This window comes from Numenius arquata, chromosome 5 (assembly GCF_964106895.1).
Source record: "Numenius arquata chromosome 5, bNumArq3.hap1.1, whole genome shotgun sequence".
NCBI classification, from domain to species: domain Eukaryota; kingdom Metazoa; phylum Chordata; class Aves; order Charadriiformes; family Scolopacidae; genus Numenius; species Numenius arquata.
Window position 1 is genome coordinate 9,197,292 of NC_133580.1, and position 144,179 is coordinate 9,341,470.

The following is a 144,179-nucleotide window of genomic DNA, read 5'->3' on the forward strand; positions in this document are numbered from 1 at the left end:
TGGGACAGATGCGATTGTACTAGAAACTGGAAGTTAAGAAACATTTGGAGAATCAGTAATGAATGGTGATGAGCCATCAACAGATGGCTGTATCAGAATAATGAAAACTAAGAGCTCGGTCTGTTATGTTGAGCCTGTTCCATCAGGGCGTGCAAGAAGCTCACTGAAGACAATATGGTTTTTCATATACCTACAACTAAGTCTGCTGAACTGTACCAGTGTTGACCTCTGGTGAATCAATATATAGTCTCAAATTCTCAGACACAATTAGCAGCCAAGTGTCTCAGTTCTTATGTACAACACACCTTAAGAAAAGCAGCAGTTAGCCTCTATAGCCATGCCAGTGAGGAATGGGATACGCTGAATACGAGGACATTATGACATTGTGCCTTTCATTTCTCCAACGTATATTAAATCTAATCTTTAACGTAAATGTGCTGTAGATTAAAAAAAAAAAAAAAATTAGCTATTGTGGAAGATCATAAAGCTTACTGTAAACTACAGCTGTTTGCCACAAAGTGTCTTCAGGACAAAAATGGAAAAGCCTTTCTACTACACTTCTCCATTATCCTTTAGGTGCTTTGTTAAATCAACCTAGAAGATAACAGGAAGCGATTAAATAATGCTAAAATAACCTTTGAGGTGATTACCCAGCAGACATCCTTTTGCCCTTTAATCAGCTCTATGCACTTTGAGGAGCAGTTTAAGAAACTGGTGAGCTATCAGTAGGAAGATCTACACTTTTATGTGGAACCTTGATTTATCGTGCAGGTTTTAGAATCTATAGAAGTCTTTTATATAGATTGCAGGTTTGCTCATGTTTCATTTACTTAAATACAGCTGTCTAAACATGGAACTGAACTTCTAAGCTGGCTTTTATGATGGTCTTTGGAGAAGCAATTTCACCCCAAAGCAATTTGGTACCATGAAACAAACTACTTTTAAATGTAAAACAAAGCTAAAATTAAAATGCTGTTTCATCTGAGCTCCAATAGCAATAGATAATACAAAGCTATTTACAGTTAGTTTGACATATTATGTAACTTCCATTGTGTGTGTAGCTGTATCTTACTGCCTAGCTCTACTATTTAGCAAATAATTGTAAAATTAAAGAAGATACTTTAGTTTTTCCTGTTGCAAACTCTCATTTCGCTCTGGTTCCACTGCCCTCATCCCACTGGGTATTTGTGTAAAGAGAAAGGCAGAAGCACAGCAATTCACTTGTGAAGCTCATTAGCACGCACAGCACAGCGCCAGCTGTTACCCTTACTGGCACTCTGTCTAGGCCGAACTCTCACATTTTCACCTCAGCATCTTTATCCACTGCATGGAAATATATTCATTTTGTCTCAAAAGGCAGATGTAGATGGATGTTTCCCTCAGGAAACTGTAACAGTAACAAAGCTTTCTATGATTTTTACAGTAGCTTATGCCAATATAACAGAATTTTACATGCACAATACTAGTTTTGATTTTCAGAGTATTTTTTATTGCTGTTTCAGTTGTACAATTTCAACATAAGGGAACAATACATAATGTACAGTACATATCTTGCGTTGTTTGCAGGTATTAAAGTCGTGTGTCAAGGTTCAGGCTGCAGAATAGAGTTCACCATTCCTAAAATGAAAGCAGGCACATACAATACTACCTTGCTGCAGTATTAGCACAATCTTGTTTGGCAAACATACATTAAGAGCACCACCTGCTATCAGGATACTGCATGTACCAAAGGATTACTGACATGGATCCTTAAAGTTATGCCCTTCTGCCCCTGTAGCATTTGTTCACATCAAAGTGAGGTCACTAGAAAAACACATTGTTAAGCACTTCACTTCTTGGTTTTAAAAGTTAGTGAAAAGGTACAGCTAGAGAAACACCTCACAAAGTGAAACTACAAATCTGATAATCTTTTTGCATAGTTAAATTTATGTCAAGCTAAACTTGAATCTCTGGCATTTTTTTTTCTTCCAGCCTTTGAACTTTTGCTTTGAGCAGAACAGTTACTCGGAACACACTCTCATTCAGTGTTCAGAACACCCGGTCACTCCAGATACCTTTCCATTTCTTTGGTTACTTTCTTTTCCTTAACATCTCAACTTCTTTTATTCCTTCTACAACAATCCACTCCCTCCCCTTTGGCTACTCCTCTTTATTTTCTTCAGCTTTTCCCTCCTCCTCAGTCACTTCCACTCCCTTCTGTTACTCTTCTCAACATCTTTGGGCTCTTTCTCATCTTCAACATTCTGATTTTCTCTTGATAAGGAGAAAATGCAACAGTCTTCTTGTTGCATCCAATTGCTATTGCTACTTGAAATATCAGTTCTAAATCCTTTAAAAGCATTCACCTCTAAAGGCCTCATTCTTTTCATAATTTACACATGGATGTAACCCCAATAATTCCAATGGTTTTACATGCAAAGTGACAGATGAAAATCCAACCCACTGCCTTGAATCATAACTGGAAAGGAAAGAGCTAATAGAAGGAAACAGAATGAAAAAGTAAAATCTCAGTGTAATAGCATACATTCCCCTCTTGAACTTGCACTTTTTCCCCTCTCTCTTGGCATGGACCTAAACATCTTTACAGTGTGTCAACTTCCTGTCACGCTTTTCCATTACAATAATATCAAACAAATTTGATCACATCTTCTTTAATCTGTTGATATGGGTTGCTCTAAATTCCCGCTGTTCTCTGCTAAATTCTTTTTAACTAGTGCCTAGCATCAGGAAAAATTTCCTCCTACCTGTTGACACCAAAATGGGAGAGGGAAAAAATTCACATGCATCTCATATACTGCAGAGGCTGCTGAGATAAGCACACTTTTAAAAATATTACAGAGCAGCCTAGATCAGTGATTGCTTATAGCACAAGCAGTTTTGCAAGCACGTTTTGCACACCTACTGGGTACAAAATGAAAGCTGTTCTTTCTTCACAGTCTCTTAGACTTTTTATTTTAAATCAAAAGCAAGAAAAGTTGTATTTCTGATTGTCTGCAAATTATTTTTTGCCTGTAATTGTAACTTTCATCTCTGTTTCTGTTACAGGTTTGGGTTTGTTTGGTTTTCGGAGTTTTTTGTTGTTGCAAGTTGAACGAAACAAGCCCAGTGTTCCGTAGCATGAGAGCCAAGCCATGTTTTGCTCATCTGCCCCAGTCCTAACCTTGGCAACAGGTAGGAACGTTACCACAAATAGACAGAGACCTCCTGTTTTTACACAGCTCTGCCCAAGCACAGTATACCATTCAGATTTTAAGTCTGCACACAAGCTGATTACTTGCATACATTAAGAACCACTTTGAGTATTTAACTGCACATATTTTTTTAGTATGGCCTTAGGCTTATTTTTCTGTAAGTTAAAACATTTAAAAGGAAAATACTTCATAAAAAACACTATACATTTTGAGATAAGCTAGTGCTTGTGAAAAGTGCTAAGTTAATAACTTCGGAAAGTGCAGTCCTCCACATAGCCAAAGAACAGAGACAGCAACAGTGTGGGCATCTCTGATCTGCCTGCGGCAGTGGAGATGCCAACACGGGGAAGGGGGATCCGCCCCTAATTTGATTCTCTGCTGACATATACAGGGATACCTGTTCTGGAGCTGATGGTTGCAATCTGAGCACCTGTCAGTCACAGCATGACTGCTAACACTAACTTAACCTGACATACTGTTCTGAACAGCTACCAGCTCTAACAACTTTATTCCTCCCCTTCTTAGTCAACTTTGAATCATCATCCTTGAGGTAGACGACCAGATATTCCAACACACTTTCCCTGCACCTTTCAGTATCACATATTTCAAGTAAAAAATACCTATTTTCAAACACTGTAGCTAGCAATTTCACTTTTATCTACAGCGTCGTCCATACTGCATCATGTCTGGAATGAGCTCTTTTGTATTACATTTTATGCTTTACATTTTCAAAGCACATCCAAAATGAGCTAAATGATGATTGCGTTAAACCCTACAATTTAATCATAGTATATGATTATATATAGGATATATATTATATCTGTATAGTTTTATGGCCAAGTTACAAGCCCCTGAGAACAGAGTTTATGCAGAAACACTGGCACCAATAACACTAGTGGATGCAGCTTTGTTTAGATGTAATTAGCATAGAAAGCACCTGAAATTATTTATATTTTCTATTTATAATAGATTAACTCTTTGGATATTTTCATAACTATATTAAGAATACATTTGTTAATCTTAACATCCATTGTGGAAAGATTATATTTACACACAAATACATGAAGACTTTATGCTGAAAGAGCAACAAGGGAAGAAATGAAGGTGCCTCATCCTGTGCCCTTATATACATGGTTAGTGCCTTTAAATCAACTCTCATGAGTGTGGGTCCTGTCTTTGAAATTACAGGTTCAGGTCCATAATGCTTTATGCATATATGATTTTGACAAACTACTATTTAAACTATTTTTACAAATACATTCTACAGTAACTGTGTCTATGGGCTCAGGCATCCAGCCCTGAGAGAAACATGAAGTCTGTCCCCTGCATTTTGTGAAATCTACCAGACGGGGCACATGTCTAGAAGTAACTGCTTTTACAGCTCTTCAGTGAAATGCACCTGTCCAACACAGGATATGAACCCCCAAGCATCCCAATCTGTGGAAGGCCCCATCATCAACAGTTGCTTTGTCACTAATTGTAAGACTTGGACAAGCGAGTCTTGGTGAAACAGTAACAGCTTGCTTAAAATGCAAAACAAGTCAAAATCCAATTCAAAGCGGCTTTGCCGCTCAACTTGTTTGTGTTTTTATATCTACTTACAGATATTGCTGTCCAAAAGAGAAAGACACTTCAGTTCAAGATAACAACATTACATCATCTGTGAAAATGAAACCGTACACCTTTCAGAGTACACGAGCTTCCTACATTGGCTACATTCTTCTTTAAAGTTGTTCTCTCCTAACACTGTGAGTACAATCTTGGTTTGCAACATATTTTAGAAGACAAACTAAACATGTTTGCAATACTTTGACAGGAAAATGGAATTCTTTCCAAACTGAAAGAATATGAATTTTGATAAGTTAATAACAAAAATTTTTTTGCAGGTAAAAAGTGCAAATTTGTATATATTACCTCTAAGCATTTTGCACTGCTACCTACAGGGAATTTCAAAGCATCCTTCATTTCGATGCAAATTACCAGTTGAATAGTACGTTTTGACCAAGAGTCATAAAGTATATTTGACTGCTGCCTCCTGACTGTACGGATGCAAAGAACACCTTGAAAGGGAGAAAGAAAAAAAAAAAAGATACGCTACTGTCAGTTTACATCTATGACAATATTTTTACTGATACAAGAAATCTGAGAGAATGCCACAGTCCCAAATACAAGGGTATGTATATCACAATTCCATTTTAATCCCATGAGAAACTTTTTAAAGTGAAACTGCTTGTGGTACAACTGGGATATATTTTTTGGTATATTTTTTTCCTGTTTAGAAAAATGAAAGAGATCATTTAAAAATAATTAATCTAAACAGTTTTGGGGCCCTAGTTTTCTAAATATGTCAGTGGGAGTAAGCAGGTTTCACACAACATTCATAAAGAACTCCTACATGCAAGAAGTCATACTTGGTTATCCGTACTCTAGTGTCTGCAATATCTCAAATATTAGAGCATTGGTTTTTTTTTTCCCATGGTGGCTGCTCTGAATCTCCTGTAATTGCAGTAGCCCAGGAGAGGCAGTCCTGTAGTTGGGCATTATCAGGGCTGACTCACTAGCCCTCCCCACTCCTCCTGTTATGCTGGAGTCTGGCCAGTTAGCAATGTCTGTATTTGTTAGCACCTCTGATATCAGTTAAGGCTGGGTGGAATAGGAGTTAGAATATAGAATATATAGAATATAGAAAAATTAAATGGTCTTGCTATTATAGTCAACTATTACTCATTTTTGCTTAATTGCCACACTGTAGTCATCTCTTTACCTTGTCATTTCTTTCACATAGAAATTTTAGCTTCTGTGCTTTCTTGTGCATAAATACTCCTTCCAGATTTCCTGTTTCCACAGAGCGTAGTTCAATTGCCTTCTCTCCCCAGCCCATGACCTGATTAGATTGAAGGTAAGCTAAAAGAAAAGAAAAAAGATTTTATCCTATTTAACAGCTGAAAGACTGATTCTTGCCTCATTTATATCAATATGGATGTGAAGCATTTCCCTTTGATAAGAATACATTCTGAATTATTTGTATTTTAAGTTTCTACAAAAAACCTTGGGAACAGTTACTAAATTTCAGTTTCTCCCCTCAAACTTATTTTGGACTCTAGACCTAAATCTTAAGTATGCTACTATTGTATATTTTAGAATCACAGAATGTCAGAGGAAACCTCTGAAGGTCATCTTGTTTAACCCCCGCCCCCAAAGCAGGGCCAAATTAGACAAGGTTACTTAGGAACTTGCCCAGACATGTTTTGCTGGATATTTCACAACCTCTCTGAGCCCCTGCTGCAACGCAAGGTTAGAAATTTCTTCCTAATAACTAATGGAATTTCTCTTGGCACAACTTGTGCATCTCATCCTTTCACCATACGTGGCCAAGAAAAGTTTTGACTGTCTTCTCTATACCCTCCCATTTCGAAGTTGAGTTTGTATTTACTATGGAGTTCAGCTTAGTCTGAAACATAAATACTTTTGAATCTGAGACTATTAATTTGGTGTCCTTTGCTATTGTCTTCCCATCACTAGTTATGTGCAGTATCTCCAAAAACAAAGATACTCATTCCAGCACTGTGGAAGCTTACTATGTTACTCCCTTTAAATCTGACAGATGAGAAGTCAGAACAGTGATGAAGGAGTTAACACCACAGATTTCAAATTAGTTTCAACGAAAGCTCTCCAATTAGTGCATGTAGAGGCTTCCAAGGTAAAAACACATTAGTTATGCTCCATTGATAGTCAATGCTCAGAAATTGTTCTTCTTGCTCAACTATGAACTATTATTTCATTAGTCTGAGAATTCTGGTGCTCTGAAATGATCTGGAGGGAATGTGTGCATTTGGTTTTTAGCTTTGGTGGACAGTGCTTGCCTGCCCTACATTACTAGTGCAAGCACTCTCTGTTCCTTAAAACTTTCCATGTTGCTTTAGATTTTTGACTAAAAATTAAGCTTTCAGTACACAGTGATATAGGAAGCAACAGTCTGCGATCCTAGTTTAGAAGGACAACAGAAAATAAAAGGAGGAGATACACTCATTCAGGCATATTGCCTTTATCAGCTGTTGATTTATTATTAAATTGGAATCCTTGCTTTATAATTCTTGTCAGAACAACTGTATGAAAATTATACGTCCTTGGAAACATGTTTAGCTTGGCTACAATGTTGTGATTTTAATTCCCTCAAATCTACAAATTTCCCCTAAATCTGATTAGTATACTTTTCTTTGTGCACACTGAAGGCTTCCCTGCCACTAGAGCTGAGAGCAAGAAAATTCTTTCCTAGTATCCCAGTCATGTGGAACAAGGAAAAAAACATCCTGTTTGAAACGCAAAACAGCAGTGAGCAACAGAGGGTGAGAGAAAAGAAGGTGGGGGGAAGTATTTTCTAAAAATCAAAGGCCTGAAATCAATACATTTTAAAACATTGTCTTTATGCATCAGTTCCTAGGCTGTACAACAGGGCAGTACTGCTGTAGGCTGTGAGGAAGACTGTCATTAACATTTCTGAAGCACTGCAGTAGTAGCATGATGAGCACAAGGGAAGCACCCATGCAATGTGCAGTTAGTATCTAAAAAAGTAGGCCCAGACCACATGTAAAGCGAAGAAGGTAGGAATCATACAATACTCACACATTTGCCATTTTTTTTCTAACAACTGACACCATATTAACCTTTTCAAACTTCACTTTTGAACATAACAGAGAGAGGAGCACACTATGGTTCTAGGGGGTGGGACACAGTGAGGCAGGTGCATATAGAGAAACAGCACAAAAGCATTCTATGGCTTTGCTGTTTAGGTCATATAGGTTCAGCAACAAAGATCTAATCCACTCATAAGTCTCCTTTTCAACTAAATGAAATCTGCACTCAAGTTGTCAATATGCTGTGCCTCTATCAGCTGTATCCACGCCTTTGGCAGATTTCAATTTGATAGCGTCCTTGCAGCTCTCAGTAACAGCTTAATTAGGATCTCTTGCAACCTTCAGGTCATCAGGGATAGAAAGCCCTGGATGACTGGACCAGTACTTCTATGTTCAGAAGAGACCTCATCTCCAAGCAATACTGCAGTAGGAACATAATAAAACAGACATGCTAAGTTCAGGCACTGATGCTGTGCTGGCCGGCCAATATACTGAGAACTTGTCAACTGACAACTGCAAATTTCAGTTGAAGTACAAGTAGCACAAAAACTCATTCTTGTAGCAGTATCAAAAGTTCTTTCTCAAATTGCATCTGTGGAATAACATGCCAACAAAAAGCCCCCAATATCCCATTTGTGGTGGTGTCCAGTTATAAGGATTTATCTACACATGGAAATTAATTTGGAAGAGAGCAGGTTGTGAATTCAAAGGTCAGTACTGAGTCTTGATAATCTTCCTGTGTGGGAGCACTTGCAAGTGTTTCATGTGAAATGAATTGAGAGCAGATTAGATACTCAGAATAAAGTTGTCTCATTCTGGAACAAAAGCTCCTATCCATGAGCAATTTAGGAATAGTTATTTTGAGTCCACTTTTCACCTCAGCAAGCTTTAGATAAAAATATCCTATGCTTCCAGCTGGCAACATCTAAGAAAGTTTACATTACACACAATGCAAGACTGTAGTAGTTTCTAGCAACCCTAGATTTAGACAGGCACTCTGGTCTTTTGGACAGCAGCTCAGCAGAAAAAGCCTACACTGACTCAGACTCATGTGCCAGTATTGCTTAACATACTGGAACAAAGTTATACAGAGCTACCTGAAGTTGCCCTGCTTCACCCAAATTACCACATATTTTAAAAGATCTACAGTTCTGCATAACCTGTGGTTCTTGTTACACCATTTACACCAGCATTACTCCCTGGACATCAAAGAATATATGCCATAAAGTTAGTATAGCAAAGTGAGCTCGAAATCTGTTTCTTAACATCATGAAAGCATTAGCAACGCTCTAAACTTGGGGCGAGACTTGGTATTTCCTGTTTACACTATGTATTAACATTAAGTTGAGTAGAGCCCCTGTTCAGGGAAGTGACTGCTTCAAGGGAAAACGGTTGAGGGCGGTGGAAAAGGTGAAAGAAATTACTGAGATATATTGGATCCATTAACTTCTATGAAGTGTCACTGACATGAGCTAATGATCTCAGTCTCACACCAGTAGCAGACTCACAGTCTGAACGAGATAATTGTGCTTGGTAACACAGAACCCAGGTTCTGCTACAGTCTCACTTCCCTTCTTAACCTTTTCTTTTCTTTTTAAAACTCTTTCCCTTCAAAAATCCCTTTTCTGATCTGGTGTACTGCATTGGGCTCAATGCCAAATTATTCCAAATTGACCTCTGCATGACATCAGAATCAGGACACCTTTTAGCAAAATACCATGATTTTTTCTGATTAGTAGTACAGAAATGGGACAGGAAAGGACCTTAATGCACCTTCTCTTCCATCCGTATTTCTGTGCCACATCAGTACCACTTCTGACAGTTGTTTACCTAACCTGACTTTAAAGACCTCCAGTATTGAAGACTCCAAAAATTCCCCAGGCAACTGATTCCAGTTAAACCAAGAAGTTTGCAATGAACCAACTGAACATGAATTTTAAAAGAGTCTGACCTACTTCAAGTCACAATATCAAACTCCATTTTGGAGGTTAAAACAGAGTGTATGCTGCTTTACTGAATTCCTTTTTTTGAGATAGTATGTGCATAGGTGAAATTCAATGCAAAAAAGCTACTGAATTTTACTTTTGTATACACGTTTGAGAAAATTGCTTCAGGCAAGTATGCAGCTGGGCATGAACGTTAAGAGGAGAATATCCAGTGATGAATTTGCTGACAGAAAAAGATACCAGCTATGAGAGGCCTGCTCTGGTTTGAGGTAAAACAGAACCCATTTTCTGTTTAGTAGTTTTACTCAACTAAAAAGCTAAGCTCTTCAAACCGAGTACACTTCTACAGAACACTTCTTTGGCCCTTCAGTCAATCCCAGTACACTCTATGAAATCACGAGTTTTATTGGTTCCCCACTCTTTGGGGAAAGCATGGTTATAGATTATTTTTAGCCAAATGGAAGGGAGACATACATGCTGAGGATTGGGAACGGAAATAACACACAGAGTGTCCTGTGATGTAGCAAAGCTTGTTCCCTCTCAAACCCAACCTTGAGCTCCCCAGTGATGCTGCTGATCACTGACTAGGGACCGATTAGCTACTTGCACGGCTGTTGCCCATGCTTTAAAACTTACTGCCCCTAAAGTTAAGCAATTTTTGGTAGAAAAACTGAGAAAAGATCCAGCAACTTCTCTTGTGCAATTCTGTTAAATAGTTTTACTGCCATTATCTATGTTACCTGGATAGAAGTGGGTATTTCTCTTCCTCCAGTCACAGCTGTGGAGAACTTCTACTAAATGAGAGAGGCTAGACAGTCCAAATGAAGGAGGGAGAAAACTAAGGCTGAATAAAGTCACAAATGGACAAATTAAGAAATTTGCCAAGAAAGGCAAGTGTTTTACTGCTGTATGTTTTGGTCAGATTGCACTGGACAAAGAGCTAAGACATACAGTTCCCTAACCACCCCAAGCAAGCCAGGAATAAATTTATGACTAAATCTTTTTTTTTTTTTTCTAAACATGTATGTTTCTATGCATCTCTGTTCCAGAGCTTCTCTGCTCCCAGTTGTTGTCACTCCTTTGTAATTATTCCAGTAGAAAACTGATAACCCAACCCAGAAATGTATCTGAGGTGACAGTTTGCTTGTTTGAACGCTTTTTGCTGTTTTCCTGGGGGCAGAAGTGCGCAGATCTATCCAACAGGAGTCATTCAGATACGAGCAGGCATTTTTTGTGCATGAGCTGGACAGCAGCTGCTTCAAGAACTGGTGAGTATGTCGATAGAGCACTGAGGCTGTAATCCAACCACCTTTTGGTAATGCAGTTTCTCTACAATAGCATCTGTTTTGCTTCTAATATGTGCACGGCAAAGAAAATAAGGACTTTTTATTGGTTCCCCAACTCTGGGAATATCCAGTTTTGTGCCAACCCTCTGAGACTACATACTGTAAATAATTCATTACTCACACAAAAGGGCAAAAGTGCTCCCAAACCTTATTAACTTGATGTTTCTTAAGACCTTTTTTAATCCTGTTTTATAGAAAGAAAACATTACGGCTATATTTGTATTTAGCCCTACATATATGAAATATCTTTCAGATTAAACATAGATAGACTACTTCTACAATTTTAATTTCCCATGGGGTTTGAGTTTCCTCTCTCCAATTTCTTATTAACAGGTCAGTCACAGAGGTCCCAACTTAAAGACTACAAGAGTAAGCTATATTTAGATTCCCTGCCCTAAATCCATCAATTACAATAAAACTATTTTTTCCTTTTTGTAGTCAAGATACTCTCAACAACCACAAAAGTTTTCTTTCAAAATAATCGTTTAAAGAAATCAAGAAATAAGCAAAGGATTACTAGAAAGGACCCTGAGGTTAACACAAGACCCTTCCATCTCTGAAACGTAGAATGAAAATTTTGAGATAGGCTAATACAGACTTTAGGAGGTCTGAAACGGGTCTCGAAATTCCAGGAAAACAGGATCTCTTATGAAGCTTTCAAGTTTCCCCTAAGTTTGGCCAAGCAAATAACAGAGTTATTCACACTCATAGTAGTTAATGTTTTTGTCTGTAGTCAAGAATTTCAAAGGATCAGGAAAATTAATAGGAGCTAGTGGGAAAGAATTGTAAAAATAATAGTTAACAGAGCTCTTTGTTTAAAATTTGAGTTGTGTGGGAAGTTACAGGTTGGGTTAATTTGTTTTTAGTGGAAATCTGATTACAATCATAAGTCAAATTAATTTTGTACCACATCACAAAGACTGACAATTTCTGTTCCAAAGAAATCAATTTCTGAGATACCAAAAGTGCTGCAGTAGCAGCAGAAACACAAGGGTTCTCAAGCCAACATATTGGAAAGTTTTCAAATGACAACTGAGAAGGGGCTGCTTGGAGACTGCCTCCCTTCAGTTGTGGAATCTGCAGAAGTACAAACAACAAAAGAGACTGATGGAGACAGACAGCTTTCCTTTGAGAAAAAACCTAGTTTTGCTTTCTGAGCACCGGGAGTTCTACAAAGAGCTAGCTGTTTACTCAGCTCTCCTAACCTTACCATCCAAAATATTTCATCTAACTAACCCTCTGCTTTCTCGGCAGGATATTTCATTATACCCCTCCTGGCTACCTGTCCCTGGATGGGCACCACCTTCCAATCTGGTGGTGCACATTTCTCTAGACTGACTACTCAGAAAATCTATTCACATAGACAAGACGCCTATATAGTAAAATTCACCAGACAGGATGCCACCCTCAGAAGCACCTTCTCCATCCTCTTCCTATTTAACTGCCCTAAAATACTGTAACAGAAGTGCTTAGGCAATTTTGTACTGATTGTCCTTAAGGACTTAAGCTTTCTCTGCTCCACTTCTGAGGCATTCCTGCAAACTTGATCTAGATTAAGTGAAAATGCTTTAAGAGCAATCAGTGCTCAGTAAGACAAATTGCAAATTTCCAAGTAGGAGTCGTAGATCTATGCAACCTTTCTTGCAATAACCCCCTTCCTAAAAAGCAGGGTGTAAGAAAGCCCTTTGTTCTTATATGCCATCTGTCTTTGAAACACACTAATTATCAAGTAACAGTGACTTTTTAGGCCATAGCATATAGTAATAATAATACAACTAGAAACACCTGTAATAGTTACAAATAACATCCTGGTTTAAAAAGTATTAAACATGAGATTAGGGTTAATTTCTGGCAGGACACTTCGATAAATGTGGCTGATTTTAAAATTGTTTCTTCCCAAGGCAGGAGAAAAGAGTTCTAACCCATGAAGTAAGTGTGGAAAAACAAAGGAGAGCTTAAATATTTATGGAAATCACATATCATATATGTACTCCATAGGGTGGATAAGACATTACAGTTTGAAGAAAACGTTCATGTTAAGTAAGCTAACTGCTTTTAGTAAGGCCTAAGGAAGCCCCTCCCATAACAACACGCTTCTTGAAAGCTTCTGTCTCCTTCAGATAGAATTTGTCAGTGCAGCTTCCAATTACGTTCAGTATTTCTCATTAGAACTCTTCTTACCCTAGCTGAGTAATTGCTTTTTGATTATTGATTATTTCTTATGGCATTTCTAACATTAATTCAAAGGGGACGTAGAACTTCAGCATATCAAGGACCATTAGACATTCCTATGAAAAAATGGAGAATTGACTTGGTACATTTTCATTACACCCTGTAGCTCTGAATATGTGCTGAAAATTGGACATAGGAACTATTCAGTGAAGGGAGGAAAACACTATGTAGCTAGTTTATAACCGTATGCCTGTTTTTTGAAACTGAAGCAGTTTTGTTGCCGCATTTTATTGAAATAGTGCAAAGAATAAGTTGTATTCCAGTGATTTGTGTTCCAGAGGTGGGCTTCTTGCCCTCACTACTGTTGAAAACCCTCTACAAATGTCAAACCTAGCATTTTTGCAAGGGTCTCTTCCAACCTAGACGATTCTATGATTCTATTCTATGATTTACTCAAGGGTGTTATTCTACTAAATTTAATGGACTTCTGCTAAAACTACCCAGTAGAAGAAGAAAGGTGAACATCCTCAATTTTTCACAGTTTCTGCCAAGCTAGTAATATGTTTTTGTACAATCTAAGTGTCCTGGGATTTGTTTGTTGGTATGTTTGTTTTAAGGTGCAGAAGAACAGGAGTGAGCCAGAAAAGAAATTAAAAGCAACAAATAATAAAAACAAAAATCTGCCCGTGTTGTTCTTGATTTTCCCCATGCTGTTAACTTGAAGCCCTCTGGGGAAGGTGAAACAAACAGCTGTCCTGGCTGCAATACAGTTAGAATCTCTTCCTACAAAGCCAACTTCAAGCATGGAGAGGTTGAGAATCTATTAGAAATACCTGGGGCTGGCAGCACTGTGAATTCAAAGTGATAAAATTAAGGGGCCATTTGACAGCAGTTACAGACCTCTTCAGTAACGACCTCTATAGTTGTGGATTTTTACATAAAATGCTGGGGGCTGTGAACAAAATAGGAAACGAGCACTTTTTTTCCCCATTTGTAATTCATGTAATTCTGTCTGTGAAAACTGGTGGTAAGCTGCGTCCCCAGTGAAGTCTGGCTCTATAGTCAAGGTATGATGCCATAAACAGTGTGACAAGAATACAGACTCTGATCCAAATTAAAGACCCTATTGCAATCATTGGCTGTTTTAACACAAACATACATTAATCTGTTTACTCTTTACACATCTGGTTTGTTCAGGAGTTGCTTTATGTGCCATACAACCACTTTCAGATGGATACAAACCTCATAAAGAAGTCAGGCTTCATGCGGCAGAATCTTACATGTAATAAAGTGCTATTTTTCATACGTACCTACAGATGCTGGCATTTCTCCCCACTGTAAAACAGTTTCCTTTGTGAAATGCCCATATATATCAATGTAGATGCCTTCATCTTCATAGGTGAGTAAAAGCTCCATTCCGCTGGTATTCGGGAGGATGATAATGGCATGTGGGCGAATAGTCCCCTGGATCTAGAATCATATTTTATTAAGATTTGTATCAGACAATGGACGACGATTTTAGTGACTATATCAATCTAACTAGCTTGGCAGAGCAATAAAAAGAACCAGCTCGTGGCTCATGGAAAGTGAAAGAAATGCCTGTTTTCAGAAGGCTGTACGTGTGCTAGCCAGCCTCTGAGACAGGCTTTCTCCCCTCCTCCCCGCTTCGAATATGACAGCAGGTTTGCAAACAAATCAACATTCAGTATTTCACTTTATATTTCCCAGTATTAAATGGTTTCAAGAAGCCATGGAGCCACTGAGACACAATAATATTTACTTACTCACACACAAAACACTTGCTTTATATAAATAGAAGAAAGGTGAAATAAATTTGAATTCACTATTATTTCAGAAGATGGAGGAAGGACAACAGCTTCCATATTCCAGGAAATCAGTGCTTTCACTTTCCATGATATTTCCCTATCCCCACTCACCAGCTAAAACCTGTAAATTTAACTGCAGCAAGTTGAAAAGTTACCTGGACCTTTCAAATACAAACCTCACTCTGTCCTTCCCTTCCCACATCCTTCCCTAAAAATAGTTCCCCATTTAAACGCTGTTCAGCACACACTTTCTGCATGCCCCAGGAACACTGCATTTCACTCACACAAATTATTTTAACAGCTGGTCAATGCTCTAGAATCTCTCCCAGAGAGCCAACATGTCCCAAGTAAAAAAAAAAAAAAAAAAAAAAAAAGTCTTAAGTATACAACCATGAAGGTGGGGTTTTATGAAAGTGGTTTTGCAAGTAAAAGAGGACAGCCTTAACAAACAATAACAAAACGTTTCCTTGTTTAAAGCGCTACTCAAAACAGGATGTTAAATAGTAAATTAAACCACTACAATTAATATTTTTACAGGTAGCGTATGATGGGAGTTTCTACATCATTTTCACAAGCCAGCAACACACAGATCTTTTTTTTTTTTCCTTCAAGCACATACATTTATATGCACACCGTCAGGGCACAACGAACAGTAAAAGAAGCACTGAAGCTGTACTTGCCAAACCGAATACACCCAGGCCAACCACTTGACTCCGTGCCTCCGCAACAACTATCCGTAACACTAGAACGGGTATCCAGAGCCGCAGAGCAATTTTAATGCGTTGCCTTGGTACTCGCATGAGCGATCGGAGCAGGTAAGAGATGAAGAAAGAGGTGGGGAACCAGGAAAAGAGGCTACCAGAAAGCAAGAGTATCTGAAGTCAGCCTGTTAAAGTCTGGTCTGTTGCCACCACAAAGCTCCTCGAGAGAATTACCCAATTCTAGCAGATGCTCTTTAAAATAATAAAATACCCAAAAAGATAGAGCCACAGATAGAGCAGTCGATTTATTTCAGGTCTAAGACTCTAAAGGGAAAATATATTTTTAGTACATGCTAACTTTTGGTTGAAGAGCACACACAAATGGAGTCAGTCTCAAAGGTGACCCACATATTCAGGACAGTCACCTGGGAAATCTCTCTCATCAGGTACATAATTATATTTGCAGCCTGTTGAAAAACTACAGCCTCTAAGAAGGTTCACTTTTTTCTTTGCCTTTCTTATCTCGGGCAATTATGCTAATGATCTTTTTGACAAGTCATTATTCACCTTGCTTAGCAACCAGCTTCCAGGGATGGTACGCCGGCACCACGCTTCGATTTATAAACTGGTGCGAATTTTTCATAGTTGCATAGTTAACAAAGCTACTAATTGTCAGCTTAAATAAACCCTCTAACAAAACAAATATTAAGTACCTTAAAAACCCCAACACAGAAATAAAGAATACAAGCTTTTAGCAAGTGATTCAACAGTTCGTTCTGAACAGTTAAAAAAGTTACTGTTTAATTAAGAGAAGTTTATAAATAGCCATCCTCAAACATTGTGTCCATCAGAAAGAGGACTCTGACAGAGTTTGAAGGCTGTCACTTGTCAGGGCAGCAGAGTGATCAAGTGGTTTGCACGGGAGGCGCAGGCTTTCATCTGGTTTGAAAACACGGGGCTGAGAGTGGAGAAAAAGAAGTTAAAAAGTGAAAGGGTTCAAGGCACAGGCTGCAACATGCAGACTGGGGATGAGATTTCTTCAGACCTCGAGCGTAACTTTGGGACACATTCCCTTGGGATGCAAGCAGGGGATGGCACACAGATGAGCTAACCCCCTGCCCCTGAGGAGCTCCGCTGACTGTAGGAGGTTCTCAAGCGTGCAGAGAAGTTTCCCTGCCGGGAGTCTCCCATCAGACCAGAGCCACGGGAACGTGCTGCTTTTCTGGACCTAAGCCCCCAAGTTTCTCTGGCTTTTGGGATACACAGCTCTGAAAAGAATTAGCTAGAACAGCTAAAAAATAAGCAAACAACAACAAAAAAGATTAATACTATAGGACAGGCTGTGGCTGGCCCCATGCCAGCCGCTCGCTCCTGCAGGGGAATTACTTTGCTGCTCTCTTGAGTTTAAGCAGGAATTTAGTGATCGCCATCACCTCAATGAACAGATGCACAATGCAGTATGTTCACATCAACCTCAAATCAACATCTTCATGCCAACTTCTTGACAATCTAATGAGAAAATCCTGAGGAAAATGTAAAAACTCTTCTGAATTTAAGGACTGATTTCACAGGCAACTGAATGGTAAGAAGGATCAGCAAATTTTTTTGGTCTGGAAGTTGGGTTTCTGCAAAGTTACGACTGAAAGGCAAGTCACATTTTGCACACAGAGCCTGGATCTGTAATCGTATGAAACGAATGCAACTTTGCTCCATGGCAAAGGATTTGGGATTATTCATGGGTGCACATGTACACCTGGCTCTTCTAGCTACAGGTACTCATTGGTGCAAGGGTAACATGCTTGCAGTGGATCAGCATTAAAACATCTTGCAACCGTCTTTGCAATCCAGGCCAAATTCCAGCTCAATTCAGTGATAATTTAATCAGCTTGTTAGCAAGATTGAAAAGCACAGTGGCAGATTATAAATCACCTAAATTCACGTAGATATTATTGTGTCTTTGATTGCTTAAGAAGTCCTAAATTTCCAGGATAAATCAATTAAAAATAGTACTGTCCATACAAAAGGCTTTCTGACATTAAACCATTAAATTTGTACTCTAAATGTGATAAAAGCCTTTTAACAGAACTTCAGTGTTATAACAGTATGTGAAAAGTGGTTTTCTATTAGCTGGCATACAATAATTATTCTCTTACCCTGTCTCTTGAAATACAGCACAACTCTTAACCTGATCATCATCAATATACAGGCCAAACAACAGAGGCATTTAATTAATTTTTTTGAGTATCTTACGTGTGTTGGAAGGTACAGGTCATACACAGATCCAGAGTCCACATCAATAGCGTGAAAGCCTACTATTGAGCCATAAACGACCTTTAATCTTTGTCCATTTTCAACGGTCAGGTCAACTGACAACGGTTTGTGATGAAGTGAGGTAAAGGACTGTAAAAAGAAAAATACACTATATGACACAATAAAGCTGTTGGTTTACAGATCTACATACATTATCTTAAGAATTTTCAAAATTCAAAAGTTAGGCAGCTATTTTTGTTAAATACTGTTATATTTAAGCAGCTAAGCGTCCATCATCCACTGAGCTGCAAGGACAGCTGAATAATTCACTTGTGTTTTGAAAAAAATCCAGATTCTAGAAATGGACTAGGCAAAAATTACACTCAGAACCATTCATGTTCAATTTCCTCCTCTTTTGAGGGAAATCAGTATCAACTCTGTGAACTCAAATGTATGTTTTGGCACAGCACTGAAACAAGTTATACACATCTAACAGAATCATGACTGTGACATTTTTATGCCTGCCACCTCCAATGTATGTGAAATGAGCTACATTTTCATTAACAGAATACTCATTTTATCTTTAACTAGAAATAAATGTTATACAAAGCAACAAAAAGCAAAAGCAAAGAGTAGATGAGAGACAGTGACAGACAGTGACACATCTGAACCAAAGTGAAGTTTCACTTACCTTAAAAGCCATGAATTTGTGATAAGGCTTTGGAGCCCAAGCATAAACCTCCACTGAGTTTTTCAAAGCAATTACAAGGAATTTGATTCTCTCATATTTTACTGTAATACAAGAAGAACAATTCCTTAGGTACCAGAAAGACACTTAAATCAAAGACCATCTCATCACTAAATAATTTCAATGGATTACTTGCAGAGGTATACATTATCCAGCAAGGGAGACTAATGGATTCTGGACATCAATGTTTAATATCACTAGTGACAATACCTTGACTGAAAACCTATAGCTCATTTCTTCTCAGTAAAGCCAGATGACTGTTAACAACATTTATATATTACTTTATGTATATCTATGAAAAAAAAAAAATCTTACTAGTCAGAAAAAAAAGTCTTGACCCTGCAGATAAGCCAACCTGCTTTATTTTTTGTGTGCGAACACAGACCAACGTTGCTGGTTGTTAACAAGCTACTTTTGGAGGAATGGTGGGCTTTGACTGAACAATTCTGTTACATTCTGCGGGATAAATCTTCATTTCACTGTTCATGTGTGGGATTAAATCCCCATGTGCTAGTGTGGGCGAAGGACTCCCATGTTTCTGAGATGAGGAAGCATTTAAGAGAGGAGGAATTTCTCTAAGTTGATTAAGGTCATGTTGGGCCCATTGAGAATAAACGAAGAACCATGCATTGAAAATTAAGGCTTCTTTGTACATTGTGTTTTCAACTCTGCCAGAGACAAGCATTCACTTTGGAAACAGAACATTAGGGTATCACATCCCAATGCATTCGCCCTTCATTTTATATTCAGCGTCTTCTTGGCAGGCATTTTTAAAAGATGCAGGTGTTACACTACTGAAATAAGGTTTGTTTTTTGTGGAAGGAGGGCTCGATCAGCCCTTGCTGCTTACAGAAGGAGCAGTTGGCACTGACCAAACATATAGCGGAGGCATGAAGAGTGGATAATGATGGACACTGGTCAGGAAAAACTCACTTAGGCAGAGAAAGACAAAAAAACCCCGAACTCCACCAAAATACAAAACAGTACATCCTTTTCCTCTTCTACCTGGACAAATGGCTGTAAAACCAAAGGTCAAGATACAAGAAGATTTACCAAGAGAAAAACAACAGCAGCTGTTCTGTCAAAGAAGTAAGAGTGGCTTATAAACACAGAAGCTCCTACCAAATGTTTGCCTAATTTTAGGATAACTATTTTTTTTTAAAAAAAACAAACATACCAAACCCAAAGATGAGCAACTGAAGTGGAATACGTGGGTGCTTAGCTATAATCACAAAGAAAGTAAAAATGCACATCTGTTTCACATTCCTTCTTGGATTTAACCCTTGCCACTTTGTTGAAGCCATGCGATACAAAGCAAAAAAAAAAAAAAGTATTTATGAGAGCCAGCTACTTCACCATCTCCTGCACTCCTCTGTAGCATTTCTCCATTTGACTTCAAAAAAAGCACCGCTTTCATATACCACCTTTCACCAAAGCAAAACTTACACTATACATCACACCCCCTCACACAGTTAAATGACAGAAACTATCACAATACTGATGTTCATCTTCAAGAATGAACTGCCTGAAAGCGAAATAAAAACAAGATGGTTTTTCAACTACTACAGTACCATTTCCAGCATGTAAGTTTAAACAAAGGTATATTTAGGTCTTTTATGATCAAGAGACAGGGATGAGCTGCCGCACATTCAATCTGATCTACCTATGGACACCCTACAAATATGATTTACTAGCACTTGAGTAGTCCAGTTTCTCAGCAGTTACTCAGCACCAGGAAGGAAGCTGAATAACACAGAGGTGGAAAACATCAGTCTAATTAAAACTTTAAGTAAGTACAGAGTTTCTAAACCACTGACTGAGCAACAGACCAGGGCTGGCACTCTCTTCTTCCAGCCGTCACAGGGAATACCCATACATCACCCCATAACTGCTGCAAGAAGAGATGCTACCTGGAACGACAGCATCTGCCATGTAAAACAAGGTTTGAAAGAACTCAGAGATATTCAGCCCGATACAGTCCTGAAACAGAGCTGAAGAAAAATGCTGGTGTCACAAAATGCAAAAGAATGATCAAGCAGCTCCACAAGGAAAAAAGCAAAAAGTCCTTACCAACTTTGTAGTGTACACAGCCTTCCAGGTCACCCACAGACACCCAGCCTTGCCGCTTCTCCACCTCTGGATCATTGCGCAAAATTTTATTTCTCAGCCATGATAAGTAATAGACCCTCAACTTATTCTTCTTCCCTAGGATTTGGGAGAAAAATAAAAAAAAAAAGACATAACGCTTTAACTCATTGAAGTTAAAACTCTCCCACACTTAGAAAGAGACGGAATTTTGCGACCTTGAGTAGAGAGGGTCCTTGTGCCTCGTCAAGGTGAGAAGAGTCCAGCAGCACAGAAGCAAAGCCCTGTGTGATGGTGACACGCAGGAAGGAACTGGAACATGAGCAATCTGATGGCATTCGGCACATGAGCATTTACCTTGTGACTCAAGCTTCAAGCAAGATTTTCACACCTGACTGAAATTCTTCCCTCAGGCCAAAGAATAGGTCTCTGTAGACACACGTATTATCAGAAACAATGACACTATCTGGCATTTACTCTGCGATATGAGGGAAGGAACACAGGTATAGCCTAAAATGGCCATTTTGAATAAGTGACTCATTTAGTTCTCATTAACTGACAATCTTCATTACAAGTAGCGATTTTCTTTTGGATGCCTTTCCAGGTGAGAATTACTTTGTCATCTTTCATCTTAGTCAGTCTTTCTGTTGCTTTAGTTTCTAAGCAGATATGTTCAACAGCAGTTTGGGATCACAGGTTAGTCTGAAAGAGGAGGACTGTGTCATGTAAGCAACTGGACCTGGCAACATGGGACAAACAGCTCTCGCCATCACCTACTGCGGTGAGCCTGGATTGGAGAGAAGGAGCTGCCATTCCTTGCTGGACCTACATTGCTGACCTTGCTATGTACGAAGCACCCTTTGAGGCCACTCATTTAATGTTACTGATGCTTCCACAGTTCAGAACACTCATGTTACTGCTCATACATCTTGTTGAACACAGATTATTTAAAGAAATTTTAATAGAATGGAACTTAGATAGATGCTCACCCATCACAGAAACAAGCAAACAGACCAATGAACTGTAACTTCATTTTAAGAATATGAAACACTTCATAGCTCCCATAAACCATTTTACACATTAACCAGGTAATGAAATATCCCAAAGACCCTCTGAAATGAGAATATACGTGTTAAAAATTCAACAGGGTTTTCCTATTAACAAGAATAACTGTCCTGTGATTTTTCTGTAAGAGAAAATTCCTCAACCTAGTTTATAACCTAATTCTTTTTAATTGCTTCCAACCCCAATGCAGATCAGATACTTTTAGACACTGAACTAACCTGATATAGTAATTAGCACATTGAGTCCTTCCAGAACATCCATTTGCTGGAATCGCCTCCTTGTAATCAGCGAATAAACTCTTCCTTGCCCACTTCTGTCCAGCAGCCACAATCCATTCTCTGTTCCCACCAGTAAATTTACTCCTGTTGATAGACAGAAAAAAATACTGCATAAATCACCTAATGATTCAGAGGACACCAAGTGTTCATTGTTTTGAAAACTGATTCTTACTTAAGCCTCACTTAATGGTACCTGATAATTTCTCTGCTGCTCTGTCAATGACCTCCCAGAAAAATGAACAGAAAAAAAAGGACCTCACTGTTAATGGTTTTTTCCCAGCAGCAACTTATATGCCTGTGTAACCTGCAGAATGAGTAGTTCTGCTGAAGTCAATGTTGATTTAAAGAAAAAGGAAAATGCTTTGTGAACTCAAACTTCTTGGGTGACCTTGGAAAGTGCCTGTGAGCACTCCAAATGTCCCAGACCAGCACCACTCCATGGCAACACAGGAGATCCGACTAAATGATCTAAGGGTCTCTACCAATTAAAACATTAAAAACAAAATAAAAATCCCTCTTTCCCCAAATACAACACTCGAATCAAAGGAGGACGAAGGGCTGCTGTTAGGAGGAAGCAAAGTGTTTGTTTGAAAACAGTCTGTGTTTTCCAAGAATGCTTTCAAATGCCAAATTAAAGGAGTGAATCCATCTGAAATCCAACTGCTCCCAAAGAGGCAAGGGCTCCAGCGGGTTGCTGACATCAGAGGATGTCAAAAATTGTGTTCGGCTGGCATGACTGCTACATTTCCTAATCAGCAAGTTCTAAAGAAATGACATGAGGTATCCTGCTGTAACAAGCAACCTCCTCTACTGGCAACGCTCTGATAAGTACCTGGTGCTCTTCAACCTCAACACACATTTAATTACAGCCCTTGTCACACAGTTCTGTAATCAATTTAAAATCTTGGACTCCTACAAACATACACTACACAAAATCTGTGAAACTGTAAACTGGAAATTACATTTCCTTTGGATAATGTTTCATGTACTTCATTCATTTTCCATTGCAGACTCAAGAAGTGAGGAGGAGTAAAATGCTGTGTGTGTCCCATAAAATATGTCTGTTATTCTGAAGTAGAAAGATGGTTAAAACAACTCAAGAGCTTAGCTGGTGTGAGAGTGGGACAATGTCTATGGTTGAAAACTGGTCTGACTGAACTCATCTTGGTTTTACACCATATGAAGCTGACCCTGTAAAAGGGGTAATCCAGCGAGGTTCCGAGTAAGCACTGACAGCAGGAACTAAGGAAGCCAAACTTTTTGAAAGACTGATGCCTGACCTGCTTCAGAGTCTTGGAATACCAAACACATGTGAGAGTAAAAGGCTTCAAGTCTGGATTATTTCCAGTGGGTCAGGGCTAAGTATTATCAGCGGCATTTGTATGCAGCTGAGACAAGAGTAAGCATCACAAGCCGCAAAAATAGTTACTAAACATTTGCAACGTTTTGCTCTTCCAATGAGCACAGTCTCAATTTGGTGCCCGACCAAAACCTTTTCTGATTCTGATGCACAAAATCCTTTGCAACTGTAAGTCATCTGTTTGCCATCTTCTAGCGGGAAGGCAGTGTCAGGTGAGTGACACAGGTATCTGCTCAGCGATCCGCTCCAGGACTTTCTGGCAGGAGATGTGCAATACAACTGTGAAATCTGCCTGGCGCATAGTGCCAGCCTGTCCTGCTGCTGCCTGCCCTCCATACACATGCCCAAGTACTTCTGAGCTTACCCCACAAAGCAGCACAAAGGACCTCCGAGTTGAATTTCTTCTTGTATTTACGAATTTCTGGACTGTCACTCTGTGGGCGGATATTCGTTGGGTTGACGTTGACAACGGAGCCCTTCCTTGCATTTTCTCTCCTGACAGGCTCAGGTTTTGCACTGGACGCTAGAATGGAAGACATATGCAGTCATGAAAAATTGGAGTCTTTGGCTGCATCTCACATTTGATGTGTTTATGACAGACTGAAAGAAACCCCAGAGGGGTGAGAAAACACCTGGGAGCATTACATAGCCAGAGGGAAAAACCCATACGTCTAGAAAATTCCTCAGGCATTCCTGAGTAAGCTCTGTGGTAACACAGCAGCAAAGCAGAGCAAGCCACATCTGGAAGAAGGGTAGAACCAGTACAATAAAAATTCATAGCGACACGAAGTTTCAGTTTCTGGAGATGTTACTGACAGTTTCCATTTCCAAGCAAGAAGCCCTTCCCACTTCCCTCCCCCTCAAAAAATAAACCAGGAGTGATATTTTATGAGAAGGGTAAAGCATACTCACGAGAACTGCAAGAAGGTCCTACTGGACTGGTGGGAGGGGTGATTGGCAGAAGTCTAGGATCTATGAATGAAGTAAACGACGTTGTAGACGATGTACTGCTCTTTGAAGGTGGGCTTTCAGTGCACGGGGTCTGCAATGGAAAACAAGACCTGCTTCAGGAAGATGATGCTAGGGGAGCTGACAGCACACAGCAATGCAGTGCCTCTGAGGTTCAGAGGAAACGGCACCTGGCGTACTTAGACATGATGAACAGTTTAAAAGCAGTAAATAGATGGTATAAACTCAGTGACAGGAGGCCTGAGCAGGGAGTTGTGTCAGGATGCTTAGCCAGGCATCTCGACACACTGCACTAAAATAATCAGTCCCCATAAGAAGATCAAGCTGATCACTCCCCGCTGTCTTATCTGCAACAGGGCATCGCTCAATTCTCTTTGCAGCAAGGAGGATGCTGTTGCTTTGAATAAGGCAGTTTAGGACGTGACCCCTGACAGAGCTGTTATCTGCCTCCAGTGACATGCTGCCCTGATCCTGTGCACCTGACACTTGGGTGGAAGCAAGCCAGGGACAATGAGCAGAGCAGTGATTGCTGACATGGCAGGTAAAGAGCAGAGGGTATGAGCTTTTAGCTTGTGTAAAAGGCAGGGAAAAAAAAGAAGGAAAGAAAAGGAAGCAGAGAGAGAGATGGGGGCAAACAAGTGGAACAATAAAATCTGCTAGGGAGCTCAGGATTTTTTTATCTGTCCCCTAGATAAAACTTTTAAAGAAAAGAAGGGATGTGGTGAAAAATCTCATCATAAAAAGAGACAGGACAGATGAAGTTAAAAGGCTTGAGGAAAGCAACAGTACAATTCGTTCAATCTGTAATTTATCTCATACCTTGCTCAGAGGTTTGTTCTGAGGTTCCTGGCTTGTCAGTGGCACTTTTGGTGGGTTCACAGAGGAGTCTGAAATTTGGCTTTGCTGCAGGAGATCTGGCAGGAGATAGTTCTGGTTGTTTATGCTCCAGAGGCCTTCTTGGGTGCCAGAAATTTGTTTCCCTAAAATCTGATCCTGCACATAAGAACATACAGTTTAACTCCACATTTAGCATACTTCCAATGCACTGTGCAACTCCTGTTAATTAGGACAATAATTAATGAGCATATGGGGAGGGGTGCTCTGCGTGATGCATCATGCAAAGACAAACCCTATGGAAAGATTAAAATCAAAAGTTAAATATGAAAGTGTGTGGCAAACACCTAAGACATCAATACCAGCCTAAACCCCTGAAGTGCTCCACAAACAGTCCTCACCTATGTTACTTCAAGCCACAGGTAAAGAAGCAACTTCATCCTCAGAGACACTTGAGACAGAATCAGGTGACTTGTCCTAATGTTACAGATCTGACCTCTACCTACCAGAGTCAGAAGCAGGCACTTCTTGGTTCTAGACCTGCATTTAGTTCCAAGTCCTTTACCATTAATTTCTTTGCTATTTTCCATTTACTGAATTAGGAAACTGTATTCTAGAATGCTGACATTCAGCAGGATCTGGCATCAGCATTTCCAGTACAAAGATGCTTGGTGCTGCAGACCTCCTTACAGGATCCCACCAGCTTCAAGGAAATACTTGTAAACTACATAAGGTATGAGACACCACACAAGCTCACTCTCCGACAGCACAAAATCCAGAGTCAGAGGTCGGTTTCTGGGAATACATGGCTAGAAGCTTTGAGAAGAAGAAAGATGGGATGTTTAAAGCAAGCAGTGTCCCAGATGGGGAGGGCAGTGCAGAGGGATCTATTCCTGGCCTCGATCGGTTAGGGTACTTGAACACCATTGGCACTGGAACGTAGAGAGTGACAGGAGCCAAGTGCTTCACTAGAAAATTCCGCCTGAATTACACCGAGGGGAAAAGCACCACCAAATTCAAACAGCTTCTGGCTGGTTGAATTCAAGGCAAGTCTGTACATTGTACTGACTTTGATAAACAACCTACTGAAATCAGATCAGCTTTTTTTGAGTGCTGGCCAAAACATGAAAAAAACCCCAAGTAGATAATTCTAAATTAAAGGCATTTGCGTTTTAAAAGCCAAGTAATTAACTAGAAAACAAATTGATGTTCTAAGTATTTTACTTTTTAATTAAGACCTAAAAAAACCCAACCCAAACCATATGTGTCAGTATTTGAAATTAAGGAATCAAGCCAGTATGGGTTTTTTTTGTTCAGTTCTGAGTCAGGTTCAGCTGAACTGAACTAAAACCCCCATTTGGGGGGTTTGATTTGGGGAACGGTTTGGGCAGTTTGGTACACCGTAACCACTTCAAACCAGTTCATGCTGATGGGCTGGGGAAAGGGAGCTTGGAAGAAGCTGTAGAGACTCATGATGGCTGTGGTTGGTGTAACAGAGGTGGGAGGAACGGATAGGATTCTGCATAAGGAGGGAGAAGACTAGAAGGCATCACAGAGAATTGTGCGGAGAAGTGGCGGTCATCTGTTTGTTCTCGGTCCCCCATTGTTTTCCCCAAACCCACCAAAAAATGTGACCTCGACTCTTCTCCATCCTCCCTCATCTTCAGTTTGAGCCTCAAAGACCCAATCCTTCTCTTTTCTCTCAAGCTGCCTATTTCCAATGCCCAGGTATCAGGGGAAAGGAAAAGCACTGGGCTGGTTTTTCCACAGGAAAAATACTGGGTTTGCCCTGTTTATAATTCCTCCTCTAAAGCAGGGTCTTTTCTCCTCAAGGATGGTGAGACGAAGACAAAGTGGGACTCCTTCCCCAGTCGGGAAGGATGCCATGCTGGAACTCCTTTTTCTTCCTAGCCTTGCCACAGCTCACACAAACAGCTCTGGAAAAACACCAGTATCACAGCAATTTATTCTCCCTATCTGTGAAACAAGAGTACACTCAGTAATAGCATCAGAGCACTTCCACATGAGTGCATGTCTTACTACTGTAATTTTTTTGGGGTTTGACCACAAAGAACAGAACATTGTTCTGCTTTGTCTGTCTTCATCTTTTCTGCACTAATATTTATCACAGGGGAAAATCCACACGACTTGAAGTCTCTACTAGAAACTACAGCTGGGAAGGAACCACAACATGACATACGAGAAGACGTGTATTTTTGCTAAGCTAGTAAGGAGAAACGAAGTGTTTTTCCCCTCTTCCGGTAACATTTTAAGTAGTAAGAAGTAGTTCTCTTCAAATTGGAATAAAAAAAGTCAAGATTTTTTTAAAACAGCAACAACACAGACCAACAATAATCAACAGCACTGCTTTTTTGCAACCTGCCCAGTGCCTTCAAGAAATATGTTGACATCAGAGACTGCTACCAGGTCAATAACAAGGACAAATAAAGAAGTGCAATTTCGTACCTAAATGTAAGCACTTTTAGAGGAAGCACAAAACCTGAAACTACACATCTTTTCAAGGCTTATAGCTATAATTTGCAATGACAGAGCAGGACTTCACAGTGAAAATACTGCCGAGAAGAAATGGATACAGCGTTTATCATGCACATTAACAATCTGACTGCCCCCCACTGTACCCACCCCCTTACAAATGGCCAAATTACCTTCTGTTCTGCGACGGTGCTTTGGGGTTTCAGTTCAATTCCATCTGGTACTCTCGTCCTTGAGAAATCTGCCACTCGGCTGCTTAGCAGTTGCCTGGTAACAAACTCCAATTAACGAACAGAACTACTTCAGGGAAAAAAACGAGCCCAAAAAACAAAAAGCAAAAAACCACACATATACACGTTCAAAAGTGAGCATAATTAACATTTTCTAGTTACACTTGAAGGTTCTTGTACAAAAGCAAGCTGATTAGTCTGTGGATGTGCCTGAACGGACTCGAGCCTGAGGACCACTCACACACCGGCAGGAAGCTCTCCCCACCTCAACGGAGAGCATCCCTTCACCTCCCTGCATTGCACCCATCATTTTTCACACACTGCATAGCTCAGGCAAGTGAGAGCTGGTGGCTCAAGCTGTCATTTGAGAAGTGCCTACTTCAAAACTTCCCTTGTCTCCCCTCGTACACTACCCTGTGGTGTGCAATTATGAGCAACCCTACTCTCCAGAGAAAGAGCATCAGCTGCACTTGCAAGTGGAGAGCCGCTGCTCCGCTATCTGCTGGTATCAGGGACCTTTCTGCCAGTGCCTACTGGGATAGGCTAACTGGAATTTTGTACTGTGAATCAGTCCCTGAAACACAGACATCCTCACCTTATGTACAAAGAAACAAAGAAAATGTTGCCCAGTGCACACAGAGACAGAAGAACGTAAGAGCAGCTGCGCTGGCTGGGGCCAAAAGCCCACCTAGCCCAGTATCCTGTCTTCAACAGTGACCAAAAGCAGATAGCTAAAGAAAGAGTTAGAACAAGGCAAGCACCTGTTGTGACATACCCCAGTATACTATTGCTTCCTACACAACCAGGGGTATCTTTGCATTTTAAACTTTTTCACCCAAGTGGAACTGCCTCAAACTTCTGTCAGTGAGGCTCTGGCCCCATTTCTGTGCATATCCACCCCACATTATTCACTTATATTTATTATGGCAATCCATTTAAGCCTATTACACTTCTGCCTCCTTTCCAATAATTATAAACCCGACTGGTTCAGGTTGCTGGTGCAGAGGGCTCTAGAGCCCTGTGCCACACCTGGTAGGAGAGTGTAAAGGTTTGTTTTTAAAATGTTGCCCAATTCGATAACAAAGAAGGTTTGGTGAGAGAGCTACTGACATAAGATGACCGTGAAGAAGTAGAAGTCCTTGTGGCTTTTTTTGTTGCTATTTTTTGGGTTTGGGTCCCTCCCCCCCTTCTATGGGAGGGGTAAATATTTGCATACTAAACTTAGATTCGGAGTGGCAAAATATGGAGTAGGATCAATGGTGAGTGCAAGGACCTGTTCTTACCAGAAAAGCAAGCAGCAGCTGATCTTAAATGATGTCAACCTCCCACTTATAAGGGGGAGAAAGTAATTCATAGCCAAGCACACACCTACACCCACCTTGTTCAAGTTTTGGTAGGGAACAGCATGTAAAGAGCAGAGAGAGGAAACTGAACGATACAAAATGAGCCCCTGCAAAGTCAGTGTTTCAGGGATTGTGAATGCTGCAGGCATCAAAGGAGGAAGCAGTCTCGGTAGAGTAGGAAAAATTAGCATCAATAGAATAGATATGCTATACAAGCAGGTAAGATTCTGGATCACGTACACCAACATCCTTTCCTTAAAACAAAAACATGGTGTGTGCGAGGAAGAATTTTGGCTCATCTCACTGAAAAGAAAGACGAGGCCAAAAAGCTGTTTGACTGATGAAAGACAGCTGCCCTTAGTCCTGGCTTCCTCAAAAATGAGCCTTCCCAGGGTGGTTAACAGGATTCATCCAAGAGAATATGAAGCTCTTTCTCTTGCATACGTGCATGTCCCAAGTCTAGTCCTACAGGGCACCTCCATGAAAGCTGGAGCGTGGACATCAAAAGCTGTTCCACAGCCCAGGCAAGAACAAGAAAACACAGATTGTTTTCAATAGCCAACTAAAACTTGGCCCAAGGTGTCTCAGCCAAAGCCCACACAGAAACACTCCTACAGCAAGGGGCTTCAGATCCTGCATTCACATGCTTTAGATTGCAAGAAAAACAAATCCCTTCGCTTTATCCAGAATACGCAAAGTTTCAACGCTGGCTGCTGCTTTCACTTTACTCACTGTCCTTTTTGCTACTTCTTGGTATTACTCAGGATATATTTCTCAAAGTATCTATCTTTTAATATAAATGATGTTCAGTCGAGGTGAAGGGACTTTGTTACAGACAAGATTATTCTTTCGATTTCACAGGAGTTCTTGCAGTGGCTGTGTGCACAGAAGGCAAAACTGACAGGGATCATCCTGCTAATTCCACTTCTCTAAAGGGCTGGTGGATCTCACACACAGAGGAGATGCAACACATGCAGATTTCCAAAGGCAGTGATATCGCTCCTTCAAATCATTACAGCATGCAAGGATCACAGCAATCTAACACTTACACAGCAAAGTCATTGCTACAGGGCAAATCCATATTTTTATGTAGAGTCTTTCTGAGGTCTAGGATGAATTCTATGACCTAGAGTGAATAAAACTTTTTACAGATCAGAATAAGGTGGTTTGGAAGAGGAGCAGTAAGAAAATAAAGGCATTACAGCAAAAAGACAGCTCTTCCAGGTGCACTGAATAAGCTACAAGATTTGTAACATTCTCCCTCCTCATCCCTCAGCTTTGAAAATGAACTTCAGAAATGCAAATCAGGAGCATATGCAGGTGCAAAAACTCTACCTTCTTCAGAGCAGCACAGGGGAAAGGACTGGTACCAGGCCAAGGTAATAGCTTGCCAGCAGTGCTACAAATGCGTGCATCTCTTCCTGAAGACTGACAAAACTGCATGTGCAATTATGTCTGAAGAGCAAGAGCCCCATCCCAGAGAGCTCTGTGGCCCTGACATGCACTTTGAAGAAAATCCTGGAACTTTAATTAAACTCTCTTGAAGTTTCTTTCCAAGAAAATTAGAATTTCATTCATCAATACTAAAAAATAATTCGGTTTGCTGTTCCGAACAACAGGACTGTGCAACTGATCCTTCGACTCTCTTTCACTTGGACTAGTGAGCTATTCACGCTCCATTATCTCTCAGCAGAATACGCATTTTGCATGACAGGTAACACACCACAAGATGTCAGTCACAAAATCAATACCAGAAACTGGAAAGCTGGAGAAAAACAGTTCAGGTGAGATCAGTTTGGTACAAGCCACAGCATCATCTGGCAACCACAGCAATTGTGCAAAATAGCAATACTAAAAATAGAGCAAATTTTACAAAAAAAAAATAAAAATAGCCCTGCTTACACTATCCCCTCCTTATAAATAGCTCTGGTGAAGGAATCAGCTTTTCAGTGGTAATTATTTCTCCTGGAGTGAAAAGACTGCCTGAATACAAGGGTCATGTTTGCCTCACTTTTTTCACTATAGCCTGTATTTAGCATGAAGGTGTACAGTTTTCTTTCCCTCTCCTTTTTCCTTTAAAAAATTCCATTTTAACATAGATCAACATCAAGTAATCTGTATAAAAGCACTATATATTGATATTCAATTAAAACAAGACATTTCCTCATTGTCCCAGGGCAGCAAGTCATCAAAGCTTATTACACTGTATACATCTGATGGAGCAAACATTTACCCCCGGGAGTTCATTATAGTGTGATTAAACTGCTTAATTACAACTGATGTAAATGACTGATAGTAACTTCAGAGGGAAGGTAGTATTTAGGTATGCCAACATTTTCCAGATATTTAGAAGTATGTCTAAAAAAGGAAGAAAATAACAATAATAACTAAAAAAAAAAAATAATAATCAAGCCAACCTTGTGTGGTTCGTGTCATCTTCATCACTGCTGCCACCTTCATCACTTGATGAGGAATACTCTGCTGCTTTTAAGAATGAGTTGGCACCGTCCCTCCCCTTGGCAAAGGAGCCTGGATTCTGAGTAAAGAAAACTCAGTCGATTTTTTTTTCTCATGAAAGAACCCACCGCTAAACAGCATGTGCAGTGTTTTACTGTCCCAGCAAATATAGTTATTGTCACTTCCACACCAAAAAAAGCTTTATTAGGAAGTTGATGCTTTTGTTGGTCCATCACAAGTGGGTATTTCACACAGGAAAGTGAACTAAGCCAAAATACCTGATGTTCCTTTAAGTTGAAAGGTGAGTAACTTTAGTCAGTATGTTATTTTGAATCTCAAACATTCATGATTCAACCTTTGCACTTTGTGAGTATAGAAGTACTTCCTTTTTCCGTAAGAAAAGGCATGGTCTGCACCAGTACTGAAGGATTACACCGACCTGACTTTTGTTCCATCCCTGGACTGCCCTGTGGGGCTGTGCCTGAGCACAGGCTGTGCCGGCACAGCCCGGGCATGGAGCACCTTTGGGCTGGAAAGGGCATACCAACACAGCCATGGCTCACACCCAAAGGGCAGTTAGACACTCCAGTCCTATGGGAATTCATATATAGGCCTCCCGTGTTACTGGCATCAGCCTAAACACAGATCCTTCTTCAAACCCCTGATCCCTGACAAGCCAGGAGGGGTTGGGGACTCTGGTAAACTGCAGCAGACCCCTGCTGCCCCGCTCTGCATCCCCTGGACCACCCAGGCCTGCCCCCCAAGTTTTAAAATGCCAAGCATCCCGCATACGAGCTCTTGCATAAGGCACCGTGAGCTGCAGTTGTCTGATAGGCATCACCCCTCTCCCCCTGCTCCAAAACACCAGCAAACAAAAGAAATGCCTCAGTAAGACAGAGAAGTAGCAATCATCCTTTCCATGAGTGGCCCATCAGCAAACGGAGAGCCAGGACAGTCTTGAGCGTGTCACAGTCTGGTAGCACATACTCCAGGCAGTTACACACTAGATATCTGCACAAGCCACAGGCATGGCCTCGACTTCTGGGTTGCATGACAAGTGATCAATGACTTCTTGAAATATTAAAGACACATCCTTCCTTTCTAAAGATTTATGATCAGGCAGGTTCAGGAAAACTGAACTCTCAGACAATGACCTGAGCTGGACACAAGTCAGACCTGGACCGAAAGCTGATAAGACACATTAATGCAGCAGTAAGCCTGAGCCACCCCCACGCAGCCTCTCAGATGGACTCATTAACCAGCAAACTCAAGCACCAACAGAGGAGCTGTCTGCATAGACACACCCTCACTGAAAACTGTGAACAAATCACAAATATCAGTGGATTTAAAAGAACCTACTGCAATCTGGCCTGGCTGAGGAACTTTTTCAGACTTCTTATGCAGCTGGAATTGGTTCTGGGACAAAGCGTTCTCTGCCTTGGCTGGTCCTGGATTCCCTGGGAAGGAGAAAAGAAAAAAAGTTTATTTTTTTAAATGCATGTGCAGCAGAGTGAGAGACCAGGAAGACAAGCACATAAAATTACACCCAAAGCAGATTCCAGCTTCTGCTGAAAAACGCCTTTTTTCAATTTGTTGCAGAAAGAAATCTTTCTGGTTTTTTTTTTTTTTTTTTTTCAATGGCTCTGGATACCACAATGTTATGTATTTAAATCAATACCGTGCCGTTTAATGCTGCAAGAGTAAGACAAGCAGACCAAACCTCGACAACAAACTCCCACTGCACACCAGCAACGTTTCCATGGACTGGAAGGGAGCTTGCAAGGGAAAAAGGTGAGGGCATGCTAATCCCTTCCTCTGGTCCTCTTCCTGAGGGTAGACAGCTCATCGTATCAGCAGCTGCTGGGCATATTCCAGCACCAAAGGCGCCACCCAGCTATACTCCTGTGACTGCAGACAGGGGTCAGGGAGAAGGTACACGAGCCTGAGCTCCCAATGCACACTTTCATGAGCAAACAGACATGGTGCCAAGATTTGGCCTTCATGAAAATGTTGCACAAAACCAGTCTAAAGGATCTGAATTCTCTTAAACCTAACTGGGCTGGAGGCAAACAGCTGCACTGAACTCCACTCATGAGCATGGGGTCAAGCTAAAAGCAGAAGATTCACCTCTTCCCATGGCAGCACAGGGAGAACCATTTTTCAGTCCCGCTTCCCTTGAGGAACATGGAGTGTCACATCTCAACTCCCACTTCCACTCTCTGCCGCGGGGAAATAGGTAATAACAGCCCTCATTTCTGCAGAGAGAACTGGCCCCCACCACGGGCCACCTCAGCATCAGGTGGCACCTTCACGACACTCTGCCCAAGGGGTAGCACAGAAGCTGCAGCACTATGCTTCCCTCCCAGGTGGCCTGGGGACCTACACTTGCCACCATGCTTGCACGGCTATTGAATACAAGACCAATACAAGACCAGAGGAACTGGAATCCATCTGCATGCGCTGATGCCGTGTTAAGAGGGATGCTTGCAAGTCAATAAGTGAATCTTCCCTTTCAATACCCCTGCTGTTCACAAATCTACCTGGGAAAAGCAAAGGCAGTCCTGGAGAGATGCGGTCTTCTGCACACACTTCCTGATACAAGTGAAGAGAGGGAAAGCAGGTGTGCCCTCACCTTGCCACGGGGACACACTAGCCAGCTCAACGTGTACCTCATTCAGCAATTTCTCCCATGGCTATCCCACTGCTACCAATGGTGCTCCTTGCAAGTTAAGGGGGGGAGAATTCAAGCTCGCACAAATTAGGATTTGTATTTGATTATTTAGATAGTTTTATCACAATGGCTTCATGTATTCATGCATTTTTGCAAAGCTTTTACAACACAGAATTCCTTATTGGTCAATGAGTACCTAAGCAACTCAGCAGAAGTATTAGCTTTAAAGTATTTATAGCCCTTTCCTGCCCAATTCATTATCCCTGTGGGTTTGAGAAAGCAACAAACTCTTTCTGGAACACCATATGCCAGAACTAGCTGCAATTTAATGACGCTTAAGAACCCAAGGAGACAGTTTAAACCACAAGGGAGGTTTTCTGTTCTTTCCATTGCTGGTGAGGTTTTCATTTCCCCATGCCAAAATAGCACAGGAGTTACACATCATACAGACATTGCAAAGTTGAGCTGGGCTGTTGCACGTTGTTCATAACTATGCTGTTATTCAAACAAAAAATGACATAAGAGCAAAAAGAAACAAACCCCAAGCAGTTTAAAGTGTGCTTTGGATTTCTCTTGAAGCAAAGCTTCCTATTCTGTGGAATTAGTGAAAGCAAAACTGGCTTGATTGTGGAAGCGTAATAAAAAAGCAATTTGTTCTTCATTTACCAAGGGCTTGCAAATTAACAATGTGAGCCTCAGTTTAAAAACATATGACCTCAGCAGCTCACTGGTGTGGTTTCAGAACATTTTTAGCATCCACCCTGCTTCAGATTGGGCGCAATTCCCCATGTCCCCCATTTTTAGTAGTCAACCTGGACACAAAGCATTGTAAGACACCACTGCTTTGGAAGGAGCTACACAACAAATTGCCCTACAGTTGACCCACAGAAAACGCCCTTAGGAATTACAATAGAGGAACAAAGCCGTCCACTTCTGCTCCATGTCCCCATCTGCCAGAATCTCAGGTCATGTCTCAGGAACCAGAGTCTGTACTGCAAAAAATCTGCACAATCATGAGCAAGCCCCCTGAGTTCCTACACTGCTACCAGTGATACCAAGATAGCTTATAAAGTTGCACTTTGCTTAAACTGGATGAGGTTATCTCTACCATTTAACTTCTTTTATCTGTTTTTATTTTTTCTTCAGTTCTGCTACGTTTCTGCAAATAAAAGCATATCAGAGGAATGTTTCATAAAGTGCTGTACAGCAAGTCTTATGCTTCGTTCAGCCAGTACACTATTAGAGCGCGGAAATATTCGTGTACAGCAACTGCTCATCTGTATCATCTTATCAGTGGGCCATGCAAAAAAGCAGCATACGGTTCTGCAGAAAATGCCAATGGGTGAACATTAGTATTGAATTACATCTGTATGTCTGTAGTTGCCTCTGCTGAGTTTCAATGGTGTCAGTAAGTGCAACAGAACTTTTTTTTTTTTTCAATTCTTAATTGAGGCAATTCAAATTTTCTATAAGGAAATATGTTCACAGTCACTTTTTGACTCAAAAGAGGAAGTGTTTATATTTTAGGAACATGGAACCATAAAATCTAGAGGGCTTTCAAAAGCCTATTGCCAGACGACATCATTAAAAAAAATATCCCATTTGCAATGCAGGACTTGACTCCCTTCAGAAGCCCATTTCATGTGACAGGAATTTTGCACATTTTGACTGATGAATCTTTGACTTAGGAATCACCTGAGGTTGACCAGCTGCTCTGATGAGATCCCATCTCCCACTGCTTGCTGCCAGGAGCACTGCTGCTGCTGTTTAGCTTCAGAGCCTGTCCTCCAGGGGATGACTGATGAGTGCTACTAAACAGAAAGACAAAAAGCAGATCAGACTATCTTGCATGCAGGAACGCAGACTGGAACAGACCTCCTAGGCCACTGAATTGAGTTCCCTGCTGTTAACGTATGATACAATACTCTTGCTAAACTAAAATTTTATATTCATTGCTGCTCCAAGCAGGGCTACTCAGTAGTGAGAGAAGATCATGGAGGGGACAGTTTCCTCTGGGCAGTAATTTTTGGAGATTACAGAGATTCCTAAGTCATTACAAAATAACCCACTATATGTACTTCTGCTTTGGCCTCCTCAAATCTATGTCACTCCTGATTCCAAAAGCTCACGGCTTTTACAAATAATGAAACCTGCTGGAGTACCTTCCTGTAAGATACATCATCACCCACTTATCAATGGAGAAAGGAATGCATTGGACAGCAAAACAAGCTGCCAAGCTTGTGAATTCAAACAGTAGCTCACCCAGAAACCCAAGGCTCAGAAGCCACTCACTTGTAACACTGGGGCTTACTTACCTGTTTCTTTTCTGCTTTGCTTCCTATCATTCCTAAGTAGAGAGCATTTAGGGCTTGACTTCACTTGAAAGTCATTTCACATGATGTTCCTGACTCAACACTGGCTCATCAGAAGTGCTGCACATTATTTTGTTATGTCTGCTAACTCTGCTTCCCTTTCAAATCTCTCCAACCCTCATGTCTCACAGCATTATGTTCCCTGATTAGACATTCAGTGGGGCTACCCTCTACTGCTGAGCTCTCTGCATCCTTGGTCTTTTCTCCTGGGGTATGAAAAAAGTACACTAGCCTTAAGGGCAGAGTGCCAAAATAGTCACAATACATCTACAGCCAGTATATTTGTCTGTTCAAGCTGCTACAGGCACAAGCTTCACAGGCTATCATTGTAAGTGCCTCTACAGGGAGTTGGGGACAGACCCCCACTTGCCAAAGTTATTCAGGCACCTCTGAAACCAACCGTGGCAGCATCGATGTAGAGCATCTGCAAGAGCATCCAGGCAGCCCTGACCAGCGACACTCCCACCCACCACCATCAGTGTGATAGGCTTGGATCCCAAGTAACCCACCCCTTCAGCAGCCACTTACTCTAACGTGAAGGGGAAGTAAAGGATCACCAAACCACAAGAAGTTAAAAAACTGCACAACATGCTGCCCATTAACTGGGAAACGGATGCACAACTTGCATGCAATACACTCGGGCATGCCAAACAGGCTGAACCACATGAAACAACTCATTGCAGTAATTACTACAGATGAAACAGCCCTTATACATTAAAAAGTACCGCTTTCCAGCAGAAAACGGAACAACCTTGCATGAAAAGGAGGAAGAGATCTAAAAGAGACTTGTTTCTCTTTAAATCACTTAGGTCAATCAATAAACTGAAGCTGGCTTAGGCACTTCCTTCAGGTTTAAGATCAGGAAGTTTGGTTAGTTATTTTTGTGGACAAACTGACTCAAAAGACAAAATAATTGTAACTGCTGTTATATGAGGTATGAACCCATGTCAGTTTTGGCGATACTGTGGTTATGGCTCTGTTTTTAATTAATTTGCTGTAGTTTTCTTATTGACAATAAATCAGCATTAGTATAAAACATGAAACGTCTACAAGCTTACCTTGAAAGGCACCTCTGATGGCCAGGCTGATCCCTGCTGTAAAACTTAGAGGTTGTCCTTTCTGGAACCTTAAGGATTTAATAAAATGTTTTAAGTTTGCTAGTGATATTTTAGACTCAGTTAATAAACCTAATGCTTACTCTGTACCAATGCAAAAATAAGACTAACCAACATAAACGAATAAGGCCTCAGTGGGACCTGTGGAAAGATCTTCCATATCAACACTGGAAGCTGCAAGACAGTTGCAGGTGCTTCCAATTTGCTCCAAGCCTGTGCAATCTATCAGGGTGCAAGTGGTTCGCACCTTTCCTTGGAGTCAGCATTATTCTTGGTCAATATTTAAAGCAGACAGGGAAATGCATCTGCAGTCATTTAATGCAGCTTTCCCTAGGCGGTGGATTACTTTATGTTGCTACCAAAGGGTCAGAGGAAGAGAGACAATCCCAAATACAAAGTAATAAAATGAATACATGCACACATGCACATACACATCCCTGCACAAATATTCTTGTACTTGTTATTAGAATTTTTGTTGAAAAGAGAAACTAACACAAACTAATAAGCTTTTCTACAACAAGCCAGATTTCTCACAGAAAGGGCAGCTACAGATACTTGGTCTAACAAAAGAAGAGCATCTGTATTCGGAGATCACACAGATATTATATACATACACAAACTCAGTACACTGACCTTCTTATAAATTCATATCTTCTTTCTAGATTGCTGAGACGCAGTTATTGTACAAGCAATGAGATTTGCACTGAATTTCCTGAAGTCCAGAGGATGGATACTACACAGGGGAACTGGGCGGTGTGCTATTAACCACTAAAAGTGCCAAGCACCCCGAGTCTCACATACCTTTGGGGGTTGTTCTTCATTTTGACTCACGCTCCAGAATACATCATCCTGCACAGGGCTGAGTGGTGCCGTCACCATATCTGACAGTGAACTGCTGTGGTACACATCCTTACTGGCCCGGAAATTTTCACACTTCAAACAAATGAAATACACGTTGAATTGTATTTCCCTGCCTACGTAACAGGTCCCAATCTCAACAGGTATCAATGGTTCTGTTTGTGAGATCAAATTTTTAGTCAACGTACAAGGAGTGCTGTGTTTGGATAGAGACCTGCTCACATTGTCCACTGTGAAGTTATTAATTTCTAGCACGTTAGGCGCAATTATTTCAAGGTGAAGGGTACAATAAAAAGAAATAGTAAAAACATCTATGCTGTAGATATATCTCGCCTTCTGAAATCTACAGAGAAGCTAATAGGTCATAGGCAATGCACAGTGAACTACTTAACTGGGTGATGCAAAAATTACTGTTGAGTAAGTATATTTCATTCATTTCACAATTTAAAATTTCACAGTTTAGATAGTATAATCACTGGGAGAATCCACCTGCCCTAAATTAGATGTTGACTTCCAAACTAGTCTTTGCAAGTCCACCATCCGCCCTTCCCATGTTGGGAGGGAGGCCATGCCCCAGCACCTTAGAGGTGCCTCCCAGCAGAGATGTGTTTTCTCAAACACATGGCAAGACCAACATCCCCACCACCTGCAGGCCTAAGAAAGAGGCTGGCAATTTTTGTCTGAGTCAAAGCTCAAATTCTTTTGTCCCGATTGAGTTACTGCAATTCAGATCAGAGACAGCTGCAGTTCAGTTTCCCCAAAGAATGACTCCGACAAATATTTTATTGATTTATAAGCCAAGTCTATAAAATTCTCCAGTTCCCCATTCTTAAAAAGTAAAATACAGTAAAAGAGAACTGCACACAGCTTTTCAATAATATAATATGATTACGAATTCCCTAGAACTCTACAAAACTAATTATTTCATGGGAACAATGTTCAATATCACTTAAATATTGACAGGTAGTAACTCTAAAACTAGTTAAAGACACCGAACATCCACTCAAACTTCCCATCACAACCTCCCAGACCAGCATGGCAGTCAACTATCAAAAACCAGTCCTGAGAAGTTCACTTAGTTAAATATTCAGGTGCTTTTTCTCCCTTTTTGGGACAATAAGTACTGTTGACTCCCTTTACAGAAAATAGCTTTTTCAGCAATTATAACATTTCATAATCCATGTCCTTTCATTTTGTCAAAATTACTTTTTTGCCCAACATGATTGTCACTAATAATAGTTTTTAGTTAACTAGAAATATTTCAACAGCAGTGTTCCCCTGAAAGGATTCATTGTGTGTATAGAAATAGGTTTTATAGCAAGTGTATTATTATCAGAATATAGGAAGATTTTTTTCCCTTGCCACTTTTTCAACAAGATACTTACATTTCACCCTAAATTCCAGCTTTTGAGCCCTGCAGACTACCAGAAAACTATTTGTGCTTAACAGCATGGATGAGCTTCGCTGAATCATGATATAAGTGACTGGGTGAATCCAAATTCTGCAGATGGTACCCACATACCTTCTTTGGGCAGAGAGAGACCAGTACACCAGTTCCATGTAAAGCCAAGAAGTCACTCCTACTTTTACAGTGGTTTCTGTAGGACCTGCAAGACTTTGCAATTCCACAGGAAACCAAGAATGTCTCAGATAAGCCCCAAAATCACAGTGTTTGATATTCCCCGTAAGTTTTACAGATAAAACAATTGGGGGAGGGGGGGACGGACGGACACACACACAACATTATAAAATAAAACCTTTTACAATGATGCTAAACTACTGAGACTTAAACCTTAAATTGTTTTTTTTGTAAGTAATAGTGAAAGAACAGCAGCTCCTCTCATGCACAGAAAGCACTGGTAGACATAGTGTTACCTGCTATATGTCTTCAAACCATAAGGGCACACCTCATAGAGCTAAGGGAAGGGACCCTTTGCTCCCTGAGATTATAACGTAAGATGATATAGTACAAACAACTGACTACTAGAGTTAGTTTAAAAAGATATAGGAGGAAGAAGTTTTAAAAAGAAAGGCTGCACTGCTTTTTGGAGGGTGCCCAAGTTACTAATTTGAACTGAAGCTACATATAGAGAGTAGACAAGTGCAACTGCTGTTACGAAACAGAATAAGGAAAAGGATTTTCTTAATCTTCTGAGCAGATCTGCTCTGGGATACTGGGTCAATCCATGACCTAATGCACAGATAGTTCTTCTAATATTGTTAGCTTTCTTGTTCTGTTTCAGCCACATTACTCCGGACAATAGAGGAGATCTAGCTAGCAAAACCCCAGAATCAATTAAAAAATGGAGTTTTATTTCAGATGTGAGCTAAATTCCTCCTCCACTAGCCAGGCAGCAGGAGACGCTGAGCAGAGAAACAGACTCAGTGACTTTGTTCAAGAAGCCTCTGTGAAATTCTGTAGGTAGTCCAGAACGGCTCATCCCACACCACCACAACCAGTGTCAGATCTGCTACCGTGCTGCAGCAAACACAAAACAGGTACAAAACAGGTGGAAGTGGTACACTCTGATCTGGTAGTATCTCACATTTCCCTTACCAGACAGATAAGATTCAAGACACCGAGAAATCACACTCCCTGCTCCTCCAGGGCTGTGTTAAGATTTCCAGTGAAATAATTTTGAGAGAGATTTGCGCAACAAGAATGTGCCACAACATCTCACAGAATATGATCATTTAAAACGAGAAGTCATTTTTATTGGAACAGAGCAGTGATGACAGATGATCCCTCTCTGACAAACCTGGCTGGAAGTTCTTCAGCAGAGACATCTGTGATGAATTCAGCTTGCATTTTAACTCCACAGTTCTCTTTTATTTTAAATCAACAAGGCACCCATGTATTGAACTTCACAAGTATTTTGCTGTGAGTCGTTTAATCTCCAGGTGACTAACTGGCCCATCACTCACACTGCCTTCATGCTTCATACAGTTAATGCAGGCAGCATATCCAAGCACGCTGCTATTAGTATCAACAGCTGCTGCCAACCAGCAAAAGGAAACACAACCCTTCAGAGCAGTTATAAATTACCCATTGAAGTTCATCTGGTCTCCATGCTAACACAGCAGGTAAGAGTACAGATTGGCTTCTCCCTGTCCACGTGGTCTCTATCAGCCGGAGCACTGACTTGTGAGTAGGTAACAGGGCAGCTCCCAGCGGGGAGTGAAATCACACAGTAACAACTGTATAGCACTTGCTGCTATTATCCTTAAGTAACACCATCACTTTAAACAGCATAAAATTTTTATAGTGTAGTTTCCATCAAGGAATGCGAAAGAGGTTGGTAAATACAGCTTCATCCCTCACCACTCCCCCGCAGCAGCTGGGAGAGGTACTACCAAACAGAGACGTATCGATGGGGTGCAAAGGAATGAAGGGGCTTGTCCTAGGTGATGCAGCCAGCCTAGATAGTAGCTCCTTTCATCCCAGGAGTGGCATGTTAACATGGCAGGACTATCCTCTGTACAGACACTGTGCTCCTGCAGAATCCCAAATGCGCTGCAATAAACTATGGACTCTCCCACTCCAAGTGTTGCAGGGCTGAAATATTCGCCCCCACGGAAGCTGCCAGCCTCTACCCAAGGCTAAGGTACAAATGTCCTTCTTGTAGACCTCCCACCAGCTCTCCGGTGATTTGACTCTACAAGCCAGGACATCTGCTGTCACCTAACCCTGATCCGCAGTGCCTAAGCATAGTGCCACATAGAACATCGCAGCATGTGGTGGCACTAAAAAGCGTCTGAGCCAGTTTGCACAGGCCTCAGTCATTTGTGCCAGGAGCAAAGCAAATCAGGTTTCTGATGTGCTGCTCTGCTTAGGAACCACCCGTGCATTCTCCTCCCCACCTGGGGCAGCAGCACCGTACCTGTACTAACACGGCTCTCTGCGGTGCGGGGGTGCAAGGGCTGGAACTGCTGCCAGAGCCCATCCTGGTGTGTGGCGTGGCTTCGTGCCCCAGCACCGCTGGCCACTGGAGGGAAGGCTGGATGCTGTCACTTTTCTTTTTTCGGTCCTCGGCCTGAGGAGGAGGAAAGCAGAAGCAGGTTGCACATGAGCCTCAGGCTTTGCAGCCTGGATGTTCTCCAACAGCAGCCCAGGTAACATTGACTCTGATGGACCTCCCCATCGTGCCATGGATGTCCCCTCCCTGGCACAATATGAACCATTATTGCCTCTCCATTTGCAACCCTTCCTTTTCCATCAAGTTTCCAAACTGCAGCAAGGAAAAGGGCCCAAGTTGCCATCTGCTGTATTCTAGGCCATCCCATTTGCTGCAGGCTGGGATTTTAGCTGGGAGGAATCATCTGTCTGTATTTACTTACTTTTGACAACATGCAGCCTGTTTTGCTGTGCATTTATTACCCCTTTCTACAACTCTGACATTACTGCATGTCACTTTCTACTTTAAAACACTTTTAACACTCTATCTTTTGGTATGTTACTTGTGCTACGGAAAAGACTGAGGAACATGATCTAGAAGGAATAATATTTCCTGAGAGTATTGCTTGTTAGAAAAATCTTTATCCTATTGTTTTGACCCCACTACTCTTTCCAGTTTCATTCAACATGACTAATTCCCATTATCTAGTGTAAATCTTTAGCATATCCTCTGATTCAGCAGCATAGAAACAGCTCTACATAGTAAACTAGAGACTAATGCCACAAAAACACCCAGTTATCTGTATCTGGGTGGGCATTCTTAATGGTATCTCTCACTATATCTGGATGTTTGTGTCGATTGTCAGGAAGGTAAGCATATTCTTAACATGGCCTAGGAAACTGCTGAGGAGATGGAAAATGATTCCACTTAGTCTCACGGATCTCGAAAGGAGAGAAAAAAAAAGAACATTAAAAAAAAACACCTCACAAAAAAACCTTATTAAAACAAGCAACCACAGCCAAATACCACAAAATTCTAGCTCCAGTGAACTCGATCGTTATACTGCTCTTGAGGCCAGATTTTCATTATTGGAACTCCTAATAATGAAAGGCATATTTTACCATAAGCAAGAAAGAAAATGTAAAAATTAGGGTGGTTTCACTACGCTAGATATGATAATTTACCTACCACCTCTGTGCCCAAACGGTGCTTGCATGCAATACATCATGATCCAGACAAAAACTCATGCAGCCAACACCTTGGGCTCCCAGAACGAACACCAGCCCCTCTCCAGGCACTGAACTAGTGCAGGATCAAGCCCGAGCTATGAGTCCTGACCTCTCAGCTCATTAGCTCCAGTGCTGGTGGTACCAGATACAGCAGAGAGTGAGCTCCCATCTGCACACACCAGGTGAAACCCATCCTGACCCAACGGCGACAGGAGGAATGCAACGGCAAAGACAAGGAACTCCCAAGAAAGGATTGTGTGGCCCCAAACATTAAACTTGAGGCTTTGGAGGGCTTTAAGGTTTCTTTTTTATATTTTTTTTTAATGCCTCAGTGCAACAATGATTCTGGAGAGGTTTTGTATATCAATAATTGGTCCTGCAAATGCCACTGAGCCCCAAAGAGCATGCAAACTCACTCTTGAGTAGGCTATCTCTATCCCCATGTAGATCTCTCCCAGAGAAACGGGCATCTCTTTGGCTAATAAACTGGGAAAGATCAGTATCAACAAGAACAAATAGTGTCACTGAGTTATCATTGTTAAAAACAGTCAAAGCTATGAAGCATTTGATTTTTGTGAGCAGTTATGACTGCTGACATAATTACGAAGTCTCAAACTTCAACCAAAAAATGCAACTCTGTACCACTAGTTACGATTTTAGTGGAAGGATCCATGACTTCCAAGAAGTTCTGACATTAAATAAGTGATATTGTGAAATAATTTGTCCTTAAGACTAGAGTATATTATGGTAGTCATAATGACAAGAGCCTCACGCTGTGAACCTAAAAGGCAGACAGCACTTTGTATGTAATTAGTGATATTTTATTTCACCACTAAATTAAAAGTTAACAGTGACTGCACATTAAATTGCATAATACATTTCATTCTCCTACGAAGGGGTCATTTACAAAACACACACCAAAACCAGAGATGAGTATTTAAGCTGACATTTACAGTTCTTTTGACTTCTAACTACAATGAAGTAGAAAAGAAAGTTAAATTAACGTGATTCTGTGAACTCAACTGAGTTGCATTTTCTCCCCACCCACCAAAAGCCTAGCAAAGGCAAAGCATTTCTGTTGACTTTGATGTTGTGTATTTAGCAAAAGCAGCTTACTTCTCTGTCCACACCCAATTTACTGCCCGGATGGAATAAGACCCAGCCCTCCACCATCAAACAAATACTGATTTCAAGAGAAGTTAATTCAAATTTTGGAAATTGTTTAATCAGTCAACGCAATAAAGCCTTTGGAGCTAAGGCATTTGGTTTTTCAACAGCTGAGTTGTACTTCAAACAGAATTATTCTGTTGTTTTCACAAACGGCTATTCTAACAAGAAGCTTAATAGCTTTTGTTTTCCTGATTTCATATTGCTGCTTAGCTGTTTACATACTCTATTCAGTTATTAAAATTCATCATTTCAACAATCCTAGCATTTTCATTTAACTGTTTATCAATATAGGAAATTTCAGCTAAGGGAACCAGTTGCAGCATGCACACACATGAAGAGGTGACGAAGAGGGCACTTACTTAAAGACTGCAGCAAGATGTTAGGAAGCAGAGTTCTGCATTCCTCTTACATACATGTGCATGAGCTCTCCTCATGTCTTTGCTTGGGTATTTTGGGAAGAAGCTTTGCCACGAATGCAGAGAGCATCACATCCACTATTCTACTTAGACACAGCCATCCAAGGAGGCACCTGTGAGCTGCTGAGACTTCTGACATCAACCCAGTAACACAACAAATCACACCAGCTGTAGAACTGGGCTCACGGGTTGGGATTATATCAAAAAGAAAAATAAGTGTGCTAGGATTGATGAGATAACATGTATAAAATGGACCTGTAGCTACCTGATAACAGTAAGCAGAACAAGCTGGTGGGCAGAAAATACCTCCAGAGTTAGCAAAAGAGTGAAATGGACAACCTTAATCAACGACTGTATGTGGCTACCCCTGATCCATCAAATCTTATCTACCTAAAATCCTGGGAGTCAAAGAACAAAAGGCATTGCAGCCTGGCACAGGGGCACAGAGATCTGTGCTTGGGAGGCACGATGCCATTCTCTGTCTGGGTCAATTTTGTGAACCCTAAAATCGGGAAAAGACATCTATTAAACCTCAGATGAAAGACACTACCTTAATTCTTTTGTCTTTGGAAGACAAGGGAATGACAACTGGTTTACCAGCACGACCTCGTTTCCACACTGGCCAGTCAAACCTTTCTCTGAACTCAAGTAGAAGTGACAGAGCAACCTTTCCTTTCCCTTATCCTCTACATTAGTGGAAACCAAAGGCTTTACTGTAGCATAAGTATGTAGTAAGACACGCATCAAGCTCCAGATTTAGGTTTACAGATCAGTCTGTTCTCTGCTTCAGCATTACCATGGCATCATAAACTGCAAAGCACCAAAATGCTACACTGGCCAAGATGGTACCTCTTTGCTTGTGCTGCTTGATGGAGGAAGCGCTGCTGAATTTGAACTCTTGGAAGGCTCCTTCTTCTTCTGCTTGTGGTCATGCTGGAGAGACAGGAGCTGTGTCTGATCTTTGGGGAGAGTTCGATGCATCTTCCTGTTGTGCTGCACATCTTCTACCTTCTGAAAGCAAAGAGTGATGAACCTCAGAGGGAACAATGCCTTGGAGGATGACCAAGTTGACTGCTGGAAATACTGGCTTTTCAAAGAACAAAGCGAGCACAATTCCAGCAGGGCTGACAGAAGAGCCACAACCCCAAGCAATAGGAAGCATAAAGTGACCCCAAACACACTGCCTTTGGCTTTTGAGACAGCACGTCAGAAAATTGTATTTTTTCTTTTTACTTTTCCTAAAACCAGAGGGCTTTAATCAAACACTCCATGCTTCTGTTTGATTACAAATCAGTTTGCTGCTGAAACAGAAGAACATTGTGGCCAAGGTGCCAGACTTGACAACGAGACTTCAGCATTAAAACTAACCTCTGTTCCACTTTTATTTGTGAAAAAGAAGCGGTCGTGGTTACAACTCGAACAGAAACTGGAGACTGGAGATTTAAGCCTAGGTTGAGCTGATGCTGGAAGCTTTCAGAGTAAAGATATTTTAAATCAATTGAAGTGACTGAAGACCATTTCAGCACGGAGAAACGGCAGGGACAGAAGAGGGAGAGGCAGTGTCATTGCTGTAGATAAGGAGGATGACTCAGTAACACGTAAGTTAACTCGAAAGAAGGCTGAATCTGAGAACAAGAGGCAGTAAACGCGTTAAAAAAGTCCCTCTCTGGTCTGTGACTCAGAGGATGGGAACACCCTTAGGGAACTGAGAAAGATATCAGCTACAAGAACAGGGAGCTGCAAATTGCTGTCAGTGAACACTTTTCATACCTGCTTCTTTTCTGATTTCCTCTGTCCATCTACTATGAACCGCTCATCTTCCATAGCCCTTTTGTCTTCTTTACACCTCTCCTCTATCCTCTGAATGGCCTTAGCCTCTGGCCACCTTTGCTCACATTCCTGCTGCCTCCGTAGCTCCTGCTCTCGCCTCTGATGCTGGAAGAGAACCAGGGAATAACACTGCTTGTTTTACTTTACTTTTGTACCCACCAGTTACTTATGCCAGTATTCATTAATCACAAGGCCCACTCCCTGCCATGCAGTCACTCACAGGGGTACCTGACACACTGCGCAGCAGAAGTTGACAGGCACAAGCTGCCACCACAGTAACTGCCAAACCTGAAGTGAAACCTTTGCCCTTTTGGCAGCCGAGGGCGGATTTGCCATTCACTTAAGCAGGCACGCGAGATCTGTGTGGTGGCTGGCAGCTAATCTAATGACAAATGTCTTCCCGTCATTTTGAGAAGGAAGGGTTTTCCCAGAGTCCCCCCGTTTTGCTGGAGCAGCACTATGCTTCACAAATGCCAGCTCAGGAGCGTTTGCACAATCACAGTGCTTGAATTTCCATCAGATATTCGTGAGAAGAGACATGTTGGTGATTGAGCAATGCCTCCAACACCATAGTCTGTCAGACAGCTGAAAAGGCAGCAGCTATCTTGTACCATCTTAAACAGAAGCAGGGCCAGGACTCTGGATCAGACAGACAGACTCCAAATTGGGCAATGCACACCAGAAAGAAATCGGAATCTCTCATCCCATCTGCCTGGGCTTCCACCACCAAACTCAAGCAAAATGCCCTTCGGCTCCCAAAGCTCAGGGCAGGTTGTCAGCAGGAAAAGGACAGAGCCCATTTAAAAACATTGTGTTTGAAATGTTCTCCGAATGCTAAAGGCTCCAATCCAGGTTGTGCTGACAATTTAACACAGCCTTTGTGCCTTTCAAAGCCTACTCTATATGGGCACATCTTTTATCTGTGATGAGACATGGAACAACAAAACAAGCCAGTCCCTACATCTTCCAGCCTCCTCCTCTGCTCCTTCTGCTGGTCGATCCGTTTCTGCCGCTCTGTCAGCAGCTGCTTCTTGTATTTCTCCTGGTCCTTCAGCTGCTGCTGCTGGCGATGAGGGTCAGAACGGTTTTTGTTCTCCTGCTGCAGCCTCAGAAATTCACGACGGAGAGTTGACTCCCCCGGGAGATTAACTATGGAGCTGAAACAAAGGGCAGGTTTCTACATGACTAAACATAACATTAAAGAGAGAATACAAGGTGCATTGGGAATTGCTTGTTGTCCTGTGTTAGCAAATTAAGATGTTCCAATAAATCTCCAGCACATGACTATGCATCTGCACTTACTGTGCCACAAAACAGCCTGAAGCTGATTATTGGGTCCTTTACTTGAGAGTTTCCTCCCTATTGCAGGGGAGCTAAGAAGCAGCTATTGCAGACATCTTATACCCAGCAGTTACATTTGATAGCTACAAAACAGTTAAAGCTACCAGAGGGGATGCAGGAGATAAGGGGTTCAGAGCAAGTTAAGAAAGCCATTCTGGCTGAGGAGGGCTGCCTTCAACGAGAACAGCTTGGCCAGTCAAATTTTCTATTCCAGTAATAAAATTAACCTTGGTTCTCCTTCATCTTCATTCAGCTCATCATCTTCCTCCTCACTTCCACTGTAATCATAGTCCGTTTCTTCTAAAAAAGAGAACAATAAACAGTTTATGTGTCATTTAAGATACGATCTTGAACTTTGTTTCTGAGCACTCAACCTGAACTACGTGTAGCTCAGCAGGAATTTAAAAGCCACAGGCTGCACTGGGAGGCTGAGGGGAGGTAAGATATCCACATACATAATTCAAAATCTAGTTCAGATCGTGTTTCAGGGCAGCCCCTTTACACGCTCCCACCTTTTCCCTTGACTGACTGCACTGGTTTTGCAAAACTAACCTATTTCCATAATTTGAAATAAATTAGGCTAAACCCACAGAGAAATCCAACCCCCATAACACCACCAGCATAGTGATTCTTCAGAAAGAAATTTAGATAGAACATAAAAGACTTGTACTGCCCTTCTCTGCTATCTACCTGTTGCATAGCTAAGCTGAGGCCTTCAGCAAATCCAGGTTTTCTTTTGTATTAAAGTGAATAATTAAAAAAGAAACAGGTGTAATAAATTAATGCTAGTTTTAGCACAGCGGTTCAGAAGAAGCTGACCCACACTTTAAAAGTTCTCTTCAAGACTAATATGAAGGTAGATTTTAAAGTATAATTTCAAACTGGTCCTACTCTGCATTGCTGGCTACATGGCATGCTAAAGTGGGACTTAATTTTTTTTTTTAAGTGTCTATTTTGAAGTGAAGTCTGGCAATTTCACACTGTTCTCCCCTTTCAGGGGAGCTTTGATTAAAAATAGCACTTTTCAGGTCAAAAATATGTGTCTATCAAGAAGCGACTGTTATCATTGCATTTCCCCCCAACAAAGGGCATTTGTGAGAAACTCTAATTCACTATGTTTCTATTCGAATGTGCTTTGAGATTCATAGCTGAAAGAGGTGGCAGAATTTGCAGCTACTATTGGAGTCAATAAATCTACATTGCGACAGCAATTTCATTTTAGGCACAAATATTCCTGTTGTCAAATCAATACTTGGAGTTTGTAAGTCATTTTCCAACTGCATAGCGCCTTCCGAGTTTGCCCTCATAGTCACTGATCTTCACAGTACTAATATAAAATATACAGGAGAGGAAAAGCGGAGAAAGGGGAGGAAAGAATCGGTGGTCAACAGGCTACAGCTCGCTCTCCACTTTGCACAGCCCTTAGTCTACTGTGCACAGGCATTCACACAAGTGTCATCCCCTCTCCAGCACTGCTTCTTCCAGGTTTTGCTCTGAAGAGCAAGGCCAGCATTTGGAATAAACTTAGTTTCTCTCTTCTTCTTCAGCCACCCTGTGAAGGAGATGATTCATTATACCCATTTGTGCTTTGCTGGAGCGTGGAGGCCTTCTTGAGGTCTCTTTTGTGCACTCCACTGCAAAAACCACTTTTGCCTCCAAAGAAATTACAAGCTAAAATTATACGGAGATGCAACAGGTAAATTTAATGGATCAAGAACAGACAGATGAACTAAGAGACTAGGAAATGCTTGTTGAGTACTACTTAGATATTCAAGAAGTAGGGACCTAGACTTTACTTGGACTCCTTATTCATGGTGGCATTAGGATTGCTTTCAGTGAATCAGGGTCAGTCAGGCTCCAAAGACTTTAGCACTTAAAGACCATTAAGGACCTGGGCTTTGACAAAGGGATCTTCAAAATTGCCCCATCGCTATCAAGGACAACACTTCCTCACAGTTTTCTTGGTCTAGTCTTTCAGTTGCATCTGCCTTGTACTCTGCTGCCAAAAGTGGAAAAGGATCTGCTCTCTGAAGTGCCTCTTATTTTGTTTTTGCCACGTTACCTTTTTCTCCTTTTTTCTTCCTGGTCCTGTCCAGGTGGTCTTTCAGCATGATGCGCACTTGCCGTTCATTCTGCATGTCTCGGATGAAAGAATGCTTAAGCAAGGTTTCAGTGGACGGACGATGCAAATAATTTTTTACAAGGCAGCTTTCAACAAAGTTGAGGAATTTTTTTGACCTGAAAAATATAGAAAAGTGGAAGAAAACAATAATCCTTTTTAACTTGTGCACCAAACACTACCCCTGAGTGATGGAAAGCACTAACTTTGCAATGTTGCCTTTTGCACTGGAATTGTGTGAGACAATATGAGTTTTGCCACCAGTGTACATCCTGAGACCAGCACAGCGCTGAGGGACAGTGATGGGGAACTCCATCCCGACCACTCTCCCAGTGGGGTTACCCTGAATTTACATCTGGATCAACAAAACCACAATCTGGCCAACGCAACTGTTTCAAAAATGCCCCTACCGTTTTGATATGGTAAAGGTTTTTTTTTTATACACTTCATTTAACAAACTAAGTCTCTGTAGGCTACAGTGACTGCCATTTGCCCCACACTGTCCATACTTTCTTCTGAAGCAAGCACTGAGCCCAACCAGCCCATCTAAGCCTTGCCTGTACTGTAATTTCAGCCACTCATGCCAAACTTTAGCAACTGCAATGACTGCCACAGCTTAGGCACAATCCTAAAGAAAGGTAAAATACATCTGCACCTGAGGCTTAACCGAGCACCAGAAATAGCCTAGGAAAGACCTCATAGATCACTGTAGGATTTAACAAGATCACTGTCTCCAGAGAAGAGAACTCAAAATCCTCATAAGCCCAATGCAGCAAAACCACAGTTTTTACACATCTCTTTACCATTTTCTGGATTTCAACTTCGGGGGTGGGTTCCGTGGGATGAGGAAGAGCGCTCTCATGGGGTGCATGTCACACAGGGCTGCAAAGGAAACCACAAGCTATTGAAGGGTGGATGTTCCCCCCCATGTCCCTCCCTCCCCTGACCACGCTGACCCAGCCAGGCCAGGAGCCTGGTTCTCCCAACAGAGAGGCACAGTCCTCCACAAACACTCCCACTTTCACCAGCACAGCATCTGCCACAGATCCACACCATTAGTCAATGAAATTCACAGTACAGCCAAGAAATAAAGTCTCCAACTACACAGGAATCTTCCACAACAATATGCTGTTATTGCCAGTTAAAAGAGATTTGAAAGAAAGGCTGCATAGCAGAAACAAGCATGACTTTCTTTGCATATTTTTATATATAAGGCTTCAGAAGGACATAAAAAAGCTCACCTTTTTAATACACCAAAGGGTGTTTTCACATAAATAGAAGTTAAATTTGGGATTGAAATAATTACCTAGTTTATTATGTCTGGCTTATGGTTCAGATAAACGACAAGCTAAATTTTAACCAAACTCTTAGCCACATCATTCATGGCATAAGAGAAAATGCAGGATGAAAAAAACCTGATGCAAAGCAGAGAGCTCATAAACTGCGTCACTGGCACAGGCCATAAATGACTGAGCACACATTTCATCTATCCTGTGGTTCAGGAGAGTGAGCACCATTATTACACAATCTGTGACAGATCCTACCCATGCATTCAGATCCTACCCATGCTGTTTTCTCTCCAGCCCAATGTACTTCTCTTTAGTGTTACTGTTGTGGAAAGTTGAAGCTACAAAGAACTCTGCAGAAAGTAAATACTGTCACATCTCATCTAACCCAGGCATTTTGTATGGAATTATGAATGTGCCCCATCTGTCACGGAGAAACACCGAGGGTCAGAGGTCTTCCTTCACAAAACAGCTACTGAATGACAACTGATAGGAACTATATGGAGGCTGATTTCTTATGATACATAGGTACTCAGCAGTGATTCTCTTAACAGGAATGGATTTACTGCATTACAGGGCTAGTAAAAGTGTGAAGATTAGGTCTGGTAAAGCCTTCACTGCTTCCTCCTAATTTCTCTGTGTGCATCCACTGCCATTATTTCTCATATCCGAGTTGTTTTTGACTTTTTTCTTTGTATTTTCAATAGCACATGATACAGTGGGGATGGGGGGCAGAAGAAGTCTGGTTTCTAGCTATGGGTCCCAAACGCTGCTGTACTACAGTATACAAAACATCATGCAACAGAATATAATCCATAGCATTTCCCTGCCAAAACCAGTGAAAACATCAAATACAAGTGGCACGAGGAATTAGCATGCAAAGCTACAAAGCCTCTCTCAAAGAAAACTCCCCACGGACTCATGTCTCAGGACTAAGCTTCAGCCACGCTGAAGCACAGTGTCTGAAACTGCTCCTCAACTCCAGCTGGCTCCCGAGCGCTGCTAGAAACCAAGTCTGACGGGAGAACAGCCAAGTGTGTTTTTTAAAAACACAGCCTACGTGCTCTCAAGCTCAGGCCAGAGTATAATTTATCTCATCTCCTGTGCTCTCAGCAGTGACCGGATAACCCATCACATCACATCTGCTTCGTGGGCGCTGGGGCAAAGCAACCGGTCCTCCTCGGGAATAAAAATGCACGAGGTCTTTGCATCCATGCTGCAGCTGCCGATCGCTGCCCCAGGGCTGCGAGGGGCTAATCCGGAGCGAGGGGGACGGCGGCCAGGTGAGGGCAGGCTGTAAAGTAACGGCATTCTGCTGTTGGGTTGAGAATGTGGTCATGGACCAAAGCCATTACGTGAGCAAATACGGTATTCATCCCAAAACCTGTGAGAATCAAGTCAGTCCAAGAGTGAAAATATAACCTTTGGGCTTAGCTTTTCCCACTGCTATACTGGGGTTTTTTGGTGACCTAAACCCAAAGCCACTCTTGCGAATTTTTTCTGCTAACATGTCAATCACTTCTGCTTTGCTGTACCCACAGGCAGTGATCAACAAAGCAATGCTAACAAGAGCTCCAAGAAAAAAAGTATTTTTTTGTTTCCCTAGGAAATGAAGGCAAGGAATCAAAATATAGACTTAAAGGATCCGAAAGGAAGAGGAAAGCAAGAGAGCCCAAATGAGAAAAAGTTATAGATTATTGTTAAAGATACAGCCAGAATCAGAATTTTGTACATCTGTGCATTAGCCAAGCATGATTTATTTTACCATAGAACATGTTCACAAAGCATAGACACCCCCACCTTTATACCAGATCACTTACGAGGAGCTCCTTCGGCCATTTCAATAGCAGTGATTCCCAGAGACCATAGGTCACTCTGCAGGAAAAGAAACATTGCACATTGCAACTTGCAGCGCTCAAGCTTTTTATTTGTGTGTTTGTTTTTCTTCTGGGGTTTTGGGCTTTTTTGGTTTTTACAGTTTCCCTAGGTTTCTCCTGGATCGGGTCGTTCTACTTGGAGTGACATACATTCTGCTCCCTCCCATTCCCTACTGAGCTTTCAGGAAATGTGCTAATAGCCAGAAGCTTCCCATTTCCCATGCAACTCTGAAGAGCTGATTCATCATTTAAGCAGCCAGCTCCAAAATGCAGACCTTCTGCACTCAAAAAACAAGAGCCAGAATATAGCAGGCACCGTTTAAATATATGTCTTAAATCTTTTAAACTGTTTTCATGAGGCAATGAGACACAGCAGCGTCTCACCCCTCTGCTCCTGGCCAAAAAAATTCTTGGTTTTAATGCTTATTTCAGAGCAGTCATTGCTGAGCTTCTACACCGATGGAACAGAAATTAGTCAGGCCTCGGGGTCTGCCTTTTTCTGTCTATAAAGTCTCTAGCCACGTTTTTGGGCACATGAAAGGAGGGCACAATCACACCGCCTGATTTACGACGCAGCGTATGTTCAGCTCGGTTAACTTCTAGTGGAGTTTCCTTTATAAGTTTATCTGGATGCCAAAGGCCAGGTTTTGATCATGGAAGGTAAATCAGAAACACTACCAATGGCTGTAAGAACTTCACAGGTTTCCACTTGATTAATCATGTGCACTATCTTACTAATTTTTGTGTCTAAATGTAGGCAAATGAGAAGCATGTGACCAAACCAACTTGCAGGGCTTCGCTAAAACTAACTTTTTAAAAGGGAGCTACAGAGGACAAACTTTCAAAGATTAAAAGCAATATACTATTACATCAATAGCAGCTCATACCCAGCCTGGCACTCTAATTAATTTTGACTGTATAAACAGAGCTGCCTTCTCAGTCCAGCTGCTCTGAACCACTTTACGCAAGCTAAAAACTAGTTTGCATCATAGTTTATGGAGGGATTTGACAGCAAAACTGGTGGGAATTTAAAAGATTCACAATCCTGACTTGTTATTAAGTAAATGACTGAAAATTAGAAAAGTCTTCTAGGGGTAGAACTGCAGGTCTTGGGGACAATGGGAGAAACAACGAGGCTACAAAGAAATTGGTTTGGAGTTTCAAAGTGTGAGAGGCAGGATGACAGCTGTGTTTGTAAAGGGCCCCTCACGACAAGACAGACACTGAGGTGCTGGAGCGTGTCCAGAGAAGGGCAACAAAGCTGGTGAGGGGTCTGGAGAACAAGTCTTACAAGGAGCAGCTCACGGTGCTGGGGGTGTTCAGCCTGGAGAAAAGGAGGCTGAGTGGAGACCTTATCACTCTCCACAACTACCTGAAAGGAGGTTGTGGTGATGTGGGGGTCGGTCTCTTCTCCCAAGTAACAACTGATAGGACAAGAGGCCTCAAGTTGCTCCAGGGGAGATTTAGATTAGATATTAGGAAAAATTTTTACACTGAAAGGGTTATGAAGCATTGGAACAGGCTGCCCAGGGAAATGGCAGAACTGTCATCCCTGGAGGTATTTAAGAGACAGGTACACATAGTGCTTAATGATATGGTTTAGTGATGGGTTTTGTGAGTGTTAGGTTGATGGTTGGACTCAGTGATCTGAAAGGTCCCTTCCAATCTAGACAATACTATGACTCTTTATATATACTCATATATTTTTACTCATTTGTTGTAATCTCTTTTCTTTTTTCTTTTTTTAAAATCAGAGCTGGAACAGCAAGAAGTTACAGAGTGGCTTCCTGCTACTTTGCTCACCATATCAGCTATAAACCTCTGCAGAAAAGACCGGCCCCATGCCACCTTCTGAGTCACAGCACTGTCTGCATAAGTGCTTCCAAAACCCTCCGCTGAGCACTTTTAAACTACCATCAGCAGAATCTATTTGGAAAGCAGACATAAATGCACACAGATGAACTGTGATTATTACTGAAGGCAAAGAAACCTCAAGAATTAGGGGTGTGTGTATGTTCCTAATGCTTGTATCTTCTGAAAAGTACACATTTGGAAAAGGAAATTGACTGGGGTGAGGGAATGAAGACAAGAGATTAATTTCTTGAGGTTTCAGTAGATTTACATGGCATGAAAAATAAAATAAAATCCAAGAACATTCTTTGGTCATGACTGACACTCACACAACATGACCTCACTTTGCCAGTGCAGCATAGAATGTGCCAACACAGGAGAACTGCAGCATCTGAATCACTAGAAAATGGAAGTAATAACAGGTTCTTCTAATAAGTATTTCTGAAGACACAATTAGAATGAGAGGTTCAAAGTGGCAACCAAGAGAACCTGAATGAAGCAAGTGACCAGAGGGTTACTCAGAAGGTGGCTGCTCAGAAAGCCATCCCTGGAAAACATCCTGCAGGACAAATGTAGACAGACAAATAACAACACTACTAGAAACAGGCCCGAAGAAAAAGAATAAGCTTTATGTGTCTCTTTGGAAGAGCATCAGCATATTATGAGAATTAGAAAGAGAACCTGAAAAAGTGCTTGACAGCTGTTCTTGGCTTCCCAGTACAAGGAAGTTATGGACATATCGGAGTGGGTGCAGGGAAGGGCCACAAAGATGTTTAAGAGATTGGAGCTTGGAGGCTCTGGGCTGAGCGAAATAGAACTGTTCAGCCTGGAGAAGGGAAGGCTCAGGGGGATCCCATACACACACAAAATTCCTGATGGGAGGGGAGTAAAGAAGACCAAGCCAGACTTCTGAGCAGTGCCCAGTTACAGGACAGGAGGCAATGTGTGCTGTTAAGGTCACAAACCAAAATACAAGAAATGCCATGTCTTCTCACCTCAGCCACTCTGTGACTGACCAGAAATCATTCTGGGATGGGAAACCTCTAGCAGTCACATGCTCATAAGTGAGGGAAGTGTTACTAATTATTGCAAATTAACTTAGGATTTGCAGCTGAGTATAGAGTAAAACAGCTCTAACACAGAGGAGAGCAGTAACTTCTCATATTAGTACTACACTACTTCAAGTATTCCTTCTAAGTTTTCCTCTTCCTTTCTTTTCTATCCTGATCTGCAACATCCATAAATCAGTACCTTTTTTTTTTTTGGCACAGAAGTTCATGAAAGTGTATTTCATCTATTAACAATTCACAAAAAAATACTCATAAGGAAACTCCACTCTTAAAAATAAGAGCCACCAACCACGTATTACAAATACTTCTATTTGTACAGTTATAATACTATTGCAGTTTAAAAGGAGGTAAGTTTGAACTTTTCAAATGCAGTACTAGAGCAGGATTTCAGCAATAACCTGCATGTTTTGCTACCTCTTGCAGAGTTGTAACACTTACTCTGTAGTCATATGTAGAGTCTGGGTTCTCCTCACAAGCAATGACTTCAGGCGCCATCCAATACGGTGTGCCAATAAATGTGTTTCTTCTCCCAATAGTCCTATCCAGTTGAGCACTTACACCGAAATCCACTGAAAAGCCAGGCAGAGGTAAAAAAATTAATAAAGAGTTGTATCCACGTGGCAGAGTATTTGTTTGGTTACTTTCATACTGTTTGGAATACCAAGCCTTTGGGCTACCAAGCCTATCAAATCTGAGCTCCTCCAGTACATCTTGTCCAATAGTTGAAATTTAATGGCCTTTTTTTTTTTTCCCTTTTTGACAGAATGGTCAAATCAACAGCATGCTAAATCTGTCAGGCAGATTATAGCAGACATTAATTGATCTAGGAAAACATTACAGAATAATTTATGCATATGCTAAACACTGCATTGAGTAGGACTCAAGATCTTTAACTAGTGTCTGAAAGGTAAACTCATACCTACAGACAAAGCAAATTTGGATGTGTCTAATATGGCCAATTGTGAAAGCTGGAAAGAACTATCATATCACTTCATTTCGAGATGTTTGGAATAACTCCTTCCCTACATTCAAACACTATGTTAGAACAAGCTGCATAGTATACTAGTTTATTCTAATCTTAGACTCTTTGTAATGAGAGAATCATGTGGTGTTCTTTGTGCTGAAAGGGGTGTTACATTCATAAGGATTGTATAGCAAAATGGTTTTGTTCAGATATGAAGGGCCCACACAACCAATAATTACGTGACTGTATTTTTCTTTGAACAAACCTCTAAGATACACTAATTGGATCCTCTGGGCATAGTACTTGAGTGCTACTCACAGGGAAGATAAAATAACAGGAAAAAGAAAGAACCAAAAGGTGCACTTATGTTATCTCATTGCAGATCATCTGCAAACCACAATCATTTGTACTACTATAATTTATCGTGCCTGTTTAGCAAACCTTTTCCAACAATAAATTGGACCTGACCTTGGGGATCATCACGCGCTCTGTGCTTCTGATGGGAAGTGTGCACACTTACACTGGAGTGGAGTGGAACTGTACTGAGGACCTCTTGGGCTTCTAGCTTCTTTATTTTGAGACATATGAGCTAAATCTCTCTGGAAACAGCTCCTTTTTAAAATTATTTTTAATTGTTGTACTTAGCAAATCTGTTACATCTTTATCCAGAGGTTTAACTTTCTTGTCAACCACGTGAAGAATGGTGGGACTTGTAATTACACAAGACCGCCAACATGCACAGACCCCCCATCTTGCCAGTTTTAAGAGGGAACAGTTGAAAACTAGTACATATCTTTTAGCGACTACAAGCAAAACCCTGCCTTCATTTAATACAACTGCAAAACTCCCTTTGATTTCAGTGAAGCCGGGATTTTACATAAGGTACAACCATAATGAGATTTAAAGTACTTATTTTCACCCGCTTCAGCCCACATCCACAGGCCACGTTTATTATTTTTATTATCCAGCTCTACAGTGAATTCTTTCAATTAAAGAGAGAGGGAGCGTAAAGATCATCCCAAATAAGAGAAGTGCTCTCCTGGAGACTGCTCCTTTAATCCATTGCCATGTATTCTCTGTGATGTCTTCCCAGAACATCAAAGACATCCCTTCCTCCAGAGAGATATGTATTGGACTTTAGTCTTAGGAAGTCAGAAGTTGTCAACACTGCCATGTCACAGCTAGAAAAGGAAATGAGTAAACTCTCTGTCATTTTTGAGCGATGACTACTAGTAAGAGATACTATTCAGTGTCAGTGAGAGCCCTTCCACGCGAGTAATTTCACCTATTGTCAGATCTATGAAAATCTCTAAGACCACTTCCCTTAGAGAAATGGATTAGCATAATTTATTCCCCCAACTTTTTTATTTTGGAACTCTTTGCGTGCTGGGATCTGCTGTGAAGGCCAGATGGTGCCATGACTTACAAGACAGGTTCTGTGTTTGACTGCCCACAAGTATCCACATTCCCCACAGGCTGTGACACCCCTGCAGAACATGTCACATTTTCATCTCTTTCTACATGACAGACACCTTATAAACACAAGCATTAATGCTACTTGACATCTTTGTTGCTCTTAGGTTACTGAAGGTTCTTTCTGAGACAAGATGGAAATCTTAAATTTTTACGAACAGGTTTCTCACACATATTTAAGGAAACTTACCTAGTTTTACTTCTGCATTTTCTGTAAGAAGAACATTCTGTCCTTTAATATCTCGATGGATGACATGGTGAGCATGAAGATGTGCCAAGCCCTAAAAGAAAACCAGACTTCCCTTATTCTTTCTTCCTATCATTATCATGAGCATGGGCATCGGTGCCTTTTCACACTTCTACTCTTCTCAGACTTTGTTCATAGGGAAAGTCCCCTAGATGTTATTAGCAACATGAAGATCCCAGTTTCGGGATGGAGAGAGGACAACAACCGCAAGTTTGATTGTCTTCTTTACCCACAGGCCTGACAATAGTGGAGCATTTCAGAAGTGTGAAAAGAACAAAGCAGCAGTATTTTAAACTTCTGTCTCAGAATCAAGGGATGCCTCCTTACACTGTGTGTAAAAGAGGGAAAGAGCAATGCAGAATGCTCTGCATGAGGACAGGAGACAGAGGCTCGTTGGCCACAGTAGCTTAAATTCTGCATTCAGCAAAACTGTGTTCAATGGTAAATGGACCACAGAAAGTTCAAAAAATCACGTCAGACCTCTTTTTGAATGCAGCAAATATTTTTTCATTCAGCTAATATTTGCAATATTCTGTCTTCTCCTTCATTCCAAAATTGTCCATGTATACCAGCACAGATATAAAGGAACACACCGAAATAAATCTCGTTTTACACCAGCATATTGTTATGCTTTTCAGTTGCATGAGCATAAACCAATTATTTTAACATCAATTGCTTTAAAAAGAGATATTATAGCCACCAAATGAAGAGCAACCTGACCAGACCATTAAGGTTTTTTTTTTTTTTTTTTTTTGCAGAAGAGCTCTCCCCACGCTCTCCAGCTACGGTTATTACAATCTCCAGTCTAATGCCAAATCCTCCTAAGATGGCCCATGATCTCTACTGAGCATGCTTCTCAATTCCTCTGTTCCAGAGGCAAAGATTTACCCTTCTTCAAGCATTACTTTGGCATGCCATTTGAATTCTAGCTCCCAGAATACACATTTATCTTACCATTATTTAAAAAAGGAAGCAGAACTCCATTACAAGGAAGATGGATCAGTAACTCTGTAATGGGTTTTGAATTTAGAATGACAGGTTCCAACGTTTGGGTTTTTTTCCAGGCGAGTTCACTGGATTACACTTGGGCATTGTTTTATCCTCTGTACTTCCCAGGAACAACAACAAAAAAAAATCCCTAAGCCTGCATAGAATGAAATATAGCCCCAAGAATTGGCTTGGGGATCATTGCCCCAGCAGGGCCACCTTTAAGATTCTGGAACGCTGTTTAGTCAACATTGCTTCTAATAGTGTGGAAAAGAGGCCCCTGAGTGTGTGCAGGTAAAGGAATTATGAACAGAAAGATCTTACGTAGCATGAACAGCTGAAGCAATGAGCAGTAAGATCTCCTGATGTGGAGGACAGACTTACTGAAAGCAGAACATTTATTTACCTTTCTAGATGCCTAGAATCTGGACTTTCAGGAGATGGCTATTTGCCACAGGAAACAGAAATTTTCTGGTTTTCATACATAAATGGGATTAACTATAATAATATGGGATGTCAAGCAGCCATCATGCTGGCTCTTTGGGCTCTTCTGAACTCAAGGACCACAGCCCATGAGCCCTATAGATCAAAACCTTTAAACAGTAATGCTCGTTAGTGACCTATGTTAGCAACCAAAGGCTTGGAAAGGCCTTTTTGTTGCAAATGACCAACAAAGCTCTGTTGGCACGACTCACCCTGAGAACCTCTCTGCAGATGTACGCAATCCAGTCTTCCTTGAAACAGTTCCCTTTTGTCTTCTTTACCAGGTCAGTGACAGAGCCCGCACCACAGTACTCCATCACCAACTGCAGGAAGACAAACGCAAGACACCTTTACCGCAGCTCTGACAGGCTGCCAGCAGAGATACCACGTGCAAACACCCACTCCACCACAATCAAGGTGTGGCAAACTACACACAGCCTTCCCGGATGCCAAGTGATATAAAATCTCATTTCCTGAATCACACACATTGCTGAATAAATAAAAAACCTCAGCAGTGTTCCTCTCCCATTGCAGGTTATGGGTACTTTTTTTGTTTGGTTTTGTTTTTTTTTTTTTTTTTTAAGAAACTACAGAATTAGGAAACCAAGACCTTAATAAGACTGAAAAACATGGGATTTTTTTCAAAATTTGACATCTCTCATTTTGCTGCAGAGCTTCAAAATCTTGCAGCTGAAAAATTTGGAGGATTCATGGGTTTTTTTCCTTTATTGCCAAGTCTTCTGTTCACTTTTTTATTTTCCAACTGAAAAAAGGAGACGAAAGCAACAAGAAAAAGGAAAGGAGGGGAAGAAAACAAGCTTTCAGTTTCATTTAAAAAACTAAATTACAGAAATCTTTAGAAAAAAGAAAAGCTTGAACAACAAATCAGAATGACAACACAAGTCACAAGTATCATAACATACTTTATGTCCATTCTCAAAGGAAATCATAGGGGATGGAAGACGTGTAGGAAGGAACAATTTTTCTCTTTTATATGTTATTCTTCAGAACAATGACTTCAGAGCTGCACTGAGACAGAGTCCAAGCCAAGCATACTGGAGCTCTAAAGAAAGAAGCTGTAAATCTCATGAACAGAAATGACACTAAATACTTACCCAGAGCTGATCATCTTGGCCTGCAGGACTTTTCTTTACAAATGCACCATAATATGTAGCAATATTCCGGTGATGGGAGTACTTTTTTAGCATATTTATCTCCAGCTTGATTTCCTCCTCTTCATTCTGTAGCAAAAGAGAGCAGAAGGCTCCTCAGGTGACCAGAGATCACTGAGCTCCAGGGCTGCCCAGAGCTGCAGGGCAACCTCTGTCTTTGGAGGCTTTCGACACCCAGCTGGAACCAGCCCTGAGCAGTCATGGTTGGACCAGAGACCTCCTGAGGCTCCTTCCAACCTGAGTTATCCTGTGATTATGAGATTGCAACTGAAGGACAGGCTCTTAACAACTGAATCACCCTGGATCCATCGGCCTAAAACACTGAATTGCTAAAGTTTGAGCTAAAGAATCAAAAATGTCCCGATTTGGGAACAACAATCTCATATTGTCTCCTCAGGGGCCTTAGACAGGACTACTGCTCCTCCGTTTGCGGTTTCTGTATGCAGTAATTTAGTCATGGAGAAATTAACCAGATTCAAACACAAATAAAAATATTCCTAACACTCCATTACTTAAATACATGGAAAAGCACTTAGCGCAGACATCAGCCAATTTGTCTTCCCAGTCCTGTGGAGGGTCTTGCTGGGAGGAAATCAAAGCCAAGAAGGAGGCAACTCGCCACAAATCAACCTCCAGAGTCAGCTCAGAGTTAGGATCTGCTCCTTCCTTCCAGCTGTAAGGCTACCCTACCTGGACCATGGAGTTTCCCCCCCCGATCCTAACATCATACCGTCAGTAAAGTCTCCGGTATGCTGGGGGCTAGACATCTAGACCCCTAGACATCTCCTTCCAGGCACCAGCTAGCTCTGTTTTCCCACTGTCTTTATTTCAGTCTCTTCAGGGCAGACATTCTCTTCTGCCCCGTACAGCACCGTACACAATAAGACAACTAATGGAAATACAAGTTTTAATAATTACATTAGAAGGAAATGCCCTTTTTCAGAGAGAACTGCCTGATCTGAAGAGGTCCTCTCAGAGCTCGCCTGTTTGCTGTGTTGCCACCGAGAGAAATGGTGCACAATACCCAGTGAAACACATGTGGATTTTGCTGTCTCATTTGCTTTAATAGGAAACAAGTGGTGCTGCAAGGTATCCCTTGTATCAGTTAAAAGGAGTATGACAAAGCTGAAAATTAATTTACCTTGCTGCAAAACATCCCAGTCAGCACTAACTAGCTGAAGGCGGGGGGGGGAGAAAGAGGCAGCAACAGCAGCTCAGCCCCACAGGACATTTTTTTTTGCATTTTTCCGCTATTTTCCAGGAGCTTTGCCATCAAAGCATTCCTTTAACCATCACAACAGTCTGCTTACAAAACCAGCTGCGTTGTCCCTTCTACCTGTAGCAAAACATTAAAGCCTGACAGACTGAAGCCAAATTCCCTGAAGCATACACATATGATGCGTCTTATTAAACCCAACCACACAAAAATTATTCCCAACAGAACGGAAGGGACCAGTAAGTTTTCCCCAGTAACATCAATCCACAGGAGACACATTACCAGACCAAAGCCTAATTGTCTTAAGCTTTAGGAAATGGGAAATGTAAAATAACTCTACTTCAAGCAAAATGAGCTATTTTGGGTTTCAGAACAGCCCCTTTGTTGAACAACGGCTCTCAAGCTGCACACATAACACCAGATATTTCATTTATCTTCTGTTTGCAATTAAGGAGAAAGGAGGATCCTTAATCCTCAGCTGGATACAGCCCTGGATGTTGTATGACTTAATAAGCAAGGGTAAGGAGGAGCCCAGTGCAGCATCTGGAGACACCAAGAGAAATCAGAGCAGGCTCCCAGACAGCATGCAAAAATCCTCCGTGAGCAAGGTCCTATTTCTCTCTGCACGTGGCCAGGGCACAATCAAAGGGAGCTGGGAGCTTATGCTGATGCTTTCAAGGCTCTACTCCCTTTGGGACTGCAAAGAGTGCACGTGAAAGGGTGGAAACAGTCAGGTGAGGAGAAGGCAGCAGAGACGGAGATGGGAACAGCCGTCCTGGACCTGACCACAAGGGTCCTGTCACTGATACGAGTTTCTGGTAAGATCTTTAGGGAAGAAGGGCAGAAAGTGGGATAAACCGTACTCCTTTTCTCCCTCTGCTGTCCCTCCTGCATCCTGCCCACTCCTTCTGCTAGGGCAACCAAATGTGGAAGGGCAACATTAACCTTTGGTGAAGGCCTTCATCAAATTACTTAAGGTCTCTTCAGATCTCAAGGTTTTAGGGTTTATCTATCTGCATGAACTTTGCACTGGTGGGTCCCGACTGAAAAGCTTCTCTGCTATGCCCTCAGCACCAGCCAGCTTTCACAAAGTTCCCCTTGGGGAGCTGGCAGATCTCAACCACTTCCTCAGAGCTTTTGCCTCTTTTTCAGCTCTTCTTCCTTCGCCCAATTAATTTACTGGATGTTGGAACCGTGCTGGCACAGCTCTTACCCGAGTACTTTCTATTCCTCTGCAACCTTGCCTCCATGTTTTTTAAAACAAGGATAACCATGTGCCTGTCTGTGCACACAGCTGGAATACCAGGCAGGTTCTTCCACACCCACTGGCAAGAGCAAAGAGTGGCTGCACATGTGTAACGCTCCTTTCCCATTGCCAGCAAGATGATCCAATTCCTGCTTTATCTCGTGTCCTTATCCATTTACCCAGAAGGCTGGAACCTGCTCCCTCCCTGCACCTGCCTCTTCTTCCCTTGTCCCCAGAGGCAGGTATCTGCCAGCAGATCCAGAGAGGTGATTCTGCCACTTTACTCTACTCTGGTGAGACCTCACCTGGAGTACTGTGTGCAGGTCTGGAGCCCTCAATATAGAAAGGACATGGACCTGATGGAGCGGGTCCAGAGGAGGGCCACCAAAATGATCAGGGGGCTGGAGCACCTCTCCTATGAGGACAGGCTGAGGGAGCTGGGGTTGTTCAGCTTGGAGAAAAGGAGGCTCCGGGGAGACCTCATAGCGGCCTTCCAGTACCTGAGGGGGGCCTACAGGAAGGCTGGGGAGGGTCTGTTTACAAAGGCCTGCAGTGACAGGACGAGGGGCAATGGTTTTAAGTTGGAGAAGGGGAGATTTAGATTGGATATTAGGAAAAAGTTCTTTACCATGAGGGTGGTGGAACACTGGAACAGGTTGCCCAGGGAGGTGGTTGAGGCCCCTTCCCTTGAGATATTCAAGGTGAAGCTCGACGAGGCCCTGGGCAACCTCGTCTAGTTGGGGGTGTCCCTGCTGACTGTGGGGAGGTCGGACTAGATGACCTTTGGAGGTCCCTTCCGGCCTGGACCAATCTATGAATCTATGAATCTGTGCTCGCTCACCGCTGTAGGCTGCTCAGGTAAAGGGCTATCCAGGACAGCAGCTGGGCATTCCACAGACAGAAAGTACTCTGTCTTCCTAGTGCTTGAGTGAGCTTTGGAAAAGTCCCTCTATGGACAAAGCAAGACAGAAGGGTAAATGTGAGTGATTCTGTCCCATGGGCCACGTCTGAGGCCCAACCAGAAACTGAACCCGGACTTGCTAAGTCTCAGCGCTACATACATCCCTCAAGCAGGGTGACTGGGGACAAAAGCATCCTCAACTTTTCAGTGCATGCACATCCTCAGGATTTCCACTCTCCACCACCCCTCTTGTCAGTGTTACCATCAGCCACATCTCCCAGGGGTCTAGAAACCAGCTCATAAATCATGCTGCTTAAGAAAAGGAAACAAGCTCGCAGATGTGCAGGTGCAAAAAGCTGTTTGCTTTCACAAACCAATGCGGTTCTGGGCACAGATGGCTGCATGCACGAAGATGACAGGTTCATGATCAAAGGCTACTTTTGAAGATGTAGGCCTATCTGCAATGACATTAGGAAGCAAAGAACTAGAAAGCACATGCCTCTGACCTCAAAGGAAACAAGATCATCAGCTGATAAATACTCCACCAAGAGACCCCCTTAGTACTGGGGCAGTTCAGATGAAGTTCCTCATTTAAAAGCTATTTTGCTATCTGGAAAGCCTGAAAGCAAGGGCAGACAGAGAACGACCTGCTGCAAAAGAGCTCTTTGATCACCTGCACCAACAGCTGAAGAGAAAAGCAGCAAGAATCCCACCTCTCCGCAAACCCTCTGCTTGTTTGGCACCAGCAGATAACAGGAAGCAGAGCCTGAGTGGAGAGGCACATGAGCACGTTGCCATCAACCATTTCAAAGGGCCCCCCCCGCTCCCCCCCGTAACACGGCACGGCAGCACTTCCTGACAGATGTCCAGAGGATCCCGCAATGACCACAGCATCCTGCTGCCGCTCCGAAGAAACCGGCTCGTGACAGCGAAGGGCAGATTTGCTCAGCTCTTGCCCTGCCCCAGATCTTGGAGCTGAACAATCACAGCTGGAGCTGGTCAGGGAATTTTTGATGAAATTACTTCTTGCCAGAAAAAAAATATTAAAAAAACGTAGATTTGGTGAAACAATCTCTTGGCAGAAATGTACTGGTTACTGGTTAACTGATGACACGTTAGCTGAAGGACTTCTTAGGTTGGATTTTCTAGTGATGAGAACATGACGCTCGGGGAGAGAAACCCACTGCAGAATATCCAAGTAGCAAGGAAGTAGCTCAGACCCCTAGGATATGAGATATCCGTGTTCAATCCTATTCTCTCCCAAGTCAAACTTGCTGAGCAGGTTAGTGACCAAACCACTACCAGCCTTCAGTGGCACAGGGCTCTGTCAAACTCAGCCACTGGAATTGCCCCAGTTTGAAGGAGAGAGATCTTTCTTGAACCAGGGAGTCCTCTAAGCAGGTACACAAATTACAAAGCTAATCCAGGCGTTCAGCTTTTCTCCACTTTTGATTTTTTTGGAGACAGGTGAAGGGGAAAAGACTGCATTTGTCTTGATTTTATTTTTTCTTTAATCTTCCTGTTTTCTACCACATGAAGTTTTCACTCCCTAAGAAAACTGTTCCCTGTGCAGCACTAATCAGATCATATAACCACCCCAAGATGAAAATGGCCACAGGGGCTAGGAGCCTCCTGTCTCACTCAAGCAGGTTACTATGACAGCATCCATTTCTCACAAGCCAAACTCCATGTGAGATGTTGCTCTCAGGTGCAATTTATAGACAGGACATTGGAGACGAAGATTTCAATATTTTAAAGATTTTATTTAATGCCTCAAGCTAGCTTTTAAAGACCAAAGGATCAGAAAATAACTTAAACCTGAGCAGACTAACAATGCAAGAGAAAGTGAATCCTTGACAGGCTCTGAATTTATGACACTGAGATTCTGGAGACTGAAAGGATTTCTACATTACAGTTAGGACCCACAACTGCTGTTAGAGGCTTTAGTAACCAAACGTTGTGAAGCAGAGAAAAGCTTTTGCCATTTCACAGGAGAACTGAGCTTCAGAGATGCCCTGGACATGTACAGCATCAGCCTCAGCCGTACCCACGCCCCTTACCTACTGCAACTGCAGAGCAGGAGTGCATTGGCTTCAATCACCCCATCTGCTCTGAGCTACAAGAGACCAGCAGCAGGGTCCCTGGCCGGATGGATCAGCTCAGGCGGCCAGCAGTAACCCCATTTCTTGCAGCCATGTGGCTCTGGGAATTTGCACCAAGGTGTCTGAAGGGCTGGGTTCCTCGGGTGCCAACCCCACCCTGCCCCTGCGCACTGCCGAGCTGTCAGGTGTGGTGTGGTGGCTGAGGAGAGGACAACCCCAGCTGCAGGAGGAACCACAGCTACTGGCAGCAACCACCAGCACCACTCCTGCTGTGGTATCCCAATATCTCGCAGAGGCACCGCCAAGGGCCTGGAGGAAACCAAAGGACTGCACCCAGGTCTGCCCGCCTGTGCCCTGGCAGCGGGAACATTGCCAACCCCACGTTCAGAAACTGGAAATAACAGCGGAAAGCCCTGCGCTCACCCTGCACCAAGGTCAGAAAGCCAAAACACTCAAGTACAGCCGAACTAGATTTGTTGTTCAGGGTTTAGTGGGGGAAGAGCACCGGGGAAACCCCTCCAGGTGGCTGCACCGAGGTGCTCACCACCCAACTCTCAAAACTGCCACAACTGCTTTCACATTAAGTGACTTGACATGAAAACAGCATGATATATTATCACTGCCCCTCAAGCAATGGGACAGGTTCCCCAGTATGATGCTGCCTCTCTAGCCTGCAAGGAAGGAGCAAATCAGACCTGAACAGCCGGATTTTGTTCCCAGAATCATGCAAGTCTATCAACCTGAGTTCCTGAAGCTGGACCACAAGGTTGTCCTCCATGTAAATTTTGTTTCCAAGCAAGCAGAAATAACTGGATGCTACAGTTTGTCGCTTACATACACAGGAGACCACGTTATGTATAGCAAGGGGAAGGAAATCTTTCCAAGGTTCCCTTCCTGCAGTTCTTGCTTCAATTGTTTCATCAAGGAAGGGACTGTCACTGGTGTTAACACAACGGCCTACAAGTGACATCTTTGGCCAGCCCTCACGCACTGTTGTCTGACCCAGCAAAGCATGAAAGCGGTCCATACAGAAGCTCTGGATCACTTCTGAGTCCCTGCCAGGATCTGTTCTGGCAGCTCCTCCATCAAAGCATGGAGATGCTCTGATGTCAGGACTCTGGCTGCGACACAAACCCTACGCCGTCTCGCTTCCAAAATCCAACAGCTTCATGTTTGGTGACTGCCATTTTTTAAAGCCAAAGCACCTGATGATATATGTACCTATACAGCTAAAAGCAAAAATCCCACCAATCTAACGCACCACTTATTTAAAAATTCACCCTCCTCTATGCACAGAGAGGAGCAAAACTGGCAATTCAACTACGCATGTGTATTTTACAAGGTAGCAGCCACAGCCAAACCAGTCCTTAGATATGCTTTGTAAAAGCATTACAGTAGTTCCAAAAGCATTACTAAGTTCAAAAACCAAATACGCAATTCAGCCCACTTGCTGCACAGGGCTGGATTCCTACACCATCAGCAGAGAGAATCAGCAGGTCCTGGACCTGCTCTACGTGACAAGGCCCACGGAGACACCAACTTGTTCTGCTGTCTTCCAAGACAATCAAAAGACGTACTAAAATGCAGGCAAGACTTGCTTGTGCTTGCCCAGAACACCACGTGTAGATGTGCCATGGGCAGACTTGGCCCTTTTTTTTTTTATTTCAGGTGATAACTCCTCCACAGTATCACAAGAGGACTAACTCTATCTTGGGAGTTTTGTACTCCGTATCTACACTGCCAGAGTGACAGAATGGGGAACTGGTCTTCAGTGAGATGAGGTGCATCCTACCCAACCACAGACTTCCAGTTAACTCAAGAAGAGGAAGCAGGGAGTCTCCCCAACCTTTCTGGGGCTCAGGCTAATACAGTCTCATGGAGGCAAGCTGCTTCGCTACTGGCTGCACTCTTAAAAGGAGAGACAAAATCAATACCTAGCAACTTTTTCGATACCCAGTTCCAGCACTGACACCACTTTATAAATGTGAGCAGGGACAGTGCCAATTAAACCGTCTCCTCCTCTCATCTGTCAAATAACAATAAGAAAGTGCTACATTTGCATTTCTAACATGTTCCTGCTTGCTAGCTGTCAGGGTAGCTGCTCTGAGGAATGGATGGCATGCGAGGGGAGAGGATGTGATGAAACACAGCAGGAGCAGCACACAGCTACAGGAAATCTTTTACTCGCTATCTCTGGAAACAGATAATCAACCAGAAATAAGCAGGAAGAGAGTTCGCCTCTTTGTTATTATAGACTATCAAAATATATGGCAATGCATTCCTTTATTGCTTTGTCACCATTGGTCAGGTACAACTGAAAAATCTGGTTGTACTAACACCTCTCAGTACATTATAAAACACAAACCAGTGCTCAACAACCATAATTTATACCACTGGATCGTCTTTTACAAGCTATCCACCTTCTCATGATCTGATTGTTTTTTTTCCTTGGAGCTTGATAACAACTTCTTCATTTTCGGTTTTGCACTCACCTCAGTAACATTCATCACTTTGATCGCCGCTAGCTGCCCGGTCTTAACATGGCGACCCTGTTAAAATAACAACAGGCTGTAAGTAAAACATGTATGCAAACTACATATACACTAACACGGAATCATGGAATCACAGAATTCTCAGAGTTGGAAGGGACCTCTAGAGATCATCTAGCCCAACTCCCCTGCTAAAGCAGGATTGCCCAGAGCACATCACTCAGGACTGCACCAAGGCAGGTCTTGAAAATCTCCAGAGAAGGGGACTCCACGACCCCCCTGGGCAGCCTGTTCCAGGGCTCTGGCACCCTCACCGTAAAAAGGTTTCTCCTCATATTTAAATGGAACTTCCTATGTTCCAGCTTGTGCCTGTTGCCCCTCGTCCTGTCACTGGAAACCACTGAAAAGAATCCAGCTCCATCATCCTTCAACCCACCCTTTAGGTACTTGTAAACATAGATAAGGTCTCCCCTCAGCCTTTGCTTCTCCAGGCTAAAGAGCCTCAGCTCCTTGAGCTTTTCCTCATAAGGGAGATGCTCCAATCCCCTAATCATCTTAGTTGCCCTACGCTGGACTCTCTCCGGTAGTTCCCTGTCTCTCTGACCCAGGCAAATTAGGTATAAAACAAGTGGGCTTGAGTTTGGTGCTGGGAGAGCTCTGCTGTCAGAGCACAACATGGCAGGAGTTTAGGGTTCTCCATCCAACTCCTGCTCAGCAGGCGCTGTCACCCCTCAAGCTTCCTCTTCTAGGAAACCTCAGCGGAGGCCCAGGGTGTCCAACCAGAACAACCTTCTTGTCCCACAATCCAGGGCTGACACGTGCAGGGGAAGCAAGGCGCTGGGTAGCCATCACTGTCCCCACCTCCCCACCCCACCGCTTCTGGCTCACCTCAGGGTAAAGCAAAAACCCTGGGTTTCAGTACATCAATCTGGCAACCTGTATGTGGCTGCCAAGAAACTAAAGCTGTAGGTACTTTCTTGCTCTTTACTGTGAAATGCTCAGTTTTTAAAATTCTTACTGCAGCTGAGTTAACTATATCTCAGCTACCTCCCAAAAAGCCTGCAGAGGCTTTGTATTTAAAATGTAATTTTTCTGTGGTGGGGAGGAGGAACTCTCCCAGGGCTTTGACTGCGTGTGTGCCTACATACGTACACACGCTTCACCAGGGAGATGCCCACAGCCCGCCATCATTATTATGCGATGGATAACTGGTAATTTTAGACTACGTAAGTGACTGTTTTTTGAAAACAAAGCTAGGAAAAGGGAGGTAATGGGCAATAAAGCTATTAGAAAAGCAAGCTTGATACTGAGACTGATAGAATGTGGTTCACAAGAACGTAGAAACGCAACCAGGAATCTTGCTGTAAATTGCACAGTTTCTTGGCTTGGTTAGATCAAGTTGCTCAACAGATGCTGTAGATGCAGTGTTTTGCCACGACAGCCAACACTAATCTCATACTGGAGGTTAGTATCAAAAGATTTGTACGAGCAGTGTGTATGACAGGCTACACGTCCTAACTGCTCACTTCCATCAAATGTTCAGGAACGGGTTTGAAGCTTTGAGACTGCAATTTTGTTCCTGAAATAGTAGTGCCTGCAAAGCTGTATATTGAAATAACTAAATGACATCAGTTAAGGAAGCCACAGGAAATCAGGAAATCAAATATGAAATGCTGCAGTTTGCAGACAAAATGATTTGCAGGTGCAATTTACACCTGCAAAATTAAAAGCTGGTTTGATGTCATTTTAAAACCCAGGTCCTAGCTGCACAAAATTGCATACGAGTGTTATTTCTAAGACTAAGCAATTCTGCATCAAAGAAAAATGATTCGTCGTTCTCAGTCTATATGTCACAGTCATGTTTTCTTTTACAGAAAACTAAATCCTGTTGAGTTTTTGTATATTTATAAGTGTCCTCTTTCCGTGGGAGCACTCCTGGGATTGCAAAGCTTGTTCTCATAAACTAGAATGATAGGATTTATATATTATCACAGACCTCAGGCGGAAGACAAAGGGAACACACCCTCACCAGGCCCACAACACACACTCCACAGTGGCCAAGCGCAGCTGGGCAGTGCTAGCCCCAGAGATGCCGGAGTTTGGTCAGCATCCATCCCAGCTGACGTCAATCCCGGTCAGCAAGCTTCCTCTGCACAGCCACGGCTCCTTTGTTGGAGGCCATTGTTTGCAAATGTTTCCAGGCATTGAATGTCTTGGCAATATATAGAGAGGACCTTCCACAGAACACAGTCATGCTAGACACGCTGGCACCCTGACTTAACTCCAGAGTTTGTCTGGAGTCAAGCACGCTGATAAATGCCATGTCTCCGGCCACCACACATAGCAGGCAGACCGTCGAAATGATGAGTCTCTCCTAGGTTGCTCTACATTCTGCAAAGAATCAACACCGATTTTCCTATTTACTATGAAGCACGGAGATGTGCTTCTTTACTGAAAGAATGAATCTATCAATACTAGGCTAGCATTGCACTTGATATTGAATATTCATAAGAATAAGGAAGGGAGAAAGGCTCAGCATTCAATTTTGATCTCAAAGCATGATATCTGGTCAACTTGTCCCTCTGTATAACTGACATCTGTTATTTTGCAGCCACAGGTATTTCCACTGCATACAAACCTGCTGCTCTCACTCACTTTTACCATTGTAAGTGAGAATACTAAATCCTCCCCTCCCCTCAGTTTGTAAAATCAGCATTTAAGGGAAAGAAAACAGCAAGCCATTTTGTTTTGTGGGTCTTAGTTCACCTTTGCACAACAAATGTGTCCCTGATGACTGAGATGCACAACTCCAAACCCTTCTCAAGAGGTCAAAAAGAAAGGATTAGTAAAAACTCATTCCTGTTGGATTGCCCTACTTCTCAACTCACAAGAATTTATTTTCAACAACTGATATCACACCTTTTTCAAAAGAGTCTTCCACATTTCTTGGTTGCATTAAGCTGAAGAACCTCATCTTCCCCCACCAGCCCAAGTCTGTGCAGGGTAATACAGAAAAGCTGCAAGTTAACCTCATGCAAAGATGTAAACATATCTATATATTTATGCTTCCTTTCATCAGTTATCTAAAAAGGATGAATTAGTTTAAAAGTGTGTATAAAAAAAAAGTTTCTTGGAGAGTGCAGCTAAATATGTATCTACAGCTATATATCTGTATTAAAACATTTTCATCATGAGATACTAATTTTACTGCCACCTTGGCAGATTTATTTTTGATTACAGTTGTACACTTTCCCCAAAGTAAAGGATTTATCATTATCGTAGAGCAGTACATCTCAAAAGTCTCTGTACCTGCTAACGTATGCAACAAACAACGTGGCAGACTTACACAGCATACACCATCACTTCTCCTTACCTCTGACATCATCTAGCATACACAAATAAAACCTTTTCTTTAAATATTGCCAAAGGAAAAGGTTCATTCAGTGGAGAAAAAATAATCAGAGAACCCCGCAGACATCCTAAATTTTATTCCTTCTCCTCCCCTGAACTTCACTGTCTATTCAGTTAGTTATGAGACAAGGGGCTGAAGCAAAGCCACCCAATGGCTCACCCAAACCCCAGCAGTCCCCGTAAGCAGTGGTTGCACCCTACTGAACTCAGCACCACCACCCAAAAGTCCACGTGCTATTGCAAGACTCCACGCTAAGAGGGCTGAAGCTTTCAGAGGACATACGTGTTCATGTGCAGAAGAACCATTAATGCCTGTGCAGCTCATCTGAGCTGGGTAATGCACTCCACATCACATTTGCTTTAATGCACAGACTACGGCTGTGCTGGCAATCACAACAAAAATGTCCTTTATTTGGTTTTTCAAACTGTTTCGAGTTCATTTTCCTTGACATCTCTAAAAGCAGTAAACATCCTGAAACCAGCCCTGGGCTTCTTGTTAACGTACCAAGACTAGCACCTAAGTAAGGAAAGGTTTCAGGGCCTGGCCCCTTATTTTTTCATTTATCAATAAATCTCAGAGGTTAGCCAGAGTTCATGGGAACTCACACATTGCTACTTTTGCTGAAGCCACAAGGTTCAGCATGTTTGAATTGTTTTGAGAAAGGTGGTTTGATTTTTGTTTAAAGCTCCTAGAAATAACTGGCTGGTTTAACTGTTTCCCAACCAAATGAGATCAACAGATGCACTTACTTCCAGTGACGTGGCATGCGGAAGTTCACCCCTTTTGATTTAATCCAAAAAGGGGGGAAGAACAAGGGGCATTGCCCTCCCAGCCCTCTGTGCAATCCACTGCTGCCCATCCTCTCCAGGTCATTAAAGGGAACCAGCCTGTTGTGATTCAAGATCCATCGTTGCACATTTCCTCAGAAGCTGGACAAAGGGCAGGAATAGTCTGTGGGGCCCTCTCCCTAATAAAAGGTTTCATCTTTCACCCAAATGCTCAGTTTAGGAGCAGGTTTCAACTCTGGAGAATGCAGCCAAAACATCCACCAACCATCTGCAAGTCATCCATATTCCCACCCAAGAATATATAGCATTAAACACCATCAAATTCATACAGAGCTTAGACGTGAACAATTCTGAAGCACAATGACTTCCTAAAATTGAAGCTCCTGCCTACATTTTGGTGAGGTATCCAAGCTGGAAGAAATTCTCCCATTAGCTTTGAGTCCAGCTAAATTCCTTGTCTCCTCCAGAAAATATTTCCGCATAAGGTCTGCTGCAGTTGCCAGTTAGTCACTGCAGTAACATTCAGCAAACCTGGAGCCAACATACACATTTTTCAAATCTGCATACTGCTCATTGCAGCCACATTTTTGGAAGATGCTTTATGCCAAAGATCTGGTTCTGATGAACTCCAACCATGCGTTATCTCTGCAAGGAGATACATGTGGAATAGGACAGATCACTCAATGTTATTTCTATTGGACATGTATTTATCTTTTTAGCTCAATTAGATAGAGGAACTGCTTATCTACGCCCTCTACTGAGGGTCAAGACATGTATTTTTCTATTTACATCAAACAAGAGTATCAGCATTAGCGGTCAAGCTATTAGCTGATAAAGAGGCTTTACATTAGTTAAGTATATTTACAAAAGGATGCATTCAGTCACGTACAACACCTTTTCCTTTTAGGTGCAAACAAAAGTTTGGGGCAATCCCTGGCCTGGGCCACAATTACAACCAGAGCCCCAAGGTCCCAGTGACATACAGTGAGATGGCAAGGCTGTGGGTCACAGGCACAGAGCTTGCTTTGCCAGCTTCCCTCCCGGATCCTGTACAGCCTGCTCTTCCTCGGGGGGGGGGGGGAGGACAACAGCTCCCATCACCTTCTCTCCCAGATCCGACAGATTTGAAGTGGACGGTTGCAAGCCCAGCTGTCCTGTTGCAGTGCTGCGCGCCATGCCAAGGCAGTCCACGACAGACCCATCACACGCTTCCTTTTTGGCAACAGGCGCTCATTAACGTCCGCGTGTTTCTGGGTCTGTCTGTTGTAGCTGTCCCCATTTAACCGCAGCAGGAAAAGGGGTGTGCAGAGGGCAGGGACCGCCTGCTGCAGCACACCAAGGCAGCACCAAGCTGGTGGGTTTGACTATGCAGAGGTCCCCATCTGCGTCCATGTCCTGTCTGCAACCAGAAGCACAACCTCACTTTTCTTTCCCTTAAAAAACAGTGCTTTTGGCAAGGCATTTATGTGCAAGGATACCTCCCAGAAGCCTCGGACACTTGCCAGTTTGCACCTTTGTGCCCACACGGAGGGCAATTTCCCATGGAACACGCTCACCATTGCTCACCACTGCAGATGTGCAGCACACGTAGGCTGTGCATGGACATGAAGAGCTCACAGCACCTGCCCAAGGCTGTGGGACTCCGGGGTGACGCTGCGCTGCCTGCTGGTCTCACCCAGAAACCTGGCAGATACCACAGAAACTTAACTCTGGGGACCACCTCTGGATACTGAAGGTTTGTACTTGAAAGCAAGATCTGACTGTTGGAGGTAGAGGACTTTCTCAGTCAGAGGGCTTTCTCGTCCACAGGCATTCATTTATTATGGGATAACCAACACAGGCTGTGGCCACCCACCCTTTGGGAGCAGGCTGAAGGCACAGCTGTTTCACTGCAAGCTCTTACCGAAAGTGAACTTCAGCAAGCAGGTTTCCTGTTCAAAACCCACTTATGAACTTTGAAGTTTGAGCCCATCTCGGGTAAATCAGTGTGTAGCCCTGCGGTTGCTGGTAGACTGCCAGCTCAGCCTTCTGTGCCCTGAAGGATGGGACCCCACCCTTTTGCCCCTCTCCTCTCCACCCTTTCCATCCTGGTAACACAAGGAAAGCCTTTAGGAGACCATGCATCAAATGAACAATGCTCTGCATAGGGATACAGGAAACCCTATGTCCTATTCCACGTGACCTTAACAAAGTCACGCTCCTTCTGTTTCCCTTTCCACCTACACAGGGCTTTTCTACTTCGACCAGCTCTTTAGAAGAGATGAGCAATGTTTCCTATCGCCAGCCTGGAAACACCAGCTTTGCCTGCTCACACTGCCCGCAGGCAAGGGCAGCCTCCCATGCATCCTCAGCGTGCTCCCCATAGCACACCGGTGGGTCAGCGTGGCAGGGAGGAGGACCCCAAGAACATAAAACCAGCAGTCATGCTGCAGTTTAAACATAGCCGCTATTTTACAGCATATGGCTGTTGACAACGGACATTCTGCTGTCCCTTGTGGTCTCGGCTATTGTAAAGAAGTGGATAGGGCTTATACATCTGGGGCTGTAGCATTTTGGTGAGGAGAAGTGTCACCCGAGCAGACAGTTTATAGGGGAGCTCTACCAGGAAGACCAGTCTGTGACCCTCGTCTCAGCAACTGGTACCACGTGAGACAACCCACTGTAGTCATGGTTGGAGCTCTTCAGCTAAAAATACATCAGTAATGCAAAACTTGAAACTGGAGAGGAATAAATTCCAAGGAAGAAGTTATTAAGAGTTTGGAAGTTTATAGCTTGTTTCTGTTAGTTAATGGTCTGAGGCAGAGCCCAGGGTCAGTCCTGCACTGAATACTAGCACTGGATTTCAGAAATGATCCATTTCATTGCAAACTATAACATGAAATACACATCAATTCTGACAGTTTCTTAAAAAAAACAAACACAACACAAAACCCCCCCAACCCACCACAACACACATCAGCCTTGGGCAGATAATTACCAGTTTCAGAAAGTTGCAGGTTTAGGGGTTTTTTTTTGTAAACCCCATGAAGAATTCAGGACATCAGCCAGGTAGGAATGAGGCTATAATTTTGATTAGAGTTTTATCCTTTTAATCGTGCAACTTAGGCTGCAGAAAGCCTACTTTGATCAACATTATAAAGATTTGGTGGCACTTCTGTCACAATATCTCCGGACATCTGCTGTATTGTGGGGCTGTAAATCAAAGAATTGTATTCCCCTAGAGCATTTCCTCTCTTCTTTGCAATACTGGGAGTTGTTGAGATTTGGAAGCCCAGGCCTTGTTCCAGGTCACCTCTAGGGTAGCCCTCAGCTCCATCTCCAGCTGGAGCACACCCTCCTTTCCTTGCAAGCGGCTGCTTTTGTGCCAGCAGAGCAGAATGCAGGACTTCTGTAAAACCACAACCCAGCTGCATTGCCTAACTGCTGACCACGTGGATGCAACGCATTTGCCCTTTCACCCCCATATTTGGCACCCAATTTCCAGACAGTCCTAGGTCTTACCCAAAACCCCTTGGCCAGCGTAGCCAAATGTTGCATTTCCCCTTTCCTATCTTCCATAAACACCCTCTTTCAACAGCAACTGGACAGTTTGCCATTAACTCTATGCTACCAAGAGGTAGAGCAGTCTGCAGCATCAGAACGAGCTCCTGAGATCACTGCTGCCGCAACATAAAGGTCCTCTGTTGCTCTCAGACTACCCAACATTAGACACCGCCAGTCAGTCCCTTAGGTTGTACTGGGACTGCTTGATTGACTTAGACTTCACGTTGCCTTCAGATCTGACCATAGATGTCTTCTACCAGGGAAGGCAAAGTATGTCACCCAAACTCTACAAAATTTATCATCCTTGCCCACACTTGGTCAGTGGTGAACACCACAAATATTAATACACCATGAATAATCAAGACATGCTTTTCAGGGTCTATGGGTGTGGGTTTTTTTCCTATATGCTAATTCCCACTCTACTTTATGATTAGATGTGTTCCAAGAAGTTAGCTAAGATTTATCACTTCCAGTACACACCATACTATGAAGTCAAAACCTATTTAGCATGCCCCAGAACTCGAGTTGTAAAACATTAACAGTAAAATCTAACATGTCTGCATGTGATATATAAAGAATCAAAGTTAATTAATAACACCTAGTGCGCTTTAAGACAAAGCACGTTACAGTAATGAAGAAACATTAGATATATACTCTTTATAAAGAAATGAAAAATTGTTCAAAAAAACCCAAAACGTTACACTGCATTCCAAATGAAAAAGGATAATTTTGTAAAGGTTAGAAAATGTATATAGCAAAAATGACTTAAATATTCCGTGAAAAACAAGTTCCTTTCCTAGCAACCACCACTGCCCTACTTCTGTACAGAACAGGTCATTCTATCCCTCCCACTGCTTCTCTCTCTCCCCCCTCATCTCAGAAGTACTTTGCACTCACTCACAGTGAAAATACTAGTTTCATAATTTTTTTTTAAATGAAGTTTTAGATTTTTCAGGGGTAAGACGTTAAAAAAAACAAAACAACCCACAACAGGAATTTCTCTCAGGGCCCCTATTTGTGTCACAAACAAAAATATCACTGTAACCCACAACACTGTAGAAGACAACTAAGTTGGCAGTAGTATAGCAGGACTTCCCATATATTAAAATAGCAACACATTGGCCAAGAGAAGAGATTAGAACATCTAACTTCTATCAATCACTTAAAATTCTACCCAAATCCACACTGGCTAGAACGGAGGGATGGAGAGGGGTCATTTCAATGGTACCAGATCAAACAACCTTGATCTCTGGAGGAAAAGGACAGTTTTTCACTCCTCCTGCATCTGTCTGTTCCACAGCCCTCATGAACCGTAAAACCCAAAAGGCACCAGAAACAGCTTTTCTGTCCATTTTTTTTATTTTTTTTATCCTTTCAGTTCCCATTTCCTCCCATTGTACAAGTGGAAATGCGGATTGTTTGCTTTGCCTAATGTTTGTCTGTGTCCAACTGCAGACCGGTGGGAAAAGAAAATGAAACAAAGGAACAAATTTAAGCCCTTTTGCAAACACATATTTGAGTACCCACATTTTTGCAGTATCAGTATGTTCAGCTGATCAGATTACCATCCTTATGCAAAACACAAACCACTCAAGGCTGCTGCATACTTGTTAAAGAGTGGACTAGAGATTGATCTTTTGGGATTTTGAAACCTGCTTTGAAACCAAAGAGGTCATTCACGTTGTAATTAGCAAGATCAAGCAAAGCACTAAGCACTTTTGAAAATACCATGCTAGTGATAATATGAAAAAAGGAGTTTTGTCCTCTACTTATTTGAAATGGGCGGTGTCTGCAGCAGAACATCTCATGTAATCTTCTGCAGCTCCATGCTCATTTGGAGGAATCTGGAAAGTACCCATTCCTGCAGCTTCTCCTTATTCAGCTAACATGCAGACACGATGCTTTAGATATCCTACTGCTATTCAAAGTTTCCAAACAATGTGAACAATGTGCAAGAAGAAAGAGCAGGAGCATTCCTCCTGGGGCAGGTAAAAACAAGGTAGCCCTTGGTGGGGAGCAGCGGTGGGGAAATTGAGAGCTGCAGCGTGCAGGTCGGAAAGCGTGACTTCACAGGTGGCCACCACTGCCACACTCAGGGATGACGCTGCTGGGGGTACACAGGGCTACCAAAGGTGTAGCTGCTCCTGGGGAAGGACCAGACTCCCACCAACTTTGATCTGCCTCAATCTGTTTTCTATCTGGAGATACTTCAGGAGGGTCTGAGGGGGAAGACAAACACTGAAGCTCTAGCTGTCCTCTGTTACAGAATCACAGAATGATATGGGGTTGGAAGGGACCTCTGAAGATCATCTAGTCCAATCCCCCTGCCAAAGCAGGTCTATCTAGAGCAGGTTACAAGGAACTCATCCAGGCGGGTTTTGAATGTCTTCAGAGACAGAGATTCCACTGCCTCTCTGGGCAGCCTGTTCCAGTGCTCTGCCACCCTCAAAGTGAAGAAGTTCCTCCTCTGTTCACAAAATCATCCAGGTACCTGACTTTAGAAGTAACTGCAAGGCCCCTGAATGAGAGCTGCTACCAGCAAGGAACGAAAAGCAAGATTTTGGGGTCATAAATGGGTCAAGAGAGCAACTCAGACAGCAGCACAGTGAACGGGAGGAGAGGTCTGAAAAGCAGGCTGTGCATTTATCCCCTTTTCCTCACACACCATTTATTGGGACATAAAACCTGATTCCTTTGAGTCTAAATTTCAGTATTTGCACATGACAAATGTGCAAATTTGAAACACAATTTCATTGTGTTTCAAATGACAGTTTCAACAGCCTTGCCATTCATCCCGGACTTTGGCATTTGTCACGCCTCTTAACGTCTGTTGAAACACACCGTTGGGTTTCCAGCCTCAGACACCCCATCACAGCTCACTACCCCTGCCAGGGGTGCGGAGGCTTCACAGACACGGGCAGCTTTCTTCTTCCAGTGGGTGTTCTGCTCTGGGGATGCCCGGGCTGGTGGGTCTGCAGGCAGCCAGGAGTAGCAGGGACCCTGGCTGTCCAGCACAGGGCAGCAGGGATGCGGGGGGCAGCAGGGATGCGGGGCATCTGCAGCCCCGCAGCCCCTCTTGCTGCAGGCAGGAGGGCAGCAACAGCCCTGGCACGGAGTCAGTCCCGCTCAGCACCTGGGGAGCCCAGCAGAGATTTATGACAGCAAAGGGCCGCCGGACCGAAAGTCTATTCATCCAGAAAAATAAACAGTTTAGGAAAAAAGCCTCAGCCTTTGGAAGGCTCTCACTCTGCAGACCAGGGGCTGTCAAGAAGCAAAGCCTAGGGAGAGGTACAAATCCCTCCACCCCAGTGAATTTTCGCTGCCTGACTCATGTGCATCCGTTTACAGAAATACAGGGCACTAGAGAAAAGTCTATACACAGCACATCTCTGCTGGATGAAGTCACAAGCAGTTAAATGTGTCCCACTGGCCCCATCCTGCTGAAAGGAAGCTGGGGCTGGACTGCAGGAGGTCAGCTGATGGGTGGCCGGATTTTTGGAGCAGGAATCCCTCAAAGGAAGGTTTTTTGGCTCACCCTCACTATGAAGCTCTGAAGGTCAAGCTGCACACAGCAATTACAAACCTCATGTTACGAGAGTCATGTTTTAACTTTTTAAGTAATGCAGCCTTCCCAGACAAGTGCTAATAAAGGCTTTATTAGCCTTCTATCCCACATAAATGTAACTTTGGATGCACATTAAACTCTCAGCAATTATATCACTGAATTTTTTAAAATCCTCCAGCATTCTTGTGAACTGTAAGTGTAACGTGGTTGAATTTTCTCTTGCATATAATGCAGAGCATGGACAAAGCTCTGCATGGGTTAAAATTGTGTTGCTGTTTTTTTTAAAAAAGGCTTTAAGGCAGGAAGGGTACACAGCTCAGACTGCAAGCTCCAGACTAGATGATGAGAGCTACAACAACCTTAAAGGTGATTTACTTTTTCATTCCAATTCTGCGGATGTTTATCTCGCCCAGATTGCAATACCATGCCGGTGTGCGTCTCTCTGCAGATGATGGTCAGACGCTACACAGGGCGCTGCACGGGACAGCCCAGTACTAACAACCGGCATTAAATGGGTTTCTCCTGGAGTCTCTGAGCCTTTCCTTCAGTACCTCACGGCAAATACCCTCCCTACAACTTTCTTCACCTGAGGTGAATCCTGAAGTCAAAAACTCAACTAAGTACCACTGCCAAGTTCAAATCTGAGGTTTGCCTAGGGAAAGGTCATATTTTCACACACACACAAGTCTTCACAGAGCATTTCACTGAGGAAAAAAAGAGCATCTACTCTCAGTGCCTTTTCATTTGGCTCTATTTGATGCATCCTCTCAAAAAATAAAAAGGGAGTTAATGGACACAATTGGTCTGTGAGAAAATACATCAGTCTCCAGATTTCTGAATGAGCTCTGCAAGAGACGAACTACATGGCACTGATCTCACAGCAGCAGTCAATTCCTACTTCCTTCCAAAATCCTATTGGCCAGATGGTCCACAAAACTCAAGGGAGAATTACTTAAATGTTGGAAAGGCTTTCAGTATTGAATCGATCTCCAGAATGAAACCAGACTACCTTTCTAATTATTCTTAAAAGTAAAGTATACCTTGCTTTTCTAATTAAATTAAGAAGCAGCGGTGCTTCCAAGATCACTTTCTTAGAGAAAAAAAATATGAATTTGAGAAGAGCCTTGGTTTTATTTTTTTTCTAAACTGATCTAATCAGCTTTGTACAGCAGAAGACTGGCTGGCAAAGGTTCTCCTCTCGAGCAAACTATAGGTCAGATGTGCAGTAATTGTTCCTGAACAGCTACAAGCAGTTACTGTTCAATGCTTTATCTTCCAATTTTTTGTATTACTTGTAGGGATCAGAGCCAATCACAGCGGAGAGAGAAATGAACAGTGAACTCTTGAGAGGAAAAAATATAAATAAAAATACCCCTGCAGAATAATTTCAAGAAAATGGCTAAACACATTACAGCTGAAGAACCACAAAGCCCTAAGCAATGTAGACTAGCATAATTACCAGCACGTATGAAGCAAAAGCCACAGAAAACCATTGGAAGAATTGGTCACAAAAGGGACCAAGAGCTTCCTGCAATTAACCACTGAACAGCTTTAGCAGATTTTGAAACTCTCATCTCTTTGCCTTACCCTGTTTAAACAGCCCCAGCTCATTTTGTACAGTGTTAGGATGAAGTAATGCACTATATAGTGAACTATGCATTTGGGTAAAACAAAGGCAGAGCCCCAGCACAGGCTGGGGACCCCCCTGCCCTCCTCTGGTGCGCTGTGGTTCCCGGCAGGGCTTCCCACCAGCAGCTACTGAGGGGTTCTCCTAACGCTCGGGTCCTTGCACACAATTCTGGCTCCACTGATGCCCACAGGAATTTCTGCCGCTGAATTTATTGGATGTGAATTTGCCCCATAAAAGGTCAAATTTCTCAAACAAAACAAATCCCACTTTGCACGAAGTCCTCCACTGAAAAAGTGTGTATATTCAATGCTTTCTCTGTTGGAGGTGTGTTCACACTGAGCCTGCCACAGGTTTGAGCCAGAATCTGTGACAGAAGAAATAAGTCTATGCCATTACTGCAGCGTGTCCATTTGTGTAAAAGTATCCAATAAACAACTGCACTACTACTACCCAAAGTTCACCACCTGCTGGAAATTAGTCTCTTCATAAAGCTGCAGATGGAAACAGAGAACACTTGCTATTCGGATTGATTACAGACACATTTACATTCACAGGCATATAGATTTGACTGGATTCCTCTCATTCACGATCTGTCTATCAGTATGTCACATGAAGCCTTCTCAGCCTGATCTCAGCAACGGCATCTCTGTAAACTTGCACACCACCACATACAACAGGGCCCAAGGTACAATGGGCAAAAGTGCATGCACACAGACATACATAAACATTCAAAACTGTAAGACTGAAACCCACTGGCCCAGCCCATGAAACCTCAAAGGTTCTGGCGCAGCTCCATTCTCGTGATTCGGTCTCAAACCCACTTCTCATTTTTCCAAACTCCGAACCCTATCTGCTTGCTTCTAGCTTGTAATGGCAATAGTCTCACCAGTTGCATCGCATCACATCACAAAGCAGCTGTCAGGAAAGAAAAAACCAAAACAAAATAACAAAACAACCTAAACATTCCACAAGGCATCCAGCTAATGCCAGCACCTTGCTGGAGAACTGTGGAATAGCAAGTATGGGAAGTCTGGTTTGCGTGTATAATATAAGCTTTAAAAACTGGCATCTCTGCTTTAACATCTTCTAATTGTATTCACTTTAAAATTTACTCTAGAAGTTTAACCATCCACAAGTTTCAAAATAACTTCTTTTTGCAGCTTCTTTGCATGTTCCGTCATCCACATCCAGATGCCAAAATACACCACCAACAGCTCATTGCTCTTTAGGATAAATCTGGTAACACACACCAGAAAAATTTCACAGGGTCAGCTAAAACTCTGCAGCATTGCCAATGCACAGAGTTAAACAACGGAAGTTTTAATAACTAGGTCTCTATTTACAACAAAAATGTCTTTAAATAATAATAATCAAAGGGCATATGAAAACACCATACCAGAAAACCTACCTCCCAAGTGCTCTGTACTGCTTTCTAGTTTCTGAACCTTTAGGTTCAGGGAGGGACATGTGATTACGTAAAATTGGAAGTTTTTCTCTACTGTCAGACAGAAGCTTAGTGAGGTTTCTTAAGAAGACAAGGCGTACGTGATTGTGCTGCCCTGGCATTCAACCAGGTTTTAACCTGTCAGCCCACTTCAACCAAAACCGATGGACAGAAGTCTCAAAGATGATCCAAGTCCTGCATGCTTTGGGAAAATCGGAGACAAACTCCCTTCCTCCAGTGAGGAGGCTCCAGCATGGGCTCGGCGGTTTCCCACCCGCCGCTGCCGGCCAGCAGGCAGCACCCAGCCATCTGCGGCCAGCTAGCACAGGCTGCCTCTTGCCCAAAGGGCAGCAGATAGCCACAGGCGGCAGCTGCTGGTGTCAGGGCAGGGGTGGCAAAGGAGCCAGTGGGGGCCACAGGTGTACGTGCCAGCAGAGATCCCAAAGGACTCAACAAAGGAATTGAGGCTGCTGAGGTCGGAGGTGGAGAATAGGATAGGAAAGGACAAGTTTGCAAGAAACTGCATTTTGTTAGTTTTACATTTTAGTTTTTCCTCAAAACCCAGGAAGCCTAAACATCAGAACTCGATATATAAACCCATCTCTCATCAGTGCTGGTAAGTTACTTTGCCCTAGTCTTAGCATCAACATTGCAGAAACGTTTTCATATTTGCACCACTGATGCTTACAGAAAATATGTATTTTTGATATGTTTGCACAAGAAAATAACTATATTCAATAATAGAAGGGTTACAGAACAACCAAATACCAAACAAGAAGGGGTTCTGAAATTAGTCACTGAGCCAGCTTTAGGGATTGGCTCCCCAGCACTGATTCTGATTTGCCGTTTACTCTGTAATCAAATGAGCGCAAGGTGAACATAAAGCACTAGCATGCCACTGTTAGCATTTTATATCCACTTTAAATACATAAAACAAATGACATCATGTGCAAAGGACTGGAAAAAATGAGGTTCCAAATAATTATTTTTAAAGACCTGGTTTGCACACATGGTTTAACCCAATTTAATTAGAAATGTATTTCCAGCTCAATTTTGTTAAGCGTGGACATGCTCAATGGCCTGCACTGTGTTTGTTCGTTATTTCTTTTCCATTGATCCAGCCACACTGGACATCGTTTTCCAAAGTGCTCATTTTTCGCATAACTCCATCCCTGTCCATGCAGTTTCACAGCGGCTTTAACAGAAGAAGAGGGAGATTAATGCTGAGTTCTTTGGAAATTCCTATTTATTTCTGTTATCAACTTTTGTTCCTTTTAAAAAGAATTTGTTTTAGGAAAGTCAGCAATTAACACTGATTACAAGGCTGACTGGTGTAAGCTTAGCATTCATACGTCTCACGATCCAATGAGAACGGGGGTTTTATCACTAACTGGGACAGCAAACATTGGCCACAGTTGGGGTGGATCCAGCTAGTGGTTTTGCCCTTGCAGCATTCATATGCGAGAACATGTTTCTGTGGCAAGGCAACAACCTTCTACCTGCTAAAGCTTCCTTTTGTTTTTGCCAAAAAAAAAAAAAAAAAAAAAAGCCAAGACTAATAACGTAAGAAGCTATTTTCTGCCAAACCTCAAGAGAGCTGTTGTTCTGCTTCATCACCAGCTCCAGGCACACACCCCGTTACGAAACGACACCAGCATCCGTGCAACCCAGGCCAGAGCACATGGTTAGAAATGCTGAACCTCAGCAGCACGCCCGCAGAAATGAGTGGCTACGCTGATGGCAAACAGGGATACGGGAAAACACAATAATGGGGTGGTGGAATTAAAAACAATTAAGATGTAAAGCTCTCTGCATCATCTCATGTAGTTCAAACACTGCTTCCTAATGAAGGTTCCTTCAGCCAGTGCTGATGCACAAATATGGATGTCCTTCTTGGCAGCCAGGACACGAGCCAAACGTGGCTTATCAGATCACAACCAGCTCCTGCAAACACACCTAGAGAACCGCACCGTCAGCAGCCTGCCCCGGGGCGGGGAAAAACACAGAAGCAGCAGCTTCCCCATTTCTCTTTTTGATCACACTCCCGGTATTATAAGGAGATACCTGGGAATGAATATGCATCATGCCATCTCTGGGGACTTCTCATATCACACAACAACTCTCGACAGCAAACAACTCAGATAGCAGGGCACTGTATAATGACATTCGCGCTACTTGCTTGGCAATAAAGGAAGCCAGAAAGGAAGGAAAACCTGCTGTTGGCATATGCTCCTGTAATCTGAGGGAACAACCCCTCTGGAAGTTCAGGCAGTGTTTACACACAACAGGATTCAACCAGCCAGGCTCCCCATTAGTAATCACAGTTTATATAGCACAGTGTCATCTCCATCCCGAACTCCACTGGCACCTACGATCCCTGTCCGGCCCTGGTCCAGCTCCCAGGGGAAGGCTCAGCGCTGCCTCCACCACAAGGGCAGCTGAGGTGCTCAGAGCCCCACGGCCAAGCCTGGCAGAGTTGGACTAGAAGGTCATCTCTGTAATATAAAGAATTAGTCTATTTCAATATTAATAACATCAAAAGCGAGAGGTCTGCCAGAACTCTGTAATGTAAACAATGCAGGATACAGCAACCACAAAAGCTCAGAAAGCCAAGTTGTCTTTAATCTACTTACTATGACATTCAAAACCCATCTGCATGACAGATAGGACAAATGCCACACAGGCTCTGAGCATCACCCAGGGCTGATAAGGCCATTTTCTTCTGTTCCTGGTCAGAGAACTGTGAATTTGGCAGAAGCAAGAAGCCAAATGACATTACAGAACCTAACCAGGAGTTTTTTGTGACTATTTGAACAGCCTCACGAATGCACTAAGGTCTTTGCAAACATACGCAGAAACCTGATCACTCATGCATGCCTCTATGTGAAGACACCTGGGCCAACGTGAACATACTGTAATTCCAACGTGCAAGCCAGGGATACAGGCCTGGCAAAGTCTTCCACCAGGTGGGTACCTAGAAACTAACACAATGCAAAGAAAGGAAGAGAGGAACATAGGAAAGGGTGAATCCTAAATCCTCTCTAACCTTTATTCTCCAGCCTGTGGGATCAGAGACCTGAGTTTCCAGCCTTTGTTTTGGGACTTCCTCTATTCAAAACAGTTGTGACTGAAAATTTTCAAGTGTCCAAAAGAAAGGAAAGTTAGTGCTTCTCTTTATTCCTTCATCCTTTCTCCATTTTCAGGCATATTTATGGAGAGCAAGCTACAATACATGTAGCTTCTCCAGATGCAACCTCTTTTTCCGCCAAGGAAACTGTCCCAATTGGGCATCCAGCAGTCTGCTATGCCCTCTGCACGTGCACACCTACTCAACAGCGTGTGACCTGGGAGCTCAACGCATTTGGGAAACGTCAGACCTACTTAGGCTGATCTGCACATGCACAAAAAGCCCAATGTATCCCGAGTGCACCGCATTTACTGGCATGTACCACCTCGGCGATGTCCAAGCTGTCCCAGGCTTCCCAACTGCTGGGTTCACTGGGCACACCCTACGCCTCAAGTGTTTATGTGCCTGCCTGCAAAATTTGGCAATCTTCCACCGGGAGAGATGACAAAACACATTCTAACGTCTCTGGAAACAAATTACCCTTCATCAAAAAGCACAAATACAGGCTGCACAGAGAATGGATTGAGAGCAGCCCTGATGAGAAGGACCTTGGGGTGTTGGTTCACAACAAGCTCAACACGAGCCAGCAATGTGTGCTTGCAGCCCAGAAAGCCAACCACATCCTTGGCTGCATCAAAAGCAGCATGGCCAGCAGCTTGAGGGAGGTGATTTTGCCCCTCTACTCTGCTCTGGTGAGACCCCACCTGCAGTACTGCATCCAGCTCTGGAGCCCTCAACACAAGAAGGACATGGACCTGTTGGAGTGCATCTAAAGGAGGCCACGAAGATGATGAGAGGGCCGGAGCACCTCTCCTATGAAGACAGGCTGAGAGGGTTGGGGTTGTTCAGCCTGGAGAAGGGAGACCTTATAGCAGCCTTCCAATATATAAAGGGGGCCTACAAGAAAGCTGGGGAGGGACTCTTTAGAAGGTCATGTAGTGATAGGACGAGGGGTAATGGCTTCAAACTGGAAGAGGGTAGATTTAGATTAGATATCAGGAAGAAATTTTCCACTATGAGGGGGGTAAGACACTGGAACGAGTTGCCCAGAGAAGCTGTGGATGTCCCATCCCTAGAGGTGTTCAAGACCAGGCTGGATGGGGCTTTGAGCAACCTGCTCTAGTGGGAGGTGTCCCTGCCCATGGCAGGCGAGTGGAACTCAATGATCTTTAAGGTCCCTTCCAACCCAAACCATTCTATGATTCTATGAAAAAGGAATCCCACAGGAGGAATGGTGTGATTCACACAGATCATGTACTGGTACTGCCTGTCCTCTTCAACGGGAAGATGCACAGACAGGACCAGTTCCTGCTGTCAGCAACCAATGAGAAACTGGAAGACTTCACCACAGCAATTTCATTTTCAGAGCAGCAGGGATATGCTGGTCCACAATACCTAACTACTCTCTGATATTAGTAAAAGGCAATCGGATATCTGCTGATGTAATTTGGCTTCTGGAAGCAGAATGTTTGCAAGAAGCCTGTTATGATAAATATTTCATGTTAGACTGGAAAAAGCAAATATTGAAGCAAAAACATTTTTTTCCTGGCTCTTCCCTTTTTCCATATAACAAGACAACATCATGGACAATCTGTGTAAATAATACATTTGAGAGTCCATTATCTAAGCCATATGCATATTTATTTTATGTTGGTTTTGTTGCATATTTTAGTATAATTGTTCATAGGTTTAAAGCCAAGAGTAAAACAAGAGTAGACAAATCTGCTACAGCAGAAATAATCAGTAACTGGTTACTCTCTTGTTATTTTTAAATACTAAAATTTAGCAAAATCCACAAGAATGATAGAAAATTCATCAAGTTCAGTAAAATAAACATTTTCAGAAGACCACCACATATTTCTCTTATGTCCTTTTCCTCAAAATGTTTCCACTTTCAACAACAGAAATAAAAGAAAAAAAATGCATCAAAAATGCTGATGTCAGCTGTAGCAACTGCACAACTGCAGAGTCAGAAAATGGAATTTAGTTGATTCCAGTATTCAGTAAACCTCAACAAAATGTTAGTATTTTGCCAACTGCTCTCACTTCTGGTTGTAAACACTCCTCACAGAATGGAAAGTCAGAAGAATTCACATTAATATTCACATCTATTTTGGTAATGACAAATTATTTCAGTATGGTAGTACCTTTTTTTTTTTTTTTAGTATGCAGTACTAAAGACACTCTATAAAATATTAAACATCCTGCTAAATTAAAACGTATGTTCAAACAAAGCAAATGAAATGCAATGTTTTGACGTTTCTGAAACAAAGTTGGAAGATGAAAGCCAACTCATTTCTTAAAATTTTCCCCACTAACGTTTCTGTTGAACTCAACATGTTTTAGTTCGAGTGAAACTGTTTTCAAACAGCGTGTTGTTCTGTAAGTGGCTGCGAACCAATTCTCACAAATCACCTCCGTAAGTACACTAATTCCTCTTAGCCAGAATCCCAAGGCGCTTTACAGAAACAAGGACTGCCTTCATTTTAATAGCTACAGTCATAAGGAGAACTCCATTTCCAGAAAATTCACGCGTTTTCGAGCAATGACTAGAGGCAAGAAGAAAAGCCAGATCTGCTGAACCGCAGCTGTACACATCAACCCCTCTCTTACCTTTATGAAAAAGTGTATTTCTTACACGATGGGAGCACCTAAAAGCACCGCCACAGACCACATGCCAGCTATTACACCTTAGCTGATCACATCACTGAAAAAGGCAACAGTTCACTACAAACTATACCTTCTGCATTCCCCAAGATCTCAGAAGTTTACTAAAGTTTCCTGCTTTCTTCGGGAAAAAGAATGGGATGGGGAAGAAATCACCTTTGAAAAGGTGCTTCTATAGCAAATCTTAAAAACCTTTCAGGAATCCCACAAAGTCAGTAGGTTACAAGGGCAGGCTTATACCACACAAGGGGTTTAAAAAAAATAAAAAAGTATACTACAAACAGCTGAAAAATAGTTTCTTCTTTAATTTTATTCCCAAAATCCATATTCACAGAACTCCGCAGGCCAGGAAAATTACTGCTGGCCAGCAGCCTGAGAACAGCTGAATACCAGATTATCACATTTATGGATTTTACAATTGAAATTGGACATTACAATTTAAAATTACCTACTGGAATTTTCATTATGACGGGACAAGGGGCTGACCTGCGTCTGTCTATTGACTGAAAGAGCTGTTCGACCCCAGCTGACAATAACAACTGGCTTTTAAACTCCATTTCCCCACAAATGCCTTGAAAGGGAAGCATCAACAGTTGTGCCACCAGATTTTGCCGCTGTCCCCCCGGGCAGCTGCAGTCTGAATAGCTGGACTACCACCAGACCCAGCTGTACTTGGCTTTCAAGGCAGCAGGAGGATTACGCTTGGGCTAAACGCTGCTTTCTTCCAGAGCACCAGAGCTGCAATGCCCCCAAGGACCTCACCTCATGGCAGCATTGTCACAGAGCCCTGCGTGAATCCACGTGGCTACATCAGGAGATGCGCTCTCTGGAGGAGCTCTTCCCAGCAGCGAGCACAAAGACCACACTGGTAGTGGTACCAGTTGTGCTGTTGGCTGGTTGTCCTAACAACCCCCCAACGCCCCACATCTCATGTGGCTGGGGGTCCGCATGGTGCTGGCCCCTCTTACTGGCGGGGTAATCCCGAGAGCGTGGAAGAGGAGCTGTGGGAATCATCCACGGCAGCCGACCATGCCAGGGTAAAGCTGTGGGAACATCCCTCATGTTTCAGCACCTCCCATCCCCAGTGCTCAAAGTCTCGCTGCCTGACTTGGCAGACTTCTGTGCAACCTTGACACGGACATAAATCAGCATGTGGTGTGCAGGACAGCAGATTACCACGCTCAGGACTTCATCTGAATAAAAAACAAAAGCAATTCCTTATTGCTATTTACTTCTCTCTGATCCAGAAAAGCAACACAACCAAGGGCTTGCTACTGCCACAGGCTGCCTCCAGCCCCAGCCCAAGCTCAACCCAGCACATATAAAACCTTTCTTGCACAATTATGGTGGTGCTTTGAATTGCTCCCGGATGGTCTTCATGGGGCAACACTTACATCTCTACAGCTACAACTCAGCAGCTGCTAATACAATTGCTTCTTAGAGTGTTTTTTAAAGTGAACAGCCTTGCAACAGTCCCCCTGTGCAAAATTACTGGTCTCTGCATACTGGAAATGCCGCACTATGTCCAATCCATGGAAAATATCGATCTATTACAGACCTCAGTAGGAGAATTTGCCTCTTTGTGGACTGACATTTCTGCTGCTAGATTTTCCAGCGACATCTGCAACAAAGCACTACTGCTACAGGATTACTGGAGACCCTACTCAACATATAGGTAAAAAGCCTCCTTCAGAATAGGATTGCAATTTAGATTTCTAAAACATATCCCAGAAGCTATATTTTGGTCCCCAAGATCTCATCCTGCAGGACTTAACCATTTGGCTCAACATAACAAACTTGGTGAACACTCAGAGCAAACTATAAAGCACAATTACAGATGATTCTTGTACAAAAATACAGGTTCCTCAGGCATAAACAAATTCAAACACATTTGTATGAAAAAACACCTGAAGACTGAGCATGAAACTAAAAGAGTATTTACTGCTGGTGGAGACAATGGTGATGGGACATCTATGCGGACAATGGGAAAGGACAGAAGAGCAGCAAACACTCCACACAGTTCTTTAGACCAATTCATCACACTGTCAAGTTTAAAGCACCAAATGCTGGGTAAGTCCATGAAATACACATAATAATAAAAGACACACAGGCTATCAATATTTTTAGGAAACTGACTGATACGTTCCTTTTATTATGCTCTACTAGCTATAGCCCAGAGGTACCAAAGAGGGACTTTCAAAAAACGCACATGCATCCTTCAGGTCCTTAAAGCAGACCTGGAAAGTACCATTCACGTGGAGCTGTAAGAAAGAATCAGAGACATGGAGATAAGGTGATGTGCCATTGCAAGGCATGGAAGTTCTGCGATTCATTCAGAAAAAGGTACAGTTACTAAAGCTGACCTGCAACAAGAGTCATCTCAAACATCTATAAACAAACACTAAATTTTCTGCTGTTTAAAATTAAGTCATATCCTACCATTCATTCATTAACTCCAATAGTTCATTTCATGTCTGGGACCTTTTTTGGACTGCAAAAAGACAATTTCTTACAAGTTTTCCCCCAATCACATTACTTTATTTTGAAGAAGAAATAACATACACCATGAAATGCTTCTGAGTAGGTCAGGTATTGTAAAACTCAGGCATGCAAAGCACTGGTCACTCTGATGAGTATCTTCACTTGAGCACGATTCTGGATGCCACTGAGCAGTCAGAAGTATTGAAATCAATGTCACTAGTGAGGTGCTTAAAGTGTAGCAAAGTGCTTGAGTGGGGAATTAAGAGCTTGAACTATTTCCTACTGGGCTCATATTATCACCAGTGCATTTTTAGCATGTTCCTTTACCTTCAAAATAGCATGTCCCAGTGCCAACATCTGAAGTGTTATGCAACACGAGCTCAAAATGCCACCAGTTTAGGATGAAAATGCATTGCATTCTCCCATATGGACATTCAGGTCCAAAGCAAAGAGGAGCTTGAAGCAGCAGGCCTGCCAACAAATTATTTGCAAGGATTTCACTACTCTCTAATGGCTGATACGGCACATCTAATTATTGTACATTGCTCTGCTCAGTCAAAGAGCCTTTATTATACAGAAGCACTCCACAGCTGAGAGGCTTTTTTCATATCCTTGCTCTTCTATTTTTGATAAACTAGTCCCTACACTTAAGAATCTTAATTGAGTTCATCTGAAATATTCACTAACTAGAACCAGGACTTCACAATTTGCTAATTAATATCGCATGTATGATCCATTATTTTAAATTCCAGTGCTGAATATAGTTTGGCATTGCCATGCAAATAAGCAACAAAAAAAACCCCAAAACCCACATGCACTAGGGAAGAAAACGCTGCTGGCTCTGACAACTAAATATGCACAATACACTACCTATTTTATATATATATATTTGAATTAGAAGTCTTTTGCCCTCCTTTTTTTTTGTATTCTCCAAGTCAGTCATTCACAATCTGGTAGGCTGGATTGATAGCAGGTACGTTCTGTCCACTGAGATTCACATGTCCTATACTCAATCAAAGTCCTGTACTCAAATCAAGATTGGAAAAGACCTCTGGGAACATATGGTCCTACCTTCTGTTGAAAGCAAGGCCTTCATTTAGGTTACCCAAGACAATGTCAATCAGCCTTGGATATTTCCAGCAAGGGTGACTCCACCACCCTGGGAAACCTATTCCAATGTTGACTTGTTCTCATGGTTAAGGATTTTTTTTCTTACATCCACATGGAATTTCCCCTGAGCAACCTGCACCTGGATCCCCTTGTCCTGAGCATCTCCTGTACTATGCAAACCGCTGTTGAAGCAGTTGAACACCGTGATTAGATTGCCCTCAGCTTTCTCTTCCCTAGGTTGATAAAAATCCAACTCCTTCAGCTTTTACCTCTTCACAACTGAAGTTCTTCAACCCTCTAAATGTTTCTGTGGCCCTCTGCTGGAACCTCTCCAGCTTCCCAATGTCTCCCTGGAAGTCGATGAGCAAAGGTGGGACGCAGTATTCCAGGTGTGGCCTAACAGGAGTGGGGGAAGTAATCACGTCCCCTGATTTACTTGTTATGCTCTTGTTGATGCAGCCCAAGGCACAGTTTGCTCTCATTGCTGCAGGGATGCACTGCCAACTCCACATCCTTTCTGATGCAAGAGGAAAAGGACCAATGTGATGGTGTGGAAGCTTTAAGAAAAGCATGAAGACATTTATGAGAAAGTATTTAGGAGTTGCAGGCAACTGAGAGAAGAGGAAGAAACACACCTAGTAGCATGCAGGCTTCACAGGCATTATTAAAAAAAATCAGAGGCACAAAGCCGTTAAATACTGAAACACCAAACCATGCCTCTCTAGTGTATTAATTATACTACAGTCATATACATTAAGTCTTTCAAGGCACCCCGTTCGTACGTACCACAGCATTTCAGATCCTATTACAATGGCAGTAGCACATATTGAACTCAGACTTATTCCTGGAAGAGAACCCTGTTTTCAGGATTAGCAGACAATTTGTTTGCACTGCTGAACCAAGGATCTACACAATGAGTTGTTGACTCCATCCAGTACACTGCACCAATACTTCTTTATATACTGCTGCCTACAATAATTTACTAGTTTTCCACGTGGACAAGATAGTCAGCTATGCTACTAAAAACCCAAATAAAGAAAATTAACGGACAAACAAGCACTTCTACCAAGTGTTAGTGAAACAGAAAGTAGTGTTTTGTCATTTCTATAAAGAACAACTGATTTCCATACTTGACTCATCAAAATCTCAGTGCCTTGAAGGTTATGATTGGCTTGAAAACTGTAACCAACCACAAACAATAACAAAATACCCCAAGAGACATGACATTTTTAACGTCTCTGTCTGTGGTAATTTGGAGACTCTAAAATTGCATTTCAGCCTCGAGACACATTCTTCAGAAGGTGGCTACTTCTGACCTGCCCCCAGAAGGGATGGTTTTGAAGTTTTCAGCTTATACACGTTCCCCTTCTGGATTGCACCGAACATAACTGAAACATTTCTTACATTTAACCTTCCAGTAACTGCCTGAGGTGCTACAATCAATTAAGGTTTTCAATACAGTCCATAGACTTTAACAGTTCATAACTTAGCGTGGTCTAGTGATTCTTTCTGTGCAGTACCAAGTCTCAAAAAACCCATGTTGCTTCCTCCCACCCTTCCCAACCCCCAGTTACTTCAGCCAGTTATTCAATGAAATGAATTATGCAGAACTTAGCAGACTTTCAAATTGTTTAAGATAAACTGAAAAGTCATATTTATGCTCCACTACACTCCTGCCACTGTACATCAACAGTAGAGTAACACATAACTCACGTCAACAATTGAAGCAGGATTCAATGCCAAGAAGCAGCTGTATTTAAAAACAAAAAAACCAACAAAACACTTCCTTATGCAGACCTCTTCCTTTTTGTATCCAGGGTCTTATGTGACTATGTAGAAATAAAAATATTAGCTGTGCAGATCCACTACAAGAAGGCAGGGTTGCTTCCACCCTCTGCTAACCCTCAGCAACAGCACTGCTTCATCTTCATCAGCTGCATTACCGGGAAGCTACTTCTTCCCTTTTGATTCTCACGGTCCCAAATCAGAGCACCTCTCAAGTTCCCTGTGCCCTCAGACTCCGTTAAAGATACAACCATTTTGCACACACGGCAGCTGCAAATCATGGTTTATCATCAGCCTGCAAGATCATACTCCAAAAAACGTCAACCCCCGGAATTCACCGAAGACACTGACCTCTCACTCCTTAGGCCACTCAAAAAGACCAACCCCGGGAGAGGGCTAATCCATATCATTAACACAAAGGAAGTCAAAAGCCCCAGTCAGGTGCCTCTCAACATCAGAAAACAAGCAGATTGCACAGATGCTGCTAATAACCTCATTTGGCCCATGAAAACTGTTTTAGAAGGATGAGGACTCTCAGAGCACAGCTGAACGAGTAGGATTAGGAGCAATTCCTCTTTATCTTGATAACTGAAAAACCAAAGCAGCTATAAGCTCAGAGTCCCACGGTCTATTTAGGAGCTCAAGAGCAATTGTCTGACCCAAACACTTCAAAAATGGCACTTCAGTCACCCCATCTCTCCCTTTCCCCATTCACCCATGAGAAAAATGACTCTGCACTGAAAACTAAAAGATAGAAAATGCATTATTAGGCTCCTACTGAAGACACACCACTCAAAGAGTATGAAACTAACAGCTGAAGTCTTTGCAAAAATAAAAATATCTCATCCCCCCAAACTTACAGTTCAGTTATTACTACATGCACAAGCACAGAGTAAGATGTTCTACATCAAGGGTGATACACAATCACTACCCAGCTCTTCACAGCACTAGAGCCCAACCGTGGAAGGAAAACAAGACATCCATATAATTAAAGTTCTGGAGGTAATGAGAGTAGGCAAAGAATTATTCAAAGCACCACACTGTCGGGTCTCAACAGCCATACCTACATTGTAAGGTACAGCCTCAAGCAGGCTAAGAGCAGTCTACAGCCCCAGATGTTAGCTCCACAATGCTTGCAAAGGCACCACCTTTAACAGTACAACATGTGACAATAACGTAGCAAGCACTAACAAGTAAGAGAGACGGTATTTGTAAGTTTCCAAGATTGTTTTCTGCAGTTTTACTGCGATCCCAAACACCACTCGATTCAAGCCTCCCCAGGCAGCCTGCAAGAGGGGGTTCCAAGGCACCGCAGCTGCAGCCCGGGGAGGAAGCAAAACCCAAGAACTTGCGGGTGACACCTTCAGCAATCTTGCTTCCTCCTAGATGACAGACACCGACAGTTGTGCGACATAAAACATTGCTCTGCCTTGTCTGAAGGTCCTCACTGGTCAGCAGCTCTAAAAAAAAGCTTCAAAACCACTGGCCCTCATACTCTGGAGAGCAATCCCAGTCCCCTGCACAGTCTTTGTGGTCCCTGGCATTGAGGGTTCCCAGGAAGATGGACAGCCCTTGCAAAATGCAGCACATGGGAAGTTCAGAAACTTCTCTTTCCCATATACATTCAATGGAGATGGTGCAGAGATGGACACAGTCTGACCTTCAGCACTTCAAAGTTCAGGAAACCAAGGCATGAAAGAGCAAACACTCATTACTTCTCCAACCACCAGCAAATGCACCACTTCAGCTGCCTTCAGAGAAGCCTCTCTGCTACCACCTTCCATGACATTATTTAGAATCACCTATTGTTCCTCAGATTTCAACTCCTGGAAGCCAGCAATTAACTGAAAAACTCATCTGTCATTTCAAGAGACAACGAATCCAGTCTCATGACTTCTGGGTACCATCTGATTTTTTTAATATCTACTTCATACTTTCCAAAAGGCTGAAGTTGCCAGTCCTGGCATATTTACATCCTACTGCTTCGTAAGTTGTCAAAAAGTCTGCTAGCTTTTAGTCGGTTATTATATGCAAATCCCAACTTTATAACACTTCTAGACAGCTCTAGCATTATCATGGGTACAATTTATACCCCTTCCATTTCATTTAAAAAGACACTGAACTGGAACTGGTCTGGAATAATTCAGTATGAACAATACTCTCCTTCAATAAATCTGTTAAACATTGTTTTCCAAATCTAATAATGAATCCTCTAAATTTCATTTTCATTTTTATGGAGCTGCATATATTAAAACATATAGCTTTATGAATCATCTTCACAGCCAACCAAGCAATTTAGTAATCTTGGACATTATTTAGCCTGAAATAAGCTTTGCTTTGATTACGTGCAAACTACTATGTGTATCTATTTCTGAATGTATGAAAGATTCTGACACCTCTGGAGAATAAAAACGTGCTGTAATGACACAAGTACATTATGTGGATAACTGAGATTACTTTATAACTTAAATATTTATGAACACAAGCCTATACTAGACAAACTACAAAATGATTCCAGCATTCCCTAATTCACTCCATTGGTCCTAGCATTGTGTAGATCCAACTGCAGTGAAAAAGAAAAGTGAATACCATAGCCTAACTTTTTATGGTCTCCTCAAAAGTAGTTCCAGCTGCCCTTCTTCAGAGAAAAGAGACATTTGCTCTGGTTGCCAGGCCAGCACAAGGGAGATAACACCCAAGTACATTCAGTTGGTGCTCAGCAGCTTCCACAGAGGTATTTGCAAATACACTGGAGCTTTGGCCTGTGCGAAAATTGTTCACAACAGAGACCAAGTTGACTGCCTGCAGTTTGGAGCACCCACTTTGTGTCTGTCCACCTCATCTATCATCATCTGTCTTCTTCAGTCACATGGCTCACTGTCAACCTCCTGCAAAGAGCTGCTCCATCCATGAACAAGCCTCAGGAAAACACCCTACATCCAGTGATCACGTGTATTTATATGAACAAAGCCTTTATTATGGGCATGCTTGCCCAGAGCCAGGGTTATACACAGCCCATCATCTCTCCATCGCGTGATGCGTGTGCACAAAGCTCCCCCTCAGCACCCGCAGCCTTGCAGCACCCTGTCTCTCAGTGCCTGGTTTACACGTGGCAGCTAGTCCAAGTGCAGAACGAGCCAAGATTCAAATCACCCATTATCCAGTGCCGTCAGAACCTGGTCTCTTCTGTGCTCAGCAGAGAGCAGCCTCTGGGCACAATTTTTAATTGTCATTGTCAACATTTCTTACACATTTTGGCAACTAACATTCTAGTGAACCACACGATAGCTCAAAACATTTTTCTCTTGCAGCAGAGAAGCAAATTATGTTGCTCCTTCCTGTTTCTGCTGTGATTAAGCAGCTGATTCACTCTTAACATCCTTAAAAGATGACTAGATTGAAACTTTTTCTCTCCCAATATAAAATAAATCCAGGCATGAAAAGAAGGGCAACTATTTCAGAGGCCATTTGGGAGCTTTAGGATGTTTTCACAGGTAGAAAACTCTGCGATTACATTGCCAACAGCACCCCTGAATGTCTTCTGGTTTCTATTCTGTCCATGTGAACCCCTGAGCCTCTACTTTTAGTTTAGTAGTACTGCCCTCAGTATCTGAATGACGATCTCAGAAACAACACAGACTTAATCACAGCCACAAAGAGTTACATTAGAAAGATCCTGCTTCTGACATAAAAATAAGTTTAAAAGATGTAGTATGGGAAAGCAGAAACTCCCCAGAACTGCTACTGTAGAGGATTTTCCACAGTGTTTGAAAGAGTACCTATAGCTTCAGAGGGAAACCAAAATGCAGTCACAGCCGATCTGCCACGAGAGGACGGACACTGAGATGTAACACGCATTCAATGCAACGGAGTCGGAGACAGACAAACCGCCCGCCCGCATTTCTGCATCAGGGCCCCCTCTGCATTCCTCCTGCAACAGGGGATCAATGCAGAAAGAGCCTGCACCAACAAAAAGACGCATCATGCAGGGGCTCGTTGGCAGTGGGGTCTGCAGGAGAAGCAAGACCAGACAGCTTCCTCCAGCCGTTCTCTTCTGAGGCACCTCCAAGGGTTCAGCAGCACGGCCTTTTCCTTCCGCTGTCTTCGTTCTCCAAACGGGAGCAACACAGACTCGGTTCCCTATTTTATCATGTCTATTTTCTCTTCTCAGATCACTCTTAGGAAAGGCTTCACAGTGAAAAGAACAGTTTTCCAGGCTAGCTCTTATATCTAACTACAGGAGTGCATTGCACAGTGTACATCGCATGTTACAGCAGACAATATTTAATTGCTGTAGTTTCTTGACTGGTAGTTCTGCTTTGATATCACAGCAACAAAGGTAATAACAGAAATAAAAAACTTCATAGCCTGCCTGCCCACCAGGGCTAATCGACACCTCTGTCTTAAAAAGTACTGCTATTTTAGTCTTGGCTGAGCTCTCCACTCAATCCAGGCCAAATTTAGCCATCAGTGATCTTAATTTGTGCCAGCCACCTATTAAATAATTTTGAAGAACAGAAAATAATGACAAGACAGAAAAAGAAGGGCAGAGGGAAGTCAGTACGAAAGCCAGCACACTTATCTGACCTGCGGCAGCAGAGAGACATGACAACAAGGTAGAAGGAAGGGGCACAGGGTTTCACAGGTGACACCATCTTGCATTACACAGAAAAAACAGCAAGATAAAACAGGCTATTACTGGAACAATATTGTCCACCTTCTTAAATGGTGCTCATTTCTGCTTTAGGAAAAACAACTTTATTAAGAACAACATTATAAATTAAAGAGGCATCCAAACCTTATAGACTTGTCCATATGTTCCATTTCCAACAACCTGCACCAGTTCAAATATTCCCGCAGGGTCCTGCAAAAAGCAGAAGAAATAACATTATTTGCAGCAAAGCAGCCACTTCATAACAGAGCGTAACTGCACACAAACAAAATTAAAACGTCTGTGGCAGACCTCCTAATGATCTGTATTACACACTAAAGGGGAAATAGCCAAATAACACTATGAGAAATACATTTAATATTGAAGTTTTCGGTCAAGTTGCCCAATACTCTACACACAAAACAACCTGATGAAGATTCGTAGCACAGCAACACGGCAGATAGAACAAATAAACGGAGATGGGTGAAGAATACAAGAATTCAACAGATTCAGCTTAGTAGCGGAATAAGGAATAAACTCCAGGCTTCCTAAGCCTTAAAACACTGAGCTAGCCTAGAGGCTGAGCTGCTGTCTTCTGCTATGAAACACTTGGCAATGTAATAAAGAACCTAAATCACAGAATTGAAAAAATACTATATGAAGCACCTGAGCCCAATTACCTTACAAAAGGGAACTGGACCATCCCAGGCAATCTGAACACTACAGGGAGGCTGAGAATGCTCAACTGTCTCGTTTCGGAAACATAACGAGGTGAATTTGATGGATGTATTGAAGTCTTGGCCTTGAACCCAAACTAGATTGCTGTTAATTCACATGAAAGATTTATGTGTCTGGTCATCAGTGTACCACAGCACGTGAGCCAACTTTTGTCCTACTGGTTTAGCACCAGTTGCTCTAAAACCAACCACTGCAGCATATGTTCTTCTCCAATAAGGAGATGCTGCAGCCTTTCAGATACAGGAAGACCATCTTTTTGCAAGGCATGGGCAAGTAAATGTTCGCTCCTGCATGACTGAGCACATTAAGAAATCTGTTGCTTCAGTTAAAACTCACTTGAGAGATTTATACAAAAACATTAAGAACTCAAGAGACCAGTTTCCTGATTTCTGGCTAAGCCATTTATCAGTCAGCTCATTTCTTGGGATGATATCATTGAGAGATTTACATAAAACATTATTAACTCCATGTGTCAGTTTTACTACATCTGTTTCAGCAATCTGTCATGTCAGTTGATGCCTACTGGTACTGCTGAGGGATGCGATACAGAAAAACATTATCTCAGAAGTACAATTTCTATGACCCTGGTAGCAAAACATCTTTTTTTTTTTTTTTTCTTTAAAGGTATCGAGCTACTTCTCTGCTCCACTTATATGTTATTCTTTTAATATAAATAATGCTTTCTTCAGTATCTGATATGGAAACGTTTACTTTGGCAAAATCCCAGTGGAAACATACAGGCTTTTTTCTGAGCAGATTCTGCCTTTACTGGCACAACTGTCACGATAGATGGCAAAGCTTTCACTGTCAAAGCAACACACCACAGACTTCCACAACTGAAAGTACTAATGAGTTCGTTTGGTTTTGCCTCTAAGTTAAATGAGTTTTAATCTTATACTTCCTGGATTGTCAACCTCGCAAAAAATATTTAAAAAACAAACAAACAAGCAACTAACCCATGCACAGGCCAGTCTGTGTCATTTCTTTTCTATCTCTTATCATAGAATCATAGAATGGTTAGAGTTGGAAGGGACCTTAAAGATCATCGAGTTCCAACCCCCCTGCCATGGGCAGGGACACCTCCACTAGAGCAGGCTGCTCAAAGCCCCATCCAGCCTGGCCTTAAACACTTCCAGGGATGGGGCATCCACAACTTCCCTGGGCAACCTGTTCCAGTGCTTCACCACCCTCACAGCAAAGAATTTCCTCCTAGTATCTAATCTAAATCTCCCCTCTTTCAATTTAAAACCATTACCCCTTGTCCTGTCACTACATTTCCTGACAAAGAGTCCCTCTCCGGCTCTCCTGTAGGCTCCCTTCAGATATTGCAAGGCTGCTGTGAGGTCTCCCCGGAGCCTTCTCTTCTCCAGGCTCTTCTCCTTGTCTTATAAATAAGACAAGGTCGTAAGTCATGGCCTTCTAGACTTAAACCCCAATTCTAGAAGCCTCACACAACAGGAAGTCAATGGACCACTCCTGTATGGAGCTACGCACAGGCATAAGAGCACTTGCAACATTAGGACCTTTGTAAAGCGCTTTGCTTCCTTCTCATTTCTTCATTCTGCGTTTCCGCTAGTCTTGGATATAAAGGAGCCACACACTTTGCTTCAGCAGAGCTGAAGTCAGCAATAATCCATTGCCGTCGTGGCGGCCAAAGCAAGAGGTGGGTGCTACAAACCTCTGCCTCAGGTGCAACCTTCCCCCAGAACCATGCCTTGGGTTGGGGCCATGCAGTAAAATGCAGGGCAGCTCTCCGAGGAACCCTTCCAGACAAGGGCCTCCGTGCACAGTATCTCCCGTACCCCTCTGCGGGAAGCACGAGCAGCACCCCATTTCCACACCTCTTCTGCAGAAAGTAGCACTGCTGAATTAAGAGGTGTTCATAGCATGCAGAAACCTACAGGAACCTGAACTGCATTTTCAACTTGGGGTTTGCAACTGCCCCTCTCACTTAAATGTGTGCTCTGTCCTCACTCTTCTTCTCCAAGCTTATTTATTATGCACATATAACAACCTAATGTACCTCAAAATCAGATTCTCTCTCTCCCTCCAATCAATTTCATTCTGATTTAGCATCCTAATAGGCTGCTTCTAAAGGTTTCAGACACTCTAGGAACTCAAACAATTATCTAAATAAATGTTAGCATTAACTTTAATATAGCAAAAATCCTACCCTGTCCTTGCCAGCCAATTGAGCGTTAACACCTCAAGCCTCTGCAGCTCTGAGTGCAGCCAAAACACTTGGCCATCTCTCTTCTTTTAATCAGGACACCATAGCAAACCAAGCCTTGTTAAGAGTCATAAAGGATATTAATCTGGGCTCTGACTTTGGTCCTTGGATTGCCCTTGTTTGCTTGGATATCAGCACTGCATCGTTCGCTGGCATTCTTCACGACAAACCAACTTCTTAATTATCTTGGAGTTAGGTATCATCTTTGATGTAGTGCTTCCTCTCAGCTACCATCTAAGCCCCATGGTCCATCTGACCCTTCACCAGCCAACCCCTGCCAAATTGCCAGGTTTGCTTTGACAGACGCCAAAATCCTGGCCTGAACATTCATCACTTGAAGGTTAATTACTGTAATGCACTGTACCATATGGTGGCCTTCTTGCTTTGCTGCAAGTCATCCGCAGTGCATTCAAAAGGCAAGAGCAAGGCTGCTGACCCAGAGGCACCCAGGCCACATCTATCTCCTGCACGAGGCAGAATGAAGAACAACGCACACAGCAAGAGCCCGACCAAAACACACTCTTCACAGTCTCTGCAGCTAAACACGATACAGGTGTCTAAAGCTCAAGTTTTTCTACAGGGCCTCTGCACCTTAGCACTTAATGCAGAAATCAGAGGCTTTTCAACCACCTGACTGCCCTAATGAACCCAGGGCAGAAGCACCCCAACAAGATGCTCCTGAAACACTTGGAAACTACAGCCCAAACCACCTCTTTCCAGGAAAAAGAGAAAGCCCAGGTAAGCACCCATTTGGAGAGGAGCAAGGCTGGCTCGCACAGTTTGAAAAGGACCCCAGTCCCAGCTGTACCTCCCCGCTGGACCCCCCGATGGCAGTGAGGTTGGGGGGAGCACAGTGCCAGGCAGCTCCTGCTGGCCCCGGGAACACTGGGAACAAGACAAGGCAAAGGTAAAGCACCCGTCTTTACATGATTTCTACAGCCCAGCCTCACCCGCCTCCCCTTTCCCTCTAAGCACAAACCCCAAACTAAGGCTGCTGACGTGCTGAAAAGGTTTCCTCCAAAAGGACACGTTTGTCCCGTCCCCATCAAGGCTGAAACCTGCCGTGCTCACAGCCTCTGGGACGCTTCTGCATTGGGCGGTTTCTACACAAAGCCTGCAGTCTGGTTTGCAGACTACTTTTTCAAACTTACACTGGTTTCTTATCATTTATTTAAGGAGATAAGAGTCATCCGCTAAAGCTCTAAAGAACTTCTACTATTTTGTCTTACTCCCCTGAGCAGAGTCAGGTTAAGCTTCTGCTTGCCTAGCCAGAAACCTTGTGCCATCCTCACAAACTTTACTGTCTCTGCTGCCTTTCTTCTTTCCGTCTCTGGTCTGGAACACCCTCCTCGCCATGTGATTATTGCAAAGACTTCTCCAAGCCCTCTTTTTTTTTTTTTTTTTTTTTTTCCTGATATTTTTAGAAAGTAGCCTGCTTCAGTTTCACTGTCTGGGGCTGGCTGCTTTTTGCCACAATTGAACTCTTCCCTCTTCTTCTGTGGAGGGTGCCCCAGAAAAAAAAAAAAAAAGCTGCCTTGGTTGGGCTGGGTTGATAGGTGGTGAGCTTCTGTGGAAAAAAGCGAAGTGGAACTAAGGGGCATCACACAGAACCCCGTTAACTGTTTATGGACATGAAACGCTAAGAGTGGGGCTTTTAATACGGCCGAAGTTTGGACTATGTTAAAAAAACCTAAAACCACAAGAGCATAATGATAAAAGTTCATAACAAACTAGGTGAACACTGACGTTTTTAGCTTTAAAACAAAAAGCCCAAACCTCAACAAAACCCCACAAAAGCCGAAGCCCACGCACACACTTTCTTCCAGAAAACCCTCATTTCTCGTGTGTTTTCCCTCCACAGCTTCGCAGCGTTCACATCACCCTTAGGAACGCCAGCAGGAGTTATTTATTATCCTGGGAGGGGAACGGACCTCTCCGGTGGAACTCTCCAAGCGGGGCAGAGCCGCCCTCCCGTGGGACGGTCTCCCACGTCCAGCGAAGGGGACGCGACCTCTGTAGCGGCGGGGCCGGGCGAGCTGCGGGCCGGCGAGCAGCAGCCCAGCGCTGCTGGCCCCGGGGGCTCCTCACCGCGCTGCCCCAGCGCAGCCCCTCGCCCCACGGCTTCCTCCTGAAACACCGGCACCTACGGCATCCACCGCCTCTCCCCGGCGGGGACGCAGCACGGGTGTCCCACGGCCACCCCACAGCACCCGTGTCCCAAGGCCACCCCACGCCGCGGGGACACCCTGCGGCGCCGGCGCCTCTCCCCAGGCGCGGCAGAGCGGAATCCCCTCAGGTAAGGGGGGAAAAAAAACACAGCCAAACCGGTGAAACCTTTGCACACCCCGCCGCTGCGGCGAGGAACAACCCCCCCCAGCCCCGGCGACGAAGGGGTCCCGGGACACCCCCCCGCCGCCCCTCCTTACCCGCAGCGCCGCCAGGTCGATGCCGTCCAGGCTGCGGGCGGCGCAGTCCCGGGCCATGGCGCTCCGCCGAGGCGGGCAGGACGGCGGCGAGCCCTCCGCCGCCCCCAGCTAACGGTCCCGCCGGCGGCCCAGGGCGGCCCGGCCGTGCCCCGGCCGGCGCAGGGAGGCGGGCATGCCCGGCCGGCCGGAAAGCCCTCCCCGCTCGGCGGGCGCGGAGAGGCAGCCCCCGGGCCGGGCGGCCGCCGCCGGCAACTTTCACGGAGACGGTTCCTCGGGAGAAAAGTTTGCGAGGAAGTGACGTGCCGAGGCGGCGGGGGTCGGGGCCACCTGCCGCCGGCGGGGGCGGCCGCCCGGCGCTCCCCCCCACCACCCACCCACCCACCCACGCGTGGGGAGGGGGGGATTGGGAAGCGCGGCCGGAGCTGGCGGTGCAGCCACGGGAGGGTCGGGAATTGCAGCGGGGACAGCCGGGGCCGGAGCCGGCAGCAGGGCAGGGAGGGAGAAGCTGCAAGCCCCCACGCTCCCACCCGGGAGCTGCGGTCCCAGACGGCACACAGGGCAGAGCGTGTCACGGGGCTGAAGGAAATTGCACCAAGCATTTAAAAAAAAAAAAAAAAATTTAAATCCCCCCAAAACAACAAAGATACATCCACAACTTACAAAACCCCAAAGTACATTAAAAATAATAATAATTTAAAAAGAGTCCAGGGGAGGCCACAAAGATGATGAGCGGGCTGGAGCATGTCTCCTATGAAGACAGGCTGAATTGGGGTTGTTCAGCCTGGAGAAGAGAAGGCTCCGGGGAGACCTCGTAACAGCCTTCCAGTACCTAAACAGGACCTACAAGAAAGCTGGAGGGGGACTTCTTACAAGGTCATGTAGCAATAGGACAAGGGGTAATGGCTTCAAACTGGAAGAGGGTAGATTTAGATTAGACATCAGGAAGAAATTTTTCACTCCGAGGGCGGTGAGACACTGGAACAGGTTGCCCAGGGAAGTTGTGGATGCCCCATCCCTGGAAGTGTTCAAGGCCAGGCTGGATGGGGCTTTGAGCAACCTGCTCTAGTGGGAGGTGTCCCTGCCCATGGCAGGGGTGTTGGAACTCGATGATCTTTAAGGTCCCTTCTAACCCTGGAATGATTGGAATATTGGAATGATTCCAATATCATGATATCCAATATCCAATAGAATCATTCTATGATTCTATGATACACACAAACACTTCCAGACCCTTTGTGATGAGCACTGCAAATACAAGCCCACAGAGGTGACAGCAATGCAGCTCACAGCACCGAGCTCAGAGCTGTTGCGACGGGCAAAGCAGCCTCAGCCGTGGGGGGAGTCTGACCCCCACACGCAACAGGGGGCAACCAGCAGCAGCAAGTCCCTCTCGGTGCAGAGCAGGGTCGCAAGCCCCTTGGCAAGCCTGTCCCACAGGGCTGCAGGGAGCTTCAAGAAGGCAGCACGTTACTATAAACTCTGCTGCTCATTGCACTCCCTGTAATTATGACCGCGGAAATAACAGTGTAGAACAGTATTGTAGTGGAGTGGAAGGACTTGTAGATATTTTTTGGGCCTCATATTTAGAGGTAAGAAACAGTGGAAACGCACGTTACTGAGATAAAGTCCTTAAATGCTCCTGAACGATGCTCAGGGCTTGGACACTGTCCCCTCGCAGAGAGCGAGCAAAGGGGACAAAATTCTGAATCAGTATTTTCACAAATCGCAGACGCGAAATCAAGACAAAGTGGTCAAAGCATCTTTGGTGCCTATTAGCACAGCACGGCAGATGCAGTGCCAGCAGCGGAGTGGCAGTGTTGTAATAAAAGCATTTGGCAATTTCCTTGAAAGAAGTGCTGATGCGTCATTCAACTTCAAAGAATTCTTTTAAAAAAGCCCACGCTGGGTACGTTATCTGCTGAAGCAACCCTGGATTTTTGCTCTCCATCTGTCTGTAGGCCAACATGCTGATGCACTGCTAACAGATTTGAGGCCGATTGCTGCATTAAAGCATAAGTTTGTTGAAGAACTACACATGCATAATGCACCTACGCCTGACGGGCAGAAATCCGCACACAGCAACAGCCCAAGCCTCTCTCAGTACCCAGCCCAGCCGACCGCTCTCCCCGGGCAGCATTTGGAAAATTCTGACCCTCACGGCACCTTTGACAAAGTTAAGCCACAGTTTTGCCCCCCATTATAGCCTTCCTGCCTTACATAAATCCATCATTAGCCTTTCTGCTTATGTTATTTCTCACAATCCCTCTTTATCTCTTCCCTAACCTTCGGGCTGTCCTTTGTCTCCTGCCACTTTCTGCTTCCTTCCTGCTTCCCTGGTGAGAACTGGTGTGAAATTCCCAGCTGCTGTCTACCAGACGCCCTCTGTCTTGCTCCATCTCTTAGATTCTTTGCCGAAATTAATCGTACCAGCCTGCCTCGCCTCTGGTGAGCGCACCAACCTGAGGATTAATTTCCACTTGATAGAAAGCTTTACTCAAAAATGATATGAAAATCTGGTTTTAGAAGTATAATACAGCTTGTAGTATTTCTGCAAGTATGTCTCAGTATCTCTTTGCTACCTGCATTTAGCACCACCTTTCGTTGCCTTCCCTCCCCTGAATGCTGCTGCTGGTAGGGTTTCTGTGGATGCTCCAGTCCCGCTTACGCCACCACAGGCAAAACTTCGTGAGCTTCCCTTGCTGCCAAAGAAGGCAGCGCATCTTTTCCCCATAAAGGCCTCGCAGGTCTAACAGAATCAACAGCTGGTTTTGTCACCGATATTCACAGTGGATCTGTTGATGGTGAAAATGCCACCAGGACAAGGCTACTTTTCAGAGCAGAACCAGATTTACAAGCCCTAAGTTCTTCATCAGCAGCCCGATAACTGGCTCTGGAGAAACAGAAACTCTGCTCCAAGTGTCCCCCACGGCCTCGTGCCCTGCTTCTGCTCCAGCCTCCCCAAAGCACACACAGACGGGGCGCTTGTGCTGTTGACTTGCAAGTGGGCTGTCACAGCTGTCACACCTTGCTCTTCTGCATGAAGCCATGAGTAACTTTCGAGAATCAGGAAATTCACTGCCTTAGTGCAACCTGACTGTTAATAATCTAGAAACCTATATCTTATCAGTAATAAAAAGCGAACAGGATCCCTTAAGAATAAATTCAATTTAAAAAAACAACAATCAAAAACAAAACCCAAAACACAACAAATACAAGAGACAATTAAATGCTATCAGTACAGCTTTCCTCTCCAACAGCTGCAGCCAAACCCCTGCAGCCAAATTCTGCAACCACAGACCTGAACATGAAAACCTTTCAAATGTCTATGTGCAAGCAAAGGATGTTTTGTATTAAAAGGGAAGTGCAAGCACGAAGGGGGAAGAGCTTCCTTTGTTTCAGCAAGGGAAATGCCATTGTACCCCAGAAGTACGGGGCTAATCCTGAGCTCTTCTATGTGCATCCCACCCCCCAAACTCAGATTTGGGTCCATAATAGTACTACTAAGAGTAATTGCCCCTGCCATATGTGACACTCAGTAAAGGAAGAGAGTGTTTGAAGTTGAGGCTCGAATTGCCATACTGGCTCGTTTCCTTTAGCTTTGTTTACGCTGGGGTCTCAGCTACAGGTGTGAAGCTGGCAGAGAAAAAAACCCAAAAGATAACTCATAAGAGAACAGGATTTCCGGTCTGCAGGAAATAAACAGCTTCTTAAATGTGGTTTCAGTCTGAATTGGACAAACTGACTCCTTTCAGAACTGTAAATTCAGAAAAATTCTCATTCAGAGGAACTCGGACCCACAAGCTCATGCCACGGCCGTGACTCCAGAGCCAGCCCTCTGCATGTACTTCCCAGCATTTTCAGGGAGCTCAGAAACCCCAAAGCTCAGATTCAGCTCTTTGCTGTAGAGGTAGGAGGCAAAACCCACCCCTGCTTCACGCTCCTTGGTTCCCCAGCCACCAGCATCATGGCAGAGCCTGAGCCTGACCCCGGTGTGCTGGCCTTCCCCAGGACTCCTCTCTGCAACCACTCCCCAGCACTTGCTCCAGAGTTAAATAGGATTCCTGTAAACACCAGCTTTCCTTGGCACCACAACATTCCCCGAGAGCTTTATTTTGCTGGAAGTTTTCTTACCTTCTGTAAGGAAACTGCTTCTGCCAGGGCCAGAGGTGCCTGGTCAGATCAATGCAGACCGTAGCGCTCAGACATCAGCACCTTTTTGCCAGAATAAGAATCCTATACAAAATTCCCTATCAGTTGGGGTTTTTTTGTTTTTGTTTTTTTTTAATATGAACATACATTTAGACATTTATTTAGTGTTTCTTTAGAGCACAACCCTTAGCTGGGAGGCAGGAAAGTGACGCAAAAGCCCATGAAATCTGCTTGTAACTACAGACTTCACCCTCCACTTCCAGAAGCTCTCTCTGGATTGCTCAAGAAGGAGGGCCAATCTTTTTGCCTAATGCTTTCAGAAACCATTTTGTCTTCATTTGGTAGCACCAGAACCAGATGACTACCAGCTGTTAAATGCTGACTACAGGAAAGTCAATGGGTGGCAATGGCCAGCACGGTATTAAGCCCAACATTCATCTGTGAGTAGGGTCTCTTGGCTGCCACTCAAACTCATTAACATTTACAGCATCATTCTGTAAGTGATTTATTATTTCTAATGGTTTTTATGAAGTCCTGGAATACAAAAAAGAAAAAAAAAAAAAAAAAAATCTTGATTTATTAGGCCAGCCACTAACTTTAAAGTTGTCCCCTTCCGTTTCCAATTATAGCATGGTTTAGTACTGTGGGTGGCTTTGCTAGATTGTCAGGAACAAGATTATACGTTAAAAAACCATCTAGGGTTGTACACAGCCTGGGTATGTCTTCATGCGAGCTTGGTGGCACTCACACAATGCCATGAGTACTAGCTGATGAATACAGAAAAGCAGAGAATGCTTTCATCAGGTCACACCTTGGAAAATACCAGTACAACTTGGCACAGCTGCTGCAGAAATTCTTTGGATTGCAGGGGAAAGATTTAAGTTTCAGGCCATGGACACCCAGTTACTTGCATTCCAATTTAGTTAAAAGATGCTAAAAGAGATGAACCACCAACCCCTCCCCCAACCCAATCCACTTCAAAACTTTATTATTTCTGTGACCCATCCCTGCAGTACTTGGAAATCACAGTAAAATGTCTTTGTTTTCAATGGATTGTTGGATTAAACTCTGAATATTTCTCATGCTTTCTCCTATTTGAACTAAAGAAAATTCTACTTCATTCCAAACAGTAAGGCTGGGCCAGAAAGTTGTATTTAAACCTGAATCTCTCTTCAGATTCGCATTTTGCAGAGGCTGCTGCATTAGGACTGAGAGAGGGGGTTACTACCTCGGGTAAACTGGGAATACCAGAAATCCAGACAAACCAACCAAAACAGTCATTTCCCGTACAATATTCAGTAGCACATACAGTAGTTTTCAGCTCTTTAAAAATTAAATAACTTTTTTCAGTTCCTGGCAGCCGTGTTAGTTCAGTTTCACAGGATATCCAAAACGAGACCAAACAGCTTCCTTCCCAAAGGATTCCTGAGTGGACAGGCAAGCTGGAAAAAGTGCCTCTCACTACTGTAATCACAGCCAGGATGTCCACCTCATTTCCCAGAGTAAAGCTTAAAATAAAGGTCTCCCACAAAACTTGCATTAGTTTGAACGCTACTCCCTGGGACTCTTGCAGAAATTTATTTTCTTTTCAACTGCACCCAAACGGGCCTCCCTGAGGAAAGCGTGTCCCAGTGCATCACACACAGAGAGCATCAGGAACCCTCTCCTCGCCGGACTGATAACCCCCTTTCACTGCACGACCCATGACTTCACAGCATTGTTTCAGCACAGCCCTTCGGAGTTTCTCAAGTAAGAATGCTGCTGCTGGAAGTTTCCCGTTTCCTGTCAGCCCAGCACACCTCCCTGCTATCCCCGACAACAGCCACACAAATGCTTTCAGGGAGAAGGGTCGTATTTTCTGGAATGATGATATTTTGCACTTCTGGCTTTTGGACTCTCAGTTCCAGCCCCAACTAAATCCTCAACTGTGATTTTGTGCAGTAATACACAAATCACACAGATAACAGAAATAGCTGTCCCACAGGGAAACAGTTACTTTGTCTCCCCGTGAGAGTTTTCCCTACCCTGATTTTCTTTTCCTTCCTATGTCACCGGGCCTTTCGCTGTGACTGTACGCCTGCTGTGGGAACACCAACACCGTACCCGCATGCCACAGCAACACCAGTGCATGAAGGCTGGCTGGCAATTTTGCAAAATTAAGAGCAAGATGATTTGTTGAAATAAATTGAACTCATACATTTTATATCACTATTGTATATTACCCTCGTGCAGCCATCTGCCTGGCTATAAGTTCTTCCCTCCCATCTTCTGCAAAGTTATTTCTTCATTCAAAGCAGAGACCATTTTAAACGCTTTGCAAGGAACAGTGGCTATATGTTACTAGGTCATCAGATCCCAATGGGGTTTATGAATACCATAATGAATTTCAGCCCAACATCTGTCTGCTCTCTGAAACAGATGCAATTATGGGAAAAAATAGCTGCTGCCTCTTCACAGGCACATTTCTCAGTAAAAATCCCCAAACACAAAGAAAACTGACATAGCATAGTTTAATCGCTACCACATTATTTTTATCAGTCAAAATATCATGTGGCACACGCTCTTTTGTGAAAGCAAGACAAGTTGTGGTAACTTGTCTGGCAGACAGGCAGAGGGTTTTTTTGACTTTTAGAAAAATCTTACAGGCATGGTTTTGGTGTTGCCAATCAAATGCTAACTTTGGATGACTCAGACAACGGTTCCCTTTTATCCAAACCACTGAAGTTTGGTGGTTAGCTAAAAAGGAACTGGTATCTGAATCACCCTTGGTTTAGAGGAATTGTCAGATATGTCTCAGGCGTGGAGTTTTGGGGGCAGAGTGTTGGTTAGTGGTTTTGTTGGGTTTTTTGTCTCCCTCCTCCACAGAAAAGAAAAAACTTTAAAACTTTAAAAGTGAGGACACCTTTCAATGTACTTTAAAAAAAATTAAGAGGAATCAACTTTATCCTATCTTTTTAACCTTTTCATTGTCATGTGTCAGTTTGGGTACATTCTCAGTAAATTAAACAGATTTTTTCAGTTGTGGTGCAAGCCTAACCTGCGCCTCACAAAATTACACAATTTTAACCTTTTCTTCAGCTACAGAAAAAGCCTACCTTGTTGCTCAAGTCCCAGTTACATCTCTGCAGTTCCCAGGCCCCCTGCTTCTCCTTTTCTTAGAGGGAAAAAAAGGCAAAAGAGGAACTGTAATTTATGAGCCCCCAGCACAGCCCTCTGGAACAAAACCTGCCCTCAGTGACCCATCAAACATCTTCAGGGAATCCTCCTCTATTCTCACTCCAATTTCTATTTAGTTCCAAGTTGCTTTTCATCTCAGTAGTTTGTCAACTTTGAATGTTTCAAACACACTTGAATACCTCAGCACAGTGCCCGAGCCTTTTAAATCCCCTCTTTTCCTCAAGGGAAACGTATCCCGTCTTTGGGATGTTGCCTAATGTGTGTGTGTGTGTGACTGCTGGAAGGGGAAGGCAAGGGGAAGCTCATTTGAGCCTTGAGCAAGAGTCCTCTTCCAACACTAACTCATGAATAAGTCTATGTCTTTTCCTGTATATCCTTGCCAGTCCTATCTAAACAGTCTCTATCTTTGTATATTAATAACGAGCTTATAACTTCCAGCCAAGTTTCAATTATGTCTGCAACACCCCGCTCAGGCTGGTAACAGCCACGCGGCTCTCAGGAGGGGCTGTCAGTGTTCTCACAGCACTTCACGGTCCATCTGGGAAAGCAGCGGGTAGGTGCGCTCGCCTTGATGTCGCTGCTGCACAGCGCAGCTGTCAGCTGAGACCGTAAGCATTTTAAAAATTAAATTTGACAAGTTGTTTAGTGGCTTGGGAAGACTGGGAAGCCTCTGTACATCCACCAGTCAGTCGTATTCGCTGATATTTAGTCATGGAAGTTTTGTGGGCAAGGAATGTGTTTGTGCAGGTCCGAGACAGGGTGTATTCACTGTTTATATTGATAACCTGGAAACAAATACCAAGTAATCGCTGCTTAGTTCACAGAGGGCACCAAGAGGCAGTGTGACAAGTGGCATCGGGCTGCACTATACAGCAGATATGGCTCAGCAACCTAAACCCATTTAAACAACATTCATCTTAACGGCATCATCGTACCAGGTTATGTGCAAGCCCAGTTTGCGTGCGGTGGGGCAGAAGGGCTGTGGCACAGACCCTGCTTCCCACGCCGGCCCAGCTTCACCCAGCACAGCCTGGACACTGCCCAGAGCACCGAATCCCGCAGGCACTCGGAAGCTATATCAAAGAGAGCAAACCTGTGGGAACACCTTGGTGCAGTCCTGTGGCAAAAGGGCTGATGGGATCATGGCTGCATAAGCAGAGAAGAAAGACTGGGGAAGGAACTTCGCCTCCCGTATGGCTTTGCCAAGATGGATGCTGGAACAGCAGCTCCAGCATCTTTCTAATAATGTGTAGAGCAGAAATGAAGACTTGGATTCAGTGCAAGGAAGTGGCACAAAAATTAACAACCAAAGACAAAATGGCTTACTATGCCTGCCTTAAATAACTAAAGCTCTTACTTTATTAAAAAGAGAAGTGACTTTATATTTTCTCTTAAGGAGAAAAGAGTGGGCATTTTAATCACAAAAGACATAATGAGAGCCAGTGGCTGAAGCAGAAACCAATTTAAAAAACCCCAAAAAACCCAACAAAGCAGAAACAAAGGCACCACAAATTAACAGACCTGTTGGTTTCCATTTCTCATTGGTCACTCATTTTCTGGTTCCTAGAGTAACTGAAAGAGTGCTCAGACCTCCCCAAATTACAGCTGCTTTCAGCAGCCTCTCAGACTGTTTCACCAGTCCAAAGTAACAGGTGGACAAGATGTCCTGACTGTAGCAGTTTCTGTGCCACTCAGGAAATCCGTCCCCTCCGGAGGTCTGCCTGGCTGCTTTACAGTAGCCGAGCCACAGCCAAGCCCAGAACTGGCACCCTATAGCGCACTTAAGCTTAGCCTTCCAGCAGGGACAATTGGGGATTTGAACCAGCTTCCCTTTTCACAGCAGCTTAAGTTCTTTAAGGAGTTTAGCTCCATAAACCAATTAAGCATCTTTAAGTCCTTGAGCTCTCATACCTTCTCTGAGCAGTGTGCATGCTTACATTGGTTTAAAGGGCGAAAGCTGATTTCATCTAGCAGAGACCTGAGCATCTTATGAGGTCACGGGGCGAGCAATCCCAAGCAGAGTCAGTGAGTCTGGAATCCTCTGCAGACCAGACCTGGGGGGCTGCACTCCTGTGGCCTCATTTCTACAAGCAAATTCTTAAGGTTTGGAACAGGCCAACTCCACCTTTAATTCTTTGCTTTCTAGAAGCCCCAGTTCTAGGTTATAAAGTAATAGATGGCCCGTGAGCTCATAAACTTCACACGCTCAGAGTAGGAGTAAACCAGCTATTATCTGCGTTAACACATCCACCGTGGTAGTGCAGGCAGACTTAACCGCTGTGTCGCCCCCTTGAGTCCCATCCTAGTGCCTTCTCTACCCTTCCTGTCTTTTTCCTTTGGATTAGTTAACGCTAAAAGGAGGAGAACAATCACTTGATATTTGAATACAAAAGCTTACAACCAAGTCTCTGAAGTGCTGTTCTGGACTTTTTTATGTTGGTTTTTTTTTTTTTTTCTCTTTTTTTTTTTTTTTTTTTTTTTTAAATAGACAGATCGGCAATATCTTGAAAGCCAGAAAACCACATCATAACGTTTTATGTGAATCTATCACCAGCCCCTTTTGTTTCCTTAGGGCATATCCCACATAGCTAGGTGTATTTATATATAAAATATATGGATTTGCATCATATATACGTAAATAAAATTACTGCATATCTCCTAAATGCGGTAGTTTTCATAGGCACCCTTTTAAAGTCAGTTAATACATCATTACGTTATGTTAAAATAGTTTTTAACTCCCGCACAGGAAAAGCAACATGCTGCGGTGACAATGTGATTCTGTAAACAGTTGTGGATTAACATTCAGAGACCACTGAATCTTCTCTGTGATTAAAAATCCCCACCAGCTGCCCAATCTGCTTTTGTCAGTAACCTCTGCGTCATTTTATAGCAGTAAAAATACAGTTTGCCCACTCACTTGAGGTCAGTCATGTGCTTATGCCTGAAAAGGAACATTTACACAAGCATTACAGGAAGGACAGACCTGTTCCATTGCTCTGGATCTGCGGCTGCTGTTGCTCGCTTACAAGGTCACCATCCCCTGTTTCTTCTAGAAGTGAAAAATCATCCCAGAAAATGCCCCATCCATCAGCTCTGCCTGCTCAGCACCCAGGTAGAAACCTCTGTGTTAGATTCACCCAAGGAGGATATGGCACTGAGGCACAGCCCCTGGCCCCTAAAGCAGATCTGGGGGTACTGGATCTTTGCATGGGCTTTCCAAGATGAGCCTTGCCCCAGTCAGGCCCTTTGTGCAATTCATCACCTGAACCCAACTCATCAACAGGTCCAACCATGAAACTTCCCAGCCTGAGCCCCCCACACAAGCAGGAGGCATCTCAGCAGTTCCTCCCTCCCTGCAAACACAGATGGTATTTCAAAAACTTACCTCGCCTTTGATTCAAAATTCCCCAAAGTCACACAGCTCCCACTAAAGCACTTCCAGCATAACTGTACCTACCAGCTCAGGCCGTGCACCCCTCAACACGTAACCAGCAACCCTCGCCCACTGCCTCGAGCCCTGGGAGCGGGAACGTACAACCACCTGCCAGAAGCTGAGCCCCCTCATCAGGCAGGGACCCAGCTGCCAGCAATCATGGCTGGCAGAGAAGCTGAACACAAGTGTGGCTGGTTTGCACTGATTTTACATTCTGCGTCTTTGACAAAACCTTTACACGGGCCCCTTCCTTGCAGAGACGTAGTGGGGGTGTCTTTGTACAACTTGGGGACCTACAGCAATTGCAGCTGTCGCTTGCATTTTGCAATGTACCGTTCTGCTGCTGCACAGCTGGAGTCACGGCCTCGCGCAGCAACACCCTCCACCCTGCTCCGCCGCACCTCCTCCAGAGCTTTCCACTCCATTGGTTTTAGGGCTCCCCAGCTGTATCTCGGAGGACAGCCCTTGCCAGACGGTTTCTTTTCCTCCGTGTGAGCTCCTGCACGCTGCCTGCCCTGCGCCGGAGGCTGATGCCCACCCTGACCCACCAGAGCAGGAATATGGCCCTAAGCGCTCCCAGACCCCAGCCGTGCCGCGCTCTGCACTGCTCTCGCTCAGGAACCGGTGCCCGTGGGGAGCTGCACACCCCTGTGCAGAACCTGCCCTATGCCACGGGCTGTCCACCTTCTTCCTCCGCCTTCTGGCCACCACCACAGCTCCCAGGGCCATGCGTGTGGCAAGCTGTCCCCTGCACAGCCCCGGCCAGAGCCACCTCCTTCACCCGCTTGCATTCCGGAGCGGAGCACTGGGAAGCAGCCCGTTCAGATGCTTCGTGTGCTCCCAACCCCCCCGCCCCCCCGGGACGAACCCCTGCAGAGACAGGCAGTGGCGCAGCAGATTGTGATGCAGCAGGGGGACAGTAGTGACAGGTTATTTCGTGGTTTTGGCCAGCCCGGCACTGTGCCCCTTTGGCCTTGCCCCTGGCTGTGCTGAGCCGTTCGGGATGCAGCAGCGGCCGCTCACCAGCCTGGCCGGCTGTAGACATCCCCTGGCGCAGATTAACACCCTTGGTCTGTGCACTTTCTCTTCTTTAATCTGCTCTCTAAAACCAGAGATGTTCCTTGTGGTGGCTGTGAATAGACACATATGCGCTGTGGGTACTCACACACCTCTTCGGAGCTGCATGCTTTATGCCAGCTCTTGCTTTGAAGCAGAAATAGCACTTCAATTTTTTTTCCTAGGTGTTTTTTTCTTTAATTAAAAAAAAAAAAAACAAACCCAAACAAAAAACAGAAAAACTTTCAGTTTAACTCTGCAGTACTTGAACCCTTTTGTTCTTTTTGCTGGACTTGGGTTACCCCACAGAGATCAATTGGTTTTTTTCTTGTCCAGACAGGTCTTCCTGCTCAGCTACATAACAATTTGCTTTACTGTTGTGTGGCTGTATGGGTTTGTGTTTTCCCTCAACATTTCTGTGAACAATGTAGCAAAGGTCAGTGTTGTGTATCCCCATTCCCTTTCTCTTTTTGGCTTATTTTGATGATTCTCCCGTACTGATGCTAGCCATTTTTACAGTCATATTTAATCCCCTTTGTGGCCACCTCCACTTTTCCAATGCAGATGCTGGCATTAAATTGCCTGTTATTCTGTCCTAATTTCCATGTTACAACCGCTGGGAGGATAATCAGAATTTATCTATCTTTTTTCTCTTTGCTGTGTCCCTGTCTATTGTTTATTCTTCATCTAAATTGGGAGGGCCTGGCCTACAAGTCCTTTCATGACTATTATTTTTTCCACATGTCCAAGCTCAAACTGATAATTAGAACGCTTCCAGGGCTGATCCTTACTTGGCCAGCATTTCTATCACATTTTTCTTTTTAACCTTTTGAGAGCATTTTCTGCAGTTTTGCTTTCGCAGCCGATGAGATAGGAATCCAGAGGCGGCAGGGAGGGCTGCCCAGGACCAGCCCCCAGGGTGACTCTGCGCTGGAGATGTGCTGAGGCCCTTCGCAGAGGTGCAGGCAGGAGAAAGGTAACTGAATTTTAGCTGAATTGAGCTGAAACCTGATTGCCATTAGGGTCAGGAGAGACAATTCTGGCCTCTGAGCCACGTCAGCTTTATGCTGCAACTTTTGTGGTCTTTTACAGTACAGTAACTCACAGGTCTTTTTTTGTCCTTGGTAGAAGCTGTTGGAGCAACTGAAGCCAAACGCTCAGCGTTATTACAATCTTCCTTTTAAGCCGCTCAGATTAATGGAACAAATTCTCATTCAGAGAAATCAGGTGCAGATCCCCAGTGCCTACACTGATTTGACTCTGGCTTTTGAGTAGTACAAATTACAGCAGAATATCATTATTAATTTCAGCTGTCCCCCGTTCTGGCAAATTATCATTCATCTCCCAAAATGGATATCTCAGCTGGAGACCTTTATTTTATCAACTTAGTGTAAAAAATCCTCCCCTGCTTCCTCCCTCCAAATTAGCAGTCTATGATTTCCCTGGGGAAGTCTGTCTTAGGTACAGTGCTATGACTTATGATTGACTAATATCACCAAGACTAGGCAGGGCACCAGAACATTTTTACCTTCCAACACATACCTGAAATCTCTCACCAGGTCCATGACTGCCTGCTCAGGAGTTAGTCACTTCCTCCACAGCCTGTAGGGAAGACAGAAAAGTTAAAGAAATATTGCTCTGTTCTAACAAAGCTCATCGTCAGTGGCTCACCGCTTACACATACACTGAATTCATCTTAAACTCCGTGAAAACTGCCCAGGCTGCAGGCTAGGGTCTGATCATGGTGTCATTGGAGCCTTTGCTGGGTTTCTTGGTGTTACCTGGTAAGCTCCTGAATTAACCAAGTGCCATAAAATGTAATTTCTAAATGTTACGGTGAGCCTCACCGCCCCAGCGCTGCATTTCAAGCTGCTGGTAAGGAGCTTTTCCCTTCCCACAGCCAGGGAATCGTCTCGCACGGCTCAGTGCGACTTAGGAGTTAAACATGAAATCACCAGGAGAATGGTGCCCTGTCTGTGCTTGGTGGCCAACGGGTCAGCAGTGATACCCCAGCACTTGGTAAACCTGGGGAAAAGCAGAGCGTGCTGGGGCGAGGGAGGTCAGCCCAGGGGGAGGGTTCATTCCCAGTGGTGCCAGGCAAAGCCGTAGGGACACGCTGAGCCTGATCATTATCTGAGCTTGTCTGGTTTCAGCTACGGTGTGGAAACACAGCTTCTACATCACCATTTTTAAGTACTATTAAGAAGCTAATAACGTGCTACAAGTTAAACTGGTCCAGACTAGGTTACCTGGTGATACTTTAGTCTCCCTGACATTGTACCTTTCCCCCCAGTGCTATCCCTGTGGTGTTTGCCGGCTCAGGGGAAGAAAGTATTAGAAATGAGACACTTTGGCGGGGTTGTGGTGCCAGCGAGGCCCGGTGGACATGTGTATTGAAATGCTGATGCACCTTCTGCTGAGGAAGTGACAGTACTTTAACCCCTGTGCCCTGGATGCTGGCCCCAGACGGGTGTCCCCCTGCCACCCCTTGAACATTGCACCCTGCCCTGCCAACACCCAACAACAATTGGGTCTTTGGGCTCACTCTAGCCTCAGTCTCTGCCAAGTGAAGGGAAAAGGCTGCCAAAGGAGAGGTCTGGGCCTGTCCCCAAGATCAGCAATTAGTGTCACAGAGAAGTGACCGTGGGATGGCAGCAGCTTTGGGCAGTCAGCCCGTGGCAGTGTGATGGGTGCTGCATTTCCCCGTTGTATGGAGGCTGCCAGTTCTGTCCCTGCAGGGCACCCTGTGAGATTAGTGTCAGCCACCTCAGGTGGACATGCTGGTTTCTGCTCTTCTGCCCACTCTCACCTCAACTTCTGTCACCGTCCTCCACAAACCACTGCACATTCCCCAGACTCTTGGGGAGAGTTTGTGCTTTACGGTCTTACTGTAAAACAACAAGAATCAGGCTTCTAAAATCAGGATTTTTCTCTAACAGGCTTCTGTGCTTTTGCTATAATTGCTCCACATGGTCCTCTGACAATTTCTGTGACCTTATTTCTCAAAAAAAAAAAAAAAGAGAAGAAAAGACAACTCCCGTCATCCCCCAAGTCTCAGTAGAGTTTTCCACACACTAAAGGAGAAGCAGAGGCTGCCAGCTCTCTATCTGGAGCTCTTCTTTCACATGTTTGTTAACCCTCAGGGTACAATGGATGCTGAGAATTACTCTTTCGTAACATTTGTTTGGCTGCCAAAAAGGAAAAATGATTAGCAGCTCAAAGGTTACATTGCTGTATTTTGCAAGAGAGGCCCTTGTCACGGGCTGCCTCTATTTTGCTGACTGTGGATGCGACGCCGCGATGCTCAGCCGCCCGTGGGGCACCGGGGGACTCTGCCCGTTGGGCTGCGCTGCTCCAGCTCTCCGTCCCAGTGCTTGTGGTGCAGCGTTGGAGATTTCCACCGCTGCCCTGCAGACGTGTGCCCTCTCCTCCTCCCATGGACGGCAGTGTCCAGACCTCGCAAGTGGTACCCAGACCTTGCAAGTGGCCACCTAAGGCCTCCTCTCTCATTTAATCTGTGTGACTGTGACCAGCTTTATCCTGCGCATAAAACACTTTCTGCTACAGGCAATGCTATTTCTATACCCTCTCCAGGGACATCAGTATTTTAAAGACAAATAAGATGATGAGTTTATAAGATACAGTTAATGGTTTAAGAAAGGGATTTAAAACAGATTGCTGAATTAATGACTACTGTTCTTGTTTCCTGTATTAGCCTCACATTAGCCTGTTTCCTGGGAACAGGGATGTTTGGGCAGGATTTACCTCTCTTTGGACGCTGGGGAGCTCAGGAATTGGGTACCATAAATAGCTTTGGAAGCTCTCTCATGGACCTCAGAGCAGGCTGCAGTGACCAAGAGATGCTGAAGCCACTGGGTCCAAGCAGTGCCCATGCCCCACCAGCTACCAGCACAAGCATGTCTTCTAGGCAGGCGGTGATGGGCTCCAGCCCCTCATGCACTCAGCTCCTGCCCCTGTCTACCCCAAATTGCTGCTCCATAACACCTCTCAGATACACTCAGCCAGCTCAACTGCCTCTGCCACGCCGCCCTTATTACCGGGCACTCGTGCTTGTATTTCACAGCTGGGGAGTCTGCCAAGGACAAGCCAGGTCAACTAAGTTCATGAACGTCCTCCTTTATTTTGCCGTCTCAGGCTCCTCTCTTTTGTTCCACAATAAAGGGGCTGCTTTGAACCATCTGTGCCCTAAGTTATACCAATACCCGCATCAGTCTAGGCATTTCACAAGGAGGAATTGTTCAGAAGGGTAACTGAAGACTTCTGGCTCTGGATTGAAGCCTTCCTCACAGACTGGCGCTGTCACATCACAGATGCTTACTCTGTTCATTATGTTGATGGGTGTTAGCAATGAAGTTTGAACTTTGTTCAGATTTTCCCCGAGTTTGGCAGTATAAGAGGCAGAGCTCTGATCTGAGTTCAGGCTGGTTGTTAGGTACAAATTATCTGTCAGTCCAATTTTTTCCCCCGCTGTCTCCTTTTGCCAATAATTTGCTACAGCACAGAGATTTCCTGTCATCTCATCTTGTCAGTTTGCATCCTTCCAAAGTCACTTCGCTGCCGATGATTAGCTTCTGTCTTTTCGCCTCTCTGCAGTGAGCTGCTGATCCCACAGGGGCGCGACATGATTTGCTCTGGAGAACTCTGCCGTGTCCCCCGAAACAGCCATGGCGCAACCCACAAAGGGGACATTCAGAGGCGTTTCCCGCAGACTGGAACTGTCTTTTTCTGTTGGTCGAGAGATGCTGTGGCCACAGAGCCAGGCCGAGGCAATCCACTGTGAAGTTGCCGGTCTGGTCCAGGTAATATTATCTACTGGTCAGAGCTCTGGACTGGGGGCACAGCCCCAGCTCTGACTTTGGTTTTTGGTAGGATCTTGGGCAAAATGGATCCTAACCCTGTTTTTCATTTGCTAAAGGGAGGATAAAAACATCTCCCCAGTGGAGTTAGGTGTTAGATTAATTGTTTCATGATCATAAAGCCTTTGATATCCTTTAATCAAAGAGCTGTTAAGGGTTTTTAAGGTTGTTATAATTTGTGGAATAGATGTTCATTTTCTGTGCTCAGTCTACACAGAGTATGGACTCTCTAATGTTAGTTGGGGACTAAATTTAAATTATCCCTTTTAGGTGCTGGCAGAAGTTACCTTTAAGCCACATACACACACTGATTAGAGTATATTGTACTTTAAAAGCTTCTTCACATCTCATTAGACCTTCTCTTCTTGAGTCACCTCGTAAGAGGCTAATTTACATTAAAGCTAGGCCATATCAGGGTCTGGATTTCTCATGAAAATATGTCTTGGTAGTAAAAGCAAAGCCCCCTGTGCTCTCTGCATGAGAATCACTAATTCTCTTCTCCACATCATAAATCCGAGGGCACGCTCTGAATCCCAAATAATTTGGATTTAGAAAGAAATGAGGCGCACAATTCTTCCTTTGACAATTTTCATTTCCACCTTGGCTTGCCTACATTTCTCCATTAAAAAAGGGCACCAGAGACTTTGCAAACCCCTCCGTACATCATGAGCACAGTCTGAACTGCTGCTATGTTCTCTAGGCAGTGCCCAGAGAACTCGAGCCCACCCCGTCACACGCGAGCACAGTGGCTACCCCGCTGCGCTCAAATGTGCCCCGTTGGTCCACTGGCTCCCATGGGTTCAGCAGTAGCTGCTGGGGCTCTCAGCACACCACTTTGCACGCCCATAGTGGAAACGTGCAGCCACGAAAGCATTTACCACCCACTGCTGTGTATAAAGGAATTATTTTACAGTCTTTAAAGAAATTGCAAAACTCATCTAGTATAAGATACATTGTTTTCTCTTTGTGTTTGTCCCAAAGAGAAGAAAGCTCTTACAACCTTGTAAAGCCAATTATGCTCCATCAAAATGAATTAGGGGAGTTGTTTATGGAATACCTACCGTGAGAATCTGGCTCAGCTTGACAAACTGTATTTTTATTATTATTATTTATTTGCTTTCCTGCTTGGTCTGTAGCTGCACAATGATATTGCAATACAGAGAAAATGCTGACAGGTCATGTTCTGCTTCTATTGGCAGTGCTACTGTTTTGTATTTAAATGACAAATATCCTGGCAAAACTCAGTAACTTCTACTTTATGTTTCTTTTGTTTAGACATTGTTTTCTACCTCTTTGGAGCAGCCTGATTAACCTCTGAATTTCTCCCATGGCATTTGGCTTCTTGTGGTAAGCATTGCATAGCTGTTCTTCCTTCACCATGCCAAACACTTCAAGTCCTTTCTTTAGGAAAGCAAAGTACATTTCAGAACATTGTTCTTTGTGTTTGCAAGAATGTGACTTGTCACTACTTTCAATTTTCAGATCTTGCTTTCCTCCCGTAACAAAGTATTCCAAAATCCTGTATTTTTAACATTTGCTGGGCTAACTAGTGCCAAAACGGAACTGTTTCAGTCACTATTATTTATGAAATTTCAAAACTTTAAATACTGTCAAGACCACGGAGGAAGGTATTTAATGCCTTTTTCATAATTTTATAAGCAAATAGACCAATGTTAGATTAAATGAACATCATTGTAAGGTTCAGGTACCCATTTTCCTCCTGACCTCCATGAGGAAGGGCCTGTTGACTCACTGCTGCCTTGGTGTGGCTCTTCCAGCTCTGCTGCTTGGAGCAGTCATTATTTCTCTCAGTCTACCTAATGTTGGTAATACAAGAACTGAGGACCAGGACTAATTCCCGTGGAAATTTGATAAGATCTGACTCCTGTGTGGCTTAATTGCTTTGGAAAAACAGGCTCTGGCTGTCATTATACTGCTCAGCAGACTGCAAGAGCGAGACCCTCAGGGACGGTACGGATGCAAACTGATACAGCACCCAGACACTCCATGCGGTAAGAGCTGCAGAACTGCTGCTGGCACAGTCCTCCACAGCAATGTTTGGTACCCACTTTCCTTCTGACTCTGGGCCACACTTATTGGAAATGTACATCTGGTAGAACGGGGCAATGGCAAAAGCAAGCAGTTTGGTTTGCTCAAGTGCTGGAGCCAGAAGTTGTACTCTCCAGCGATGGGATCCACTGCAGAGCAGAACCAGTCACCTCATCCCCCTGACCAGAGGTGATCGATAATGCTGCTGGTATTCCATGCAAGTTTCAAACCCACAGGACCAGCAGAAAGCGTGAGTTTTTACTTTGTGGGGAATTTTCACAAACATAGAGCAGCAGCTTTTTTTGTTGCCTTTTTTTTTTTCTGTGGAAGAAATCAAGAAAGTTTCCCATCCAACAGAAACTGAAATTTAATTTTAAAATTATCAAGATAAGGGTTCTGAAGTAAGTGAGCAGGCAAAAAATGATTTTTTTTTTTTCTGGGGAACTTTGCCCAGCATCCATTGCATTGTGACCAAACATGATGCATTCATGCAAGAGCTGTCATTGCGCTATACTGAATCAGTGTTTCTGCCTGGAAAACCCTAGGACTCTTGACTGCTCTGTTCTTCCTCTCCCTTCTTCACGCTCTCGGCTTATTTCTTAGTGTACCTGTAACTATGCAGCCCCAGCATGAACCTAAAGGGTCCACAAAAGAAGAAGGGCGCACAAGAGCAGATGCACAAAATGCTGCATGCAGGTAGAGGTTTCTTGCGGGTAGTATTTCTAACCAGGACGTCCCATGGGGTAAGCTCCCAGTTGCCCAATGGGGACACAATGAAAAAAAGCCGTTGTTCTCCCATCTCCCACTGAGCTCCCATCTCCCACTGAGATGTCGCTGCCAGGCTAACAAGCACTGAAGACTTTCTCTCTTGTAACTGTGAGACCTGACAGCTGTTCTGCCATAACACTCGCATCCATTCAGAGACCAAAATCGGAAAAGCTGCTCTGAGGATCTCCATAAGGGCACAATTCTAAAGGCTGCTAAATGCCGTGATTTCTGGCACTGAACTACTCGTCCAGGCCCGGCTCAGTAAAGTATTTCTCACTGAATTAAGGGGAATTTAAGTACGTGCTTATGCATTTGGATGAACAGAGAATGCCTGTTGAATCAAAGAGCTACTGAGAGCAGAGTAGAAGCCCTTAAAAATCATGTGGGTTTTTTTTTTCCTTCCCTACAAGTATCTGTTATTTATTCCCAAGTCCTTATCTTGTTTATAATAAAGAATGAACAAAATTCCTTTCCCAAGGCTGGACAGTCCTGGAGCATATCCGCACCAAACAGAAACAAAAATAAGCTTGATTTTAGGCAGATTAAATAAGCAAATGCTTATTAGTCTCTTGACTTCTTTCTCTCCCTTTTGTCTTTTTTATTCCTCTATACACAGTAAACCTAAGGTTTTATGGACTTATCCAAAGTCTGCTGAATTTGATGGAACTCTCTGTTGGCTTGAATGGGCTTTGGAGTAGACCTGTAGGCAGAATATGACAATATCTTTATACAGATTTCTCATCCACTGTCTACAGAAAGGAGTATTCATTATTAAAAAACTGGTCCAGAACATAGCCCCCAACAACTGTCAATATTCACCCTACTTTGTTACTTAATTTAAAACTACCCTGTTTTCTCTCTGAACTTTCTTTTCTCTCTGAACTTTTACAAATTCTGTAGAGACTGAACAAGTTTCCAGTTTCTAGCTCATTTTATGTACAACCTTCAAACCATAATTGCTTCTGAAGCACATCACACACAAAGGTAAGTATACAACAGTAGTTTCCAAACATTGTAATAAACCATCTTTAAAACAAACGTGCCCCACAAAAGCCCCATGTGTTTGAAAGAAGGATATTTGCTGCTGGTGATTTTGTCTCTGGGGAAGGCACAGCCTGACAAGGCGAGGGCTGCACAGTCGCACAAGCGAGATGCAGCACCAAGCACTGTCAAGGGTAGCGCCTCGGCCTCTTCCCCGAGAAATCCAGCTGAGTAAGTACAGGGCTTTGGTGAGACAGAGGAGTGCTAAACACCCTTATGCCCTTCTAGTTCAGCTAATGAAGTTCACATGAATGAGCTAGAACATTTTTTCCACCGTGGCCCTGATCCAGCTGTCACTGCCACCACAAGGGACGCCGCTGGAGGGTTGCTACAGAGGTGATTTTCACAGCGGGACAAGCTCCTGGTCTCTGTGCCATCCAAGTCCCACTGACGGATGGATTTCACTGTTTGACAGTATTTTGCCAGACCCTTAAGTGCTACTTACAGAAACACTTGGCCTCTAGCATGTCATACCGGTATTACATGAACTTCAGTCAAGGAGAGGCTTCCTGAGCTCAGGTCCCCATCCCCATACTAAAAGCAGAGGGTACAGGCGGTTCCAATTCACGTATATATTGTCGTAGTACTCAATACACACTTTGAAATCTTAAAGCAGATTGTGACTTGTCATCTATAATTAAAAGATATCAATACACAGACACACAATGTGCTTTTGCAAAATGACAGAAAAACTGTTCTTTTCATGTAACCTCAATGCAAACATGATTGCATTTTGCTTTTGAATAGCTACTGCTCTAAGAAACATTATCATCAGGTAAAGGAATTTGCTACCCATATTTAGTCACTGTAAATAAAAGAAGCAGACCAACCTGCATGTTTTTTGTTTTCTTTTTTTTTTTTTTTTTGAGTTTACATGCTTAATACAGAGCTAGTAGGTTTAAAATCTCACTGAGCATTCTATGTGAATTAACCAGATTCTAGAGTAACGTGGAAAGGAAAATAATGAAAAGTACAGCTTTTCATTTAAACATATGCAGCTCTTCATGCAGGGTTTTCTTTTAGGCTTTTTTTTTTCCCCCTTTGTTTAAATTACACTTTGCATTAAAGAACATAACCAGTGTAAACACAGTCTGTAACACTTATAAAACAGTGCAAATTTTGTAAATTTCTGGGAGGAGGTTGAAATACATATAATGGAGGTAAAATCACTTTTTTTTCTCAGTAGAAAAATACGTATATTAAACACCTATATGTTTGGAACTTAATTTCACAAAAGAGCAAGTTATAGTCCTATACTGTGTAATAAATTAATTACTTTTCTAGATTTCCATTTTCAGTGTTAGTGTCAAATGCATAACTGCTAGAAAAAACAAGAGAAGCATGTATTATTTAGAACCTAATGACAATCTTACAGACAGTAACTGTAAGAGGGCACAGAATAAAGAACTGGGGAAAGAAGCAATGGAAAAATACCGACCTCTATGAATTATTGCACATTTGAGATCATTCTCATGGCCTTTGGGCCAATTCTGGATACTTTTAAGTCTTAGGTCAGTGTTTGTTTCCATTTGACTGTAGGGTACAATTTAGGAACCACTGCAAAATGTCAAGGATTTACTGAACTTGTTTGCTGATGAAACCACAGGCAGCTGAGTGCAGAGTGCTAACTTTTATTCATGCAATCAAAGAGAACAAAGCTAAAAACATACTGAAATACAGGCAAGGTTGCCTGCCATAAAAATATTTTTTGGGAACTTGCTCCAGCAGATCTTGCGGAGACAAAACTCCCATGTCTACTGTGTTTTCATTAAAGCCGTGCCAAAAACTGCAAAACTGGCTTCTGCCTTCATTACTTAGAGCTCTTCCCTTGAATACTGTTGTCTCCATGGTCTGACTCTGCAACCCTTAATCAACCGAGTATGGAAATCTCCATGAAACATACTGGTCCAAAGAAAATTCAACTCGCTGAGTAGTAATGCCTGATGCCGAGTACCTGTATAACACTTCTCAGCCACAAGCAGTAAGAATGCCTTCCATGAAAGATAAATGAAAATATCTTATTTGACTGATGGGATCACTCTCATAAGTAAGAAATGCAAGACCTTACCAGCTGCTTAAAAATACCACGTTTCACTAGTTGCACAGAGAGCAGAAATATTCCTGCTTCAGCCATATTTAAAAGGTACATAAACTGACAGGTAGATAAACAGAGAGAGAACTGTCTCAGGTGATTATCACTGCAATTGAAGTCAGAGTACTAGTAAACCTGAATAATTTAGCACTTAATCTCTGAATATTGCTGTAGTAATTATTTTCTATTGCTGATGATCTCAGAAAAATGTTAATTTCAAATTGTAACTACTGATTTTGGAAAAAAAAATCCTACATAAAATTACATTGCCTTCACTATAAATCTTAACAGAGCTTTAGAGGTCTTAAGAAATTTCAAATTAATGAATTAACCAACAGACAGATAAATTCATACTTAAACTGTTTAAAAAATGTTATTAAAAATCTGCAAAAAATTGTGAAATAATCTATAATTGACAGAAAAACTGTTTAAAATCCTCCTAAATATCTTCCGATATTCTAGTAAGTTAATAAAACCACATTGCTAACCATCGACTATGAATACAGCATGCCTCAGTAATAAAATGAAGAGATGCTGACGGGAGCAGGTGATTTATTCTGCAGCAACTGTTACTATGCACTTTATTGAACAAGCTTCATCTGCATGGTTTCAGCTGGTCATCTTCTAAAATGTATTTGCGAGACAATGTTACGGGGAAGGTTTCCTCCTCCTTCCTTTTGAGAATGATTCGCCCCTTGTGGTCTGTGCAGGAGATAATCATTTTCGTAGCATGATTAGAATTTCAAACTGTACTGAAGTCTATTTGAAAAACCCAACAACTTCCATGTATTTCAAATACTATTACTTAAATATGTATGGATGTTGGAGATCATATACAGTGACCTTTTATCCATCCCAGATTGTAAACCTACTGTAAAATGATGGGACATGTTTTTTTCTATTCCCCCTCCTTTTTTAAAGAAGCAATAAAACTGTACATTAAAAGACAGGAAGGACATTACTGAGTTACAAAAGAATGCCCCCTTTGTCAATAATTTGTAAACGTAAACAAAAAAGTTCAAGTAGAAAAGCAAACAAGTGTGCCGCTGCTTCAAATATGTTTTCTCACCCCATGGGGTTAGGGCAAAGTTCTTTAAAAATGTGTCTTCATGGCGGTCATGAAGCATCTCAAAAGAGTCCTGATCTTCACTACCAAATATCACTGGTGAAGCTAAGCTCCTTCGCTGATAAAGGTAGCAGTGGGTTGTTCCTGTGAAACTCTTGGGGATCCTTCACGGTATTGTTAAGAGGTAGCTGTCCATTTAGTAGTGTCAAAGGTATGTTACAGTATGTGTGATGGTTGCTTATGGAAGCTATCGGCAATGTTGCTGCTGACACATCATATTCGTATCCTCTGCAATAATGTCTCATTTGCACAGAATCTGCTTGATGGTAATCAGTTAAATCAGCCCGTGATTCTACCAACGTGGCAGAAGTGCCTGTGACGGCAAGAGAAGGTACAGTCTGGAGGTCTCCAAAAAGGCCCTGCTCTGCAGAATCCAGGACCTGATGCCGGGACACCACCTCCTTTTTCTTCCCCGGCATTTCAAAGACTAGGCGCTTCCAAAACTTAGAATTCAGTTTGCTGCTTTTTGGTCCTTTCCACTTGACCACTGAGAGAAGTTTGATGGTGTGCTTTAAAGATTCCACTTCGTGATAATTCACTTTCCCTTTTAATTCAGTACACTCAATCAAAATAACTTTGATTTCTCCACTGACTAGCATGTTATGGAGTCTGTTTTCCATCTCAAAAATACTCCATCCTCTCCTGAGAACATAGTCTGGAGTTAACACGATAATGAGTCTTCTGCTTTGTTCAACACATCTTGTGAGATCTTCAATGTAGGCTACAAATTATAGAAAGAGAGAAAGAGTAAAGAATAAAGAAGTCTATCATATCAAAACATCAGGCTTGCAATCAAGTATAACAAAATCCTATAGCTTACTGATCCACACCATTTAAGACAAGGGGCATTTCACAATATACTCCAACAAAAATAGGATCACAACATATTTCTATTTATGGAGTACATACAGAAAACTCCTTAATAACACCCTCCATTCCTCACTGGTTTTGCCTGTTCATCTCAACAGAAAGACATTTACATAATATCCTCACTGTGTAGACGCATTAGTGACTAAAAATACACAGTACACTTACTAAAAAAATATAGGTCAAGATCAATGTAATGTTTGTGTAAATTTTAACATTAACGCTGGTTATGATTAACACCACATTGAGGGAAGCACAATCTGGGAAGCAGTTCTTGTGTTTCAGATGCACGGACATGAGTGTGTATGAAGGGTGTATGAACTGTAACTTGCAAGAGCTCAAAAAGAAATCAACCCTCATCACATGCAGAACTTGTGCTATTGCATAGAAGCATCATGGTAGCTCTTTCTTCTTTAGATATGGACCACAAAAGCACAGTAACATTCTTTGTGGCTTAATGGTCTGTTTTAATATCACAAACCCGTGCTTCTATGTACCCCAAGGTATTACAGAAACTTCACAAGTGACAGGAATAGATGGAAAATTTAAACATATTGGAGGTGTTTATTTGTTGAGACATCAGTGACAAAGAAAATAGTATTGTTCTTTTATTCATGCATGCCAAGTAGTTGCAAATGATCAGTGTAAGCAGAAATGCCAGCCCCATCGTTAGCTCCATGATGTCAGCTTATTGAACTACGAAGTATTCTTGAAGTTGAACTTAGATCCCTGAGTTTCACTTGTTGCAGGGATGGTAGGGAAGAGAAGCCAATTACGCTGGTCTGACATGGAACAGGATGGGAAAGAGATCTACTTACAGACCTGATCCAAAACCCATTCAAATGAACAGACTTCAACAAATTTCAAAGGGTTTTGGGTCAAGACCAGAAAAATGAAATCACTTGGAAAAAACCCCACTAAGGTCAGAGAAGTGTTCATCGGTTGCATAGCACTGTGATTGCGAACTTAGAGACAGGACATAATTTTATTTTTAAACTGCGGGAACCTCTTGACCATGCTACTCAGAATGTGCCGCCTGACAACAGCGGGGAAGCATGTGTTATAAATGAAGACTTGGACACAAGAGCTGCACAGAACAGATCTTTACTCAGCACAGGGCAGGGCCTCTCTTACACACACTGCCCTCTAGCAGGAACAACGATTACAAATAACATCATTAATCAACATCTGTTACTGCAAGACTCATTTTTATAGTCCCAAGCACTGTACCACAGCATGCTTATTCACACCACTTCCAGTAAAGTAAATAGCTACAAAATAGGCCAATAGGAACATTCTAAAATAGCTTATTTTCTTGAGACTGAAGGCATAGTTAGCATCAAATCTGCCTTTACCGATGTTTTATTTCACCACTTAGCAGCAAGAAGAATTTCTTTCACAAATGGAAAAAAGAGGCAATTGCAAACATCCCACAGACACACAAAAATTTAAGACATACACATACATTACAAACGTCTATGCAACAATCCTGACTTTTAGTTAATGTTTTATGACTCTTTAATCATGCAGCATTTACAGTTTGGTTTTTTTTCCCTTAAAATATTTTATGAGGAAAACCCCCACATTGCTCTGTGTAAAATAGTTACTCATTAATGAAAAAAAATTCAACATTAAAATCCATGGGAGAGGCAGCGGAGAGGGGAGAGAATCAGCAACAATGAGAAAATGATAAGCAGAACTGGTGAAACAAAACTTAAGGAAAGGTAGAAATGTTCAATACAATGGAAAGAGATTATCCCAATGTATCAACAGCTCAGACTCTTCATTTTCTTCCTTTCTTTCTGCTCCCAAAAAGAAAGAATTTAGGTGGGAAGCTTCATCATTAGAGGTTGAATCTGCAAGATACAGTAAAACAACAAACTATCATGCATCTTTCCCGAGACATATTCATCCCTCCTTCAAACAACTCAGAACACTGCTATGTACAAGACAATTCTCTGCAGGACACAATACCGGTCAGTACCGCATATCCAGGTTAGTGCTAGGCACAGCCATGCATATCCTATATGCATCCAGTTAAAAACCAAACAAATAAAAAAAAACAACAAAAAATCCCCAAAAATCACTCCACTTTCATCTCTTCAAATATACAGCAGCAATAATTTCAATAGCAACAACCCAGCAATAATCCATTATACCATCTCAATCAAAAACTCACCAGACTTTGCTTTAGTAAAATGGGGAATGAGGTGTGAAGACGACAAGAAAAATTCCCTATTTTCTCAGATGGATAATTCTCCCCTCTGTGTCTCTCCCATACCTGGGCATGTCCATTTACTGCATATTGCAGTAAATTAGAGCTCTTCCTACAAACAGCTACACAGACACCCTCACAAATGACCACTAGGTGCTCCTTCAGTTCCAAGTTTGCAGCTGCTTCACTGATAGACATGGCCAATGTAAAGGGGGTCTGTTGGTGCACTGACGATAAAATACACTGTATTATAGGAAACTGGAAACCCAAATGAAAACACATTTTCCAGCCATCTGGTCCAGAAGTACTTAGCACTCCCAGTAACTTCAGCTTGGGACTACTACTAAAGGTAGGGGACAACCTCCCCGAAGCACGTGGTTCCATTTGGTGCACTCTACAATATGTCCAATGTGCACAACTTAAATATTTCTGCGAGGAAAAGCATGGGGGGACATATTCCAGTCTGTAGAAATTCAAGCTTTATTTTTTCCAGTGGCACCAGACTGGCTGCATAAACCTATGAGTTGCTAAGTCACTCACCCTCCTCTCACTTCAGAATTTGAGGCTGCTCAAAACACCGCAGGTTGAGTTGTCTGTCTTAAGTGTTCAGTCCATTAGAAGGTATTAAATCCAAGCAATCTATATTGCAATGTAGGATGGAGAAAAGGTTGTTTTCGCCTTTCCAGAGAGCTAAGAAGTAAGTGTCAGGCAATGTCTTTCTTTCACTTTCAAGAAATAAACTGAGCATGGATTTCAGGAATGACATCACCAACTGTAAGATTCTAGACTGACATATTTCCATCAGATAAATATAATTTTGCTGAAACGTCACTTTTGCTGCAGGAGGTGTCAACTTCAATGACATTTCATTGTGAGGAGAGAAAAAAAATCATCTTGACAAAATCAGTTTGGAATTACTCATTTTTAATTCCCAGACATTTTATTTTATCATAAACTGGAACGTAAAAATAAAATGTCAGCATTAGAATTAACCCATTTGATTTTATTGAAAAAGATCGTTTTAAATTTTGACCCTTTTTTCCTGTCCCTTGATAAACCATTTTGCAATATGGCACAAAACCATTTTCAAAATGTTAGCATTTCCCATAGGTCAAAAAATGTAGAATTGCGAGTAGCTCTATCAGTAACTTACTTGCATCGCGTCCAGTGCAATGCTCAAGAAGGTACGGACAGCAAGAACTTTCAGACCCATAAACAAATGCAGTTTTTGCACGGTTGCCCTTTAGTAATGAAGACAGATCATCTGACAGCAAATATGTGCTCACCAAACACTGTCAACACGTAACGATGCTGAACTGTAGTTTGAAGCACTGAAGAAGAGAAATCCAAGACACGCATCCAATTTGCAATTAAATCATGCATAACTGCCTACTGAATCTTGAATGAGCTACACTAACCACAGGCTGGAAGGAAACCCAGACAACCTAATATGCAAGCAGACTAAGAGCAAGGAAATTAATGAACACCACGGACACAGAGTTGCTTACACAAAGAAATTACTGACTAACCACATTCAGATGATTTGCAGAAGCAGTTGAGGGAGAGGGAAAGAACACCAGAAATCATGTAAGTCCTACAGATATTTTTGGGAAGCATGGTCTGCAGAACCACAATAACCAAAGAGTATCTACCATCAACCCCACACTGGCTGGTTCCTGGCACTCTGAAAATAACCAGCCTTTCTGTGTTTGGCAATGTGACTATCACTTGAGAAAGTTATTTATAGAAGAATAATTCAGTCCTGGTTTCCTAACTGTATAGTTCCCAAACCCTAACTCTGATTACTTTATTGTAACAAAAACGATTGCATGTCTTGCTTTTCCTATTTATTAAATATCTGTTGCTTCCGTTAGCTCAGAACAGAACAGCAATGCTGTTGGAACTGCTGAAACACAGAGTGGAGGGAGGGCCCCTCCTCAAAGAGAACCCAATCCCAGTACAAGCTAAGGGACAGCTGATGAATTCAACAAAAAGAAACAAATCATGCAGATCAGCACCACACGTAGCCCTCTCAGCATAGCCCTCCCTTAGCCATTGTCAGACTTTCCGTATTTGGCATGGCAAAGGAAGGAGGGATTAAGGAAAAGGAAAAGATGGTAGCTCTGGGGATGTGATCTTGCAGAGTGAAGGGTCTGAAGTGGATGATTTTGGTGAAATTGTTCTGGTGACAGATGTTGGAATCAAATTTCTGGATATTTAGAATCAAAGATTCATAGACTCATACAGGTTAGAAGGGGGCTCTGGAGGTCTCCAGGTCAACACACTGCCCAAAGCAGGACCGGCTAAGATTGCTCAGGGCATTGTCCAGTACAGTTCTGTAGACCTCCAAGATTGGAGGTTTCTTCTCAGTGTCTCTGGGTTCTGTTCCAGTGTCTGACCACCCTCATGGTGAGGAAAATTTTCCAAATGTTTAAATGGAATTTTCAGTATTGCAACTCATACCTGTGGCCTCCTGTTCAACAACTGTGCACCCTGGAGAAGAGCCTGTCTCCATCTTTGTGCTTTCCACTGGAAAGACAACAATAGTATTCCTCCCTGGTTTTGTCTTTGTTGGCCTTTTCTTCAAGAAACACAGTTCTTTTGGGCTCTCCACTTGTACTATGTGCTCCAGCTCCCTGACCACCTTGAAGGCCTTCAGTGGACTGCTACAGAGTAGTCAGTCTTTCTGGCTTTTGTTCATATTTTTTCCACTTTCAACTGTCATTTCTCTGTATCCCTGCCATGCCTGCAGGGCTATGTATCCCTGCTATGCCTAAGTGCAAGATTCATACAGAGTAGACAACCAGGGACTTGTGAAAGGAGTTTGTGGAGCTGGGTACTCTATTCCCATTCCACATAAATGGTGTCCCATACCTAATTAAGGCTCCTTGGGAACTCCAGGCACACAGTCCAACTGGGTTTTCTTCATCCAGGAACCCAGGAAGCTGGAATTCACCCAGCAAAACCCACAGAGTCGGGCAGACAAAACTACAAAGTGCCAGAACTGCAATATTGTCTGTTGGGCACTTTTTATCACATGCCTTAGGTGCTCTCCTGTTGTGCTGACAACCTCTCATTTTTCAGGTAAAAGCAAAGATTTTTATTCCATCACCGTTATTCTTTTCAGTGCCTGATCTCTTTACCCTGGACTGAGCTGGAGTGAATTGCTGATGTTTTTTCAATCCTGTCAAGATCAAATACACATATGCTTAGAGAGCAACTAGATGATGCTCTAATAGATTTGTATTGCTGGTATTAAAAATCCAACTTGACAGTTTTGACCTCTTTGCTTTCAGGGTTTAAAATAATTTGCAGAAACCATGTGAGAAAAATATCTTCCTCCAATATAGTCCCAATTTTAGAAGAGTCAAGTGCAAATAGAGCTTTCTCTGTAGACACATCATCCTTAGCAAGACAGAAAATGGCTTGGGTAAAAACATAATTATTCCCCCCCCAAGTATTCAGTCTCCAGTCTCCTCAGGTCTCCTAACACTGAATTAAAAAGCTCACAGGGCTTCAGAGTCTGCTTGCTGTGGGAAAGGGTTTGTTAAAAAAGCCCTGAAAACTAATAGGGTGGAAAAAATGATAACTGCTGAGAAACTTTAGTAACAAGTGCAACTGTATCTTAGGGATCACAGTCTCCTTATACAGGCTAACATGTTCAATTATCTAGGCAGAAAGGTATATATGTGCTGTCAGCTTCGACAGAATGAAGAACGCTCACTCTGTTAAGACCAAACAATATTCCTTAAGAAAGAATAGCTGCTATAGTACTTCCTATAACATGCAACTAAAATCCTGGCTCACAAACTTAGCCTTGCTGCTGCTTACACAGCACGCTGCATGTCACACCTCTCTGCTGTGTCGCCCCTCTTTTCTTCCACCCTGCATGGCCACGTGGGCTTCTGCATGAGTGAGAGCAGAGAAGTGGTGGGTGCTGGAGCCCCAATTCTACCTTGTGAGTTTGGGGAGCCGGGTCCATCTGTGCTGCTCTCAGGCAGCTCCAACAGTCACCGCAAAGGTCCTCGCTGGCCGCTGTGTGATGGGCACCACCGAGGCCCTCGACATCCTTCACAGTGACTCTCCCATGAGGACAAAACGCTCCATTGGGATAAAGTTTTTATCCTGGCAGGGCACAGAAACCAACACCTACTGCAAAACATGACTCAGCCCCGTCTGACCTGAACTCTGGATACCAGTGATCTGCTTCCCAACAGTGAAGAGGTGGCCTCGGTCCCCACAGCCTTTACCTCTGCCCTCCTAAGGAGAGAAACAGTTGCTGCCTGAGCATCCCTGAAACAGATGGTCCTCAGCGCAGAGCCGAAATGCAGAGCTTGGATGTGCAGTGCGGAGGAGCTCGCTGCTGGGTGAGCACATCCAAGCTAAGTCACATCTGGCTGTTATCTCTCCCTTGGCTGCGCAGGGACATGCAGAGCCTATCACAGCTTTTCCCCAGAGGTTAGACACAAACCAGCTGGACAAAAACATAATCAAACTTGTCCCTGATTTTTCCTGAAGTCAGCTTTTTAGTTTGTTCAGAAAAGTGTGTAAGAAAGTTAATGAAATACTATTTAACAAATCTATTTTTTGCTTGCTCTCAAATCCAAGTAGCAGCTGTATGTACTGCTTCATGCCAGGAAGCAACCACAATAATGCACACCCTCCTGTGGCAGCACCTTAAAATTGCAGAGATTATATGAAACAACCAGCCTTACAAAACACACCTTATTTGCTCTACTAGTGGAATGGCACACATTTAAGTACACAAGATATAGAAGGAAACACATCAGAATGGAGAGTGGGAAAACATTACATTACACTGAAAGTCATTTACACCAAAAGACAAGGAAATGCAGTACATGCGAGAAGACATATTTCCTAAAATAAAAAAGATAACTGTAATCAAACCCTTATTTTTCTATAGAAATCTATCCTGAAGAGCTATATATTTTGTCTTATCTGCCACTTTTTGAGACAGACATTCTTATGTTTACCTCTGAAGTTTCTAGCAGGTCCATACCACATCCCACTGCCTGCTCTCTTCACTCAGCACTGCAAGTCCTTGTAGGACTGGTGAGCATTAGGCAGAACACAGCCACGTTCCACTTCTCCAGCGCACATGGAGAGCTTATAAATACAGGACTCTTGAGTCTTCCCTCCTTCCCCATCACCTCTCCCTCCCTCTTGCCCCCTCAAAATAAAGTGCCTTCCCCCATATCTTTTTCAAAGCTAAAGCATGCAAATCACACTCATTTCAGCTCCACATTTTATTCTGCATTGTCATTATATCTGATTAAGCGTTCTTGAAGCTCCATGTGTTAGAATCAGGCCCTTTCATAATACTGAACAAGTGAGTTTGAGAGGAAAAAAAGAGGTATTAAATCTGTGAATGTTCATAAATGAGAACTGACATTTTCAGGTACCCTACATTTTCAGGAGAGGTTTAATGAATACCCAAAGCGATGACAAGTATTTGCTGAGTGTCTGACTGACAAAAATAGACAAAATAAAATTGCTGGCTGGTACAGCAATTGGAAAGAAGAATCTCATTTCAGATTAATCTGTGCTTCACTATAGTTATCGTTGAAGGGCTAGCTTTAAACTCTTCAATTTACTTGTATAATTGCTATGTTAACTCTGCTAATATTGTTGGATATGAAACAACTATTTACAACAGTTCTCTGATTTTTAACACAAAAAGATGTATTTTGTCTTAATAATATCTAAAAATTCAGTACTACTTGCTTGTGCAGTCAGAAATAAGAAGGCTATGAGCCAAGTCCCCTTCTGGAATATGTCAGTAAGGGAGCAAAATTCACACCTTGCAAGGGCAGGGTAAAAGGAACGGGGAAAGCAGCTCTAATCTAGGAGCTGCAAATGCACGTGATAAATTCAAGCCACTACATGGGACTTTGCATGATCTCTGACTAGGCTCTGACTCTTGTTTCCCAACAGTACAGGATTCAGAGCTCTGTTTCCAGCTCCCTCAAATGTCAGAGAAGAAGTAGGCTCCAGCTTCTGGGGCAGGCACTGGGGTTTGGCAGCAGTTGCAAGCCTTTTGGCAGGCAGGTTGCTAATGCAGCCGTGTTCTAGCTGTTCCGTGTTTGGGGACATCTGTTCCAGCACAGCCACTGCTTTGTTTTCTTATTCATATTTTCTATACAGTAGCATATACAGAGAGGGGTTCATATTCTCTTCTTACGTTTTTCATGAGAGTGATTTGTAGACAGAATTCATTTTAAAAGCTTATTTTTCACAAGGGTAGCATTTCAAATAAATGTGATATTAAAGCAAACATACTGTGCATTCAAAATTCATCAACATGATGCTTATGATTCATGGTCTTTTTTGACTTGTACAAAAATGAATCTGGAAGAAGAGATGCCATAACTACAGCTAGGAAGGCATTAACTGTTGGTACAGACATCCAAAGGTGCTGCTGAATCTTCAGACATAGCAGCAGAATTAATTTGAAATGGACAACTGTAATTCACCGTCACCATGGAAAACAGCATCGGATCACTGGGCTGTACATAGTCCTCTGAAGAATTATTATTACTTACACAATACCAATTGCTTACACAATACCAACACTGTTCAGAAATGCAACACTTCGTCAAAACTCTAATGAAAAAATTGCACCTATACCATTAACTGGGAAACTATTGTAGCAACCTATGAGAATACAAAGTTAGGAAAAAACCAAAAGACAATGGGAAAGATGACTTTTACCTGTAAAGCTCCTGTAGACAAACAAACAATTAGTGGAAAAAAATAATAATTTCATTTTCAATGATAAAACAGAGACTACAAAATCTTTTTTGGAAGTTTCCTGCCTAACTACCTGTATCTGATGTAGAGATTTTGGACTATAGTATTGCTTGCAGTGCTGCAGCCTTCCCTGTAGGAAGGTCCAGCTCCTGCCTCCACTGAAACCAATGGCAGCTCCCTCTGATTTCAGTGGTGCAGGAACAAGCTCTAACCTGGAGCTCGAATTTGCAGCACTGAGGAAACTTTTCCAATCCTCACAACTACTTCACGAAGACAGGTTTCCCATATGTAGTACTAATTGTACAGTCCAGGTCTTTATGACACATCAGAGACAATTAAAACTGAAAGGTGAGAAATACTTACTTCCACTAGGGATCAGGTCCCTATCCGGAATGAAGAGCTTATAACCATAGTGCTTTTCTAGAACATCTGGCAGAATTTCAAGTGCAAACTGCTCCTCTTCATTATTATCACAATCTAATGCATCAGGATCCACTTTGGTGTATGAAAGATACGCATCATATTCTTTATTGTCTGTAAGAAAACAAATTCATGTTCAGCCTGCTGTTTGCAAGAGCACTATAAGGAAAGTACTAGGAAATCGTATTATTCCTGGAAACGATTAAGCATTTCCCAACAAAACTGGGACTTGTCACAGGAACATAGAATCCGGCTTCCACAGAGAAATATTCAGATCCAGACGAACAATACCCGTTCAGTTTTATTCTGCATGTTGAGCTACTTAGTAACTTTGCTTCATGTGGTCAGTGTGCACATTTCACATCTGAAAAGATCACGGGCAAAACTTTGATGCAAATACTAAAGCTGGAACTTTTTATTTCAATCCTTTACATATTGCTAATAGAAATCTTTCTATTACAGAACCACAGAATCACAGAATATTTTTGGTTGGATGGAACCTTTGAGATCATCGAGTCCAACCACCAAAAACAAACAAAAAAAAAAAACAAAAACAAAAAATCCCAGAACACCAAACACCAAAACCAAACCAAAACAAACACCCACAACCCCACTCACAATCAGACACAAACCAACAATCTCGGGCACTAGAGCATGCCCTGAAGGGCCACGTCTACACGTTCCTTAAATACCTCCAGGGATGGCGACTCCACCACCTCCCTGGGCAGGCCATTCCAGGGCCTGACCACCCGCTCAGTAAAGTAATTCTTCCTAATATCTAATCTAATCCTCCCCTGCCACAACTTCAGACCATTTCCTCTGCTCCTGTCATTATTCCCTTGGGAGAAGAGGCCAACACCCACCTCTCTACAACCTCCTTTCAGGTAGGTGTAGAGGGCAATGAGGTCCCCCCTCAGCCTCCTCTTCTCCAAACTAAACATGCCCAGTTCCCTCAGCCTCTCCTCATATGATTTGTTCTCTAGACCCCTCACCAGCTTGGTGGCTCTCCTCTGGACATGCTCCAGCAGCTCAATGTCCTTCTTGTAGTGAGGGGCCCAGAACTGAACACAGCACTCGAGGTGAGGCACCACCAGGGCCGAGTACAGAGGCACGATCACTTCCCTACTCCTGCTGGCCACGCTATTCCTGATACAGGCCAGGATGCCGTTGGCCTTCTTGGCCACCTGGGCACACTGCTGGCTCATGTTAAGCCGGCTGTCCACCAGCACCCCCAGGTCCTTTTCAGCTGGGCAGCTTTCCAGCCATTCTTCCCCAAGCCTGTAGCATTGCCTGGGGTTGTTAATTACTATGTCCCAAGAGTGTTATGATTATGCGAAAGTTTTGAGCCTGGAAAAGTTTTTGAGCCTGGAAAGTTTGGAACGTGTTGAACACGGAAAACTTCCTTGCACAAGTAATTGTGAGAGAATACATGACTTAACTCAATTGAATACTGATTATGCAGAAAAGAATGACAAACAGTCCAAAGCATTTCTTCAAAAATTCTTGTAGTTTTTAAAACTAGTATCATAATTTTAGAGGTCACTCGATCCAGGACATTTTAAATAATTAGGGCTCACAGTATGAGAGAGAGAAATACCTCCAAGAGCAAATGGAGCCCAGGGCGAGACTTGCCTCTCCATTCTGCCTGCAGCTCAGGGGTGGAGGCAAAGCCTCATCAAAAGGTAGGCAGGCAGTGGGTGACAGAGGGGACCCAGGCAACGCCACATGAGGACAGTGGGCCTGCAAGACAGTGGTTTGGCTCGAAAGGGCAACACACCTCCTCCCCCTCCTTCACAGCACCGGGGCTTGTCTCCAGCTCTCTGCATCCAAAACACAGAGCTAAGAGCTGGTGACTGTGCCAGGAACAGAAGTGGCACCACTACTGAGCTTGGGATCCACGCTGGGATCAGACTGCCTTGGTGATATTTTTATTTGCTATTCCTCTGCAGTAATGGAAAACAGTATATTGAAAAAGTCAACCTTCAGCAACTCAGTCTCCAGGGAAGAGCACAGCTGCCATTATTTACAGAAAATGAAAAATCAAATAGTTAATGTTGTGAAGACAAAACCACATGAATGGAGGATTGCTGAGTACCAATTATTGAATAGCGCACATGGAAGATAATGAAAACAGTTAAAAATCATCAATATACTCTTAGAAAAAGAAAAAATAGCTAATCATAATACAATACATTCCTTGAAGACTTTGAAATGATGGTTAATTTTTTATAATTTTAACACAAAGCCAGACCCACGAGGGTCAGAGCTACAGACATAGCATGAAAATAATTATATTTTTGTAAAAGGCAATTTGCCTAGTGTCACCATAGCTGTACAGGAGGATGTCCACCTGGCTTGCTGATATTTCTCTGAAATCAACAGCATACAAAAATAGTCGTTACTGATGGAAAGATGACAGAACATCACATAGCAAAGAAATAAAGGCCAGTCAGCTTTGGAGGCCTGTCCAAAATCTGCTACCCTGTCCGTAATGAAGCCTGCCAAAATCTTTTAAGAGAAGCCAGCCACCAAGCGATCCAGGAGGCAAACATCCCTGCAAACATTTGAGAGCTCTGCAAAGGCAGCAAAGCAAGCCCCAGAGCACTGACATGCCTGGTAACAAAGCAGCATGAAGGCGCCTCAGGGACTGTGTGCAAGCTGTTCCCGAGCCTCCTTACAACTGCCCTCTCCAGTCACCTCTTGTCACGATAGAAGTAAGCAAGACATGGACAGAACTAGTTTCCTCGGGCTCTTGTGAGTCTGTACGCTTGTGTTGCATCTCTACAGTCTCGACTCCCTCTTCACAAGCTTCAAATACACCGGACACAGCAGAAGGACCTATCCATGCACACCCACCATGGTGCCTTGGCTCTGCGTGTCTTGGCTGCAGCACGGTCTGGAGCCATTTTCTAAATGTCTTCCCTTAATCCTCAGTATCATTTTCTCTAAAAACAATACTACACACAACACAGGAAGTGAATGCATCCAACACTGCTTACATAGGATATTTTTAGAAATAGGAAGAGAGCAAATCTGTTGAGTTCCAAATCTTCTTTTTTAAAGAAATACATGTATAAATGGAAAATGACCCTGCAATTGCATCTATACAGCTGACTGCTGATGGGAGCTCTGTATGTTCCCACTATAGCCTACATAAGCAGAAAGAAATATCCCCATATACGCTTTGACTTCAGTAACGTTCTGCCTTCATCTTTCATTCTGCAGGTTCAGAATGAGACACAAAGCTGCAATAATTCTAAAATCATGCACTGGAAAAATAAAAGGTTGTTTTCAGAATTAACATGCACACAAAATCCCCTATGTACTCAAGGGGCTTCCTCTAAACAACTAGAAAATAATATTGTTTCATAAATTAAAAAGTGATTGAACCAAGGAAGTTACATGAATAAAAATGCAGCAGCTTCACACTGAAAAGACAAGATAAATGAATCAAAAGCAAACTGGAGGAAGCTACCAACTTTGGGTCACTTTTTATTGGTGTGAACCAGGGATGTTATGCTGGTATAATCCCAAAGTGTTAAAGGTAAATTACTTCCAGAACCACATAATCTCACCCTTCTCTTTCTCCTAGGTATCAGCATAAATATTGTGCAGTATTGTATAGTATGAAAAAGGCATAATTTTAGGTTTTCCCACTCACACATGAAGATCAAGAAAGGGAGTTTCCTGACCTCTATTTGTGCTATTTATCATTCCACATTCTAAAATCCCCTGGATATCATTCCACACGTTCTCCAAAATTCCTATGGATTTCATTGTAGTGTAACATTTTCACACCATATCTACCATATCTATCACTCAGTGTTAAAAAGAAACATTTATTATTTTGATAACAGTAATGCTAACTGCAGAAAGTAGTATGTCTGTGCAACTGCACACTGTTTTGGCACAACAGGGGAAACGTGTTCCCTGCTCTTTTTTCGAATATATTATTGTTTCTTGATATACCATTCCAGATTGCCTGCACAATTCCTAAGTGTTACAATGGGCTATAAAAAGTACCTGTACTTTGTACTGTGAATACTGTACTACAGATCTTTAGCAGATACTATATATATGCATATTAATAACATATTAGTTATGCTATAATAGAAGTGTTAAGAATATGATAATAGGATTTAAAACACTTGAATTTAGTTTAGCTGTGTTTACTCCAGCTTCCTAGAAGCAGGAATGTTCTATATTCAGGAGAATTAAAGCTTCAATTTAAA

At 43.0% G+C, this 144,179-nt stretch overlaps 2 protein-coding genes across 3 annotated transcripts in view; both read right to left on the reverse strand.

The window, feature by feature from the left end:
• Positions 1-1,476: 1,476 nt before the first annotated feature.
• On the reverse strand, positions 1,477-106,066 carry NRK (Nik related kinase). 2 transcript variants are annotated; one of them, XM_074148311.1, is made up of 31 exons: positions 105,907-106,066; positions 100,660-100,725; positions 70,313-70,369; positions 62,299-62,424; positions 61,396-61,506; positions 59,657-59,747; positions 57,468-57,598; positions 54,052-54,106; positions 51,749-51,827; positions 50,889-51,064; positions 49,054-49,126; positions 48,447-48,642; positions 47,426-47,590; positions 46,505-46,666; positions 42,826-42,978; positions 38,888-39,019; positions 38,030-38,097; positions 36,295-36,410; positions 33,288-33,385; positions 31,889-32,007; positions 28,072-28,165; positions 25,391-25,564; positions 24,515-24,644; positions 23,967-24,125; positions 22,183-22,326; positions 20,885-21,019; positions 18,758-18,858; positions 18,067-18,216; positions 14,600-14,759; positions 5,956-6,095; positions 1,477-5,251 (listed from the first exon to the last, which is right to left on the reverse strand). In XM_074148311.1, the coding sequence occupies exons 1-31, from the start codon at positions 105,961-105,963 to the stop codon at positions 5,168-5,170; spliced, it is 3,702 nt and encodes a 1,233-aa protein (XP_074004412.1). In that variant the 5' UTR covers positions 105,964-106,066; the 3' UTR covers positions 1,477-5,167. The 2 variants fall into 2 exon arrangements, with proteins under 2 accessions (XP_074004412.1, XP_074004413.1); XM_074148312.1 differs by having other exon boundaries at positions 36,295-36,407; positions 105,907-106,028.
• A 23,631-nt stretch (positions 106,067-129,697) lies between these two features.
• IL1RAPL2 (interleukin 1 receptor accessory protein like 2) overlaps positions 129,698-144,179 on the reverse strand; it is a 376,805-nt gene continuing 362,323 nt past the window's right edge. Inside the window, exons 9-10 of the mRNA XM_074147867.1 lie at positions 139,891-140,061; positions 129,698-130,395 (exon numbers count right to left, since the gene is read on the reverse strand). Coding sequence (XP_074003968.1) covers positions 129,698-130,395; positions 139,891-140,061 — 869 coding nt within the window. The remainder of the gene's footprint in view (positions 130,396-139,890; positions 140,062-144,179) is intronic.

Excerpts from the sequence above, each read along its gene's own strand:
- NRK (XM_074148311.1), bottom strand. The coding sequence starts at position 105,963 with ATGGCCCGGGACTGCGCCGCCCGCAGCCTGGACGGCATCGACCTGGCG. Across the intron at positions 61,507-62,298 it reads GCCAAGATGATCAGCTCTGG|TTGGTGATGGAGTACTGTGG; the intron begins GTAAGTATTTAG and ends GTCTTCCTGCAG. Across the intron at positions 49,127-50,888 it reads GAAGAAAAAAGGAGAAAAAG|AAGAAACGGACTATGATTAC; the intron begins GTAACGTGGCAA and ends TCTCTTTTTTAG.